The sequence below is a fragment of the Vidua chalybeata genome, chromosome 19 (assembly GCF_026979565.1).
Source record: "Vidua chalybeata isolate OUT-0048 chromosome 19, bVidCha1 merged haplotype, whole genome shotgun sequence".
Taxonomy (NCBI): domain Eukaryota; kingdom Metazoa; phylum Chordata; class Aves; order Passeriformes; family Viduidae; genus Vidua; species Vidua chalybeata.
The window spans coordinates 9020630-9129257 of NC_071548.1; the positions used below are offsets into that span (position 1 = coordinate 9020630).

The following is a 108628-nucleotide window of genomic DNA, read 5'->3' on the forward strand; positions in this document are numbered from 1 at the left end:
GGATTTCAAAGTCAGAGGAACATCACGGCATTCAGCTGGTGTGACTTTTCCAGAGCGAAAAAGGAAAAGGCAGGACCTGGAATCCAAACCACGTGGAGCTGAGCTAAGTTCCAGGGCATCCAGCAGGTTTTGAAGTTGTTTCAGTGATCAGAGGTGGCTCTGAGAGCATCCAGGCCCCGACTCACCCACACCACCCACCCTGAGAATCCTGCAGCCCCCGTGTGCCTGTCAGCAGCCCCAGCACTAATGCTGAGCTCCGACTACAAACAAGGACGACCTGGGCTGAGCATTTCTGGGGATTTCGTGTCCACAGCATGCCAGCCAAATCCAAGGGCTCTTGTGGAAAATGAAGCATTTCAGGCCTATAAAAACTGATGAGAAATCAGTTTTGCTGCAAAATTCTGCTTCATACTGCAGCCAATGAGCCTCTTCTTCAGGAGGCAGAGGCTGGCTTAGTCAAAAAGAGCTAAAAAAAAAAAAATCAACTCTCCTATATCAAGATCCATAATTCATAGAGGTTTGTCGCAGAACACACCCGAGTGCCATCAATATTTTAAATATTGAGCACAAAACTGGCTGTCAAGTGCAAGTCAGCAATTTCCTGGTGCCTCCCTGCCGGGGACAAAGTCATCAGGCCGAGCAGAACCTGGAGGAGCCTTCTGAGCAGAGTTTGTTTGACTCTGTTACATATTTGATTTGAAACACAAGATGTGTTTGCAGGAGCAAACCAGCCAGGCTCTGCCAACCAACAAAAAGAGTCAGCTGGCTGCCTGTGCTGGTTAATAAACAGAAAAAATGATTTCATCACACCAACATGAGGCTGTATACGTTTATTCATCGTCAGTAATTTTTGTACGCAAGGCAAATATTAATAGCTGAAAGGCAACACTTTTGGAGAGTATGTACAGAGCAATGTACAAGCAAGTGTAAGAGGTTTGAAACTATGAATTGATTTAACCGTTTTATAAAAAAGAAGTGATGCTTTTTCTTCTAAGACCTCCCTTAGAAATAATTTATTGCCAATCTTAAACTAAAGCAAGGAGAGAAAAAAAAATTTACAATAAAAAGTAGTCCCTGGAAAGTTTATAAAAAGTTAAACATATAAAATTGTAAGCCACAAACATTTATACAAAGCTAATACAAATCTTGGTTTTGTTAAAGATCTATGAGGTTGTTATAAAATATATTTTTACATAAAGGCTTCACATAAGGTAAGCTCTCACTGCTACTGAAAGCGCAGGAAAGCAGTTTTAAATAGTCTGCAATTCAACTTATTTTCAAGTACAATGCAAAGAAATTGCAAAATGGCACTGTATTGCAATGCTGTGTAATTAAAAACTACATTAACGGTACCATCAGAGAGACAAGACCTGTAAAGTGAACTGGTGAACCATTTGCACGGCAGGAGACTTCCCGAGGGTGTGGAACAGGAGTGGTGCTGGAAAATGAACCTTCTGCAACCGTCCTGGAGAGGAACTGCCAGGGGTGCTCTGGGCATGGGCACGAGGGACAGCTCAGGCTGGGGGCTGGGAGCTCCCACACGGGCTGGGATCCAGCAGGAACACCCGCCCCAGCCCAGGAACACCCACCCACCCCATCACTCTGCTGGATAATGCTGAATGTAAAGCTACTCACAAACAAGCCCCAGAAACAGCCTTTGAGATCAACTTGACTTTTTTTTTTTTAAGAGCAGTTATTCTAGAAGAAAGCTGAAGTTTCACACAAACTGATGGCTTATGCTCCCACGTACAATATATATATTAAAAAAAAGAGTAACATCTTTAAAGCCCTGATGAACAGCCACAGTTTTTAGGTATCAATCATCTCAGCTGAACACTCTGCAGCAGGGAACAGTCACTAAAACACCCATTTCACTTTCAAGTACAGCTTGTAGAGGACAGTGGTTTATCTCCATACAGTCAGTGATCTTTAGAACACAGCTCACTCCAGCAAAGAGAACTAAGGAATTTTGGGAAACTTGATCTTCTGGGACACTCCACTTTCTTTCTGCTTTTCCACCTTCACTAGGAACACATCCCAACCTTGTACCACAGACTGTTTCCATGAGGAAGCTTCACTCTCACCAGCAAACGGTAATTCTGGTTGTTTCAGCACAAAACTCAGCCTGTTCAGAGCATCAACCCTTCAGCTCTTGTACCAGATTTATGTCCTGCTATAAACAAATGATAAATAGAAACAAATCTCTAACAGGAAAGACACCAGCCCAAGGTGTGCTCCATTCAGGGAGCTCATGAAGAGTGAGCCTGAAGATGGACAAGGGTGCTGATTTGGGGTTTTTGGCTGTAGGGTAACACAAACAGGAACATCCAGGTGTGTTGCCTCACCCCTCTCACACATGGGAGCAGGAAACCCGAGTGATTTGACTCGGTTATTTCATTAAAACAATTCATTTCTGCCTGAGATTCATATAGTGCTTTATCTACCAGGGCCTACAGGTGACCCAGCACTGGGGTCCCTCTTGCTCTCTTACACACCCTGGGGTTCACAGGGAAAGTGATCTGAAAGGATTCAGAACAGGGATTTTCGTGGTGGTTCTGGGGAATTTCCCCCAATTTAGCCAAGGTCAGAAGTGCCCAGTGCCTTGGTGACCCTGACTACATCCTTAGACTGACATCAGTTTTGAGGATCTTCAGTAAATTAACAGATTCCATTGACAAAAATTCATCAACACTTCATATAAATTAGTTTAGACAAATCCCTGGTACTCACCCTATCATCCACTACCAGTCTTTAGTCTTTTCTGCAATCATCTGGTCTGACACCCTCCAAAGCACCTACTGTAGACCTCTCCAGATCAACTGTTTTAATGAGATGTCTCTGTTTTGAAAAGACACTTGTTCAGACAACTGTCAGCAAAGGAAAAACCAACCCAACCCCTCCTGTTGACAACCAAGGCCAGGAATTTGTTTTCTGCTTTCCAAGACTGGACTGGGAGGCCACCAGAGGTTTGTGTCTGTTCATGGAGCATTTATAGCCCAAAGGAAAACTTTTGCTCCCATCACAGGTGTGTTGCTCAGTCCTTGAAAGAGCCTCACCAGCCTTTCCTGAGGTCTCTGCTTCATCCTCCTTCTTGAATTGCTCACATGTAACCTGAACACACCAAATCAGAAATAATCCATGTCCAGTAGAGGCAAAATCTACATTAAATATCCCCATCCAAGATTCTTTTAACCCTCCTGACATCAGTGCTGCATCCAGACTTTAGGATTATGTTTAGGTTCTGCACTGTGACTTCTCCCAAGCTCTTTTCAGAATTCTTTCCTCCCCAAACAGTGCCTGATGACCAGAATCACAGACTAACCTATGACTATTCACTGGATGATATAAAAAAATAGAGGTCTTTCAAAGCACCTAGCTAAATAAAAATACACTACTCCCCTTCTACTGCCAGGAGAACGAGGTACAGAGATGTTAATACAACTTACAATCACAGTAAGTAAAGGCTAAGTTCAGGAGACTGGCAGCTTTCCTATGTCCTGGCAGGGCCACTGCTCCCAGCAGTGACACCTCCATGTCACCCCTGGCTCGTGGGATGAGAATAAAAAAGTATTCAAGGATTGGCCACCAGCACGATCCACAGGAACTGGCCAATTCCATGGGGCAAAGTGGCAGCTGAACTGCCCACACCACTGCAGCCTGGGGGAAACGTGGTTGGGACACTGATTTTTATATCACAATCTCACTCTCTTTTTGCAGTGTGCTGTGGGGTACATCAGGATTGCTTTATTTTCACTATTTTTCATTATTATTATTTTTATTATTATAATTTCTTCTTTTAATCACATGGTGACGCTAACAACTCCCCTTAAGAAATTAAACAAAACTGCAAAAGGACTTTGGGTAATACAGTCACAAGCAGCACTCTGGAAGAGGCTGTGCAACATATCTGGCTCAAGTACACTTAGGATTGCTTAGACCCAACTGGAAAGTCTCAGAAAGAACCTCATCAGCTGAAGCACATTCTGCTGGGACACGGCCTTGAATTTTTTCAGAAGAAAACATTCATCTGCACGGTGTCAGCTACACAAGGCCTCTGCTGGGAATTCATAAGGCCACTGAAAATACCAGAGGAGGACAGAACACAAGGAGGCACTTAGGTTTGCAAGTCCTTCTCTCCATCAGCAAACGCTCCTGACTCAGAGGAGGCACCCGGGAAGGAGGCAGGGAGTTCAAATCAACCAGTGCCAAGTTAAAGCGCTTCCAGAGCAGGTGACCCACAGGTAACATCTGCTACCTGCAGGTAACATCTGGTCAGTGAAGATAAAAAACACAAGCTGGGCTTGCTCCCCCCTTCCCACACCAGAATGCCAAGAGGATTGATCAGAGTGCTCTGTGCTTTGCCATGGCTCCAAGACGTGTGGACGCCTCTGGAGTGAATCCGTGTACTGTGCCAACCATTAATCCCTCATCACTGGACTCAGCACTTCCTGATAGATATGTCTGAAACTCCTGATTTTCCATATTTTTGAAGCATCTCCTATTCCAACCCAACACCATGATTTATACTTAAGCAGGAAGTACATTACACCCAGAAAAGGGCTGCAAAGAGATGATTCCAGCAAGGGATCTGATGGGATTTCTAACCAAAAACAGACCTGAGAAATCATAAGTCAGCTACGGTATCACAGTCTTCACAATGAAGTTAGATGTGAGAAGTTTCTCTCTCTCCCCCACCCCCCCACCTTAAATTACTGCCACAGTCTAATAATTGCAACAATTTCATTGGAGTTTCGACTTGGAATTCTGAATTTTCTAGGATAATACACGTTTGTAGAAGGTCAAATTTACCACTTTACAGGTAACTTAGACATAGGTCTGCTATAAAATTACAACTTGAGTCAACTTGAAGCTACACTGGAAGAGATTAAGCCTGAATTTCTGCAGAAATTGGCAATAATGTGTTCAGCAGCAGCTTTTAGCCACATATCAAGAAGTCTGACAGGATCTGGATTTCTCTACTCCTGCTGTAAACTTCTAGTTAAAAAACAACACACAAGAGTTACTGAAATAAAGCAGTCTTTTTGCACATCACTGTAACATCAGCTGCTTGAGGTTGTCGTGCAGGATGGTATCCTTAACATCACGGAAAACTAGCCGGATGTTCTCTGTGTTAATAGCAGTGGTGAAGTGGTGGTACAGGGGCTTCTGCTGCTGGTCCCGGCGTTTTGTGCGAAAACAATCCACCAGGAATTTCTGGACATCTGTTAAGCAGTGGGGATCCCCTTCAAACTCTGGGAAATAGTCTTTGATGCTGACTTTCTGTACTTTTTCCTCGAGCAAGTCCGTCTTGTTTAAGAAGAGGATGATGGAGACGTTGCTGAACACCCGGTTGTTGACTATCGTTTCAAAAATGTTCAGGGACTCCGTGAGGCGGTTTGTCTGCCGGTCCTCCATGAGCACTTGGTCGAACTCACTGGAGGACACGAGGAACAATATTGATGTGACACTGTCGAAGCACTCGAACCACCGCTTCCGTTCCGACCTCTGGCCGCCCACATCGACCATCTTGAAAGGGACATTTTTGATTTCAAAGTCGTACTCGTGAATCCCCTTGGTGGGCCTTCGTGCCAGCAGGATATCTTGCTGTGAGGGAAGGTAATCCTATAAAAATAGGGAGAGTTTTTTGATTAGGGTATGATCATGGGTATGGGCACAGCTGAGCTGCAGTGGAGAGAGCAGCCTGCATGGGAACAGGACAAGGTTTTCAATAAAAAGACATGGATGTGGATTTCCATGTTGGAGTTTTTGGGAAAGAGCTGGAGGCCAAAGCAGGAAACACAACCAATATTAAATCAGAACACGTACCCCAAAAAACTTAAGTTTTCCCTTTGCCATGTGACAAGGACCCATAACCAACCTCGGAGGTGAACCAACCTCCTCATGCCAGTTTCCCTCATTCTGGATCACTTCATGCTTCCTTCATTCCCTTCCCACAACACTGGCTGCCAACACTACAACGCAGCAAATGGGTTCTAAACCAGCTTTCTCAAACCAGTAACTATGGGATGTCCCATACCAGCTGTGGGCTCTCCATTCCTCCCATGCTCTCCTGCAAAGTGCATGACTGCTTCCAGAAACAAACCAGCTGTTCCACAAAATAACTTTGAAGCAATCAATTATGCCTGAAAACTAAAACCTAAGCAACTTCCTGTGTTTGTGCCATCCATCTTTGCATCCTGCTGTATCAGTGCATACTGGTGAGCTCACACTGCCTGACTTTGCCCAAAATTTACTGTGCAATGAGTAGAACAGAGGAAGAAACTGAGAGCTGGGGACAGCAGAGCCTTTCCAGCCTGGGGGGCACAGACAGCTGTATCCTAAAGTCTCCAGCCCACCTTTCCCCAGAATTTAAGAGGCATTCAAAAGACTATTTTTTTTTTATTGAACATCATCAATGGATGCAGATGAAGAGGAATTCTTATTAGTCAGCTCCTGACAGCAAGAAATTCAACAGTCGGATTGGGGATTTCTTCATTCCTAGAATTACACTTTGTTCTATGATCCAAGTCTTTCTGTTATCTGCAAAGTGCATCTCTACCACACAGCTGCCTGTGCTGGACTTTAGAACCTTGTTGTTCACTTGTTATGGAAACTCTTCCTCCTATTTTTCCAGCATTTCTCACCCTTTCAGAGAGCGCAATTTAGGTTTTGGAATTTCAGTCTCTTGTTAAAAAGTGAATGATCTATGATATTCCTTTGACAGTGCCAGTTCCCACACTTGGAGCTTTTGTAAAGACGTGTAAGATCAAGGTTCAGAAAGTCTGATTCAACCAGTCAGCTGGGTGGGGAACAGGCACGCAGCACCGTGGCTATTTCAGTACTTGTATCCCAAGTTTAAGGCAGCTGGGCAAGCTCAAACAACAAAAATAAAATTTAAAAATCATGAAGTGCGTGCAACATTTCAAAAACTCAAGGATCACTTTGCTCTACCCTGTAAGTTCCAAAGTGAAACTAGAGAGAGGGGGCTTTGTCTGAACTCTGGGTTCCTTTTCCCGAGCTGCCCATGACTAAGGCACTGATTTTTATCGTGGCACAAATTACAAAGCAGCTCTGAAGCACAGGCTCCCCACCCTGCAGCCTTTGCTGCAGCACTGTACACAGCCAAACCCCACAGCACCAAAATCTGGAGGGGAGGAGAACTGCTAAAGCAATTCTTTAAAGCAGTTCCTTCCAAACTGACCAAAAGAGGTGCTGTCAGCCCCTTGTCTGATTAATGGACAACTTTAAAGGGTGATAAGACTTTTCCCTTTGTTAAATTATCTTGGGTCTTTTCTACTGGAATTAGACAGAGGAGAACAATCAGCAAAAGCAGTGCAGGGACCGTATGAAATGTCACTGGGCACATGTGAAGGGAATTTGAGCAAAGCTGACTGTCAACATGTAGGCAAGAGTGTCACAGGTTCAATACTCACTCCAGCTTCCAAATGGGAATGTATATGCTTTTGTTTTTCAGGAAGTTCATCTCAGCTTCTCAGAACAAAAGCAACAAGTCTTAGGATAGCTCAGGAGTGACAGAAATTATTAAATTATGTAAATAAACAAAACCAACTAATATAATAGGCAAAGCCACATGCACCTTCAGTATTGAAACAAGGGCACAAAGCAAACTCTCCTGGGAGTTGGCCTGTAATGTTTATTCAGTAAAGCTTTCAAGAGCAAGCTTATCCCCAGAATTCCTGACAAATTCCCTCTCGAGTACTATTACTCACTGAAAATTCCTTCCACACTTGCAGCCACAAAGAGAATCCTTTCAAGAGCTTTCTACTTCTACACTCTACCATGGAACTGGGTATCTTTAGGGTCTCCTCCAACCCAAACCACTCCTGGATTTTGGCTACTCTGATCCAACAGGCAGCAAATGAGGGCTCTGTGAGTTCAGTGCTGGTATCCAGCCAGCATCTGGCCACACAACAACTCTCAGGAACTCTCCCAGTATTTTAGTTCTCTTTCTGAAGGACAATTATGTTTTCTCCCTCGTGTCCAGATCCTTGGAATACAAGCCCTTTTTTCAGTATTGATCCCATTCTTCATGTCTGAAGACTGCAGTACCAGGTGAGTATTTTCCTTGGATGGCACTGAGTATTATTTTCCAAACTCTTTCAATGTTTTGCCATTATTAACAAGTGTTTTTTTCCCCTCAAGCATCCTCACATTGATACTGATTTGGAACATGTGCTTTCTTCCTGATTTTCCTATCTCCTTTCCTCAAATTCACTGCAGTCTGCTTCTTCTAAAGGCGTTCCTTTGGTTATCAGCAGCTCTCCTGGCTATCACATCACTGTTTCCCTAGCTCAAATTACAATTTAAGGCATGACTAAGATCCAATCACAGGATGGAAAGCCAAGTCTCTCTGTGAGGTATTTTGGATACATACAGTCTGCACTGGCAGTTGAAACAGCAACACACAGTTGCAAGGAATCCAGGAGATCCCACGCATGTCTGCCTGTCAGATACTCTTATTCTGCTGATCTGATTAAATCTGAACATTAAGTTCTTTTCCCTCAGTGCTGTTATCAGCTCCCTTTTGGCAAGAGGCACGTGAATTGCAGATCTATGTGTTTATAAGCAATTTAGTTGCAAGTCAGCCCAGTTGCATCAGATAAGAACAAATACTTTTATTTACAATTTGGGGAAACAATCGTTAGACAATCTTGCTTGTAGATAAGAATAAACCAGAAGAACCTATCAAATCTTTCACTAACAAAACTTAGGTAGTGCTTTTTCCCCTCATAGATTTAACATTTTTTACAACAGCAGATCCTGATGAGTCCCTCTGATTTTTAACACCATTTGGTCCAACCTGAAGCCAGAAAAGCTGTAATTCACAGCACTGCCACAGAAATATCAGACCTGCAGTAAGTGTGTTTATGTACAAAAATATTAAAAAAACCCAACTGCTGACTAAGTTTCACACTTTAATCAAAGAATGGAACAAAGTTTCTCCATGAAGAACTTTAAAATGGAGCTGCAAAACCCTATCCAATACTGCTGGGGAAAAATCCAAGCCCTTTGAAAGTGAAAGACACTGGATTCAAAGACCATGAGAAATCCACCACTGGCAGAGAGTCCAGCAGCTCATCAGAGCAAGTGCAGATCCCCTCCTAAGTGCAAGTTTTATAACTTGAGACCAAATCCAGACTCAGAGACCAGGTGCTGGAGTTCTCAAGCCAGAGATCTGGGAAGCACAATGACCACCAGTGCTTTAGTTAGAACAATGACAGTTCAAAGCAGAAAAATAGTCTGGCTTAAAATTTAATCTGTTAAAAAGAAAAATGAAATTAAGCATGACGTAACAGGGTTTCACTGACGTGTTTGGATTCCTTCATTTGTTACCATCAGCTGGGAATGACCATGGAGAAACTGCCTCCCCACAGAGTTCAAGAACAATATTAAAACTCCTGTTTTAAAGGTACACATGCTATTCCTGCAATCCAGAACTGATGAGCATCAGCAGATACCTTCATTATTCAAGTGCTAATTAACCGTTCTATAAAAAAAGTATTCTACAGAAATTCCAGGTTTTTCTCCAGAGAAAACAGACTTTATTCTTTACTGAGTTTAAGTTAAAGTAGATATTCCTGGAAGGTACCACTGACCTGTGACTGATTTAACTCAGGAGTTCCTAACTGGACACATAACCCCAAACCCAGTCATTTTTAGATGTCATTTAGTCTTGAAAAGCTACTTTAACAGTCTCCTGCCTGGCTAAGCATTTGTAACTTGTTTCTTGTTCGATTTTGACAGATGGTTTATTTCCAGAAAGTCCCCTGGCCCTTGCATTGCCCTGTGTTTTTGACATGTCAGTGATGAACTGCTGAGATAATGCGACAGTCCGAGTTAACTAAAGATAAAGTTATTGGAGTAGACACTAATTACATTTCATCTATTTAAAACCCAGAGATCACAAAGACTACTTAAAACTCAAGACTGGAAAGAAAAATAAAAAAGGACTTACTTGTTCTCCAAGTTTATCCAAGTTGTCCAAGAAATACTTTACAGATTCCCCCTAAAAACAAATCAAACAGTTATTTAAATAAGCGACATCCTTGATCCCAATAGTTTACATTCTGAAGTCCAGATAATTTATCGAAACCTACATTTAAGCATTGTAAGCTTTAATCACTGCCCTTTTAAAAAGCAGCTATCCTAAGAACACAACTGATGATTTATTCTTAGGCCAGTTAATATTTAAGCTTAAAAGCATAAAAGGCACATTTATAATAGTCACATTCTTTCCAAGTTTAGACTTGATAAATAAATCCAAGTGTTATCCACAGGGAGCATCAATGAAGTAGCCACACCTTCGTTATGAAAAGAAACATTCAATTCCTCTGAGGCTTTGCAGAGTATGCACACACAGGCATTCAGGTGCAGGGATTAATCACCAGAGAAAATTCATTCATATTGCAGTGCCACAGGACTCATGCCCACAGGTACAATGAGCAACCACAGCAGACAAAGCATTTTACTCAAGTTTCCCATCAGACACCAAGCTGGACCAGAACATCTTATTCTGAGTGATGAGCAGAGCTCCAGGCTGCTGTGCATGATATCACATTTGTTATCCAGGTTTATCATCTGGATTCAAGTCATCCCTGTTCTGGCAAAGGGTAACTGCAGTTTTTAATCCCTCCAGTAATGCAGAACTAAAGATCTTTTCACGGTAAACCTGAACCACAGTCAACCCTGCAGAACTCCATCAGTGCTGGGATTAAGGAGGAATTCTTCCATGGATACTGTTGCACCCGAGTTCACTTGCAATAGGAATGTACTAATGGAATTCACTGCAGAGGAAAGCACCTTTTTAAGGCTCTCAGCATCCTCACAGAAGCACAAATCTGCTTCCTTTTGGAAACTCTTAACTACCAGCTGTAACTTATTCATTTTACAGCAAGTGCAGAAAATAAACCACCTGTGTTTTCACTCTGCTGGTGGAAGAGCAGAGCTTTCTTGATGAGAAAATCAAACACCATCTGAGACGGGGGTGACTACACCTAATCCAGACAAGTGAATTAGGACAGGAACTACACCCTGATAATGACTTCCTCTTGCTTCAATCTTAACTCTGCAATCTTATCTAGGGAGAATATAAACCTCACTATTCAACTGTGTCATCTAAGCATCTACCCTGAGCAGAGTAGGGTAAATAAAGGCCAAAAAGTGTTCTGGCAGACACATCACCAAAGTACCTTTGCAAGTTTTCCAGGCACTACAATAAGTTACATAATACAAGTAGATGCCACACCTTTAAGTGTGCAATTTGAACATCAACGTTTAATGAGGCAAAACTGGGGCTCTGGTTGGAACATGCCTCGTGCTTGACACACCTGCAGCGAGAGAGCCCAACACACCTTCACAACCTTCTTTTACCTCCTGTTTGGCTCAGCTGTCCTGATTTTCTCTGGGGTGACAAACTGCAGCAGGGACACCATTTTAGTGGCACACAGCAGCAACTGCTTGCAATGACAGCAGTATTGTATCTTTTCCATCATCCGTTCTAGCCTCAATCCTCTAAGGAAGGTATACAGGGAAGAGCATTCCTAGTTCACAGAAAATAAACAATCCTGGTGCATAAATCCACCAAGCTTCCCAAGAAGGAGTAAGAGGATCAAAATTCAGGCCTTCCAAGTGCTAAAACACTGTCTGTAGCCAAATACTAAGGCAAAATAAAATTTAAGGTCAGATTTAATTTCTTTTTTAGGTGCCAATAGGAGCTGGCAACCTTCCCTTCCCCACAGGGCTGGCTACATACCAATCAGGCAGATTTCAGACTCAGTAAGTGCAGGTATTTACTCTGGAATACCTGGGCCTCAGAGGCTGAATTTGTGTGTGTGCATACAAACATGCATTTTAATCTGAGACAGCTTTTTATACGACTTAGAGCAATACCTACTCCCTAAAGAAGCATTAACTCTGCAGTTAATGTGGAAGTTACTACCTCTCCTTTAAGTCCCAGGGCTTGCAGCTACTGCAATGGACAGAGCAGTTGGAGCAGACAAGCAAACCACGGCCTGCAAAGGTCAAAAAACATCCCCACAGGCAGCTTTCCAAAAGAAGGGATTTCCTGAAATCAGGAAAATACAAAATACAAAATGCAAAATACATAGGCCTGCAGCAACAGCAACACTCCAGAGCCACGCATCCAACAGCAAAATCACTCAGGGAACACTGAGATGCCAGCTCCACTTCTGGGCTGTCACCTAGCAGAGTCAAAGGCAGACAAACATCAAGGTGGCCAGGCTGAAACTGAAGAGACTGAACTATTAAACCCATCAGTTACAACATAACACAGCTCATTAAGCAGAGACATTCCAGCTTCCCTCCTCCACACCGTGGGCTCAGCTGCTTGGGTTCTCCCCTCATAAAAATCTGTTCAGACAGCAAGTGCTGTGGACATGACTCAACTCTGTAACCAAGGATAGAAGTTGTTCATTCACTGTTTTTTACCAATCTGCATACCAATTAAAAACCTTCAAACTCATCATCTCCTCTTCCATCCCACTCCAGCCACCCATCCATACCGCACAGGCACAACCCTGACCAGTGGTAATTTTCTGTCTGCCCTGGACATGTTGCTATCAGCAGGCTGGGCTCTGCTAACTACAGACACTCCTGAACAGCAAACTACCTCACTGAACAGATCCTTATCAGAATGCACGACTGGAGAACCAGAGAGTTTTGACCCATTTAAACAAGCCTCAAAGAGGCAGCATTACAAAGCAACCCAGCTTCAATCCCTTCCTGAAGTGTGTAGTTTTTTACTTTATCCAATAATGAAGAGAAACTCATTGAAAAACTCAGCACACAACAACCAAGGAAAGCCTTAATGTCACTTATTTTTAAAAATCAGTTAGAAAAGGATCCATTCACATCCCTGTACAACAGCAGCCCCAAAGACAGCTTCTGTGTTAGGCTGCTTTTTCTTGGTAGATAGAGAACAGAATCCCACTCAGTAAATCCATGACAGTGACCGTATTTAAATAGCTGTATTCAACAGCTATCACCTAAAATTTCCCTTCTGACAAACTGTAAACTCTCTGGTTTACCCAAGATGAGTAGAAAAAAGAAACTGGGTTTCCCCACTCTGTCCCACGAATGCCAGTGTGGCTCACCATGTCCAGCCCTGCCACGAGGCTGCTCAGCAATCAATCTGTGGTGTCACACCACAAAGGAGCCACACTAAGGGCAAAATACAGACAGAAATGAGAAACTGAAGGATCTGCCCCCATTAAAACCCCCACAGTTCTCCATTACACTCCTGATATGTCTTCACACCCACGTTCTGTGAGTACATGGGACGGAAATTTAAAGATTAGCTAAAAATACAGTGATGTCCCCAGGACAGGAAGGACCTTGACCTGCTGGAAGGAGTCCAGAGGAGGCCACCAAGTTGATTACAGAGATGGAGCACCTCTCCTACGAGGAAAGGCCGAGAGAATTGGGAATGTTCAGCCTGGAAAAGGAAAGACTTTGGGGTCACCTAACCGTGGCCTTCAGTACCCAAAGGAAGCCTACAGGAAAGATGGAAAAACTATTTACAAGGGTCTGGAATGAGAGGACAAGGGGGAATGGCTTCACACTGACAGAAAGTAGGTTTAGACTGGTTATTAGGAAGAAATTCTTTACTTTGAGGATTCTGTGGCACTGGCACAAGTTGCCCAGAACTGCGGATGCTGCATCCCCGGGAATGAACAAGGCCAGGCTGGACAGGGCTTGGAGCAAGCTGGGATAGTGGCAGGTGTCCCTCCACACCATTCTATGGTTTGTGTGATAGTCTTAAACCAGTCCCAGGTGAACCTTCTTTTTTAAATGCAGATGAACCCACTGAAGTCATTTGTGCAGCTGAGCAGTTTGGAAATGCAAATCTCTGAAGGCTGCAGTGACACTGCAGGAGGCAACCATGCCATGGAGCCCAAGTCATCCCCTGCCCACTTCCCTCTCCTGCACTTCAAGCACAGCCCAAAGATGCCAATAAAAACAAAACCCAACACAGGCTTGGGCACACATCTCAAATGAATATTGAGGTACTGCAATAAAGCAAATTTCTTGAGCACACCCCAATATAGCAGAAGAACAACCCACACATCAGCTTCAAAGACCTTCTGGAGTTACAGGAGGGTGCCTTGGCTGTTTTAAACTTCATTGAATTATATCAGGGTATTGGATTTTTAAGCAGACCCTTTTGAATGCTCGAGAAAGATGCCCTTTTTTGTTCAGATAGAATATAGACGTCTCAGCTGTGGCCCTTCAGCCTCCTCCTGATTCAGAAATGCATGTAAACCACAGGAAGTTGACTGTTAAGTAACTTTATTCATAACTGTCAACTATTCCATTTTCAGAAAGGTTTGAGTCAAACCAGCCTGTGTCTCCTGGAGCCCTGTGATCCTCCCTGAGAGAGCCAAGTCACTTCATCATGAATGTACAAGAAAACACTGAAATCTTACTCCTGTCAAGGTGACTGACACAATGGCTTCCCCTACAACTTTGCATTTAACTACTTGTTCAGTGAAATATCTCCAGTTCTGTAATTCATTCTTTTTACTAAGACATTTTACAAATTCATTCTTTTTATAAAGCAGAGGTGGTCATTTAGTTGTAGCCAACACCTGCTGCTGTGGTCATCTGCAGTAAACCAGAGCAAGTATCTTTTCTAAGCAAAACACAGCACAAAGATCACTGTCTGGTTACTGCCTAAAGCAAAGTAACCACAAAAATATTTTTGGGTAGGAAAGAAAAAAATAAACCTACATGAAATACACACCAGATGAACACATCTCTTAAACCCAGGAAGCACCAATTTATTTGGTTTCCATGAAAACAATGTCAGCAATCTAAATATGATTTGTTGAAACCTTAGCATAGCCAAATGGCTTTTTAGCTCTTCAAGGGGATCAGGGACACTGCATTTTTTCCATTAGCAATTGCTTAAAAAAGAAAAAAAGATATAGAGAAAAAGCATCAAATAAAGATTCAGTCATCACAAGGTTTAAAGAAAGAAACAATTTATCAAACCATCCAAGTTTGGCTGCAAGTTCAGTGGAACATACTGAACTGACAAGGCTTATTAAGTGTCTGAAATAATAAATGTGATACTTTTAAGAAAATAGGAGATATAACTCAGTAGCTCTATATTAGAACTTTAAGAACCACCAACTTGACCTTACTTGAATTTCTTGAAAAAGAGAAACAAATATTTCCTACTTTATTTAATTAAAAACCCACAGAAACACAAGAAACAAAAACACCACCAAAAAAAAAAAAAAAAAAAAAAAAAAAAAAAAGCTTTTTTACAAGCCTAGTTTAGAGTAAGACCAGGTAACTGCAGTGTTTTTAGGCTGGTGTGTACATGCCTAAATATGCAAACCAAACCATCCATGACTCTGGAGAATCAGCTTGAAGGAAGGTGATGGAGACATAAGCAGAGTCTGAAAATTCTGCATTTTACAGCACCCTAGTAATGCTTACAGCACACACTTCATTATGTACAGGGTGTTTTTCTGTTAGGGGCTTAATCCAGGAAAATCCATATCTGAGGATTTTGGCAAAGGAAAGAATCTCTAGCAACCTTTTTTTTCTTGCCACCCCACCCTAAGCTGATTTAGAAGAAGACTGAGTACAAATCAATGCTGCTGCCATGAAGTTTTAGCAGATGTCTTCTGCAATGACAGTAATAAACAGAGGGATAATGAATGGAGAAGCATTTCAATCAAATCAATCAATGCAGATTCCCAGTGGAAAGGAGATTAGAGAGCACAACCTCCTCCACCCAAACAAGGAATATCCACAGCACTGCACAAAGGAGGGAGATGATCCAGATGATACATTTATGCCATGAATGCATATCCTAATTACATTAAACAGCTCAAATCCACAACTGTCTTGTTTGTTAGAGCAGCAGGTTCAACCAAGTCTCATGTCGAGACATTCAGCTGGTTTGGTCTCTTTTGCTGGTCTCAGACTTGGAGGTAAATGAAACAATCTTGGTTCCTTCCCAACTTTCAGGTTTCTACAATTTCTCTTTCCAGTCACTCCTCCCAGTGCTTTCTGAAGAGGATTCTTCTTCCAAACATTCCCCAGTCAACAGACTAGGGTAAAACTTCCCCACATTCATACCTATAACCTGTTTACTCAAGGAACTAAACTTTAAAAATATACTTTCCCTGTTTTATAGCAGCAATCCAGCAACTTGATTGGTATCTCCTAAGGTGAGGGGAAATAATTTATTTCTGAATTGCCACTCCATGCTCCAATTCTTGATTTAACACTCACTCTTCAAGCAGTATTAGCAGCATTTTGGAAGTTTACAATAAGCATATACAAGAACTAATTTTTAGCAATGGTGCTGAAGGTATTTGGGGAAAAAAGCCCAGGTAAGCAGTAGTATATTTACTTCCCAAACTGCAAATTGGGGTCAAAATATTTGAGTGTGTACTAACACAAAACACATTTCCTGTGATAGGTTTCCTTTCTCTAAGGGCTAATTATGGCCAAAGCCCAGCAGTCCCCTTTTATGCCCACATGAACATTACTGTGGCCATGTGTAGAGCAGCCAACTGTTCCATGTGAAACTAACCCCAAACTCTCCAAAACCAAAGGGCAAACGGCTGGAAAATGGCACTGCTGCCTGTGGAAGCATGAATGGAGCAGCCTTACAAGGGCTGAAGCACAGACAGTGTGTGTCAAGATCAGATATCTCACATCTCCCAGCTTCTTTCTCTCCAGCTCAACCATTTGAACAGTCATTTAAACCTGATCTGCCCATTTCCAGAGATAAAATTCAGCACAGTCTCACACAGCTAAGACTCCTTCCAACAATTAATTCCTGTTTCTTTGCAAGAACGGACAGTTCAGATACAGTTGCTGATACAGGAGTACAAAATAATGCTGCTCCTCATCAATGCACATCACAAATGCGTCACAGCTCAGCCCAGCTCGGGGAGCTCAGACCATTTCCCCTTTTCAGCGCTCGCTGTGTGCGGCTCGAGCTGTGATTGCCTTTTTTCAGAGCCATCAGAACCGCGTCACGCGGGGTAGAAGTGAAACCTGCCTCGTGTTTGGTCACACAAACTGAGGATCTGTCCTAAAAAAAGGAAAGGTTCAAGTCCTGACTCATAGAAGCCATCTTTTGTAAAACCTTTTGGTGGCAGAGCAGAATTTGTGTTTGCAACAGCTGGATCGCTTTGGCTGGAGGGTGCACAACTCCAAAAGCACCAAGAGAGGAGTCACCCCAAGTTTATTTCATGACTGACATATTTATCTTGCATAACGGTATTAAGAAAGAAAGGTGAAGGGGTTTAAGAAGGGGTTTAACCCAATAATATCCCTTTAATCTATTATCCCCTATTTACCGTGTAATCCAATTAATCCATAATTCTCCAAATGTGGATAACAAATGGAGGGAGACAGAGCACGCCAACCTGAGGGCCTGCACTGTGACATCCTGGCAGCACCTGCAAGCTGGGGACATCTGCCATGCCCTGAGAGTGACAGAAGGATGTCACCAAGCCAGTCTGGAACTAAATACTCCAAACAAGGCTGCAGCATCAGCTGCTGCTCCTTCCTGCACCCAGTTCAGCAGTGCTCTCCCTTCAAAGTGCCAGACTCACACAACTCACACCAGATTGTCTCTCATCAGTAAAGCATTTACAGTTTCATATATACCATGCCACTCCAATTAAATTAATTAAAACATGATTGAACTCTAAAAAGAAGTTAATCTGCATACCAGTATACCACAGAGCAAACTGTTCCAGTTTTCAATTACTTTCCTAAGAGGGAAGAAATCCATTTCAGTATCCCTCCCCTCTCCTGGTGGAATTTAATTGCTGAATTCTTAATTGCTCAAAAATATGCAAAGTCACTACAGCTTTTAGGTAGGAAACAGCATTCCACTAAAACCTACAAAACTACAATTTCTCCACACCAGGCATTCTGCTATTGTACTTCTAATTCTGTAAGACTGCTTGGACACCAGGATGTGACATATTCTAGAAACAGCTGAGACTCCTTCTAACAATTAAAAACCCTCAGAGTCCACAGCATTAATCCTGGAGTGAAGAAATTCTTCCCTGTGAGGTCCTGGCACAGGTTGTCCAGAGAAGCTGTGGCTGACCCACCCCTGGAATGTCCAAGGCCAGGGTGGACAGAGCTTGGAGCACCCTGGGATAGTGGAAGATTGGGAGAGGAACAAGATGAGCTTTAAGGTTCCTCTATCCCAAAGCATTCTGTGATTCCATGATTTTTCTTAGGATCACCATGCTTTCAAATAGAAAACAAACTCAAGGTTGTTGCAGCCCCTTCTGGAGATCAGAGCCAGGCTGAGGAACACATGAACTGACACATGGGACAACAACAGACCCGAGCATCCAACCAAAAGGCTGCTGTTTGCCAGAACCTGAACAGAAACGAATCCATGAAAGCAAGGATCAGGTGTACTTTGTTTCTTCAAAGGTCTTTTTACTCCCTCCCTAAGTATTTACAGTCCAAACTCTTCTTCCACAAAGTTTACTTTAGGAAAGGCACCAATACCTTGCAGAAGATTTTCAGATTTCATTGATGAAACCAATCCTCCAAGCCCCAGAACACACAGACCTAGAAATCCTACGAAAACATGCACTGACCAAGGAGAAACTGCCACCTCCCAGTTACTATTTACACTCTGGGCAGCATCTCTATAAACCTCAGATGTTTTGCACACAAAACAGACTGGAACCAGACTGTAAACATTTGCTCTTCTTTCAGAGCAGTGACCCACTGGCTCCATGACTTCATGTGTTTGCAACTCCAACTGCATTTAATCTAATGCTGGAGCAGTGGTGAGTCTGCAAATCTGCCATCCATCATTTAGAGCTTTACTTGCTTCCAAGTTGTACAAAACCAGCAAAGGCTCCCAAAAACACGACAAATATTTGGCATGTGGAAATGTGTCAGCACTAAAACTGGCCATACTGAACTTGAAGATGCTTGAAAAGTCCATTATTGCATAAACTCTGCTCTAAATCACAACATTTCAAAACCAGAGCCCTGAACTGGATCCCAATGCATTTCTCTAGGATTCATTTTAAAGTACATTTGGTTCCTATTTCAGCCTCATGAGAAATCCAGATGACCAAATGCTTTTTAGTTCCTTCCTCTGTCTCAATTATCAGAATCCATTTCAATTAAGTTCTGGTATTTCTGTTTGCAGCCAGTGATGCACTCATAAACCAGCTCTTGTTCCAAGCTGACAAGATCTTGTGATAATTTACTGGGTCTAGTGACACATCTACCTGTATCATTAGCTGAATATTGGAGTTTTAAAAAACTACTAAAAGTTGTGTCTGCAAGAGCTCAAAGTAACAGTGAAGTACACAAGACTCCCTAAATAGCAGCAAGAGGCTGAAAACATGTCATGCCACTTGTAGAATTTCATACTATGAATTAACTCAAACTAGAAAGAAATATAAATTAATTACTAGACCAACTACATAACTTTTCTCCTGAAACCAATTAAGGGTCCCAGTACCACCCACTTGTAAAATTTTAGTAATCACCCTGCATTACTTTGTTTCCTCATAATTTTGTGTAGATATTTTGAAATACAAATGGTACCAGTGCACTATTTCCACCCCTGGAAATTCTGCATCCTCTTGATTTGGTCACCAGTGAATGATAAAATATCATAATACCATCATGTGCCCAAAGACAGAAGTTCTCCCAGGCTGGCTGCAGAGATTCCAGCATTTTGTTTAAAATAATTTCCCCAGCATCTTTAAAAAAAGGAAAAAGAAACATAAACTCATGTGGTAGTAGACATTCCTGAGCCATAAAAAGAATTTGAGGTCTTTTCAGTTCCTTGGTTAAGTCTTTGAAGAGGAGCATGATATTTCACTTATTAACTGAGGAGACTCCAAAGAAAAAGAAATCTAAGGCAGGAATGACTATGATGGAGAGGTGTGCAGCATGGTACAGTGAATTGAGTGCTGTGAAAGGCAGCTCACTCCCTATTACTATTCAAAAATACTTCTTTTCTGCAGTAGTTGTTGTCAATTACTGTGATGATAATTCAGGGTGTTTTCTGTATCTAAAATGCCTCAACTTTTCCAGCTCTATTACCTGATGTTTCTTGTTAATGCAGACATGCAAGTTAAGAAGATACTGGAAGTAATTTAGGACTTTTTTAGCTGCTGATGTATTCTTAAACATCTTCTTTATCATTATTTAAATTCAATCTATCAGGCAGCTCTGGGATAAAATATAAGTGTTAGTCTCTGGGATTATTCAGATTTTTATTTGAATTAAACACATTTTATTTACAGTTTGAGGCTGCCAAATTAACTAATATCATGTTTTATTGCTCATTTACTCACCTTTAAGATATAAATAAAGGCTTCATATTCCAGAGTAATACAAGATACCACTTGGTATCAGGCAGCCTCCATCAGCACTGTGAGTACACAGCCTGTTATTCTGTAAAAGGGCAGAAAACTTCTAAACTTCTCAAGTGAATTTGATAATTCAGACCCTTAGCAAAGAAAAGTGCCAGCAGACACAATGCTGGCACGGAGATTATCTTGCTTTCCCACAACTACAGTTATTCTATTGCTTTTCTTACGTAGTGAGTGAGGTCAGCTGCACTTGGGTTTTCTCACATTTTCTTAAGCAACTTCCTCAGCTACCACAAGCTGAAGTTTCCTACCCCTTTGCTAGTTCTGTGTAAGAGGTACAGCCTGAACCAAGAAGATATCAAAGCATTCACCATGAACTGAAGTCTGGAACAATAAAGAGCCAAAACAGTCACCCAGTACCACCTAGGTACAATAAATACGTGCTCGGTGAGAGCAGACTTCACCAGCCCCTAAGGCTGAAGCCTTGTTACAGTAAACTGAAATTAAGGAACAGCAGCACAAATCAACACTGCCCCCAGGAAGGCACCTTAGTCCTGAAGGATCCCATATTTACACATGAAAAAGATCCCTCTCTGCTCCTTGCCCCAGGGGCAGAACAGAGGCAGGGAAGATGCCAGTGCATTTATCCCACACGGATATCCCAGCATGGAGATTTGCTGACAGCCACGAGCCCAGGGACCGTGCAGGGTTTGTGTTCAGAAGTCATTTCTAAAGGGACCCAGAATGGGTGCAGCCACTGCTGTTTAAATTCCAAAGGTTGTAACAAGACAGCTCTGCAGGTACCAACATGTAACACCTTGCAGGTGAGTAGAAAGCACGGAAATGAGCTTGCAATGGATGTCTGTACCAAGGGCTCAATTTACACTGCACAGCAGAAGCAGCAAAAGCTCCTCTAACATATTTGCAGAGATTTAAAACAACCTGCTGAGAAGAGGTTCACACGCTCAAGATATGAACATTCATATTCAGAAGGGCACTTGTATTTTATATTTATTTAACCATGGCTTGGTTATAGAATTCTGTTTTTTTGCAAGAAGTAGGTCACCTTCTAGAATTCTGCAACAAAATGTTTAGGAAACTAAGGCACCTGACTGTCAACACAACACAGCTTGCTGGAGACAGAGTATGTATAAGTACACAAAATCCCTCTGGCTCCCACATTGCATTGCACAAGTCTGCATTTTAAAAGCATTGGCTCCCCATAAACAGATCACAGAACCCCAGAATGGTTTGGGTTGAAGGGACCTTAAAGATCCCCTTGTTCCAACCTGCTGCCATGGGCAGGGACCCCTTCCACTAGAGCAGGTTACTCAGTATCTGGATTGAGTTTGAATTAAGAATTCCATCCTGAGAGATTACACTGAAACCATGCAGAAAATATAGGCTTGTACAAGTCAAGTGTAGCACACAGGACTCCAAAGGCATTCCTGGATGGAAGATAACTCATCCTGCTTTGGTCTACATCAAGACAGCTCCTGCTGAAAGACCTCAAGTCTAGAACCACGTTTGTGCTTAATAGCAACAAAAACTTAAAAATATAAAAAAAGAAATACAGCAACATTCTAAAAAAAAATATGGCAAAGATGTTCTCCATTAAAACCAGACCAGCACCAACTGGAAATAAAAACCAGTCCACTCTCCAAACACTTCAATAATTTGTTGCTAACAAGGAAAGTTACCAGGCAGGAAAGGAAGGGAAGGAGGCAGTCCCAGAAACAGCATTTCAACTCTGAGAGGCTGAAACAGAAATCCTAATCCCAATTTGGAAAAGGATAAAAAATGGCATTTTGTGTTAAATTAGTATAATTCATCTGAAGATCACTCAGCTTGACTGAAATATTACAGTCAATCCCCACTACCAAAACACTGGCATACACTGAAGGATTTTTGGCCACAAACCTGGACTAAGGACACTCAACCCTCTACTGCTGGACTCTAGAGTTAATCTCTATAAGGAGTCTTATTAATACCAACTCAAAACCAGCATTATCTTGTCATTGAGGCTGGAAAACCAGCAAATCTTCAAAAAATACATGTCTATTTTGAGGATTTGAATGGCTAATTTTAAATTATAAATTTGTAAAGCACTTTTCTTTCCACAGTTATAGTAACAATGATTGATAAATCCTTTTCACCTTAAGACCATGAGATGGCAAGTAGCCTTTTCCAAGGGCTTTAAGGAGTCATGCTCACTCTACACTGGCCATCCTGTGATCTGATGTTTGGCAGAGTACTGATTAGAGAAAAGGGAAAAAAACATTCATACTTCAATATATATAAAGCAGCAGCTTTGGGGGTTTCCACACAGAAATTTAAGCAATAGTCAGTGTAATTACAACACTATATTTCAATAAACTAACTCTGAATGATGTGATTAAATGCCCAAATAGTCAATGTTTAGACAAATGTTGGGTGACTGGATCTCATGTCTGAAATGAAGATTCTCCTGTCAGTCTCAGCAACCTTCTCCCAACAGTTTATGCACTCAGTCACGTCCCAAAAACAGAAGCAACTCCTGCACCCTTCAAGCAGAGTGGGACCACTGAACACCCAATGCCAGATCCAAGAGGAGATCCAAGAGGAGAGCCATGTCTACTTCCCAAGGTAGGGGCGTGGGGAGGTTGAAGAGATGAACACTGGAAGGAAAACCAACACACTGCAGAAGCTGCTGAAGGGCTTCTGAAAGTCACTGTCAGAAGCCCAACACAGACACTTTAATGAGCGACAGGTAAGACACTCTTTTTCCAGGCTTCCACACTTGTGACTTCAGAGGGACTTTGTGCACTGACCTACAGCTGTCCCAAAAGATGGGAACCCACCCTCCAAAAGGGGAAAACCTCAACATCTGGCAACTTAACCTGGCTTCACACACAGCTGACCTCTACAGGATTGGGCTCTATAATCAGGCATGTGCTGCCTGTGCACCTGAAAGAACAATAAACTTTCCTAATATTCTGCAGTGTCCGAGGACTCATCCTTTCAGTAGAGCTTAATTAATGTTCCTGTGTGTACAACAGCCCCACTAATATTCAGACAGAACCCTGAAAAGCCCAAGGAGAATAAGACAAAATACAATACAATCTCCCAGTAAACTGAACAATACTTGCCAAAAATACTTGTCTGCAACAGAAAAAATGCTACATGGAAACTGCTGCACAGCTATCAGTGTAGCTTCAAGCAGAACACGCCTTTTCCTGTCTTCTATAATCTGATCGAGCACTTGCAGGCATGTCACAGAAAAAGCTGTGATCCAGAGGTGAGTGCATATCCTATAATCCTTACTGTGTCATCTGTGCCTGCAGTTCTATGCAAATATGGACAAAAATGAAGTGTCATCTCACATGAATCTCACATCTCTGCAGCTTTCTGGCTTTAAAACATCCAACAACATTCACTTAAACTGCAAGTAGGGCATTAAGTATCTGTCTGAAGATCAACAACTGCTGGTAGTAAAGATCAAAACCCACCCAAAAGTTACCTTCAACAAGAACAAACCCTGAACACATTCAAAGCTTATCAGGCATCTGAGCAACTCAGCTCTCATCACACTCTTCTAATCTCAGAGAACAATGAGACTCCTGGAGAATACTTCAAAATGCTTCTCCGTTAACAGCTCTCACAGCAGTCCAAGAAATGACTGACATGAGAGGGAAGCACAAGGCTACTCTTACTCACAAGGGCCTTGCTCAGTGTTCCACAGCACCAAACGCTGCTCAGCTGCCAGCGCCCCCGAGCAAAGCTCCAGGAGAACAGCAAACCCTTACAGCCACACACTGAACAGCTCACCAGCACAAACAGAACAGCTAGGCAATGCCCAGGTAAGTCAGTTTGCATGCTGCAGAATTAACAGAATGGCTGTGTTTATCCAAGTCACTTCAGATTTTTACCGGAAACCAAGCAGCGACGGGAAATGTGAATGTTAATGAGGTGTCAGAAGGTGTTGGGCTGATTCAGACTAAATCTGTATCTCACCCGTGTCAGCCATCTGAGAGGCCAGGGGAGAAACCAGGCTGGTGGCTGAAGGAGAGGAAGCCTGAGGATGACCAGAATCTTCAGTTCAAGTTACAGAACTGCCTCAGCTACAGAGGCAGGACAGTCTGCAGTTACCTGTGCCAGCAGAACAAGCACCTGAATGAGTCTGGTTTGTAATAAAATGGGAGGGATTATAACATTAACCACCTGGGAAGCACTGAAGTGGCACATATTGCACTAAGCTGTAATTAGCTCTTCCAGTTTTAAAGCACTACACAAGCGTGACCTAATGAATTTTCATAAATGCTGCTGCTAGTGGCCAGAAGGCTCCTATTTTTATACCAAGGAAAATAAATCATACTGGCTATCCCATGACCACTTGAGTTAACAAAATGAGGAAGGACACTCCAGTGAACTAGACATGGAAATGCTGATTCCTAATTCCATTAAAATACAACCAAGTTCTTTTTTTTTTTTTTGCAGCTATAAAAAGATCACATTGTTTCCTTAGGCTCCCAACATCATCAGTAAAAGATCCTGGAGAAAAACAACAAAAAAAGCAAGAGTAGCTTAACAAGTCCTCACAAACATACATATATGTTGAACTTTTAACCATATTGTTGCAGAAACTTCAATTTTAAACTCTTTTTCTTTGTACTTCCTACCTGCCCAAGCTACAAATGGCTTCTACACTACATATTCTTGCTGCCTTTCCTCCAGAATTTGTATGTAAATGCTGACATTTTTCACTCCTTGCCTATCACTGCTCCATTTTCCATTTGCCCACCTCTACCTCTGTCCCAGAGTATCCTATTCCCATGGCAAACACTTCCCGTCTTTCTGCCTGTGCTCTCTTAGTATGAGCCATGTTTTTCAGTCCAGTGGAAAGCTGAACTCACTCAACAGTCTGAAAAGAATTTAAAGAAGATACAGCCCAATAATGCCCCTCTACCATGTCAGTCCCAGAGCTTTAAACTATTTTTGTGCCACTTTTCCCTCTCTCCTACTCATCTAATGATTGCTGCTATCTCTCTTTCATCCTATTTTTTTGCCACAAGCAGCTAAACTGGAAGCAGAACAGTATTTTCCCCTTTTTCCTCATTCTAAAGTGTTAAAAATTTTTAGTCTGGAGCCTTCACTTCAAGAGTCAGGACTTTACACGCCTGAACTGTCTGTGTCTCTCTCAACTTCCCCCTGCTCTACCTCCTGACTGGGACACGCCTGTCACTCCCTCCTTAACCATTTGTGTCCTCCTTGCTTGTCACAGCACACACCTGAAGTCTCTGAACACTCTCCTGCAAAGCCTGGAGCAGGTACTGCAAGAATCCACACTGCTCCAGGAGCTTCCCTCTGTTCTGCTGCCCACATGGAGCTCTGGCAGAAGTTAAGCTGAAGCTTACTGGGGTAAAACTGAGACTTCATGCTTGGCCAGCACAGATCACAGTGCCTGCACTCAACACAATGACATCATTCAGCTGCTTTTTTCTTTTTCTTTCATGTTTATAACTTGGCATAAATATGTCCAGCTGAGATTTTGAAAGGATTTAGGAAATAAAGTAATGTAAGAATAAATAAAGCAGTTACCTTGCTTTCAAAAATTATTAGGACAGTACTGAACTACTAAGAGAACATAAAAAATACTCCTGAGTTTTACCTAAAGCACAACATGATAAATATATATTTTTGCAGATAATTGCACAGATTTAGGAATTTACAGAAGAAAGCAACAGCTTTCTTTCTGTAAGGTTCAGAAGAACAAATTGTTCACTACCCTCTTTACAACTCACTCAAAGTGAAACTCTGCACATGTTTCAGTTATGGAAAGAACCCACTTCCCAGAGCCTCAAGATGACAGAACAGTAATTGCTCCCTTCCCTTTGCTACACAGCCTCAAGTCACTAAACATGTTTAATCGAAGACAAAACTGTTTTACTGAACAGATTTTAAGCAGATCCCTCCAGCACAGCAATTACACCACTAGAAGTCCCATCTGCACCAGAATCTTGACTACAGAAGAGCAATTACTCTTTTATGATCACTTGAAGGTGGAACTCAAGGAGCAACAGGTCTCCTTAGGAACTTATTTACAGAGCTCAGCCCAGGGCTGGGCAGGTGATAGGCCACTGCAGCACCTGCCCATTCTGCAATCTGCAGAAGACATTCCATGATCAGGGCAATACATATTTATAGAATATTTACACAACCTCTTTAAGTCAGGCTATGATTACACAACCATTCATAACAGCTCAACAGGAGACATCATGAGCTATTGTTTGGATTCACACTAACACAAAGGTTATTTTTAAGACATAAAAACACAAAGCCACTTATGTTTGAGAGACCTACAAGAACAGATTTAATCTATTTTAAGGTTCTCAACCCCCACCCCCACAAAACTCTATGCCACTGGCATATACAAGTCTATGAACCAACAATCAAATTTAACTCAAATTTTTCATTTCTTTTTGCAGCACTGCATGGGAATGGAGCAAATGGAGTTCAGCTGTCACAGACAGTTTGAGCTGCTGCTCAAGAATCAAGAGGTTTCTTTTTCCTTTCCAACCCCACTACTGAATTGTGTACTTCGTCTCTACCTCACTATAAAATTGTGTATTCCATCTTCAGCTGAGAACTTCAATGTAACAAAAGTCTCATTACATGAGTATTAACACAGACATTCAAAATTAAACAGGAAGTATACAGAGGGAATGTTTGCTAGATTGCTCAAACTGGAATAGAGAAGGGAGTGGTTTTTAAATTCTTCTCATTAACCCATGCATATCTTTTCTTTAAAAAAATCACATTACTATTAAGCCTGTCTTTTTTTTTTTTTTTTTTTGCTTGGCTTGGTTTTTTAAGTTGATGCACCAGTTTAAAAAAGGGTGGTAATAATCATATGGTAAAAATACTGTGCAGGTACCAGCTTTGTTACAAAACTTAAAAGCCCTCAACACCTCAGCTTTCCCACATATGAAATGAGGATGATTACATCAGAACCTCTTTTATTATTATTAAAAAAAAGAGGGGGGGAAGTAGCTAAATGCAGCTGTGTGCAACACCACAGAGTAACAGCCAACCACTCAAAAACACGCAAGGAAGCGGCTTGGTCGGCGTTTCACAGAGAAGCAAGGCAGGAACAAAATCACACGCGGGCAGTTAGAGACACTGAAGGCCAAATCTTACCAGCTGGAACTCCCTGCGCCTGTCGTAGGCGTGCTGGATGCCGCTGTCTGCCCACAGGGCTCGGATGGCTGGCAGGTAGTCCAAAAAAACACTGGTCTCCACCATGCCCTGCACCACGGTGACCGCGCGGGTGTCGAAAGCCATCACCTTGTCCCCGCTGCTCTGGTTGGCGGGATCTCCCCAAGGGATATGGAGTTTCTCCCTGGCATCCACGAGGACTCGCACACCTGCAATGACAAGGAAGGGCAGTGTGAGCAGAGTTTCTCAGCATCTACTGTTTCACCAGCCCACAGATCTGCACTGAGGTGAACAATGCACCTACTCTGCACAAAGCTCAATAGAACATCCACCCAGGATGGGCAGGGAATCAGGAAGCCAAAAAACTGACTCAAACCATTACATATACAGGTAATAGCAAACCCCAGATTTGCTCTCTCAAGAACATGACTACCATTTAATTCTTGAAAAAGTGTTATTTTTAATTACTAAGTTTATCCAACCTGTGCTACCAAATTCTTTCACTTGGCATGAGTACAAGACAAAGCATAATTAAAAGTTTATTTCAAACCACCTGATGTCTTGCTTTAAGGTTCTCTAGGTTTTGTCTTCTTTTCAACTTGGTATCCAGTTATATCAAATTATACAAATAATCTCTATCACTGACAGTATTTCTATCATTGCCTTTAATATTTTCAGAGAGACTAAGACACGTACTAAAATCATTGCACTTGCTAAAAGTATGTTTCTATAGCTTAAGTGCAGCGGAATTGTATCACCTAAAGGCTTCCCTGCACTTGTGTAGTTGTTTTGGTAAATATTCTCTAGAAGAAAAAGAGTATTTTAAATTTCTTTTTAGAGTCCTTCTGAAGGATATAAACCCACTGTGTTCATGTTGATAAGGTAAATGCAGGGAAATAATTTCTAGTACTAAATTTACTGATGAAAAAATAAAAAGAAAATTCCAGAAAGAATAAGCAACTGCAAAGGCATGGGAAGATATAAGGAAATTAAGATGTGGCAACAAATGACTGCTCAGTAACATACTCATTCAGTGCCAATGTGTTCTGTCAAGGTTCACTCCCCTTCCACGGCTTCTCTCTCTGTCAAAGGCAGGGATCTGTCCAATCTATCTGTGACTGCAGGAAAACAGCCTCCCAGACAGATGTGCAGTTCCTACGTGTATACCTTCACAGAGCATGAAGTAGCTTTAACAATAAACTTTAACCTGGTTGAGATACATGTGCATGATTTCTACTGCCTTCTACTGCCATCAATAGTTTTTCCAGGGTTGATTCATCAGCAGGTTTGTAAAACAACTCTCTTTGAGAATTGCTGGATTTTCAGGGGCCGAGTCTGGCAACACTTTGCTGTTTTGAGAAACTTCATTAGGGTTTGGTCCAACTATTACACAGTCCAAACTGAAAATCCAAGGAGTGATTTAGATAAGAGAGAAAATGAGTGAGGATGACCAATGAAGCCAGGATGACAGCAGTGAAATCAAGTGTCCACTACTCCCCTAAACCATGTGTGGAGGTTTTGGCAAAGCATCTCTGAGAGAGGCTCTGCCTGCGGGTTGCAGTTAATTGATGTGTCAGCCGAGCAGCGATTTCCACTGCAGCAAAACGCTGAAAGCACAGGGCTGGGCTCCTCCTCACGCACTTCCAGGTGCATCTTCCTCCCATCCATTACCGCTCATTACTGCACTCGCATTACCAGGAAATCACAGAATCACGGAATCAATTAGATTGGAAAAGACCTCTGAGATCATTCAGTCCAACCTATGACCGAACACCACCTTGTCAACCAGACGTGCCATTAAGTGCCACGTCCAGTCTTAAACACTTCCAGCGACAGTGACTCCACCACCTCCCTGGACAGCCCATTGTCTCAAGGGAAGAAATTCTTCCTAACGTCCAGCATAAAGCGCCTCTGGTGCAGCTTAACACTGTCCCCTCGTCCTATCTTTGGCTCCCTGGGAGAAGAGCCCGACCCCCACCTGGCTACAACGTCCTTTCAGCGGTTGTAGAGAGCGATAAGATCACCCCTGAGAGTCGTGTTCTTCACGCTGAGCCCCCCCAGCTCCCTCAGCCGCCCCTTGTGCTCCAGCCCCTTCCCCAGCTCTGCTGCCCTTCTCTGGCCTCGCTCCAGCGCAGCACCGAAGGCAAAGCCCGGCACCTCCCGGGCTCAAACCGCTGCTCCCGGGGCCGCAGCCGCCCCGCGGGCCGCACCCGGGCGGCGCGGTGACAACCCGGAGGGGAGGCTGAGGCGCCGGGAGGAGGCGGCGGCGGCCCCGGCCCGCGGGACCCGCCCGAGCCGCCTCTCCCCGCCCCGGCCCGGCCGGGCCCGGCGCTCGCAGGGCGGCCCGTCCCCGCCGCCCTCACCCACCCTTGATCACGTTGCTGTAGATGGTGGCGCGGAACTCCTCGCGGGCCGCGCGGTCCCAGTCCTGCCCGTGGATGATCCGCATCTGCTTGAGGAAGGTGGACTTGCCGCTCTCGCCCGCGCCCAGCAGCAGGATCTTGACGAGGCGCTTCACGTAGGTCTTCTCGCGGTTGAGGCACTTGTCGATCTCCTTGGACTTGCGCTGCTGCTCGGCCTCGCCGCTGGTGAGGAGGCAGCCGGGGAAGCAGCCGGACAGCGCGGAGCGGGACGGCAGGAAATCCGCCATCTTAGCGAGCGCTGCCAGCGAGGGGAGCGCCCGCCCGCCGCCCGCGCCGCGCGCGCCCCGCACCGCGCCTGCGCGCCCCGCCACGCCCGGCGCGTGACGAGCGCGGGCCCCGCCCACAGCGCGGGCCCCGCCCCGCCCCCGGCCCCTCACAGGAAATGGCGGGAGCGGCGGCAGCGACCCTCAGGGGCGGCCAGCCCCGGCCCCGGCCCTGCACAGCACACCCCGGCCGTCCCTCCAGGTGCCTCACAGCCCTGTCCGAACGCTCCTTGAGATCTGGCAGGCAGAGATCCTTTTAGCCAGACTGACAATTTACTTGTAAAACTCTGCCTTCTCTTCAAGAAATCCCCCGAGTCGCTTTGAACTTGAGCTTGAAATCGCGATTTTTCAGCACCGTTCCGGGGGGAGATCCAGGCTGTACCTCCTGGCAGGTGCCAGGCTGCTCACGAGCAAACACAGTGAAAGAACATTCAGGCACAGGGTGCTGCTTTGTAATGGAGTTAAAGGTTTATAGATGCACATGATCGTATTTTAACGTGCTTTGTGATGGAAAATAAATTTAAGGTGGACTTCATGGAGTCATAAAGGTTTGGAAGAGACCTTTAAGATCAAGTCCAACCACCCACCCAGCATCCACAAAACCCCATCACTCAGCACCAGGTCCAGATGTTTCTCGAACACCTTCAGGGATGGTGACTCCACCACCTTCCTGGGCAGCCCCTTCCAATGCCAAACTACCCTAACAGTAATTTCTTTTTTTTCTAAACTAATCTGAATTTCCCATCTTGAGGCCATGTCCACTGGTCCTCACACTGTAGGCAGGCAGAAGAGACTAAATCATAGAAACACAGAATCAATTAGGTTGGGAAAGATCTCTGAGATCATCCAGCTCAATCTGTGACTAATGACCTTGGTCAACTGGACTATGGCACCAATTGCCATATCCAGTCTTTCCTTCAGCACCTCCAGGGTGCCTCCACCACATCTCTGGGCAGTCCATTCCAATGTGTAATTACCCTTTCTGTGAAGAAATTTTCTGTAATATCCAACCCCAACCTCCCCTGGAGCAGCTTGAGGTTGTTCCCTTGTTCCCTGGAGCAGAGCCTGACCCTCACCTGGCTGCACCCTCCTGTCAGGGGTCATAGAGTGAGAATGCCCCCATTAAAAATATTCTTTTTCTCCAGGCTGAGCCCCCAGAGTTCCCTCAGCAGCTCCTGGTGCTCCAGCCCCTTCCCAGCTCCGTTCCCTTCTCCAGACACGCTCCAGCCCTTCAATCTTCTTCCTGAACTGAGGGGCCCAGAACTGGACACAGGGACTGACACAGCCACTCCTGTCCCTGTCCCTGTCCCTGTCCCTGTCCCTGGCTTCTCATGGGTATGTTTGGGAGGGAAGACTGAGAGGAGATCTCATTAATACATATAAATATCTCCAAGGGGAACGCCAAGAGGATGGTCCCAGACTTTTCAGTGGTACCCAGTGACAGGATGAGGAGCAATGGCAGTAAACTAAAACACGAGAAGTTCCACCTCAACATGAGGAAGAACTTCTTTCCATGGAGGGGGCAGAGCCTTGGAACAGCTGCCCAGGGAGATTGTGGAGTCTCAGGAGAATGTTCCAAACACACCTGGACCTGTTCCTGGACGACCCTGCTTAGGCAGGAGGGTTGGGCTGGATGATCTTAGGAGGTCCCTTCCAACTTTAACAAATCTGGGATTCCATGGAAACGAGCCCCAGGCTCAGAGGACCCCTGGCTGCAGGGAAGCTGCCGGGCAAGCGGCCCGGGGAGGTCAGCCCTCGGTCAGGGGGGCAGGATGGTGCTTGCCAGCTAAGCAGGTTTTGTTCTCGCTGCAGAAAGAGTCGTTTTGTTAAAACACTTTGAAAAAATGGCATGTCCTTCCTCTCTGCCTGGCTGAGAACAGCTTCCCGGTCCTGCAGGGCTGCAGCACCGAGCTGAGCAAACAGCCTGGGTCCAACCTCTCCCGAGGCACAATGAGCAAAAGAGAGTGGGACTCTTCATCTGGTCCTGAGTTCAAAGGAGCAAAGACTTATTTTCAATGGCAACCCTTCATGTGAGGGGTAGAACAACTCTTAGGCTGAGGAACCTGCAAGGACTGAAAATCCCAAGGACTGAAAATCCCACACTTCATTCAACGCAGCCCTAAGCACAGCTATTCTTTTAGTAATTTGTTTAATAAATTAACTACCATCAGTAGTACAAAGACTGCATTAAACATTTGTCTCTCCTTACATCTCCTAGTCTTTGATATCTGCTGAGTTTTCCTCTCAATCTTTTTCTGCTTTTTCTCCCAACATTAATCATAACTTAGAAAAAGGAAGAAATAAATGTGAAAACTGTGAGGTGAGTTTAGAACAAGGAAATGTCACTTGGCCCCAAGTGGAAGGACCTTCAAAATCTGAAATGGGCGTCAGTGTTCTCACCTTAGGTTGGTCCCACATGGAGATAAAACTGCATGGGAATTATTTCACAGGGCCTTACCAGAAAAAAAAAAATTGCATTTCTTGTAGGAGAACAGGATGTGGTACAAAATTAATACAAGGAGCACGTCCTGTTGCTCTTGGTACAGATGTGGAAGCCAGTCATTCCTGAGCTCTGGTCTCAGTTTTAAAATGAAGTTTTAAGATATTTGTCTCAACTCTCTTCTCACCTCCCTAGCTGCAGAGGACTCCTGAGTTTCTACAATCGAGCCAGTTGAGTGCTGGGGACTCCTTGACCTCCCCGTTCCCTCCCCTTCACGTGGGGAGCTCTCCAAAAGTCCATTCCCGTGTGCTGGCACAGCAGCCCGGCTCTCAGCCAGGGAGGGGCTGTTCCTGCCCTGCGTGACCATGTTCCCTGGAGAGGGCTCAGCACCATCCAGGTCAGCTGTGAAGCCAGCTGCATCCTCCCACCCCAGCAGCCAGGCTTCATCTCTAAGGCAGGGTGCATAAGGTCTTTCTCTGCTTGGCTTTTTTCCTTCCTCTTTGCCACTTCTTTCCTTAGCTTTCCTGGAAAGCCCAGGAATGACGGGAAACAAATGCTGCCCGCTTGCACTCGCAGCTCTTCCCATGAGGCTGCGAAGGAAACTTCTCATTTTGAGTGCTTGTGCCCCACCAGGCAGGACAATGGACTCTGGAGATATTCCTTTAACCATTGCCTTGCTGGCAGAGCTGAGCTTAAGTCACGCCTCTCTCTATGCCACAGTTTGCACAATTTCTTTTTCTTTTTTTTTTCTTTTTTTGGCAAACTGCTTTGAAATCTTCCTGGAAGGAACTGCTGCTAAAACCAAGCCCCCACTTGCCACTTGCTTCACTTACCCCTTCCTTCCCCTCAGGGCGTCCCCAGCTTCCTTATATAGAAAGGTAGGTTACTCACCACATGCCTTTTGTGTTGGATGATTCAACTTTCTGATGTGTGAAGAAGGGGCAACCACGTAGGAAATGTGACCTTTTAAAGACAAGGGGGGATTCCCTTGGCAGTGCTTTCCACAAGAGAAACTCTGGAGAATTGAGAGCAGGTCCATTGAGAGCAATCACAGCTTGTGGGGCTTCACAAGGAGACCAGAGGGATACAATCCAGCTTTCAGCAGAACTTCCCCCAGCATGGACACACTCTGTGTGAGAGGCTGGCAGGGATCTGTGGGCTCTGGAGAGCCCATGGACACTCACCATTGCCCTGTGATGTGATGATTGATGTGATGTGATGATGTGATGATGTGATGATGTGATGATTGATGTGATGATGTGATGTGACGTGATGTGATGTGACGTAATGTGATGATGTGATGTGATGTGATGATGTGATGTGGTGACATGACCACGAGGGTATTTCCACTACAGCAGCTTTTACCCTGTGTGGGGTAGAAGACCCATGGAAACTTGCAGCTACATAAATACCACTGCATTTACTACACAAAACAGGAGGTTAAGGGGACTCCCCAGAGAATGTCTTTCTGCATTATCTGGGGGGCAGAAAGGCCAGGGTGAACGTGGGGAGTCAGAAATCTGGACGGAGACTCCTTTATGACTGCTGCCAATGCTCTCCACCACTCTTCCTGCTGTTCAAGTCCCTTGTTTTCTTGACCAACAAATTCACACATCAGCCAGCCAGGCTGTGTCAAGGACTGGAGAATTCTTTGCTTTCCACAAGTGTGGGTTTCGTGATTAGAAGCCCAAGAGTGTCTGCCCTAGACAAGCCTCTATAATCTGATTTAAATGCCTCGTGCTTCATGTAGCAGATCTGCCCAAGAGCATTAACTGCTGGGGTGGTTCACCTGGGCACAGGTGAACTCTCAGCTCATCTGTGTTTGGTGCTGTGGGTCACTCACAGATGTTAATAAAGCTGAATTTACCTTGGACATGTTGTGGAAATTACACAAAGTAGCTTTATAATACAGGGATATCCATAAGCTTCATCATAGCTTGTCAGAGAAGACTAGAAATAGAAAAAACCCACACCTGACCTTTGAGGGGGTGTTTGGGGGATCGGAAGGATTTAAAATTATCGGACTCTCTGGAGCTCAGTGAGGCTGAAGAGCTCACACCTCAGTGTGAGCTTCTCAGAGCTATTTTTCCTGGATCTCCTGCAAGACCATTTTATTTTTGAACTCACTTAAGACCCACATTTCAAATGTTTCTCATGAATAAGACACCTATATTCCTCAGTGAAACTGTTAAAGTCAGCACTTTGGGATGAAATTAGCGTTTTTATTCCTTTAAGTATGTGGGACATGGGAAGTTGTTGGTAGTTGATCCTTTACTTAGGCCAGTGTTAGCACCACACCTGGAGTTTTTCTGAGTCCTTTTACCACCACTTGTGTAACAGACCGAGTTGTTTGGTTTTAAACTGCAAATGGTTCAGAGGAACCATTGCAGACTATAACAAGTTTTCCTATTTTGCCTATCAAACCAAGAAAATGAGCCACATCTTTTTATGTGCTCCTTACTCTGATATTATCTCCCAAAGATTTCCTTGCAGGTACTCCTGCCAGTATCTGTCTGTCTAAGAGATGAAAGCACTTTAGTTTACTAGCATCATCAAAATGCCTGCGTGCCTTTGCTGTCCTTTCTCTTGCTTCCTAACTCCCCTCTGAACTCCCTTTCTCCTGCCTTTTGCTTCCAGGACCATCTGTGCTACTGAGTTTGTCACCCTTGGCCTTTCAGAGGGGCACCAGGATCTGAGCTTGGTTTGGCGGAACAAAAGAGCACTTCAGACCCTGAATTATGAGACACTGCAAACATGGGGAGCTCCCCTCCTGCTCCTTTTGGCCATCAGCTGATGCCTTGAAGCGTGAGGCAGGATAACTTGGGTACCAGTGTGGAATGGCAGAGGTTGCTCATCATCTGCGTGGAGCAGTGTCTGATCCAGCAGCTGCTGTGCCTTACAGGGGAATTCCACATGGGAGTGGCTGAGCAGACACAGGGGAAAGGCCTTCCAAAGCACTGGCTTGTCTGGGTGCTATGAAAGAACAGAACTAAAGATAAAACACTTCCACAAGGGCGGCAAAGCAATTGGGAAAGCAGCCTGTACCTTCAGGGCATTACTGCTCATGGAAAAAGCTCTGCTCCCCTCAAGTGTGAGATCCTAAATCCAGAGCAGTCACAAACACCATGGTGGGGAAGGCACTGCCCTGAGAAACAGCATGTGGGGAGCGTGAGTGCTCCCCGTGTGACATGGCAACGTGGATGTGAAGTGTGTGATGGGGGTGTAAATGCTGGGGGTATAAATGTGCCTGTACAACCTGTTCCTGTGTGCCCTGGGTGCGCAGGGAGAATGCCAGCAGTGTTGGGTGGGATCAGCTCACGGAGAGAGAGGTGTGAGTGCCTGCTCAGGACGTGTACAGGTGGCACTCCGGGCACACACAGGTGTGAGCATACACTCCCATGTGGCTGTTCTCTGGGGTGTGCAGGAAGGCACTCACACAAAGGCCAGTGCCTTTTGGCTGGCAAGAATTCCTGGGAATGCATCATCCAAGCCCTGGCACAATCAGATTCTGTGTGAATGAGGACTCAGCCTCTCCTCCTGCCCAGCTGTGCTGGCAGCTGAGCTGGGGGCAGCAGAGGAAACTCTGCCAATTTCTGGAGGAACCAGGCAAAATCTTGCTGGAGCTCTTGGTTTCCAGTGCTGCCAGTCGGGTACTGTTCCCCCCCACCACCCCATGGCATGAGGCAGTTGCACTGTGGGGAAGAACTCTAACCTCGTGGTCTTCCTCTGGTCACTCTTTATCACAATTTCCCTGTGTGAAAAAGCCACCAACTCCCCAAACTGCCCATCTGGCTCCTGCATCCACAGCTGAGCTGTCCAAGGCTGGTGGCATTCAAGGGGCATGTGCCCAAAGCACTGCTCAGCCCTCATACACACACAGCACTCAACCACAGCACCTTGGCCTTAGCTTGTTTTGCATGACTTCATAAATTCCAAATGATCTTATGCCTTTGTTTTCTCCATCACTTCAGCACATGCTGCCTCCCCTAGCCTGACCCCTGGAGCCAGCTGGGGTCTATAGGGCTCTGCAACAGGTCATGACCCGAAACTCTGGGGGATGCGGCTGTCACTCCTCGGACCCTGCACGCCCTGGGGAGCCGTGGCTGAGCAGGATGCTGTGACCACAGATCACCCCCTGAAGTGCTGCCCTGGGCACCGCATCACCCTTCATGGACAATCAGCCTCCATCGCTTTCTGTGCCTGCTCCAAACCCAGGACCAAGACCCTGGTCCTCCCATTCCATCGCATTCCATCGCATTCCCTCACATTCCACCCCATTCCATCCTATTCCATTCCATTCCATCCCATTCCATCCCATTCCATTCCATTCCATTCCATTCCATTCCATTCCATTCCATTCCATTCCATTCCGTCCCGTCCCGTTCCATTCCATTCCATTCCATTCCGTTCCATTCCATTCCATCCCGTCCCATTCCATTCCATTCCGTTCCATCCCATTCCATTCCATTCCGTTCTGTTCCGTTCCATCCCATTCCATTCCATTCCGTTCCATTCCATTCCATTCCATTCCATTCCATTCTATTCCATTCCGTCCCATTCCATCCCATTCCATTCCATTCCATTCCATTCCATTCCATTCCATTCCATTCCATTCCGTTCCATTCCATTCCATCCCGTCCCATTCCATTCCATTCCGTTCCATCCCATTCCATTCCATTCCGTTCCGTTCCGTTCCATCCCATTCCATTCCATTCCGTTCCATTCCATTCCATTCCATTCCATTCCATTCCATTCCATTCCATCCCATCCCATTCCATTCCATTCCATTCCATTCCATCCCGTTCCATTCCGTTCCATTCCGTTCCATTCCATTCCATTCCATTCCATTCCATTCCATTCCATTCCATTCCATCCCATTCCATTCCATTCCATTCCATTCCATTCCATTCCATTCCATTCCATTCCATTCCATTCCATTCCATTCCATTCCATTCCATTCCATTCCATCCCATCCCATTCCATTCTGTTCCGTTCCATCCCCAGCTCCTCCGCGCTCTCCCACGAGCGCCCCCACGCGGCCGCCCCACGCCTTCATGCAAATGAGCGCGGGGCGCCGGGTGCTGATTGGCTGCGGCGCGCAGCGGTGGCGCCGCCCCCGGCGGGTGTCGGTGTCCGCAGCCAGGTGCGCCCGGCCGGGGCCGCTCCGCTCCGCTCCGCTCCGCTCCGCACCGCACCGCCACCATGACCGTCACACGGCTCGACCAGGGCCAGCGCTACCGCCCGCGGATGGCCTTCCTGAAAAAGGTGAGGGCTCAGCAGCGCCGGGGACAGCCGCACCATTATGGGCACGCCGGGGCCGCGTCCGGGCGGGGCGATGCGATGCGATGCCCAGGGCAGCGCTGGCGGTGCTTCGGGTGATGTGTGTTCACAGCATCTTGCTCGGCCACGGCTCCCCGGGGCACCTCTGGGCGTGTGGGGTCCGAGGGGTGACAGCCCCTCCGCGGCAGTTTGAGCCATGACCTGTTGCAGAGCGCCGTGGATCGCAGCTGGCTCGGGGGGCAGGCTGGAGGGGCAGCGTGTGCTGAAGTGATGGAGCAAATAGGGCTGTAATGTTATTTACTATTTGTAGCTTATCTCAGCTGAATGGGTGCCCTGACACCTTCCATTATTTTTTTCAAAGTCCCTCAAATCCATATCCGTTCCCAGGGAAAAGCCCATCATCTGCAGCGCCAGGTCACTCAGAGTAGCTCTGCTCCAGTCGCTCCAGTGTGTGTTCCCAATGCTTTCAGCTGATGTCCACATTCAGAGCCTGTTTGTGGTATGTGATGTCCACATTCAGGCACATTCTCTACCTCCTGCCAGATTTTCAGACACGAGTGTATTTGTGGCCAGAAGCAGTAGAAGGAGTGGGATGATGTATGCCCACGCTTTTGGGTGTAATGCGTAATTTTGTGCAGCATTTGGTGGGCTTTTTCTGTAGCATTCATTCAGAGCATAGCCAGTTGTAGTGTAGCTGGTATCTGCAGATTTTAAAAAGCACTGTGTTAAGCTAGCTTTTCTCCCACCCACCTCTCCCGAGTGTGGCTTATCCTTTTGGATGGAATTAACTGAATTTCCAGTGACAAGTACAGCCAACAAGTTGCTGTTTGAATTGTGGTTAGCTTTCCTCAATGCCCACAACCTAAGGAGGATTCCAGGAGTAAAGGGAGGGGAATTTGGGGATATTCAATGCTAAGGTATAATACTGGCAGTACTTACTACACCAGAGGAAGTAAAGAGGGTATTTTCTTTGGTGCTATGTCTTGCAGGGTAAATTTGGCTGGGGAGCCCTGCCAAGGGAAATACTCCAGGCCAAATTCTGTACTGAGTAACACTCGGTGGAGTAGCGTGTGGGGGTGCAGAGGAGAAGCTGTGTGCTTTGAGAAAACAACTGCCTGCAGCTGTGCCTCAGCTGCTCCGTGGGAGTGCAGCAGTCTCTGCAAAGTGCTCCGAGTTCCTCAGGTGGGAAGATCAGTCAAAACACAGCGAGTGGCTGTTACAGAGTGTGCACCACTCACACTGCGAGCAGCCAGGGGGGCTGAGCTCCTGTGCTTTGCAAGTCTAGGACCTCTTAGCAGCAGGAAGGGAAGCTCCTGGTGGTCAGTGAAAGCCCTTGGCTCTCATCTCCACTTTCATTCCTGCTCTGTTTTCTCCAGACCCTGGAGAAGCCGTGTTTGGAGCCTCGGCTGTTCCGTGGCAGTGTGGTCTGTGTGCAGGCAGCCACATCCTCAGAGCTGCCTGGGAGCACCAGGCTCCTTCACTGGGTGCCCATGGCGGGAGCTGAGGATGCTCAGCGAGCACCTTACAGGCTTAGACCTAAAATCCTCGAAAGAGGCTTTGTTAATTGCTTAAGCCTGTGCTCACGCTTTGCCACCAGCTGACACACGCTGTGCCTGGGCTGTTGCAGCTGCAGGGAGGGATTCCTGCCATGCTGCCAGCCCGTGGGCCCCGTGTGCCTTGGCAGCTGCCAGCACCTCCCTGTGCTGCCTCTGCAGCAGGAAGCTGGTGACCACAGCAGCAATCCTGCCAAGGGACACGGGGAGAGGCCAGGGGGTTGCTGTTGGGGTGGTGGGCAGTGCCCTGTTCTTGCTGTGAGGCTGCTCTGAGCGACTCGGGCTGGGCATGCAGCTTGGTCTCTGTGGCTGAACTGTGAGGGGATCAGAGGCCTCCAGGGCCCTGGCACACCTGCTCATCATGCTAGCACTTAGGTTGCTTTATTCTATTTTTTTTTTTCCCTTTCTAAACCATCTTGGCTGGAAGAAGAATGACCCAAAAGTCTGTTGGGATAGCAAGCAAACACCTGAAATGCATTTTGGCTGGATGCTGCGAGAGCTTGAAGGAACCCAAGCTCTCGGTGCCTGTGCCTGCTCCAGCAGCCAGATCTGGCTCTGCTGGGCATCAGCTGGCAGAGCTGGGCTGTGCTCTCCAGGAGCTCCTGGGCTGGGTATTTTTCCTTGCTGTGCTACACGAGCTGCACCGTGACTCACACCTTGTGGGCAGGGCTGATGGATGCCTTCTTCCTCTGCCTCCTCCTCACTCTGGTCCCTGGTGGCTTCTCCCAAGCTGTGCAGCAGCCAGGGAGGGGCTGTTCCAGGGTCTGCAGCATGGCTGGGGGCTTTTCCAGCCTGGCTTTGCTTCTCCAGGCTTAGACTTTCCAGCAGCTGCTGGGCCTCATTTTCCTGGGCATTTCCAGAAGTGTGTGAGCAGCTGAATTGTGTTTTTGCTGGAATCCAGCAGGATTCCTTCTCTCTGAGGCCCTGGGTATGGCTGAAGCTGAGCCTTAGGCCAAGCACAGCCTCATCCCATCCTCCCTTTCCTTGTTCCGGGCTGGGAGATGCCAGTGCCACATCTTTCTTTGGGAAAAAAATCCCCTCCAGACTGGGAAGAACCAGCTACAGCCCAGCCCTCCCCACTCACAGATTTACTTCCTTTAGCTGAGGCATCACTCAGTGGGAACAAGCCACTTCCCCTCAGCTTTAATGAAGAAAAAGCAGGAAGTTTTAGCTGGTTAACAATGGATTTTTTTTTTCATTTCTTCTTTTTTCTGATCATCCATCAACGTGCAAAGCAAGGTTGGTAGTTGTAGACCTAAAAAACAACTGAATGAGCCTTCAGAGGCCAGAGTGGGGATAAGGACTGTGTTGTTACCTTGGAAATCAGAGCAGGTAGGGCTGATCCTTGCAAACAGCAGCAGGCAGTGAGGGGGGCTAGAACCAGGCAAATAGGATGGAGAAAGCAGCAGATGTTTAGTTATAGCACCAGGACTGTGCACTCAGCTGGGAACTGGAAATTCCTGCTGGGAAAATTGATCTTTCTTATGTCTGAAGCAAAGATGCCTCTGTCTGGGTTGATGCTGAGAAGGGCTGAGCTCCTCACCTTGGCAGCGTTTTGCTGTTGCAGTTCTGAGTCTCAGCACCTGGAGTTTGTTTTTTTCTGCATTGTGGATGCCCTGATCCTGGGGAGCTGGTGGGTGCCCAAAGGGTAAAGCTCAGGAGAACAGGGATGGGACCTGCTCCCAGGGTAACTCAGCCAAGCAATCCATCAGCAGTATCTGCCCCCACTGCTCCATGCTACAGGAGAGCATCCATCCTCCTTCTCCAGAGCCAGCCACCATCAGCTGGTGGCCATTTGCCTCTCCCTGGGGCTTCCCACAGGCTCCTGAAGTCCAGTGATGGTTTTTCTCCCTTTATGGGAGTCTCAGTTCTGCTTTGCACTCAGTGAGCTGAACCCTGTGACTTCGTGCAATCAGAGAGGGGACAGACAGCTTTCCTGTTGTCTCCTCTGTGGCTTTCAGGGTGAGTTCACCTCCAGGCAGAGATTCCAGCTGCTCTGAAGGGAAATCTCCAGGGGGCTCCTGCCTTGTGGTGTCTGTGTGCATGAGATGAGCTCTCCCTGGAGCCCGGCTCCTTCAGCAGTCCTGATATTTACCTCTGTGTGCATCTCCACCCATCAACCAGTCAGGAAGTGGCTTCTGGCTCTGCAAAATTCAAACCAGACAGCTCTTTCCTGGCTGAAAGCATGACAAAGTGTGCTAGAGCCCTTAGCAAAGCAAGGCAGCGTTCCTGCTGTGTCTGAAGCCTCCCTCTGGCAGCCTGGTGCTGATAGCAGCTCCTGCTCCTGTAATGCACTGCTCCCTTGGGAGAAGAGACACAGACAGGCTGAGGTTTGATCAGCAAGGTTTGCAGAGCTAGGCACCCCCCAAGAGCAGCTCCTTGCTTTTGAATATATTTGTCATTTCTCCAGTGACAAGAGGGAGTGTGGCAGAGTGTGAACACGGCGAGAGTTGAAGAGTTGCTGGTTAAAGGGAGGGAATGTGCTGTGCTGGGGGCTGTGGGGGTTTCTGAGCCAATTCCCTGCTCTCAGCTGGTTGAAGATGTGTCTCTGGAGCCCACCTGGAGAGCAGCAGCTGCGTGCTGGAGCAGGATGTGCTGTGCTGCCTGCCTGGAACACAGATCCTGCTGATCTGCCAGGTGGTCACTGCACAGGGACAGGGGCATGAGCAGGGCTGTGTTTGCCCCCAGGATCTCTGTTCTCTGTGAAGGGACTGTGCAGTCACAGAGAGTGACTTCCCAAGGTACCTGGGTTTGTTTAGAATCCCAGGTTCCTGAAGAGTGCCCTGCCTGCTGGACCATCCTACCTCACCTCATCCCACACAGCTGAACTTCCTGAGGCTGAAATTGTGAGTTCTGTTAAAAGACCTAAAAAAATGCCTTCATATTCCATCACTTCTGGTCTGGTTTTGCTCTTTTAAAATATTTCATAAGTATTTATACAAATATTTATGTTAAATTTTACCAGGCTTCTCCATTTTAGCATTAATTTGTCAGTGCTTTTAAAAGCAGTTGAAAATCCAGTTTTACTGACAAGCCCAGAGTGTCTCCTGTCACTACAGCTTAAATCCTCACAGAACTTGGCAAGACTCGGGACCAAAGTCACTGTGGTGCCTCTGAAGACAATACCCTCCCTTATGTGTGTGTGTCATCAACTCACACTCGTTAAATCCTCTACTCTCAGTTAAAAAGCTACAGCCTCACCCAAAACAAATGTGTGGAGAGACCAAATTGGTCCTGTTGGACCAGTTTTGATTTAATGTCCCTGGAAGCAGAAGACAAAAAGAAGAACATCTTCCCCAAAGCTCTCATGGCACTCAGATAATCAAAAACGAGGAGATGAGGAGTGTGCCCCAGCTCCATCCCTCTGAGCACAGATCCCAAGTGAAAGCAGAAGCTTTGTGCTTTGGGAATGGTGCTGGTAGGAAGTCAAAGAGGAGGAAAATACCTTGGAAAAATCTTTATCTTTTAAAAAGAAATGAAGATAATTGGGAATGAGAAATAGAAGTTGTCTGGCCCTGAGTGTGAGACTCATCCTCTGTTAAAAATGAGTCGGCAGGATCCCTGAGGAATCCCAGGTGGGAGGTGATGTGCATCCTCCAGAGAGGAGGATGTGCCTGCCCCATCCCTGGAGGGGCTGAGAGCTGGCTGGGGGCGTGCAGCCCTGCACAGGAATGGTCAGAGAGCCCTCACACACCTCCTTTGCACCTCCTAACAGAAGCACAGGTTTTATTGCCTCCCCATTTTTCTTTCTAAGTGCCCAGTGAGCCAGAGAAGAGCCTTTCTGGGTGTAGTGGGGTCTGGGTAGCAGAGATTTTATTTATTTATTTTTCCTTAGCTCTCATGGAGTGGTTCCATCGTGTCCCTCCTGTGCTAGCCCTGGCTCTGTGTGTGTCCAGTGGCAGTGTGAGCTGCCATGGGCTGGAGGTGGCACCTCTGGTGCCAGGGGGAGGTTCAGAGGGGGCTGTGGCCGCTGCATGCATTGCTGGGGCACACCAGTGCCCACCCTCTGGAATGCTGGCTCCCTGCTGCCCACTCCTGACACCCATCCCCATCCCATCCCCTCCCCTCCCATCCTTTGCAGATTGAAACTCTCATGATGGAGATGCAGAACCCAGACAAAGGAATCAAGACACAAACTCAGGCAGTGATGATCACCAGCATCCCCCACGCTGTGACAGGTAAGAGCTCCCCTGGGGGAAGGGACTGGGCCCAGTTCAGCAGAGAAAATCTGTGTGTGGGCCCCTGGCCAGGGCTGCCAGTGCCTGGCTGCGTGCTGCAGCTCTGTTCCCAAGAAATATCAGCCGTGCATCATTTGAGATGTACCTGCTCCCTTGATCTCGTTCTGGCTCGTGCCTCGTTTCATTCCTACTCTGAGTCAGACACCGAGGTTGATCCCCAGGCACTTTCAGCTGTCTTGTGGGGGTTAACTCAAGTGACCTTGCCTTCTCTTAGCACAGAGGTGAGGACACGCTGCAGCCGCCAGACCTCTCATGCTCCCAGTCAGGCTGGATCACAAATAAAGATAAATATTAAAATCCAATTAAAACAAGCAGCCTGGAGGCAGACTGAAAGATGGTACTTCAGAAATGAGCAATTAACAATTAGTCTTCCTTTTAATGTTTACTGCTAGTAATAATTTTCCTTGAGTAGGCAGGAAAAGAACAAACTGTTCAACCCACTTTTGTGCCTGTAAATGACAGCTTTGCCTCCCTCAAGGAGGCTGGAGGAGCAGCAGACAGGAGCTGTGCTGTGCATGTGCAGTGTTACAGGCAGCTCTTATCACAGCCTCCTTGTGCCTGCTCCTCCTTTCACCAGGCACTATCAGTGCCTCTGCTTCCCTCTTCTCCAAGCCTCCACAAAAGCTCTTGTGAGGAATCCTCTGCTATAAATATTCACACATACTCCATACCCAAGTTTCCTCCTCCTGCTTCGATCTTCCTTCAGCACTCTGAAATTCAGAACAAAAACTCCCACTGAAACCAGTGAGTTTGCTCCAGGCAAGTCAAGAGAATTTCCCCACTGTGTTTGCAAAGCCTGGTTGGCCCAGTGTGTTGTTTGCCCCGAATTTTTTATATGAAATGAGGCTGCAGAGGCACTGAAGTCACTTGCCCATGGGAAGAGCCAGTCAGGGGAAGGGTCAGGAGAACTTGGACACATCTGAAGCCGGCTCTCAGCAGCACCCTCCATGCACTGCAGTGCAAACCACATCCTGGCTCACACAGCTATTATGCAGCTGAGCTGGGTGGAGGCTTTGCCTGTACAAAGGAGCTTCCCAGAGCCTTGCCTCCCAGAGCTGTCAGGGAATAGTTAAGGCAGCACAAAGAGGAGATTCCCTGTGCTGAGGATGACGTCTCGCACAGATGAAGTGCAGGGGAATGAGAACTTCTCTTGATGTCTGCCCAACGTAAAATCCCACTTCCTAAAAGTCCACGGGTGTCTGATGCCTTGGCACTCGTCCTCATTACGTGCTGTCTGTTTTACTCTGCTTCCTTAACTAGAATTGTTCCAAGTTCCCTCTTGCACAAGTCATAAATTCTAGTCCAGTCACCTCTGAGAGGCAAGTGACTTCCACTCCCCCTATGTGCTGGTCATCCCTCTCTAAAATGATATTTTTAGTGCTGCATGGATACTGATTGGCTTCTGGGTGTTGCAAAAGAGATTGATTTTGATGAGGGTGTGGTGAAGATATTGGAGCAGGGGACACAGATCCATTGGGGAGAGCCTGGCTCTGCCTGTACAGGAAGCTAACTAGTTAAATTCAGTGAAAGTCAGTAAAATGGCTCACAAATAAACCTCAATGTTAAATGTGCACCTTTGGGGGAAAGTGCTTACAGAGGGAGCTGTCTAGAAATGAGTGATGAGATAATCCTTTAATTTCATCTATTTCAGGAAGCAGGCAGTAGGATAAGAGCTCTGAGCCCCTATTAGAAAGTTAAGTCATCACTGCAATGTCAAGAAAGGTCAACACCTCAGTCTGCAGTCCTAGGGGAGGTTTGGAGGAAAAGCCAGTAACTGATCAGGGAACAAGGGCATTTTTTGCCCTCTTTAAATGGAAGGAGGTTCATGAAATTTGCCCCCCAGAATGTACAACTAAAACTGCTGGAGGTTTATGCTGCCTATGTTGGGTACAACTGCTCACAGTCCAGCAAAAGAACTGGGAGAGATAAAAACATGTGAATTTGATAAATCCTGTGAGCACTGCAGCTTGGATCTGAGATTTGGACATCCCTTCTGCCCATTAAAGGACTCTTAGAGGATCAGTCACTGGTCTCCTACAAAACTGAGACAGGACTGTGCTCTGTGAACCTGGAGTTTCTTTGCAGTGAAGCTTTCCAGGCAGGGTGGAGCAGAACCTCCCCCTCCCTGGTGAGAAAGCTGTTGCATCCTTAAGCCCTTTCTAAGCCACTGATGAGGGTTGGGATGCTGCTCAGGCCATGTGAGCTGGTGCACACTCTCTCTCTGTGCCATCCCAAGGTCACTGCTTGCCTCAGGCTCCCTCTCCCGGGGCTGGATGCCCTGGGGGGTGCCAGCATGGCCAGTGGGAGCCCAGCAGTGCATTTTACCTGTGCCTCCTTGCATTTGAAAGCACGTTTGCAGAAAAAGGGGGCTGTGGGATCCAGAGCACAGTGAGGGTTGAGGACTGGAGAATCTCCTTTCCCCCCTCCCCGTGGGTTTGGGCACACTCCTGATTTCAGTGCCTCACCTTTGCTTTGCTTTGCAGGTAATGATATCATGCAGTGGATCCTTCAGCGCTTGCAGATCACTGCAGAAGGTGGGTAAAAATGTGAAAATTGAAGCTTTCTCAGCTTTCAGTCATAAAACCAACATCTCAAGCAGCAAAACCTTCTAGTTGAATTCTCCCCTGCATAGGAGCTCACTCAGAATCTGTGATTTTAATTCCAGTGAAGTGTTTCTGTGCAATGAAAACATCTGCATTCTCCATTTTCAGAGGCACTCCACCTGGGAGACCTGTTTGTCAAATATGGGTATATCTACCCTCTTCAGGAGCCAAAGAACCTCACCCTGAAGGCAGACGGCAGCCTCTACAGGTTTCAAGTGAGTTGCAGCTCCTCTAAGCTGTTGAGAGGGAGTTCAGCACTAGTTTTTATTAAAAACAGGCAGCTGGGGCAGTTCCCAGGAGCTGTGTAGCTGTGCAGGAGGAAGGAGAAGACTCAGAGAAGTCTGCACAGAGAAGACTGAGATTGCAGTTTACAGGGAAACTGTGATAGTTTCTTCAGTGAAATTAGTGTACTTGTTCAACTTAAAAATAGCTGTGCTTTCCTCCAGAGAGTGTTCCCTTCCAGGTCTTAAAGTAGCAAATGGAATTGCTGGTTGGACGTAGAATGATGTGGGGGCACTGAATAATGAATATACAAAAAGCACAGTAATAATGGGATGGTATTGAGGTTCGTGGCTGGACTGTTTCCACTGCTGTGGGAAATCAGGATATTCCTGGTACTTGGAAAGAGGAGTCCACGAGTTCAGGGCCTGTGTGCACTAACAGGAGGCTCCTTTCCTTGCAGACCCCCTATTTCTGGCCAGTGCAGGGCTGGGCTGCTGATGACACAGACTATGGTGAGTGGTGGCACTGCACGTGCCCAGGGCTCTGGGTTTGTCACAGTCCAGGGGTGTCCAGGGCTGTGGGTTTGTCACAGTCCAGGGGTGTCCAGGGCTGTGGGTTTGTCACAGTCCAGGGGTGTCCAGGGCTGTGGGTTTGTCACAGTCCAGGGGTGTCCAGGGCTGTGGGTTTGTCACAGTCCAGGGGTGCCCAGGGCTCTGGGTTTGTCACAGTCCAGGGGTGCCCAGGGCTGTGGGTTTGTCACAGTCCAGGGGTGCCCAGGGCTGTGGGTTTGTCACAGTCCAGGGGTGTCCAGGGCTGTGGGTTTGTCACAGTCCAGGGGTGCCCAGGGCTCTGGGTTTGTCACAGTCCAGGGGTGTCCAGGGCTGTGGGTTTGTCACAGTCCAGGGGTGTCCAGGGCTGTGGGTTTGTCACAGTCCAGGGGTGCCCAGGGCTGTGGGTTTGTCACAGTCCAGGGGTGTCCAGGGCTGTGGGTTTGTCACAGTCCAGGGGTGTCCAGGGCTGTGGGTTTGTCACAGTCCAGGGGTGTCCAGGGCTGTGGGTTTGTCACAGTCCAGGGGTGCCCAGGGCTGTGGGTTTGTCACAGAGTCCAGGGCTGTGGGTTTGTCACCCCAGTCCAGGGCTGTGGGTTTGTCACAGTCCAGGGGTGCCCAGGGCTCTGGGTTTGTCACAGAGTCCAGGGCTGTGGGTTTGTCACCCCAGTCCAGGGCTGTGGGTTTGTCACAGTCCAGGGGTGCCCAGGGCTGTGGGTTTGTCACAGTCCAGGGGTGCCCAGGGCTCTGGGTTTATCACACTGTCCTGCTCCACACCTGCTCTTCATGTTCTTGTGCTGCGTCTCCACTCTCAATGACCAGCCCTGGCATTTTTTTTTTCGTGCTATTTTGTGAATAATTCTCAGTAATGGTGAATTGAGGGTGTGACTATCTTATCTTGTGGTGGCCTTGGTGAGAGAAAGTGCTTAAGCTCTTATGTTCCACTAAGATCCATCTCACAGGAACACATCTGAATTACCTTGTTGGGAGGGAAGACTTTAACACAAGATTAGATTTCCCTGAGTAGTTAAGTGTGTTCCTGGATCTGAGCCCAAGGCTGTCTTCCTGTAGATTTGGATCAAGCCCTGCATTCAGAGATGGTTCTTTCTTTGTAGAAAGCACAGTAACTTCCAGTATCTCCTGATGGTTTTTTTTTTCCACAGAAATCTCTTGTTTCAAACCAAGACATTGCCTTTATGATGCTTTTTATTGTAGAGCTGATCATGAATCTTGGGCTGATCAGCTGGGCTTGCTCCTATGAGCTGTGCAGTTCACTGATTTGTCTATGCCAGGGTTGTCCTCTGTGACTTTTATCTCCATTATGCTGTAGATCTCCTGGTTTGGATTGGAATGTTTTTATTAGAACTTGAGCAAAAAACAATGGCCTGTGCTTCAGAAAACTTGGAGGTCAAACTCTGAGGAGCCTCAGCAGCTGGAAGGTTTGGTCCAGTGTCCCTTGAGCTGTGGAAGCCTGGCTGAGTTCCCCGGGGAAAGGTGGCTGCTGGCAGAAGGCACACGCTGCCTGTTCTGCCTGGGCATCAGTGACATCCCAAAAGCACCAAGTCCTTTCTTCTTCACTGAGCTTTTGTGAGCTTGGAGCTCGTGCTTGGGAAGATATTGTAGCAGACAAAAGCTCCAGTGTTTGTAATGTGGGTAAATTTATAATTATTCTTGGACTTGTTGGTCTAGGTATAACTGACTGCTAATTTGCTTCTACCTCCACAGCAATTTATCTAGCAAAGAAGAACATTAAAAGGAAAGGGATTTTGGAAGAATATGAAAAGGTGAGGAGACACTGCACTTGTTCCATTACAAGACCCTCATTTGCTACAACTTAAGGCCTTTGTTGCTAATGAGTGGGGCACAGTAAAAAATCACCTCTTCAGTTGCATGAGGTGTTACTCCAGCTGTATCAAAAGCCAACATTTTGCAAGTGAAAAAAACGACCAGTACAGAAAACTACTGTGAAGTCAATTATAATTTCAGCAGGGGTAATTGCTCTCCTTGCAATGGTATTTTTGAACTGTTGCAATTCTTGTAATTACGTGCAGAACAATCCAGATTTCTTGGCTCAGTCGCCAGCCTGGCCTCGCTGAACTATGGAGAGTCAAGAAAACCCCAGCATGGGAGTGCCCTGGTCAGAATTTTCACACTGACTGCTTTTTAATTTTTATTCCAGGAACATTACAACATGCTCAATCAAAAAATAAACTACAAGTGGGATTTTGTGATTATGCAGGCCAAGGAGCAGTATAAGTGAGTTGACTTGCATTCCCCTTGTTTGCATCACTGGGGAGGGTGTGAGGAGCAGAGCTTGGCTGTCTTAGTGCACAGTTCAATCACACGTTGAAAACACCAAAATGGCTTTAAAATGGCTTGGAGGGGAGGTTTAGGTTTTGCACTTGATGTGGTTCTGTGCAGAAGCTGGGTTCTGATGCTGCAAGCCCTGATTAGAAACAACTTCATTTAGCTCAGTGTTCTCCATGGGTGTTTGTGGGTCAGGCCCTGGACTTCAGGCCTGTTGCTGCTCTGGGTCAGGAGATTCTGGCACATCTCTCAGCTGAGTGGAGTGAATCAGGAAGCAGTAAATGTTCCCAGCAGGAACTTCTGGAGAAAACTGAAGTGCATCCTTAGGTACCCAGCTAAAATGACTTGATTTTAGGAACTGAAACCTTCAAATTCCCAGGAAACTTGGTGAACATGAGACGGGAATACTCCTTTGGAGATCTTTCCTACTGCACTCCTCTCACCTTCCTTTACCTCCTGGCAGGGCAGGCAGTGCCTTTGCTCTCAGCAGCCTCTGTGTTCCCTGGGATGGCAGCCAAATGCTCGGGGTACAGCTCATCAGATAACTGTCTCATTAAACATGAGACTGTTGTTCTTGTAAATTGAGGTCAGACTTGGGCTAAGAGATGCCAAATGCAGTTTCAAAGTTAGATACCCAGCCTGTGTCTGAACCAGTAGATTAAACTCGTCTGAGGCTGTTTGATGGTGCTGCTGGGGCAGACTGGTGCACAGCACCCACCCTGCTAACCACAGCAGGGAGGCCACATGCAAACAGCCTGTTGGGAATGTTCCCTTCCCCATGCTAAGTCCCAAATTGTGCTCAGGACTTTTCTGGGAAAGAATTAGTTGGTCCGAGCCCAAACCATGCTAGTGCCTCTTCTGTTTAATTGTGGAGGTGATTTGGGTTTTAGTGCCTGGGAACCCTCCTCAGAACCATTTCCAAGCAGTTTCTCTGAGAAATGCCTCTGCTTTACTGAGAGACAGGGATGAGACATGTCCAGGATGTATCTCTGGGTGGCAGTCCTTGGTTCTGCCCGGGGACTTGGGACAGGGGTAAAGGTGAAGCAGCAGGGCTGAGGGCAAGTCAGCAGAGAGCTGCCAGTGTGCCTGATCAGAAGGGGATGTGTCTGACCCCAGCTCAGCTCAGGAAGATGATGATTTCTCAAAAGCCAGAGTCATGTGTGGCCATGTGAACATGATGTGCAGCCAGAATTAGCCAGGACAGGATGTGGTCAGGGGTGGCATCGGAGCAGCGACGGCGCACTCAGGCCGGGACCCAGGGGGCACGGGAGGCTGGAGGTGTGCCCTGCTTCTCATCCCACTGATTTTAGGAGGGCAAAATTCCCGAATTCCCCTGTTCTTGGCTTTGCAGGGCAGGGAAGGAGCGGAAGAAGGAGGACAGGTACGCCCTGGACTGCCAGGAGAGAGCCTACTGGCTTGTGAACAGAACTCCTGTGAGTAGAGGGTGACAGGGTGACTTGAGTGACTTGGTGGTGCCCTCCCTGCAGCCACCTGGGACAAGCTCCCATGTGGAAAGGGCACGACCTCTGGGCTGAGTGCCAGGGAAGGGGGAGCCCAGACCTGCCCTGAGTCCCCACCACCTTTCCTTGGTTGTTCTCAAAGCTGCAAGGGACAGAGGTCCAGCTGCAGCTTCAAGAGGGGCATTCCCAAATCTGGGCGTTCCCAAGGCACTGCTGGCTGAGAGCTGCTGGCAGTGGAGGCCTGGGGGTCTCCTCCTGCATTTGTGTGATGCACAGCCTTTAAACCAAATGAGTTATAACCAAAATGAGTTACTTTGTTGTTTCCTGTTCACCACAGCCGGGCATGCTGAATGTCCTCGAGTATGGATTAGACCGTGTCACAGATCCCAATGAAAATAAGGTAAACCAGGTGAGACAGGGTTGGTTTTTATTTACACACCTAATTAATTTGCCTGGGAGGACCCAGAAAATGTCCCTGGGGTTGCCATTATTTGGGCACTGCAGGCTGAGTGTGTCAGCTCAGCTCTAACAGCTGAACAGGCCAGAGGTTGAGGCTCTCTCACCCGGGAGGTGAGGCCCTCAAAATAGGCTTTGGCAGCTTCTTCTGGCTTGAAAAGACTTTGTCAGCTTTCTTGCCACACCAGTCAGTGTGAGTGCTTGGCTGCAGGACATGTTTTCTTTGCTGGTGAAACTGAAGTAAGGAATCCTCTGTCTCCAGGTGCTCCTTTGTATTAGTGCTGGATGAACTTTGTGGGGTGTGAAGGGTCAGTGCAAAGATCCAGGTTTAAAATAAAATTACAGAATACCTCCCAGAGGGTAATTAATGTGTGCTAAGAAGATGAAGAAGTTGATGTGGTGGCTGGATAGGAGACAGAAAATGTTGCCAAAAATGCATATTGTAGACCATAAAGAAACAGAATCAATGAGCTGAGACCATGAGGGCTGTAACTGGGTGAACTGGTGTGAAATCACACAGATCCAGTCAGTGGATGAGGAGCTGGAGCTGCTGTTCCCTTTCTCCATCACCCCTCTGAGATGCTCCTGTCTTTGTGCCCTTAACAGTGTTCATTTGGGAGCAAAGTCAAAACATCTCTCAGCAATTCAATGCAAATGTTTCTGCCCTCACACTCAGTATTCCCACAACTTCCCATTCTTGCAGCAGCCTTTAAACATTTCAGCAGCCAGAGGCAGGATAATTGCTTTGGCCAGCTGTGTTCTGTTGCTATAGAGACTGAAAAGGAGCAAAGTGTAGGGTTGGGGTGTATTTTATTTTTTTTCCTTGCTGTAAGTAGCAGCTGCTGACAAGCTTTTTTTTTTTTTTTTTTTTTTTTCCTCCCCTTTTTTAAGAGTAAAGAAGTAGTGGAAAGGGAGAGGGATAGAAAGAGGAGAAAGCCAACTTCTCGCCCACAGTTTTACAGCTGACATGGAAGGGATTTTAGGTTTGCAAACGGTTTGAAGAGCTCTATCCATCTTCCAGCTGCCTGGTAGCACAGGGGGAGGGAGCTGAGGGATCTCTGCCCACTTCCACCCTGGCCATAAGAGACAGCTCCCCCCATCCAAGGAGGGCAGAAGCCAAAGGACACCAGCTTTGGGGTGACTTCCCTGCCCTTCTCCTTTAAGCTGCTCCCCTCTGGAGGCTGAGCTGAAGAGGGAAGATTCTCCTTGCTCCTCCTTTAGCTTTTGAAAGAGTGATTGAGAATACATGAGACAGCCAGGAGCCCTGATGGAGCCCCTTTTGGACTAGCAGCTTTATTTTTGTCCTCTGCAGGCTGCTCTCAGCAACACCTGTGGCTCAGCAGCCTTTGGTGAGCAGAAAGAATGGGCCAAAGCTCTGATTTGTGTTCCTGCTCAATCTACCTTCACTTTGTTGGCCAAATTAGAGTTTTTTTTTTTATCTTGGCAGTTGAGAAAGGAATAATGATTTTCTGATTTCTTTGAAGCTGACAGTAGCATGACCATCTCTCCTCTTGCTCAGACTCTTTGGTGGGCTGCTCCCTCCCTCACTGGTAGAGTCCTCTGGGGATAAACAGGTGCTCACACTCCTTTGAAGGACTTTTATTACTGATCCATGGGCAAACCTCGTGGTCACAATGAGTTAGGGCAGGAGGAGTCAGGCAGAAGTAGGCACCCATTAAACAGCTAATTAAGGGATGCTTTAGCCTTTTGTTGCCTGCCTCTCAGGCTCACACCTGAGAATGACCAGGGAGTGTCTGCAGGTACCTGCACAGCCTCTGCCTCGTGGAACTAGAGTCTTTCTGAATGAGCTTTAGCTCCCCCAGAAATCTCTGTGCTGGATTCAGGGGCTGCTGAATGAAGTGCCCTGGTTGGTTGTGTGCAGCAAATCAGCCACAGATCAACGAGTCATTGCTGGCCTTTAATTTCATAAGTCCCTGCCAGTTTGCCTGATGAAGCTCTGCTGCATCATCACGAGTCTGGAAAGCACAGGGTCAGAAAAACAAGACAGAGGGAAAATGGCCATTTGAACAAAACTGGGGGCATGGACTGGGCTGAATTCCAGCTGCAGGGCTGGAGGCACCAGCACCCTGGAGATGAGTGCTGGGATGATCTAATCCCAGAGTCAGGATTTGCCTCTGCAGGCTCTCAGCTGGCTGAGTGCAGGGAGCAGGGGTGCACTGAGCAGGGGTGTTGGGGTGTGCAGAGGCAGCTGGGGTGCACTTTGCAGGGTTGGAGAGGGAGATCTTCCTTGCCCAGAGCTCTGGAGGGAGGCTGGGCTGGCTCTGCCCTGTGCTCGGTGGCCAATTCCCTGCACAGGATTCCGGGGATCAGCCTCAGCCTGCCAAGCTCTGTGCATGGAGCACTCGGGGCAGTGAGGGTGGAACTGCAGTGTCCTGGTCCCAGACAAGCTCTGCACAACCTTCTTCACTCCCAGCTCCTTCCAGGCATCCACCCAAAGCTGTTTCCAGGTGTTTATGAGCTCTGTAAACAGGGAACAGTGGCCAGGCAGGCAAAAACAGCATGACCATCATCTCCCCAGTGTGGTCAGGAAGTCTCAGTTTGCTCAGAGGAGCAAACAGGTAGCTGGGAATGAGCAGATATCCCAGCTCTTGTAGGAGCTGGTGGCCTCAGCCACGTGGATCAGCTCCATTCAGGGCTCTGGAGCAGGTCCTGGCTGGCTCCCAGCTGGGCTCTGCAGTGCCAGGGGAGCACAGAGCTGGTGGCACGGGGTGTGAGCAGGCCACGCAGGGTGTCCCAGTGCCACGGGGTGTCCCGGGGGTGTCAGAGGATGTGGAACAGCTCGTGGCACTCACTTGAGACAGACTGAGGCCTTTCAGTAATTGCCCTGTTGATCTGAAGGCCGCAGGGCTGGGGAGCTGATCCGCAGTAATTGCAATAAGGCACTCGTTAAGGGCATTGCAAAATTAATCTCATTATGAGAAACCACTCTTTTGTTCCAAATGTGATTTCCTCCCAAATGAGGCAGAGTGGGTGGGTGGTGCAGGGCACTTTGGCCCTGCTGCAGTCAGTAGTGGGGTGAGGCAGGGCGGGCACAGCTGGCAGCGCTCAGTGGGACATGGAGAGCGCTCAGGGCCACTTGTAGCAGCGCTCAGCTGGGAACTGGGGGCACTGTGGGAGAAAGGGAAATGAAATTATGAGCAGCTCTGGGGTGAAATAGCTGAGATTCCTCCCAGTTCCTGCTGATTTGAGAGCTGGAAGGGGCTGAGCACAGCCAGCACCTGCAGCTTCCCAGGCTGTTCAGCAGTGGCTCCCCTGGGATCTGGCTGCAGCTCAGTTTGTGCCACTGCTCAGAGATGCTCAGCCCCTTTTCTGGGGAGCCTTGGCAAATCCCCTCCCCACCTGGAGCACCCCAGCAAAGCCCCCCTTGTTTCCCCAGCACGCTGACCTCCACACCGACTGTGGCAGGAGGGGATCCTTGCTATGTGGGGCACTTAAAAAAAAAAAAAACTTCCCTTGTTTGCTGATTTTTCTTCACCCACATATAATTTTTCTGTTGTGGTGGTACTTTAATTGATCCCTTTCTGTCTCTGTGTAACATTTAGCTCACTGTGTTCTCTTTCTCTTTCCCACAGCTGTTTGTCTCGTGTGTGTGTGGTGTGCTGCCAGCCTCCCAGACCCCTCTAGAAGATAACACCACTTTCCTGCCACGTGAGCTGCCTTCAAGCCACTGTGCCAGCACCCACTTCTCCTTCCCCACTGCACCAGGCCTGTCTGAGGCCCCAGCTGAGAAAAAATGTGGAAGAAAATAGGTTTTTAAAAATTATTTTAACGTGTTGAAATCAATGCTCTAGCCACGAGTTCCATCAAATGGAACCCTTCAGCTGGCACTTGTAAATCTGCTGAGGCCTGGTTTGTGTCTCAGATTCCCCAGGAGACAGTGAACTCCTGTTGTGCAGGAGGCAGCTGGCCTGGAGCAGAAACACAGGGCTCTGAACAGGACACTTTAGGACAGAAAACACACTCAATTTCTCTGTGCAAGCAGGTGATTTTTCCCTTCCATTTCTGCAGTCTGTCTGAAACAATGACTCTGTAGAAATGAGGGGAGGAAGTGGTGTCTGTATGGAAGGTGGCCTGGAATCAGGGATGCAGCTGAGAGCAGAGAAGGCTGAAAAGCTGTTCCTCAGCTCCTCCATCATTTGTAAGGGTGTCCCAGGAGCTTGTGAATCAGCATGGAGGTTGTACAGCCCTGTGAGCAAGGATCCTGCTGTCCTAGAGCTTTTTCTCTCCCTTGATGTCACACAGGGGGCCAGCACAGCATCACTCTGGTTTTTGCTGCCCTGTTTGTCCCTGCTGAGCTGGTCTGTGCTGCCCACTCAGAGCTGTTCATGGTATTCCCAGCAGGAAAAGCTTCCTCCCCTCACAACACCACTGTGAGGATGTTTTTTGGTGCCCCACTGGCCAGGCAGGGTCAGGGTCAGGGCTGGCTCTGTGGTGCTGCTGTGGGGATTGGGCTCATCTGCTGCATTTCTGGCTCCTGCTGCTGAAATGGTGAGTGGGCCTCTCAGAACCGAGTGTCAGCAAAAGGGGGGTGTTTTTCTGCCTTGTGGAGAAGAGTTTCTCCCTCCTGAGCAGGACTGCTGACGATGGTTAAAGTGCAAAAGCAGATCAGTGTCCCCACAAAGCAGCCCTGGCAGAGCATCTTGCCTTTCCCAAAATAGGGGCAGTTTGGGGTGCAGGGTCTCTGGGGAGGTGAGGGTACAGCACAGCTGCCTGTGGCATTCAGGACCAGAATCTTCATCCCTCATCCCTCACAAACTGCCCTTCACCAAGGCACTCTGCAGACCCCCACCTTCCACAGGGCTTGTTTGATAGAATAATTTTGGGATGTGGGTCTTGACTGAAACAGGAGCTGAGCAGCTGAAACCCTGCCTGAGCCTTTAAAGGCTTGCTGGGAGCATCCCAGAACTTAGCCTGTTGTTCTTCTCCCTTCTGCAGTTTATTCCACACAAAGTAACTGTGCTTCAAAGGAAGCTGTGTGAATAAACACCCTGCAGTTAATTTCTTGCCTTCGATTGCCTGCTCATTTGTGGATGACATGTAACATAGTCTGAGTTATTCAAATCACAACGTAAACACCCTTTGCACAGCAGATACTGCTTCTGAGGCTTTTAATTGTGGTGTTTATATTTTGCAATGTGTTGGTTCCTGTCTCCTTTAGCTAATATGAATGATCTAATCTGTGTCTCGTAAATGAATCTATTTTAGCTCCATTAGAATAACCCCTTAATTGAAGGCATACAGGCAGCCTGTGATGGGAGAAGCAGTGCTAAACAGTAAATACAGCTAATGGGACAATTTACCGTGTGGGGATGCTCTTAGCTTTGATGATACCCTGATTAGCTCAGCTGCTGTGTTTTGATTTTAATTGTAATCAGAATTAATTGGAGAGCGCTGCTCAACGGCAGCCCTGCAACGGTGTCTCAAAAAAAAAAAAAAAAAACCAAACCCAAAAACCAAGTGTGACCACCCATCCCAATTTAATGATTCTTTTTAAAATATTTTACAGAAAAATACTATGGAATTCTATAGGAGAGAGGTAAGTGGTGCTTCCCTCACTTCTCAGTGTTCATCCTGTATGAGTTGCTTACACCAGTGTGGCTCAAAGCCCTCTGTGCTGGGGATGGGCTCTTTGAAAAGCAGAATCCCCGCCTCATGGAGCTTTTATCAATGTAATTTCAGGACATTCCCTCCCACTGCAGCTCTCCCAGTGACGGGAAGGCTCAGGCAAGGACAGACACCAGGGCTGAAATCCAATAGATCAAAATTAGTGGTGGGGAAATCACAGTGGCGCCAGCACAGAGACAGCCAAGAATCAATGATAATTACATGCTAAATCATCCAGAGCATTTGTAGGTGCTGAGGATGGTAGCTATTATTCAATTTCTATATAACATGGGGAGTGCTTTTTAATTACTTGCACATTGCAAAGTGCGTTTCTGATGTTTGCAGTAAGCTCAGTGAAAACAGACATTTTACTGAGACAATTCAGGGATCCTCTGGTTCCTTGGACATCCAGTAATTAGGGAAGAAGCAGTCCCTGCTGTAATTAGCCCCACTACCTGGGAGAGAACCTGTTTGAGGTTTAGATAGGCCTTATCTTCAAACCTCCATGCTCCTAACCATGGCCATGTCTGATCCCCTCAGATCATGTACTATCAGCAGGCCATCCTGAAGACCAGAGTGAAATCTTCTGTCTCTCTTGGAGGGTAAGTCCTGATTTCCTTCTGTCCACACATTAATTAGTCTTCCTAATGAGCTGATGAAGCTGTCTGCTCTGGCAGCTGGTGACTCAGCCACCCTGTGGTGGCCCAGTGCTGTCTGGGCCAGGAGGCACCAGGCTGAGGAGGGATCAGAGTCCCAGGCAGGATGAAGAGGCTCTCTGGGAGCTTTGCTGCAGAGCAGCACCAACCTCTGGGCTGAGAATCCCACTGAAATCAGGAGATGCTGACGCTGCTCTGCTCAGCTGTGATGCCTGGGCACAGCCCTGCAGCCAGGAGAGGATCCAGCAGTGTGTCTGTCCTTCAGGAGGAGCAACCAGCAGGACAGACTGAGCCTCCTGTCACTGGTCCCCACCCTGGGCTGGATTCACCCCCACGAGTGTCCCTGCCCCATGGTGGTGCTCACCTCTGGTTGTGTAATACTGGTTATTCTGTACTGCAGAGGGAAAGAGCCTCCCCATGAACATCCAAGCAATTAATTAGCAATTCCCCTGCCCAGTGGGAGTGTTTCCTGATCAGATTCTTGATGAAGCCTCCAGCCCTGGCATTAGGCATTGGTGTGTGTGCCAGAGGAACCTCCTGTGCTGACCAGGCACCTTGAGGTGCAGCCCAGAGCACCTGCCTGGTTTGCACTGCCATTGCCACCAGGGATTCCTATCAATCTGACATAAACAAGGTGCTCAGGCCAGTTCTCTGGAGAAGACAATCTTGGATGAATGGAATGGGTGGAAGAGAGAGTCTTCTGAGAGCTACAACTTGCAGGGCACCAGCAGCTCTGCTCACTTTGTCTGTCACTGACTTCCAGCTCAGTTAAAACTCTGCTGCCTCAATTCTCCAAACTGAGCTGGAGCAGGGGACACCTGGCTGCTTTCCAGGAATTTTGTGGTGCTTAACTGTTTGGCAATGGGGCTTTTCTCTCATTAGTTCTGGTGGGATGATGCTTATCACCTAGATCAAAAATCTCAGGAATTTTGGAACTCCAAAGTGTCAGCTGCAGGGCTGGGTCCAAATCAAATTACTGTTAATGAGGATATGAGCAGCAACTGGGCAGTGTGCATGCTTCAGAGCATTGCAGTGATTTGGGAGAAGCTGCAAAGCACTTCAAGACCACACAGCAGTGCTGCCTGAGCTGACAGGTTTAGATTTGCTTGATCATGGGCTGGAGTGCCTGATGCAGGTGCTGGATGCCTTGGCATTCCCAGTGGGAAGGTAGGATGGAGCAGCTGTGTGCCAGCCCTGTGGTTTGCTCTGTGCAGGAGCATTGTATAACTGCAGGATGTGTGCCAAGGAGCCTGTTAGCAACGGGCTCCTGGACAGTGCCCTCCCAGCTCTGGGCACATGAAAGCACTTTGGCCTGGAAGGAATTTTAAATGCAGAAACCAGAGGATTTTTTTTTTTTTTTCAAGAATGAAAAAGGGAGGCGGGAGCTAAAATTCCGGGACATTAGTGAAATCAATTGTAATTAGAAGTCTGGCCAAGTTAGAAGGTAGGAGAAGTGTTTGTCTGGTTCCTGATGGGAGACAGACAGCTCTGCTTTGTGCCAAGCCCTCAGAGCCACTCGCAGAGGAATGAGCCCTGTGGTAGGTGATGGAGAAAAGGAGAAGTTGGGATGAGCCCTCAGCATTCCCTCACTTTCCCAGAGCTCCCCAAGTTCTCCCATGGCCCGTGGGAAGGCTGCAGAGCACCCACCTGGGTGAACACAGCCCTGGTGTTCCTTTCCCTGACACTTTCTTCCCAGAGCAGTGCAGGATCAGGCCCTGGCCAGCTGAGAACAGGAGACAGAAACTCTCCTTAGAGTCCTGAATCTCTCTTCCTTAAAATGAAAAGGCAGAAGGAGCTGATGGAAGAGAGTCTTGTATCTCCCTGTATTTGAATTGACAAATTCACTGCTTTGGAAGACAACCAGGAGACTTCTGCTGGGAAATGGAAAAGATTAACTGAGCTAATGAATCGATTTTTCTAGGAAGGCAGGGGCCACATTCCAGATCCCTGTGCAGAGTGTCCTGCACCTCTGAGGATATCTGTAGTCTGATATTTGGCTATAATGGGACTGGCTGTAATTCTGGCTTCCAAATTCATATTTTGATTTTGGATTTGTTGCAGAGTTGTGAAGTACTCTGAGCAGTTCCTCTCCAATGATCCCATCCTGTCTGGATGTCTCCCCAGCAACCCTTGGATATCAGATGACCCTGAGTTTTGGGATCTCAATGCAAAGCTGTATGTATTTCTGCTGTTTGGACAACTTGTGGTTTACAGTGACCTTTATACTGATAGAAATCAGGAAAGGGAACCACTGATTTTTGTTGAGGTATCTGATCTCTGCTCATAAGCAGAGACGTGTTCCCTTTCAAACTTATTTTGCAATTGGGAATACTCCATGCTGAGCTTTCAGCACTGCCTTCTTCAAGTGGAGCCTTCCTTAACATCACAGAAATTGCTGAGCTGATGGTGGGAGTGTGCACTCAGCCCCTGCTGAGTGGGTCTGATCCTCCCTGGGATGGGTGAAGCCCTCCTTAACCAGCACTGGAATGGAACAGGACCAGCTCAGGGTTCAGCTGCTCCCCTGGCCCTTTGCTCACCCCTCAAAAGCTGCTTCCTTGGGAGAGGCTTTGGGTTGGAGGCACACGCTGGTGGTCCATCCCTTCTCTGAGGCCTCCCTTGGTTTTCCCTTTGGGTAAGCCCAAGTAGGGTTTGCTAATTACACGATGGCATCTCGGGGCTTGGAGCATCCAACATCGCAGTGGCTCTGAGAGCAGCAATCCTGCACGGATTGTATCCCATTAGACATCCCCAGGGGATGCCTGCACTGAGTGCTTTTATGAGAAGCAAAGCTCTGGGCAGCAAGCAGTGCCTCCTCCAGGGTGGGACTGAGTCAAACCCCAGGGCAAGGCTGGGCTGTCACTGTGAGAGCCACGTAAATCCCAGTTAAATCCTCATCCCGCTGCGGCCCGAGTTGTTTAATTACAACTTACTTAGTGGCTTGACTTCAGGAGCTCATTACACCACTCTGGAAAACACGAGAATGCTGAGCAGTCCCTTGGCATTGCAGCAAAGGGCATTTTGGTTTTAATTAATCTGCTAATCAGAGAAAGCAGCCGTGCTGTTTGTGTTCTCCCCGCGCAGGGTGGAGGTGCCCACCAGGATGCGCGTGGAGCGATGGGCCTTCAACTTCAGCGAGCTGATCCGCGACCCCAAAGGCCGCCAGAACTTCCAGATCTTCCTGAAGAAGGAGTTCAGCGGTGGGTGGGCAGTGTCCCCGTGCCTTGTCCCCAGGCTGAGGTGACATGGCACAGGCTGCTGCGGGCTGTGCAGCCAGGGCAGGCGGTACCATCTAGTGGCACGGGACAAACGGTACAGCCCGGCGTGGCCCCGCCGCGGGGATTGCCTGGGAGCGCTCACATTACATTTCAGGGAGGAATTCTTCCTTCTGATGGTGCCCAGAGAAGCTGTGGCTGCTCCTGGTCCCCTGGAGGTGTCCAAGGTCAGGTCAGACAGGGCTTGGAGCAGCCTGGGACAGTGGAAGGTGTCCCTGCCCGTGGGACTGAGATGGACTTTCAGGTCCCTTCCACCCCAGAGCATTCCATGATTCTCTGACTGCTCCCAGAGAAGCTGGAACTGGCTGAGCTCACAAGTTCTTAGAGGTGTCAGTGGGCAGAGAACAGGGGAAAGCTGTTTTCCTCTTTCAGTCACTGAGAGTGACTTTCAGTCAATTGAAGGGACTGGTTTGGGGCCAGCAAATTGTGCCAAACGAATCCAGGAGTTAATACATGGGATTGTGTTTTCCTCAGTCTCACTCTCTGCCGATTGTGTCCTTGTCATGCAGGAGAGAATCTGGGTTTCTGGGAAGCCTGTGAGGATCTCAAGTATGGAGACCAATCCAAGGTCAAAGAAAAAGCAGAAGAAATCTACAAGTGAGTGTGGAAATTTTCAACTCTTTAACTCTTCGTGCATGAGTCCCATCACCTTCCACAGGTTCTCATTCTCCAAGTGATTTGTTCCTAAGATTTTTATGTGTAGGCTGTTATCAGATGTGGCTGTCTTTTGCCCCCACATAGGAAAGGAGCTTTTGGAGATGACAATAGAAGTGGGGTTTTTTAATATATATTTACTTTTCCTCTCTGTTACATTTCAGTCTTAGGATGTAATTTAAATATCGGTGTGGAATAGCAAAGTTCTTGAAGCTGCCACAAGCAAAGTGGGGAGAGGCTTTTTGCTTCCAGTGAGCTAAAATTTGGCTTATATTATGTGCAAGAGGAAGTGAGTGCACGTCTCTGATGAAGAGGACATTGATTGCCCAAGATCAGGACGGCAAATTGCAGCGGGGAGCTGAAGGGACTTTTCCTGTCATGCATAGACAGGAATCTGTGAATTCTCCAGCTGCTAATGGCAATGTTGATTCCTTCTCCTGCAGGCTCTTCCTGGCTCCAGGAGCAAGGCGCTGGATTAACATCGACGGCAAAACAATGGGCATCACAGTCAAAGGCCTGGAGCACCCTCATCGTTATGTTCTAGATGCTGCTCAGACCCACATTTACATGCTGATGAAAAAGGTTTGTTATTTGCTGCTAGAGCCTGAGGGGGATTCCAGCCCTCTGGGCCTTTCAGTGCCTTTGTGTGCTATCAGCTGTCCCTTTCAAGGGGCCTTTGTTTGAAAATCCCTCAAATTTGCTGAGTGAAGCAAGTGCTGCTTCAGGCATTTGTATTTTGCTGCTGCTCCTTCCCTCTCAGCCTTGTCCCCAAGGGGGTGGGGGTCAGGTGGCAATTCCTGCGTTTCAGTTCCAGCTTGGGCACCAGCTCATGCACTGAAAGCAGCAGAACTGGACTGATTTTCACCCACTGATGAAAAGTTTGGCTCCTGGAATACAAGCTCCTCACCTTGCTGTGACTCTGAGACCCTGCTGGCCCAGGCTAAGCTTCATTCAGATCTTTTGATCTGGGTCTTACCTGTGAAGCTTTACTGTGAGATGGAAAATCCTGGGAATTTTACAGCGAGATGAAAGGATATTGGTTTAAATAGCTACATTTGCCTGAAAGATGCAAAGTCCCTTGAGCTGCTGGGGGAGATTATCCAGTTCCCAGCCTCCCTGGCTCCTGAGCAGCTGTATTTGGTGGTGATTTTAATAAGGGTGTTTGCAGCCCATAACTACCAGTTTCTCTTTTTTTCTCCTAGTAGGACTCCTATGGCCGCTATTTAAAGTCTCCAATATACAAGGAAATGCTGGCCAAGGCTGTTGTGCCACAAGAGGGTGTCAAAAAAAGGCAAGTGAAACTGGCTGTAATTGTGGGGTTTGTTTTTCTTGTTGTAGCAAGGGTAGAAAAAGCCCAAGTTGCAGCAAAATTACTATGATTTAGAGGTCTTCTTAATTAAATAAAATTTTGCACTGAGAAGATGCTTTGCTTTGAGACTGATGGTGCTTTTTATTCATGAGCCCTTTGGAAAAGGCTTGTGAACAGGAATGGAGCTGCTCATTGCTCAGCTGCCTTCTCTGCTGGGTCTGCTGAGAAGGGCTGGGATTGTTGAATTAATTCATGGCCCCTTTCCTGGAAGGAGAGAGCTCTGGTGTCCTGGGCATGGGAAGACTCCTGCCCATGAAACACTGGCTGCCAGAGCAGAGACAGAGCCAAGGTGTGGGATAATCCACGGGATCTGCCCATCTCTGCCTGGACAAAGCTCACCCCTGGTGTCAGGGAAGGTGACAGGCATTTGGGAACAAGCAGCACCTTGTGAGTGACAGCTGGCACAAGGTGGATGGCTTTGGAAATGGCTTTTTCCCAGCAAGATGAAGGTTATACAGCAAATTCAGGCCATTTGAGCTGCAGCTGCTCCTAAAGCTGAGCGTTCAGTGCCGGACTGCGTGGTGTTTCCTTCTCTGTTCCACTCATCAACCTAGCAGGCAAGAAAGAGGAATCATGGACTTTCACACTGTTGTTTCATCTAAAAGCTGTTTCCAGTCAGTGGGAGAAGCCCTGCTGCTGCCTGGCCTGGGGTTTGGCTGGTTGTTCCCTGAGCCACACGTCCCCAGGTCACGGGCAGATGCTGGCTGCTCCCGGTGATCCTGCCTTCGTGTTTGTCAGTGCTCGTTCTGGATCCCCCAGCCCTCAGCACCCATTAACCTGGAGCTGGTTAACCCATCCAGAGGTGGGTTGGCACCTGTTCCCGCTGCAGGGGAAGTGGCTTTGCTGAAGCAGGTAGTAGGTGTTTTTTGGGGGGCATCACAGACACCAGGAACAGCCACACTGGTCCCTGCCTTGATCTTCCTGAGGGCACCAGAGAAAAAAAACTCCACGGATGGGAGTTGTTTGGCTTCACACTGAGTGTGAGTTATGTGCAAACACAACAAAGGAGTGATGTGGGTGTGCCCTGGAGTCCCTCAGTGTCAGGACTTTGACACTTTTAGCAGTCCTGACACTGACTCACCTGTTACTATAGGACACGAGAAAACACGACGCGCGCCTCTGCTCTTGAGAAGGTAAAAAGGGGTCGTTTATTTCTGACTCTAACATTTATAGTTTTCTAAAGGTGACAGTGGATTGGAGGGTGAAAGTGCTACTTTTCTAACAACACTGGACAAACTACCAGTCCATCAAATTTCTCCTCCTCTATGAAGGAATGCAAAACAATAAGTTATTTACAGAAAGTTGTGTGAGAAATTTTGCTACAAGAATGTGAACTCGGAAGGCTTTAGAAAATCTTAAAAAATCAGGGTGACACTCATCCAGTGCTGTTTAAATAATTTTGCACTCCTTTGGCCATCTCTGTGTCCGAGCTTGTCCTCCTGGGTCACTTTGCTCCCCAGGAGGGAGGTTTTGGTGCCCTTCTCCTCACTAACCCCTCTCCTTCCCCTCTCTCTGCCCAGCACGGGTTTGTTCGGACGCCGCCACCTGCGCTCCAGCCCCAGCCCCATCATCCTGAGGCAGCAGGAGGAAGAGGCCAAAGCCAGAGAAGCCGCCAACACCGTGGACATCACGCAGGTCATGAGCAAGCTGGATCGCAGGAACCAGCTCCAGAAGGAAGCTCCTCCCAAGTAGGCTCTGAGCCCCGCGGGGAAAAGACAAGGCGAGGCTGGTGTTGAGCTTCGTCTCCCCTTCCTGAAGGTGTCAGTGCTGCTTTAGGTTTGCCAGGCCGGCTCTGCGCTCCGCCGGCTTCCCGCACGTTGCCGTGGCTTCTGGAGAGCAGATGTCCCTTCCCGGGGGCAGGGGCTGCTGCTGTGCCAGGCTCGGGGCGCAGCACCCGCACTCCTGGGAGGGGAGATGCCTTCTGCTGCCCCCACGGCCCCGGGAGGCTGCAGAGCCCGGCTGCCCGGCCCTGCTGCTCCAGGAGTGGGGTGGCACAGGGCAGGGCAGAGCTGTGCCCCAGTGCTGCGGGTTCAGACCCTCCTTCCAGGGCGCCGAGGGGGATGAGCCCGCGGGGAGCAGGGCGAGTGACCCAGCCCGCAGCGTCCCTGCTGGCCTCCATCCCCTCGGGGGGCTCTGCACCCTCCCAGGGGGTGCATCTGGTACCCCCTGAGAGGAGCACACCCCCCACTCCAAGAGTCCTGCATCTCCAGGCAGCACCACAGGCAGAAGAGCTGCTTGTGGGAACAGCAGCAGGAGCATTTCTGAAGGTTTAGCTGACCTTCCGAATTTGAATGACGCTCCCACGTCCCCTGGCACGCTGGAGATGATCAGCAGGAAGCTCTGCTCTGCTCTCCCCGTGACTCCTGTGCTGCGAGCTGGGTGTGCAGGTGCAGAGAGCTGCCCCTTGCCAGAGCCTGCACGAGGCCAGGAGAGATTTTATCCAATCCTTCCCACCTCTTGTCTTGTCTTTTTCCTGCTCTTCTATTTTCTGTTGTTAACAATCCAACAGGAGGTAGCTGCAGTTGTCACTGGCTTGTAGCCCAGAGGCAAGGGAGAACAGGGTAGAGGTGTTAAGAGCAGATTTCAACTTTAAGCAGTATTTTCTTTTTCATTTGCTCTCTCTCTTTTGCTCTGTAGAATAAGGCAAGCTAAAATACCACATTAGTGCTAGAAGAGCTCAGGGAGATTCTGGGCCTTGCTGGAAAAGCCCAGCATGTCTGGACCAGGCCAATGGTGTGGCCAGAAGTGTGAAGATTCCTGCAAAGGCCAGTAAAGGGAATTGAAGGGGCAGAAAAGCTTCCTTGTTTGTTAAAAATTTTGGGGAAGCAAAGGAACTGGGTGGAAGCACTGAGGTCTGGGAAGTTGCCTCTCTCCAGTTCACATTGTTCATCCCTTTTCAATACTGATAGGATTTTACAGAAAATGGGAGCTCACAGAATCCCAGAATGGTTTGGATTGGAAGGGATCTTAAAGCTCATCTCATTCCACCCTCTGCCATGGGCAGGGACACCTTCCACTGTCCCAGGGCTCCCATCCAGCCTGGCCTTGGACACTCCCAGGGACGGGGCAGCTTCTGGAGAGAGCTGGCAGGGGGTGGGAGCCCTCGGACAACGGGGTGCATGCAGGCCCCTGGAGCCCTGGGGTCCTTGCAGGGCAGCTCCCTGTGAACAGGGGACAGTCATGATGTCACTGTGTCCCCAACAGCTCCCACAGTGACTCTGGCCCTCCCCAGGCAGGATCAGGGCTGGACACTCTGATGTGGTGTCACTCCTCTCCTCCACTTGTGGCTGAGCCAGGGAGATTGTCCTGCCCTTCCTTACCCCACCAGTGATAAACCTCCTCAGAGGAATTCCAGCTGAGTCACCCCAGACCTTCCCTCTGATGGCTGTGCTCAGTCTCTGCTCTCCTGCTGGAAGCACAGGCACATTCTGCACTGCTGGACAGGGGAGCAGGCTCAGGCTGCCTTCTTTGGAATTTAAACCCCAAGGCTTTGTTACATCAGGTGCTGAGTACCCTCAGCCTACTTGGACATCAGAGCACTGGAAGGCTCTCCAGAAGCTGGCAGGGTTGGCCCAAAGCCACTTGGCTGTGATGAACTCTACAGTCTCTGCAGAGTTTGTGTAACATGGAGCACTGAGCATGTTGGGATTGCCAGTATGTAGTAACATGTGGAAGATCAAGTCAGGGTATAAATAATAAATAACAAATCTGTGTGTTCCCGTCAGTCCCTCTGATTCTACTTCTATTTTGTCTGCTGCTTTGCTTGTTAACGTTCTCTGCATCCATTCCTTTCTCTGATTTTTTATCATCTCTGCTTGGCATTGCTGCTCCCTTGCCATGGTTTGTGCTGCGTGCTTGGGAGTCACTGTGTGTGGAACACCAGTTATTGTGCTTGTGGAACACCAGTCACTGTGTGTGGAACACCAGTCACTGTGTGTGGAACACCAGTTATTGGGTGGAACACCAGTTACTGTGTGTGAAACACCAGTTATTGCGTGTGGAACATCAGTTATTGGGTGTGGAACACCAGTTACTGTGTGAAACACCAGTTATTGGGTGGAACACCAGTTACTGTGTGTGGAACACCAGTTATTGGGTGGAACACCAGTTACTGTGTGTGAAACACCAGTTATTGGGTGGAACACCAGTTACTGTGTGTGAAACACCAGTTATTGGGTGTGGAACACCAGTTACTGTGTGAAACACCAGTTACTGTGTGTGGAACACCAGTCACTGTGTGTGGAAAACCAGTTATTGTGTGTGGAACACCAGTTAGTGCTTGTGGAACACCAGTTACTGTGTGAAACACCAGTTACTGTGTGTGGAACACCAGTCACTGTGTGTGGAAAACCAGTTATTGTGTGTGGAACACCAGTTAGTGCTTGTGGAACACCAGTTACTGTGTGTGGAACACCAGTTATTGGGTGTGGAACACCAGTCACTGTGTGTGGAAAACCAGTTATTGTGTGTGGAACACCAGTTAGTGCTTGTGGAACACCAGTTTTTGCTTGTGGATCAAGCAGCCATCCTTCACACCCAGGCAGGAGCTGTCTTTGTCCTGCCACAGGCTGATGGAGCTGTCACAGCCCGGCCTTCTGCTCCTCATCCTCTGCTGCTTGGTCCCCAAAGAGGAAAGTTGCCTGGTACAAGCTGAACTCCACTTTGTGCCAGCCAAGAAATTGTTTGTTTCCATGTGTTGTTTAATTTCTTTTGGCCATGGCTTCCCTGCATTCATCTGTCTAATAAAAATAAATGTAGAAAACAGAAAAAGAACCGAGTTCATCCTTCTCTGTCGTGTCTCAGTGTGTTCATCCTTCTCTGTGCCATCTCTGCATGTGTGTGTACATGTCCTGTGTGTGCCTCTGCTCTCAGCTCCTCTCCTTGGACACTTGAGCTGTGTTTCATTTTGCTGGGACTAAGTCCTTGAGAAATGGGAGGGGACCTGGCATGCAGCGTGTGCTGTCCTTGTCCTGTCCCGTCTGTGCTTGGGCTTGCCCTGAGGGCTGGCTGAGCTGTGCTGGAGCCTCCCCAGCCGCAGCCAGGGACACTGGGGTTCCAGCATGAGATGGGACTGGTGTAGGAGCCACCAGGGCTGGGGCTCGGGGTCTGCCCCCGGCCCCGGCTGGTGCCGTGGGTGTGACATGGTTGTGCTGTTCATAACCAAGATCACATTCCCGGGATGACAGCCTCCTCCACGCCTGCAGCTAATCGTTGTGAGGAATGAGGCAAGCTGGTGTCTCCTCCAGCATCCCGCGGGTGTGGGGCTGGATCTGTCAGCACCCGCTGGGGCTGTGGCAGCAGTGACCCCGCAGGCAAGTTGTGACACCTCGGTGCTCTGGCAGGGGGAGGGCAGGGAAGGGGACAGAGCTGCAGGAGAGGGGGACACCAGCACAGGCTCGGCTGGGGTGGCTGGAGCTGCCTCCCAGCTGAGCCCTTCTCTCCTGGCAGCACCAAAGAAGTAAAGGATTTTATTGTAAAATGCAGGCGAAGCCGGTGGGAAGAAATTATGTCCAACTCCAGTTCAGAAGGCTGAATGATTTATTTATTATAACCATGCTATAATACATTAATATACTATATAAAGGGAGATACTAAAACTACAAACCTACTTGTTCTAACTCCCATATCTAACTCAGCCACAACTCGTGCACCTCTCTGAGAGTCCAGCCACAGGTGGCTTGGATTGGCCACCAGGCTCAAACAATCCTCACCAGAATCCAACCAAGCAAACACCCCAGGTAAACAATTCTCCAAACACATTCCACATGGGGAAAAACAAGGAGCAGAAATAGAAATTGTTTTCTTTTTCTTCCTCTCTGTGCACCTCTATGAAAAATCCTGAGAGAGAGACAAATGTGCCTGCCACAGGGATTGTCCTCCTGAAGAAGCCTGGGGAGCCCTGGGCGTCTCCCCCAGACCTGACCGAGCCTCTCTCCTTTTCCTCCCCACAGCCAGGCCACCCGCCTGCCCACGCTGGCCCCAGCACCCCGGCATCGCCTGCAGCCGCTCCGCAGGCCCTGCCTCCCGTGTGCCCCGGGCCGCCGGCCCTGCCCCAGGGCCCCGCCTGCCCCTCACCCACCCGCCTGGCCCTGGGCAGCACCGCGGGGCCCCGGCCGTGCGGGCCCGGCCCTTTCCCGTCCGGCGGCAGGAGATCCGCCCGGGCCTGGGCCCGCTTCCTCCGCAGCGGCTGCTGGAGCTCGGGCAGCCTGGCCACGCTGGCGGCCCGGTGCCCGGCCGTGCCCCACGGCAAGGTGCAGCCGCTGGGCGGGCGGGAGCGGCGGCTGCGGCCGGACAGCAGGACGGTCAGCAGGTGAGCACCGCACGGACACACGGACACGCACCGGAGAGGGCTCAGCTCCGGGGCCGGGTCGGTTTGGGATTAGCCAGAGGGAGAGGTCCCTGAGAACCTGTCTGGCAGTCACCTTTGCCACACTTGCCCCGAACCCCGGGCTCTTCCCTGTCTCCATTCCTGCAGTTCTCCGATGGGAACAGGCCAGGAGCCCGTGCTGGCCCGTGCCTCTGCTACTTTCACACCTCCTGTTCAGGGTGCAAAACCCCAGGTTTTGCTTTTAATCCCCGAATTTGGAAAACCTCAGTGTTCTTGAGCACTGTCTCAGGTTTGGTTTAGTGATTTCAAGTCAGAGGAGAACCAGAAGTGACAAGGGAGGGGAAATCTTGAGCGAGAGTCGCTAAGTGTTTGTTGTTCCAGGGCAGAGATGGGGAATTTTTGCCTGGAAGGGCTGTCCCTGCAGGAACCAAACCTTGGCCATGTCCCTCACCAGGAACAGCATGTCCCTGATCTCGTTTAACCCACCTCTGCTGCTGGCCGAGTGGATGAGTCCACATTATAAATTCCAAAGCGCAAACCTGAGGGCTCCTGCTCTACCTGGCTCCGCGCTCCGGAGCTCTGTCACACGGCCTTGCAGCTTCAAAGGAGCGGCAGCAGGCATTCCCTTCGTCCTCCCTCTCCGTGGGCTCATGCCCGGCAGTTTTGCTTTGGGATTTGGGGCTGCAACGGTGGAAATCTCAAAGCCGAGCTCGCTCGCCGCCTCGGAGCACATCAAAAAGCGCTGCGTGTGTGATGAGTTTCTGTTTCCCATCACAGCTTCTTCCAAGTCAGAACGGCCGCGCCTTCGGAGAGCCCAGCCTGCCCCGGGGGCTCCGGGCACGGAGAGGACAGGCAGCGCTGGGCTCGGAAGGACTCTGCAAAGGAGCTGATCCACCCCTGGGAGACCCCCAAGGAGGAGGGGAGAGCAGGGTAACCCCGACACGCAGCTCCTGCCAGGCCTGAGAGCGCAGTGTTTGCCATGCATGGCTCAGCACGCGTTGGAAAAGTGTGTTGGAGCCATCCTCCAGCACCAGGGACACCCAGACCACCACAGCTCCGGATAACAGCCCCGGGTGCGCCCAGCTGTTTGTGATCCAAGAGCTCCAAGCCTTTCTGGACTGGTTTTCTTTCCTGTTGTCGGTGTGTTCAGTTCTGCTCATGACAGGCTTGTCGATAAACGAGCCTGGTTTCATGCCTTGGAGCAGATGGAGGACGTGTGGGTGATGTCCTGGGAAACGGTGTCTTATCGGAGTTTGTGGCTTGGCCATGAGGTGTCAGCACACTGAACACAGCCCAGCTGGAGCAGGGCTGGCAGAGCAGGACTCAGGCTTCAGTGCCAAAACTGGGGCGTGTTTGTGTCCCCAGCCCGGGCCCACCTCCTATTAATTGCAATTTTTTAATTTGAAAGCATGCTGATTAAGAGACTGGGGGAAATGGAGTGCTCCTCATGTGCTGCTGTGTGCTGAGTGGCAAAGCATCATTCCTTCATCCAAACCAAACGTGATCCCAGAGGCATCAAGGAGTGCAGAGCCCTCCTGCATTAGCTCCAGCTTCCCAGTGCATGGGTTTGAGACCACAGAACACCTTGGGAGATCCAAGCCAAGTCCCTCTTGGTGTTTTGGGCCCCTCCAAGCTGGGATTGATGTGTTGCCACAGGCTGTGCTGATACTGAGTTGGACTGTTGCCTTCCTCGTGTCAGTGTTTGAAGGTGGCTGTTTTATTCCCTGGACAAGTTTGCTCAGTGTGTGTGTGCTGTGGGTCCCTGTTCTGTACCTTGACCATGACCTGTGACTTCTGATGTTGCTGTTTTGTACTTTCTGATTATAAATGGAGTTTTTCCTGTGTGGCTGATGTGGTTCCACACGCTCAGTCCTGCTGTGGGATTTAAATCTGTCCTCACACACACTCAGTGCTCCCCATTTTCCCCAGGTCTGGGCTGACACTTCCCATCACAGGGTAATTTGGGAAAATCAGAAGGCTGCTTCTGTCTCCAAAGAGTCTTTCCCAGGCTGCTGACCCTCACTGCCCGTGGTGCTCCTCTTGTACAAACACACATTGGCTCTCAATGGCTTGCTCTGTCAGAGGGACCTGGTCCTGCTCTGCTGCCACTGACAGGGACATCTGTTATTGATGAGAGACAAATCTGGTGTCTTCTGCAATTTTTGTGTGAGTATTGTTACTCAGCTAGTCCTGGCAGGATGCTGAGTATATGTATATACTGCTGGTATAATCCAGGAAACACAAGAGGAAGACTTTGTGATTTGTCGGAGAAAAGAATACTATATTTAATATTATGTACATATGATAAGAGCCATCCTACTGTAAATACTTCTCTCACTGGTTTCAGGCTTCTCTTATTGGGCACCTCCTTGCCTTTGAATACTCCTTGTGTTCATCTTCCACACCAAAGGAAAGAGTTCAGATGCAAATCTGCTGCTCTGCCAGGGCTGGGACACCCAGTGCAGCCAGGTACACACCTATCCCAGAGGCCAGCACTGGCAGTTCCCAACATTTATCCCTTCAGGGCACTGATTTTTATTCCCCAATATCTTCCAAATATCTTTTTCCCCAACATCCTTCAACCAGAGCCCACTTCCCTGGGGGCACAGGGCATCTCAAGCCCGTGCCTGGTCCCCCTCCCTTTGCCTTGGCTCCCCCAGTTGGAAATGCAGGTTGGAAATGACAGCTCCAGAGGCCCCTCCTGCCACCGTGCTGTGACATCTGAGGCTGTGTCCCCTGCTGGAGGCCTGGCGTGCCGGAGCTGGGAGCGCTTTCAGCTCTGGCACTTCAAACCCCCTCGCTGTGCAGGAGCCCACTTATCGCTGCCTGGAGTCACCTGGAGGAATTAGCTCGCTGCAGCGACTTAGACATCCAAGGTATTCCTGTAATGTGAGGGATGTGGAAGGTTAATGACTGGAAAAAGTGATCGCTCCCTGTGGGCAGTTTCTCAGAAAACTCCCTGCTGCTTGCCTGCCAGAAGAAAGGAGATTCCAGCAGCAGCGGCGGCGGCGAGGGAGCCTCGTGTCCTCTGCAGAGGCTCCTCTCTCCAGCCTCCCATGGCTGTACAGACCCTCCCACTCTGTCTCCTCGGTGCTGGAGGAGCTCCCACGCCCCAGGTGCTGCTGGATGAGCTGCTGTGGTCCAGCTTTAGATATCCACAGAATGAAGCTGAAAGGAGATTCTTACCTGAGTGGTTCTCCAAGTGCTCCACTCCCAAGTGTGGAGGTCCCACACCCACTGTGGGGTGGGCTCCTCCAGCATCCTTCACTCAGGCTGATCCACAGCTGCTGGGATTTGTTCTTTGGACCAGCCTGGAAAAGAAGAGCAGCTTCTGGGGTTCCATGAGAGCTCTTCCCAGGCTGCCTCAGCCACCAACCTCAAGGGGACACTGTTGGGATAGGATGGGAGCGAGTCCCACGCTGGTGAGCCTCATCCTTCTCTGGAGAGATGGGGCTGCCAGTTTTGGGAGTCGCAGCCTGTGCTGGGGAGGAGAGCTGTGTGTGTGAGCGTGGCCAGCTCAGAGAACCTGGCTAAGGTCTCCAGGTTACAGAACTGTTTTCCAGGCATCTCTCATATCTCCCTTCAAGCCTGACATTTCCCTCTCCTCTCCAGCTGGGCCACACGGCCAAAGTGCTGAAAACACCGAGAGGCTGTTTCTTCCCCGGGGTCTGGGACCGTGCATTGCTCAAGCCTCATTAATTTAAAAATGGAACAAAGAATGCTCAGCATCCAGCAGGATCAGGCCTCGGGAGCAGGAAGTACCAGCTGGCTCGGGAGAGGGCTGGTTCCCATGGGATTCCCAGTGTGGTTTTGGCAGGCGGCGTGGTTGGGATGGTTCTTCAAGCAGGCTCTTCCTGCCTGGAATGCCAGCCCTGGAAGAACAGCTGACTCAGAGCGTGACAGCTCCTCACAGCATCCCCTCCTGAAAGGAGCTGTCAGGGAGGGTTCCTGACACCGCTGCCTCTACATTTTGTGCGGGTGGCTTGAAAGCCGAGCTGTAAGCCGAGCCCACGTCATGGTGCTCTTGGAAACGCCTGCCGTGGGTGGAATTCACCCCGAGCAGCGCCTGGCAGCCCACCCCACTCCCAGAATAGGATGCCAGCACAGCCCAAGTGCTTCGTGCTGCATCCACCCCAACATCGAAATATCTGAGCTGTGATAAACACACAGTGACAGGATCACCATGACTTGGCTCTTTGGGGTGCAAAGCCAGTCATGGAATAATTTTCCCCTTGCCACGAGGGATATGTTTTATGCATTTTGCAATACACCTGGCCCAGAAGCAGAGGTGAGCACCTCACAGGATCTCTTTCAGGCAGAGGTTCCCAGATCTGTTCTGCACCACACTAAAGAGGAAAAGATAAGCTCTTGCAAGTCAGTTTATTTTTTAAAATTCATGTTGCCATAGCAGCTCAGCACACTGTCTCAAGTCCTCCTTCTTGCAAAACTTTGATCACCATGAAAACAGAATTATGTTGTTCTCCAACACATTCTACACATAAATATGTTGAAGTTCCCATAGTTCATGCTTCAACACCTCTGCAAAGACCTCTTTTATTTCTTGCTCACAAAGAATTTCTCTGGCCAGAGGTCAGTGTTTTAAATCTTGGTTTAAAGGCATCTCCTCAGCACCTCTGTGGTCCTGCTGCTCGTGTTCCCAGCCAAGGTTCTGGTTCCAGTGGTTTCTAACACACTCTGGTGCACCACAGCACTGAGCCCAGCCACCAGCTGCTGTCCCCAAGATTGCAGGGACACCCTCCTCCCTTGGCTCTGCTCCAGGCTCTGCCCTGAAGTACCAAAAGAGCACAAATCCCACTGAAACATCCACTCATTGGTTATCCAAGGGAAGCACTGGGCTACATTATCCTCGCTCGCCTCCAGTCCCATCATGCTGGATTCCCTCTGTCCCAGGGAAAGAGTCTGTCACCCCTCTTGGGATGGGATGAATCAGCTGTGGGAATGGTTTATTTTTGGCTTTAGGGGATGAGCTCCGGGCTGGACAAGAGTTCTGTGTGGGTAGGGCTTGGTGACAGCTCTGGGTGGGATCACCTGACACCAGAGGCTTTAATGAGAGTTCCTGCATCCAGCATCAGTGTGCAGGCAGCTGCTGCAGCGCCAGGGGCTGCGGTCTGGCTCTCTGCAAGCTCTGCTTTCAGCCTCGGGAGTCCTGGAATGATGGAATGGTTTGGGTTGGAAGGGACCTTAAAGCCCACCCAGTCCCACAGGGACACCTTCCACTATCCCAGGGTGCTCCAACCTGGCCTTGGACACTTCCAGCGATGGGGTAGCCACAGCTTTTCTGGAAAACCTGTGCCAGGGCCTCCCCACCCTCACAGGGAAGGACATTTTTCCAATATTCCATCTAAGCCTGCCCTCTGGCAGTGGGAAGCCATTCCCCTTTTCCCTGTTACCACTTGCTCTTGTAAATAGTCTCCCTCCACCTTTCTTGTTAGGTGTCCCATTTTTCCATAGCAATGCTGGAAAAGACAAGGGGAACATGAAAAAAAGGAAATTAGGCTAAATATAGGCAAATTTGGAATAAGAGCCTACACAGTCATTTGATTAAACAGCACATTGCCCTGAGCCCCCCTTCTGCTGTTGTTGTTCCCATTAATCCACCTCCTCACACTGAGAAGACCCTCCCAGACCAGGACTGGGAAAGGTCAGTGGAATTTTTATTAATACTCACAGCCAGACTTCTCCCAGTCAGCTTTTCCCCCCCACCCAATAACTGAAGGGAAAAGAAAAAAAAAAATAGAAGAGGAAGAGGAAGAAAAAATTGGGGTAAAAGTTGAAGAACACTTTAATTTATAAGAAAAAGAACTAAATAATTGATGTAGTCATGGTGCCAAAGGTAATTTCTGCTGCTCCCTCTATCTCACAAAGACATTTAGCATTGATTGAGATCAAAGTATCAAAAACCCCTGCTGCTGAGCTGAAAGGCAAAACTTTCGGCTGCCTTTCTCCGCTCTAATAATATCGTCTTTATGTAGTTAATAAACTGCACACTTCAGTCAAACTATATCATTACAGAAGACTTAGGGAGCTAATAATTTAAAAGCAAAGAATTGCCTCTGTTCTTCGCTTTGAACTAAACAACATTCTGTTGAATGAGGGGGACATCAAAGCTTTGTTACTATTACCAATGTGGCTGGAGCATAGGGCCGCACAGAGTGTGTACTTCAGTCATCAAGAGAAAAAAAAAAAGATTAAAGATATTGGCTTATCAACCCACAGGCAGAACCAGGTGTTTTCTTTTCTGCTGTGCAAGCATCAGGTGGTTTGCTTATCAATGAGTTTTCTTGTTAAATAGATGTACATGACTTAGGCTGATCCCGCCGATCCCGTGGCCCTTTTCTTTCCTGAGCCATCTTTGAAAAAGTTGGGCTGTGGGGATGTTTGTTTGCAGGAGAACACTTTAATTGGGCCTTTTGTCCAGGGCCAGCTCCTGCTCTGTCACTCCCCTGTTGTGCCAGGCCCCTCCCTGCTCCCACCTTCCCCCTTCCCACTTGCCCCTGGCACGAGGGGCAGCCTCATCCTCTGGGGATGCACCAGGGTGGGATTAGGTTGGATAATACCAAAAATTTTTCATGGGAAGGGTTGTAAAGCACGGAACCCAAGGTAGACAGCGGCCACCCCTGGAGACAGAGTCACCACAGAGTCCCTGATGGAGTCACCAGGCCTGGAAGTGTTCAAAAACCAGGTGGATGTGGCACCTGGGTTAGTGGTGGCTCTGGGTCGTGGTTGGACTCGACGATCCTGAAGGTCTTCTCCAACCTTAATGATTCCATGGTTCATGCCCTGCCTGCCATCTCATCCCCAGCACCTCAGCTGCTGCCAGGGCAGAGCTGTGTCCTGGGCACCCGGGAGGAGCCTCTGGCACGGCTGGGGCTGGGGAAGGCACGTCCTGCTCCTTCCCCTCTGCGTGGGGAGGACAGGGAGCGCCTGGCTCCAGCTGCTGCCTTCTCCAAGAACTGCTTCTTCCCCCTCTCACCCACCAGGCAGTGGATTGGGGAGCTCTGGCAGTGCCAGGAGTGGGTGTCCATGGAGAGTTTGAGTGTGGAGATGCCCAGGTCCGTGGTGGGTGTGTGCATCACTTGTGTTCATCCCAGTGATGGTCCCAGATCATTCTTTGCCAGAGGATTTTTTTGTCCAAGTATGGCCCTTCCTTATCAATCCCACTGAAACACAGAGCCTTTCCTGGGACACTGGGCAGGGGTAGGATCAGTAAATCCAGTCCAAGGAGCCTTCAGGAGCTCTCCTGTCATCCATCCCTTCCCTGCATGACCACGTCTGCCCGTGAGTGTCTGGATCTGACTCCAGGCTGGAATTTTTGTGTTTTTTAACTGGAAACATTTGAATGTGGAGCTGTGGTGTTAGCCCTGCGGCCTCACCAGCACAAACCAGGTCGGCCATGAGGTCAGGGGGCCTCTAACCCCCCCTGCTCTGGTGTCCCAGGCTGGATGCTGGATCCCTGGATGCTCCAGGCAGGCCTGGAGCTGGCAATGTGGTGTGGGCTCTATTATGGGATACTTGCACTTCTTAAGTGCCGCTTTTCATTTGCATCAAAAACTCTCCTTGGTTCTTGGCAGTCTGGGTCTCATCCCCTATTAAAGACTGGAATTTAAAAAAGCAGAAAATAATGGCTTATTTCAAAGTAACAATTCGAGTGCTTTTTGAAACGCTGTCCTTATTCAAAACCACTTAAATTTATACATATTTCTAAGTCGTTATTATCCTCAGAGGCTGAACCAATTTGGGTCTTGATTTCTCCAAGTCTTCTCCAGGATTTCTGTGTCAGAAAGTTGAGCTGCCATGTGAGCAGATCGGATGTTAACCGCAGGTAACAAATGATTCCCTGGGAATTATTGCTGAATTGTTCTTTAAAATACTTTGCAAAGCCTTTTACTATGAGGAGAAAACTCATAGGAAAAGGACTTTGGGAAAGGGATGATCTGATTTTATCCTGTTCAGGTGCAGGAGTGTGTGCCTGAGCATACTTGGAGATGTGTGCACGTGTGTGCTTTTGTGGGCTCTGCTCTTTTCTCAGTGGAATTGGCCTTGCCCTGCCTTCAGAGCGGCCTTTTAGACCTGCTGGAGTGCTCTCTTTGCCTTTAATTTTGGCCAGATTTGATTATTATTACAATAATGAGATAATGTGACCAGAGAGGAGTTTGTCCATCACAGATACCACATGCAGGTCGTGTGTGTTGTTTGAGGACAGAAACAATCCAATGGGGAGGTGGGAAAAGGTCTTGTACCCTCTCTGGCTCTGTGGTTCACACGCAGACATGGAGCCACAGCTCTCAGAACTCACAGAAATGTTGTTCTCATCTGCTGGGGAGGCTTTGAGCTGCCCTGAGCTCGTCAGACTGATGCCAGCCTGGGCTGTGTCACACCCGAATCAACCCCGTTGTTCCTCAGTGGCAACTATCAAGCCAAAGGGGACTCTGGTGTCTTCTGCTTCACTTATTTGGGCTTCCACAGATCACAGAATCATCATGGTGGGAAGAGACCTTCAGGATCATCCATCCCATCATCACCCAGCACCTCAGCCATGACCCCAAGTTCATCCAGATGCCTTTTGAGCAGTTCCATGGTGACTCCACAGCTTCCCTGGGCAGCTCATCCCAATGCCTGACCACTGACGGGCTCTGTTGGACACAACACCCAAGATTTGCGTGAATTCTGTGAATTTGCACCCAGAAATCAGCTCGAGGTGGGTTGTATTGAATACAACTTTCAGGGCAAAGTGCTGAAAGCAAACCACAGAGCGCAGTGTCTGCCTGGCTGTCCATCTGTCTGTCTGTCTGTCTGTCTGTCTCTCTCCAGGCAAACTCATCCTTGGGGGTGGCTGTTTCTGCAGGATTTCTTCACAACAGTGCTGAGAGTGAGGAGAGAGAGGTTCTGGCTGGACAGAGCTGCAGAGCTGGAGGCTCTGGAGCCAACCTTTGCAAGATGTGGTAACACAAAGATAATAAAGCGCCTCCGATGGAGTGCAAGGCAGAGGGAAGCTGTCTTTAGCCTTTACCAAAACCACTGTCAGTCCTTTGCCTTTGCACGGCACAGCTCTAGCAAAGCTAATTGGGTTAGTGCCTTGCAGGGGGTTCTCAGTGTCTGCAGGAGGTGGGCTGCTGCAAACACCTTCCCCTTCAAGGCACACAGCGTTGCCTTTTTCACACCACAGCTCTCTCCCTGGCTTCTGTTCTCGAAAAGCAAAAGTCCCAGGCTGTTCTTCAGTATCAGCCATTACAGTGTTTCAGCTCTTTCCTCCCAGCCATTTTCAAATGTTCAACTTAAAAGGAAAATGTTTCATTTTAGGCCAAATCCCCCCTTCCTCTCCCTTTTCCCTCTCTTCTCCTTCGTCCCCCCCCCCCCTCCCCTTTTCTCTGGAAGAAGAACAAAGTCATTCAAATCAGGAAGCTGAGGAACTCCATGTATACTTTCCACTGGGACCTCAATCCCTACTGGTTTGGCATGATTTGATTGAAGTGTAATTTAATCCTTCATCATTTGTCATAATGTCATTTATATATAAAAACAACAGTGCATCCAAACTTCAGATCAGCACCAAGGAGCTCTCCAGGAGGGATGGGAAGGGGCTGAGGAGCTGTGCTGATGGAGAGGGGGGTGAGGAGCTGGCAGGCAGTGTCCCCCTCTCTGGGCAGGCACCAGGATGGAGCATGGCATAGTTAAGTCAGGTCACATCATGTCAGAGGAGAAGGGTTTGGACTCACAGGGAAATGAAGGGGTGGCTGTGAGCAAATCTGTGTGAAAGGGTTCAGGCTGGCTAGGTGAAACACCTGGGCAGAGGTGAGCAACCTGGGTGTCAGCATGGCTGGAGTCTGCGCTGTGTTTGCTCTGGAGAGTGTAGTGATGCTGGTGTCACTGCCCTCTGTCACCAGCTGTGAGCCTGCACACCTCAAACCTCATCTCTGTTTGTGCTGGAAGGGGAAAACAGAGAAGAGCCCTTCATGGTGGGAAATTTCTTCCCAGCCTTGCTCTGCCACCAGGTGCAGCTTTCCTCCATCCCCTCCTCTTCAGAGTGACCTCTGCGTTGTTGCTGTTCACCCCCAGGTGCTGGGGTTGGGGTTGCAGCAGGTTTTTGTCACAGAGTTCCCCTCATGGATCCTGTCAGTGAGGGAGCAGAAGCCCCAGACTCATCTCAGGGCTGTAGGAAGCTGACTCTTCCTTTTCATCCAATGTTTAGCCAAGCACAGCTCAAATACCAACCACCTTCACCCAGGAGAGGACAGCTGGGAGAGGACAGGCAGGGGTGACCCTGCAGATGGGATCTGACTGATCAGGCAGGGAGGCAGTTCAGGCTTCAGGAGGCTGCAGGTTTGGCCTTGCTGCTCACAGATGGTGACCACGGACCTGCATGGGCTGCCCTGTGGAAGCTCTTCCCACCCCAGAGTTCCCTCAGTGCAAAGGGAGCTCCTGGAGGGGCAGGAGGCTCCTGGAGGGGCAGGATCATCCCTGTGTTCCTACTCCTGTTCTTCCCTACAGCCCTGCAGAATAAAAGCATTTTCTGAAGCTTTGGTGCAATATGGACCAAAAACCAGCCCAGGGATAGATGAGAGGTGTCAGGAAAGCTCTGCCCTGCAAAGCCCCAGGGGTGTGGCAGGCACATTTCTCTCTCTCTCTTTCAGGATTTTTCATAGAGGTGCACAGAGAGAAAGAAAGAGAAAACTATTTCTATTTCTGCTCCTTGTTTTTCCCATGTGGAATGTGTTTGGAGAATTGTTTACCTGGGGTGTTTGCTTGGTTGGATTCTGGTGAGGATTGTTTGAGCCTGGTGGCCAATCCAATCCAATCCAATCCAATCCAATCCAGTCCAATCCAATCCAATCCAATCCAATCCAATCCAAACCAGTCCAATCCAATCCAATCCAGTCCAATCCAGTCCAACCCACCTGTGGCTGGACTCTCAGAGAGGGTCACGAGTTGTGAGTGAGTTAGAGATGGGAGTTAGAACAAGTAGGTTTGTAGTTTTAGTATCTCCTTTATATAGTATATTAATGTATTTTAGCATAGTTATAATAAAAAAATAATTCAGCCTTCTGACCTGGAGTTGGACATCAGCATTTCATTTTACATTTTACAGTACAGGGGTTTTTGTTTCCAGATCCTCACAGCTTGGGCAGGGTGAGCTCCCCACAGAGGCACCCCCCTGGACACGGTGGCTTCTCTTCCCCTCTCAAGCTGCCGCCTCCCTGCTCCTTGCCTGAGTATTTTTGGCATGGCCTGGCCTCAGAGGGAGGCATGTCCTGGAATGCACCATGGCTCGTCCTGAGGAGAGCCTCTACACAGCAGGAAAGGTTCTGGCTACTCTGCAAAACACGTGAGGAGCTTGATTCAGGGATTTTTTTGAGAGACATGTTGAACATCTTTACTTCCCCTTCCTATCGGTTCACTGAACACCCTAAAAGGAAGTAGGAGCAAGAGGAACAGATAAGCCTTATCCCTCAGAAAGAAAACATTCCTGGAGTCAGGGTATATCAGCCAGACACTGCCTGCCTTCCTTCAGGCAGGGAGAGCAGCCAGAGCCTGGGTATCCCAAAATCCAGAGCCTGGGTATCCCAGAATCCAGAGCCTGGGCATCCCAAAATCCAGAGCCTGGGCATCCCAAAATCCAGAGCCTGAGCATCCCAGAATCCAGAGCCTGGGTATCCCAGAATCCAGAGCCTGAGCATCCCAGAATCCAGAGCCTGGCCATCCCAAAATCCAGAGCCTGAGCATCCCAGAATCCAGAGCCTGGGCATCCCAAAATCCAGAGCCTGAGCATCCCAGAATCCAGAGCCTGGGTATCCCAGAATCCAGAGCCTGAGCATCCCAGAATCCAGAGCCTAGATATCGCAGAATCCAGAGCCTGGGTATCCCAAAATCCAGAGGCTAGATATCATAGAATCCAGAGCCTGCCTACCCCAGTAGCCAGAGCCTGGGTATCCCAAAATCCAGAGCCTGGGTATCCCAGCAGCCAGAGCCTGGATATCCTGGGTATCCCAGCAGCCAGAGCCTTGCTCTCCACTGGGGTAAGGGCAAGAGCCAGAGGTTGGAGGCTGGTAGGGGACAGCCCCCAGCACCCTCAGAGCCCTGCCTGTCCTGCCTCCCTCCCCAAGGCACCAAGCTGCCGGCTCACCTGCAGCCTGGTGTGGTCTAACCTGCTGCAAGACACCCACCAGAGAGGGCTGGGTGAGGGTGAGACCCCCTCTCACCCCCACCAGGCTCCCATTGGGGTCGAGGCTCTGCCCCATCCCTCCCCTCTCCCAGCAGAGCAGGATGTCTATTCACAGCTCATGTCAAAAATTAAAGCAGAACCTTCTTTCAAATGTTCCATCTGTACTTGGCTGCCAGAAAAGCGATTCTTCCTCCAAAAAAAAATTTGCATTTAAAATTCCAAATATGCACTTTTGCTCAGACCAAAGAATGTGTGTTCCCGCTTTCAAGTCGGGCTCCCTGTGACCTCTAGGTTTTAATAATTTCAGCAAAGTGTCATTTGACAATTCAAATACAGGCTGTAAGCACAGGAAAGTAAATGTCCTTTAAGATAAGCACATATTATATTGAGAGTTGATGATGAGAAGATTTCACCTACAGCTAGGAACTTCAGAGCAAATGTGTATGACACTTCTGCATATTAAAAACCACTTTGGTGAAATATTGGTATTTCCAGATTTCAGCTTTGCCAGCGCTCAAGCATTTCCACTGTTTAATTCATAAGAAGGTGTGATGGCCTTGTGTATAGAGGGTTCACTGTTTAGCTTTTGCTTCCCAATTAAAAATAAATCAGTGCTCAAATCCTGCTGGCTGCTGATCCGAGGGGGTGAGGGACCACAGCTGGGACGGCAAAAATCTGAGCTGCCAAGCCACTCCTGGCCCAGGGATGTGCAGGGATGAGAGGCTGACCCCCCGAAGCTCTGAGCCCTCAGGATCTGCCCACTGGGGTTCCCTCTCTCTCTCTGGTTTCCCCAGATCCCCTGGGTTTTGCTGTGCTGCCCCAGCCCCTCGCACAGAGCGGGCTCTTATCGCCCCGACACCCAACCCAAGCCCCAGATCAGCGTGTCACCAGAATTAATAGGCCTCCCTGTGGTCCCTGGTAATCCATCCCAGGGCTGCACAGCCCTGCCTCTGTTTTGCTGAGGCACATGGGAGCCTCAGAGCTGCCCCCAAACAGAGCCTTTTTCATGAAAACTGCTTCATTCAACACCTTCTAAGGGCTGCGGGCGCAGGGAGGGGGCAAGTTTACACAGATGCTTGTGTCTCAGGGCTTGCTAGCAGGTGTCTCCTAACTTTACACAGACCACCCTGACACTAAAGGGACTCCTTTGCTTTGAGCCTGTTGGAGTTCCATGGCTTTGGTCTCCAGGTTCCCGTCCCGCGGGCTTTGCAGGCTGACAATGCTCCCGTGAGGGAGCACAGGGATGGGGCAGGGTGGCTTCCACGGCACCCTCACAGAGCTGGGCTCCCTTGACCAGGAAATCCTCGGGCTTTCCAGGGAAAGGAGAACAACAGCAACACCCCTACCGGGCTGTAGGGTCTTTCATTTGTTTGTTTGTTTGTTTAAAATGGGTCGGGGGGGGTGTGGGGGGAAGAGTTAATGATAGGTTTAGGCGAAGAATTTCCTCTGAATCTGGCCATGTTCTGTTGCTGAGGTCGTATGGCAGCTGAGATTGCACAGTTAGAAATGTTTTGAGGCATTCCTTCAGCCTCGAGAGGGGAGGAGGAAAGATATTTAGGGTTTGCTGTTTGTAGTTTGGGGGACACCTGGAGAGCTCTCCTGTGCAGGGGTGATCATGGAGAGCACTGCCTCTTTCCCAAGGGGTACTGGTGAGCTCCTCAGGCAGAATTTGGGGCTCCTCAGGCTTTGGGAACCTTGGGTTGGGCTGTTGCAAGGTTTGTGTCCCCTCTTTGCAGTTCTCTGAAATTTCTTTGTTTCTCATTGGGAGTTAGTGGGGAGGAAATGTTATTGGGGTGAAGGGTTTGGGTTGACCTTAAAGATCCATGAGCAGGGACATTTCCACTGTCCCAGTCTGCTCCCAGCCCTGTCCAGCCTGGCCTTGGGCACTGCCAGGGACCCAGGGGCAGCCACAGCTGCTCTGGGCACCTGTGCCAGGGCCTGCCCACACTGACAGGGAAGGATTTCTCCCCAAAATCCCATCTCTAAGTGCAGCCCTGCACCCCAGCAGTGCCTCCCCAGCTGCTGCAGGAGCAGGGATGGGTGCTCAGAGATAGAAATGGCATTTCTAGTTCACCTCCTTATCTGGTGCAACGAGGAGTAGCCACAAGATTCATCTCCTTCTCCTGCTTTATCAGCTCCCACTAGAAAGGAAAGGAGGACAACCTCCTGCTGATCACAGGGAGGTTATTGGATGAGTTTATTCTTGGCTGCTCGATAAGTCCACGCTTCAGCCCTCATCCCTCTGGTCATTTAATATTTTGCTCCTGACAGGGCTGTAGAGGCACTGGTTGAAGGCAGCTGAAGTGTCAGGACTGGATTGCCCCTCCAAAGGCAGCTGGTGCCACTGGGGAGGGTCCCAGCAACCTGAGGATGACTTCCCGTGCCCCCAGCCCCTTCCTCACCCACACAATGCCTTGTAAAAGCTGTAAGGGATTATTTTGGAGAGGAACGATTAAAAATAAATGACTTTGTTATGCTTTTGGAACAAAATAATGCTTTAGTAGCAGAATCCTTTTCAAAGTTAGCAGTTAAGAGTAAGCAGTACTTTAGGCAATCCAGGCATCTGCTGCAGGGACTTTCCCTCATAATTAGTTAATGAGCTTGATGTACTTTTCCCATCCAATTAAGATGCCATCCTTTTAGCCTTGTTAGGAAAGGTAAACTTTGGAGACATGTTAGAGACAGGTCCCCTTGCTGAGCCGTGGCTGGGGGAGGGAGGTGTGTGTCAGCCTGTGGGTGAGAGCTGACCAGACCCGTGTCCATCTCCAGGCTGGCCATCCTCCTGGCCATGATGGGCTCAACCTGCTGAGGAGGGCCCCAAAACAGGGCTGGGCGTGGGCTCCCTGCAAACGGGGGAGCTGTGAGTCCATGTGCACGAGCAGAGGGGGTGTGCACACGTGAGGAGACACCCCAGACCCAGAGGGAAGCAGCAGGTCTCACCAAAGGCAGTGGTTTCCCCCAAACTCCAAAGAAAGAGCTGCTTTGAAAGGCCTCTGAGGGCTGGGAGCTGCAGGCCCCATGGCTGGTCAGGGCTGCGGGCTCAGAGTTTTCTCTGGCAGCAAATGAAAGCAGCCACAGCTCCAGTAGCTGGAAGCTGCCTGTGTGCTGGAGTGCCAAAATGCAGGAGAACACTGGGATAAGGATCCAAGAGGGACAGGGATGGAGTGCCAAAATACAGGAGAGAGCACTGGGATGAAAATCCAAGAGGGGCAGAGATGGAGTGCCAAAACACAGGAGAACACTGGGATGAAGATCCAAGAGGGGCAGGGATGGAGTGCCAAAGTACAGGAGAGAATTGGGAGCAGGGATCCAAGAGGGGCAGGGATGGAGTGCCAAAACACAGGAGAGAGCACTGGGAGCAGGGATCCAAGAGAATTGGAGTGCAAAAATACAGGAGGGATCATTGGGATAAGGATCCAAGAGAATTGGAGTGCAAAAATACAGGAGGGATCACTGGGAGCAGGGATCCAAGAGGGATGGAGTGCCAAAATACAGGAGGGATCATTGGGATAAGGATCCAAGAGGGATGGAGTGCCAAAACACAGGAGAGATCATTGGGATAAGGATCCAAGAGGGATAGAATGCCAAAACACAGGAGAGATCATTGGGATAAGGATCCAAGAGGGATGGAATGCCAAAACACAGGAGAGAGCACTGAAAGCAGGGATCCAAACAGGGATGGAGTGCCAAAATACAGGAGAACACTGGGGTAAGGATCCAAGAGGGGCAGGCACAGGGACCTGCTGGCTCCTGTGCTGGCTCTGCACGGACACTTTCAGCAGGGCAGGCATTGAGACCACAGCCCCATGGTGTGCCCTGCCAGGGCAGAAATCCCTTGGGATGGCACAGGGGACAACATTCCCAGCCCTCCAGGACCTCCCATCGCTTTTACAGCTGCACCCAGCTGTGCCACAAACCATCTGAGAGCCCAGGGCTCGGGGGTCGTGGCTCTCCTGGGGATGTGGGAGCAGCTCCTGCTCTTTCATGGAGCATCTGGAGCACCAGCCCCACTCAGGGTGAAGGAGACTCAGTAAAGCAGAGTGACTTCTGCCTTTCTCTGAACTGGTGGCCACCCTGGGCCACCCTGGGATGGCTGGCAGCCTCTTTTCCCAGCTGACCCCATTTTCATATGTTCTCCCTTCAGAGCTGGGCTCCAAAGCCTGGATACATTTCCTCCTGGCCTGCCATCGTGCTGATGGGATTTAAATATGAAAAGCATTGCTCTCTCTGCAAGTTAAGCCTTTGGTTAAAAGTGCAGGATGTTAAGAGGTGCAGGATTTTTTTTTAGTTCTCTTGTAAGGTCTGTTTCAGTGTTCCTTATGAGATGGTGTTGAAAGTCTCTGTAATATAATGATCCCACACGTGTATATGCAATATCTCTCCTCCCTTTATGCAGAGTTTTCCCAGCTAATTTCACAGTTTACTCCATTAAATCCCTGCCATCCTTTGCCATGAACTCTGGAGGTTTTGCTGCCACATGGTGCATGTGGCTGCTGCTTGTGTATCTGCCTGGAATTAATGTGGGCAGCCTTCCTCTCCTGCAGCCTTTCTGCAGAGATCAATGGGCTTATCCTTGGCCTCCAGGATCTACTGAGCTCTCTGCCTCTTGCCCTGTGGTCCATATTTTCCTTGGCAGCCTTTGAGTAAAAGTTCCATAGAATTACAGGCTGGTTTGGGTTGGGGTGGACCTTAAAGATCATTTGTTCCACCCCCCATGCCATGTGCAGGGACACCTTCCACTAGAACAGGCTGCCCGGAGTCCCATCCAGCCTGGCCTTGAATATTTCCAGGGATGTGATGTGTCTGGGAAAATTCTAGTGATGGGAAGTTTGACCTGCCTTCAGTTTTTGAAATGCCAATTCCCAGAGACTCAGAGGACTGAGGCAGGAGTGGCAGGATCCCCTTGGGCTGCCAAGGCTGGCCCTGCTCCTGGGCAGCCACAGTTGGGAATCATCCCACACCTTCACTATTGCTCACCCAGGTTTGGAGGACTGGTGTTGCAGACAGCTCCTTTTTACCCCCAGAATCTTCAGAATAAGAGGAAAAAGATAGGAAAATGGAGCAATTGTGGGTCCAGCTGCAATTTTACTGCTCAGAATTGTCTCTTCCAACCCTTTACTGAGATTTTCCTGCATGGGTCAGCCCCGGTTCTGTCGGGGGTGTTCTTCCCATTGTCCTTAGTGGGCCATAAATCCTGAAGGTGACCCTCAGACCCCTCCCTCAGCACCAGGCACCCCTGCTCCCTCTGGGGTGGCATTCCTTGGCTCAGGAGCCTTGGCACAGGGCAGGGACAAGAGGGGACACTCGGTCAGGCTGCAGGCTCTGACACACAGACTCTTCCTCTGCCCAGCCCAAAAAAAAAAAGGAAGATAAAGCAGCAACGAGAAGACAAACAAAGAAAAGCGAGGCAGGAAAACAGCACGAGGAGAAGGTTATGGCTGTAAAACACATTTTGGCACGAGCTTCCCCCATAAAGTGCGGGCACAGCGCAGCGGGGTGAGCGAATCCCCTTCTTCCTCCCCAAACCACGCACACCTCGCTGCTGGCACTGTCACTGCTGCCACCTCGGTGTCCCCTAGAGGGGCTGCCAGTCATTCGGGGGTGCTTTGAAGCGGGCACAAAGGAACAAGTCATTTGAGACGCTTCCTGCCTGGTGGCCTGTATCAGCTTGTGAATCATCCCGGCGCTCCCGCTTAATCCGCTTGTGGATCTTTGAAGCCTTTTCTGTCTCGCAAACAAATGATCAACTGCAACTTATTTTTAATCCATTAAAAGGTTCCAGATATTCCCCCCTGTAAGAAAAAAAAAATTAAAAAAACCAACAAAATACCCAGCCTTGGAACCTCAGGGAGGAACGAGTTTTGGAAGTATGGACTGGGCCTCTGCTGAGCACAGCCAAATATTAGCATCAATTTGTGAGTTGCTTGCAAGGAAGAAATGTCAAAGGTTCAGCTTTTGCTGTGAGCTAATCCTGGCTATTAAAATACCAGGATCTCAAGGAAAGTAGCTACAAGATGCTGTCAAAATGTCTTGGATGCAGCATTGTGTATGGCACACTTGATCCAAGGGACCACAGTCAGGTGTGGGGTTGGGAGAGAAATCCAGGGACTGTTGTCTTCCATTTGCAGCTGGATGTACCTGGAAAGACACTGCTCTGCTCCCAGACATTTATATAACTACCCTCCCATTAAATTTGATGTGAATTAATTGATGCTTTCCATTCCTTCTTTCATGTTTTGCTCTGAACAAAAAAAAAACCCTAAAATTACAAAATCCAGCTGAAACTTAATTGAAAACAACAAGTTCCATCTGGCCTCATATAAATTATGGCCAAAGTTGCCATTTTAAAGAACAGTTGTTGTTGTTGTTGTTGTTGTTGTTGTTGTTTTTTAATGCTGAACTATAAATCAGCTCAAATGGATTCAAATCAGCTCAAAATTGGGACCAGGTTTGCTCAAGGAGGTTGAAAACTTAAGCAAAAGGGTTTGGGAACAGCTCAGCGGAGCTCTGGACACGCAAAGATCCAAAAGAGCCCAGGATTTCGTACTGGGCATTTCCCAACACATAAGGGGGCTCTGAGAGAGATGGGGAGGGATTTTGAACAAGTGACAGGACAAGGGGAATGGCTTCAAACTGACAGAGAGTAGGTTTGGATGGGATTTTGGGGAGAAATCCTTCCCTGTGAGGGTGGGCAGGCCCTGGCACAGGTGCCCAGAGCAGCTGTGGCTGCCCCTGGGTCCCTGGCAGTGCCCAAGGCCAGGCTGGACAGGGCTGGGAGCAGCGTGGGACAGGGAAGGTGTCCCTGCTCACTGGGACTAAATGACCTTTCAAGGTCCCTTCCAGCCCAGCCTGTTCCATGGTTCTGTGCCCAGAGCAGCTGCTGTGCCCAGGCACTGGTGCAAGAGCAGCCCGAGGGCTGTGCCCTCCTCTGAGTCACCTGCTCCTTGATTGAACCTTAAATTATGCTCTGAGAGTGGTTTTAACCACAAAGTCTAAAAATCCCTCCCATGGCTCTGAGCTCTGGTTGTGTAAGCAAAGCAAGTGTGTATTTCACACCCTTCCCTGGCTGTCCTGGCACTGGGGAGGTGCAGGAAAGCTTCTCCTCCCCACAGCCCCAGTCTGGCTCCTGGTCTGTGAGCTGTGGGTGCTTGTGCTGCTGAAATGTGGGCTGAATGGTGGGAACACCATCCCTAAAGCCAGAATGTGTCTCCACGGCTCCGTCCTGCTGTAACAGCACAGGAGAGATCCTGTGGGATGGGTTTGGAAGAGGAACTGGGAGAGAGATTGCTCTGACATGAGGAATGAGAACAGCTCTGGTGAGCAGTGGGGCTGTAAAACACACTCAGGCAACTCAGAGATTTGTGTAAAATCTCTGAGTTGCCTGAGTGTAAGGTGCTGCTGCCCTTGGGAGGCTGACTGGGCTATTTTTTGGTATTTATTTAATCACTGCACATCTTTAAGACACAAACACTCAGCTGATCCTCCTTCCTTTTTGGCTGACTGCACCTTGTGGAGTTGAGCATCCTCCTGTGATGTGTAAATGACCGGTGACTGCTGGTGATCAAAGAGCACTGGCTTGATAGACACATTTCAGCTTCCTGTTTGATACCCAGGTAGCATTTCCCACCAGCCCTCATATCCCAGGGAATCTTTTCCAGAACATGCATTTACTGGATTCATTCTCTGCAGGCAGCCAGTTCAGTGGGAGCCATTCCTTCTTCCAGCCCTGCTTCTGCCAGGCTTGCCATGGCAGTCCCTCTGCTTCTGTGAGTAACTGCAGGCACCCCAGGATCCCCTGGGATGTCATTCAGAAGTGTAAATTCTGTTCCGAGCAGGAGTGGGGGATGAGGATCGAGTTTCTGGGGAAAGTGTTAGTCCTGTGTGGTGGTAGCACCAGCAGAGCAGACCCCCAGTCTCCTGCCACGTGGAAAAGAGGGTGGGGGAAACACAAATTGTCCATGTCTGTGTGATGGGACAGTGCTGGGGAGCTGCCCCAGCAGAGGAGCTGTCCAGGCCTGCTTGTCCATCAGAGCAGTGGGGTTGGGACCCTCAAATCCTTCAGTGGGGTTGTCAGAGCCTGAGGAAATGCTTCAGGTCCAGGCATTGCCCTCCATGCAGATTTCAGGTGTGAACTGGAGCATTTCTGCTGCAGCTTATTGGAAAACCCACAGCAATTCAGAAAATCCACAGCAATTCACACCAGAGGGGGGAAGATACTGTATTTTATATTATTTCTCATTTTTAAAAAGACAAATTGAATTACTGTTCTACTTTTGCCAAAGGAAGGCACCAGTCCAGCGTGTGGGAAGTGCTTTAGCCTTGTCCCTCTCTGACATTTCCTTTTGCCTTTGGTCACAAAGAAAAAGCAAATCAGCCTCTGCCCCTGCCACATCCTGGAGGAAGCTGCTCCCTATGTGCTCCCTGTGTAGGAAAAGGGAATTAATTATAGGTGATTTGTATTTAGATCCAAAAGACTCTTTCTATTGAGGGGGAATCGATCTGTAGGAGCATCACCCACTTCACTTTGCATTTGTTCCTGTTTTTCGGGCAGCTGGAGCTGAGGTCTGAGGTGTGGGCACAGCTTCTTCTATCACTGGACTGTGAAGGGGTCCAAAATGTGGTGGGCAAAAGCCAAACTGGGGGAAAGTGATGGTTTGAAATGGGGTCCTCAGCCCAGAGAGATGTGTGTCCTTCCCAGAACGACAGTCTGGGGTGTGCTTTGGAAAACTGTGATTTTCATGTCCCCTGGGGACTGAAGGGTTTTCCTTTACCACCTCCAGGAGTGAGGAATGGGCAGTGAGACCCTGCACTGTCATTACTTGCTGCAAAAATGTTGTGGTTATATGGCCAATTGCTCTTTTCCCACTGTTTAACCTTCCAAAGTGATGAAAAAATACTTCAGACTCCTGAAAGCAGCAGTGGAAGTCCAGCATTGGCTCCAAAACCTTACATGAATCACAGGGACTTTGATCTGCCATCACTCCACCCCCTTCTACTTTCTGTTGTTTAAGATTTACCAAACGTTGCATCTCCTCGCATCAAAATTCACCTTTGTTTTGCTACAGATAATCACCCAACGGTGGTAACAACAATAAAATTCCTAGGAAATCTCCCTGTGGCAACAAGTAATTGACCCAAGAATTTTCACTACAAGGAATTATTATTTTTTTTTTAATAACCACACAGCACTGGAGATGCTCGTCCGTCGGGGGATGCACTGCTATTGTTCTCATCAGTCCTGATGCTTTGCCTTCACCCTTTGAGTTCTCTCAAAGGATTGAGATTATTTGGTTTCTTTGAAGAACAAAGGAGAAAGAATTTTTTTTAGATGACTGGCTATTTTGATCTGCAAGGTCTGCACGCAGTGTGAGGGAACAAACATCACTAAATCATTAAGGGAAAAGGGAAGGGTATGCATAATGGAAAGAGAAACACAAAAGCCACCGAGTCCAGTGGCTGCAGCCGAGGCTGGGCGTTGTTTCCAGCCCCACTGCTGATCCTGCACGGGGTTTGTTGCTTTGCTTCTCTGGGCCTTGGCTCCTCTCATCGATTATTTGGCACCAGAGCACTCACAGCCTCACTTTGTCAGGTTTAGTTCTGATTCCCAACGCCTTTGGAGAAATAAAGAACGTTGAGTAGGATGTTTATTTAACCAGCACGTGTCTTGAAAATGGAGTTTAAAGCGTCATGGAGGTGTCCATGAAAATCCTCTTTGGCTGCCTGGACTCCCTGTCTGTGCCTGGACTGAGGATGCCAACCTTGGGTGCCTCAGAGGGGACCTTGAGGGACACAACTGGCCAAACCAAGGTGCCTCTTTTCCCCGGGAGCTGGAAGGCTTTGGAGTTTGCTCTCCTGTTTTCCAGCCCCACAGAAAATGGAGATCCCTTGGAATCTGTATGGCATCGGATGGAACACAAGCATACCCCCGCCCCCCATTCAAATGTGCCTTTTCCATTTGGGGAGATAAGAAAATATCACATGTTCTGAGGAAATAGGATTAGCCTGTAATTAAGAAAAAATCCTCCTATTTAGCATAACAATTTTTTTTTTCTAAAATTAAAGAGTGAATATTACCTGCTAATTACGGGGTACACAATACACATAAAGCAATGGCTAATTTGTATATGAGTGTCTATTTTTGTTCTGTTTGAGAAAAATAAACTTTAATCCAGTCATTTACCCAGATGCATAAGTAGAAGATGTTTTCTGGACTTCCAGCTAAACAAACAGCATCCTGCTGAGCCGAGCCCGTGCTGATCCTGCCAGCTGGAACTCAGCAGGTGATGCTGTAGCTGACTTAAAAATGCTCAGCTTGAGGTGGTCACCTAAAAGGGGAGCACACACCACACCTCGAGGCTGTCACAGACTGTGCAGGTCAGTGCAAGGCTGCTGTGGAGCTCTGAACCACGGAGGAATCCTGAAATCTGGAGGAATTTTAGTCTGGATCCAAACTCTGCAGAGTGTTCCTTGGCCAGGGCCTGGAGCTGTGTGGGGATTCTCCTGGTTTTGGCAAGGAACTAAAAGCCTGGTGTAGTTCTGACAAAGTTTGGGCTTGTACAAGTGAGCTTGAGCTGTGTTGTGGCTGAACTTTGCCTTTTCTTGGTGGATCTTGGGAACTGGTTCACTTGAAGCTGTGCAGGGTGAGTGAACTTACTCCCCTCAGATTTTGATCCCCCTGTTACCCACCTGCTTTAGATTTAGTTCTGCATTCTGCAAACACTTAAGCACAGGTTTTACTTCCCACACTGAGCAGGAGTGCTCACTCACACACAGCCAAACATGGGCTGCTCTTCACAGCATCCAAGAGGCTGCCACAAATATTTCAGGTTCAACTCCTATTTTCACATCCCTTGAACTGGAGCTGGTCTTCTTCCAGAAACTGCCCTAACTAGTCACTCCGATGCTCTAATCCCCTTCCTGCCCTTCGGACACATGGGTTTGTGAATGTCCCTGATCTCCAGTGGGGATTTTCCCCGGTGATTCCAGGGTCCAGATGTCTCCTGGAGATGAGTGAGTGTTCCTGACACACAAGTAGCTGTGTTGGTCGTGGGGTTAACCAGAACAACTTCTGAAAACGCACAAAGGGGGAAACATCACTTTGGCTGGAGGTGCCACTGCCACGTGGGAAATATTCCTGGCCGTGCCTGGCTGTCCTTGAGAAGTGAACAGCCCTGGTGTGCTGCACCCCTGTGCATCAGCTGCTGACCGTGCAGCAGGGCAACACCTGAGGGAGGGCACTGCCAGGTGGCACAAGGCCTCTTTTACTCAGGAATATGGATTATTTTCCAAATTCCAGCAGTGCTGTTCAGCTCTCACCAGCCCAGCCTGGCACCTGAGCAGGCTGGGTTCAGGTGTGCTCTCCTGCCTGAGCTTTGGGTGCACAGGGCAGGGTCTGATTTGGGGGCAGGGTCTGTCCCTGATTTGGGCGCACAGGGCAGGGTGCTGTCCCTGATTTGGGGGGCAGGACAGTCCCTGTCCCTGCTACAGGAGGCTGATGTCACCCTGGGGTGGCTCTGCTGTGCCCTGCCTGGGAGCAGAGCCACCCCCGTGCCGCTGCTTCCTGTCCGTAGTAAAGAAATATTAAAGTCAACCTTGCAGAAAAATGAGGCTTCCTCAATTAATAAACGTGCTCACAGGCTTGCCAGATGAAAGAAATGTAAAACACCTTGATAGCTTCTTTTATGATCATTAATAATAGTATAACTTACCTGAAAGGCACAGAGCGTGTCCCCAGCGGGTTTTGATCTCTTGTCATGCCTGGCTGTGTGGGATGGGTAAGGCTCTGTCTCTTTGGGGAGTTGTTAGATGAGAAAACAGGCAGCAGAGATTTCTCCACCCCCTGCTCCGCTCTATTCCCAGCACTGCTTCGCTCCCAAGGATCAATATCTGAGCTGAGAAATTATATTATTAAGTTGCACATTGTAATCAGACATCAAGTAGAGTCCAGTTCCCCCCTTGGCTCGCATTAGCATGCCCTGGTGGAGTGGTGGTGCTTTTAAAAAAGATGAAGAGCATCATCCATGCAAAATATGTGGGGTGCAGGAGCGGGCCAGGCCTTGTGCAGAGCGTGTCTGACGACTCCGTGCCTCACAATTTGCATTACAGAAAAACAATCTTTTATTTATTTAAGTTGGAAATCCCTTTGCATCTGAACTTCAAGTGTGCAGCAAACACACTTTGATCATTTTAATGCAGAAGTCACTGATTTACAATAAATATTGTGTTTTCTTTTCATACTTCTTTTTGTTCTTCGAGGAGATTAGAGCAAAGGAAGGGAAATAATTTTTGACCTCATTAGAATTGCTCGTGGTGAAAGGAAATGTGCAGAATGAGGAAGATGCTGGGCTTCAAATGGTCCCAGGCTAAGGACAGGCATTACAGCATCGATGGGTCATTAATTCCTGCAGCTGATTAGGGAGAATGACTCCACTCCAAGTGCCTCCGAATGGGATTTGGGAGGGTCTTGTTGTTTTCTGTAAAGGATCAGGAAGAAATTATGGATTCTGAGACACATCCTGCCGTGGGGTGCACCTGATAATTTGTCCTTGAGGGCTTCCAGCTTTGTGGATCCCTGAAAATCACCTGTTTACCCTGTGTGCCCGGCTCTGAACTTGAGATGGGGACCAGGATTAAGCCCAAAAAGGGCAGTGAAATGTTCAAAAAGTAGCAGCTTTTCTGCAGCATCAGGCAAGATTGCAGCCAGCAGGTTTGGTGGTGTCTGTGAGGGATCAGTGAGCTCGGGATTGGGTCGGGCAGCAGCTGATCCCCTGTTGAGCTGTTAAAGCTGATTTTTGGGAATGGGATTGCTGAAACATCGTGGTGGGTTGTGCTCCTGCCCAAGGGGGCTGAGCCCCCTCCCAGCACAGCTCCTCGCTGCTTCCCAGGGAAGCTTTCATGTGGATTTGCAGAATTCCTCCCCCTTTTGGGGATAGAAATAGATACAAAGTGGATACTTGAAAAAAAAAACCCGAACAAAACCCAAAACAAAAACAAACAAAAACCACAACAGAAACAAAATCCCCCAAAACATAAAAAAAAAAACCCACAAAAGAACCCAAAACCCCAAAACAAAGAAACCACTCCCCCCAAATCCCATGCAGCCCACCTCGGACAAACACAGCTTTCTTCTGGAGCAATGCAGTGGAAAGGGAAGGGCTCAGGTCCCTTTATTCCCCCTCTGCACTGACACTGATCCGAGCTGACTTGGGCCTTTGTGGCCTTCCCCATGTCAGGAGCAGCAGGTCCAGCTTCCAGGTGTGAATTCCAGCCCTGCCCCTTTCAAAAGGGACATTTCTTGCTGGGCAGGCTGGGACAGAAAACAATTCAACAAAAGGAGTGGTTTGCTTTGGGGTCACTCCTGCCTTTCCCCCTCTGTCCTTTGCTGCTCTTTTTATTTCCTTATTCCACGTGGGTTCCTTTTACTTCATTCAATGTGGTTTGTTTGGGGTTTTTTTCCTTTTTATATTTGTTCATTTGTTTTTTGGTTTGTGCTTTTTTTTAAATTTCTTTTTCATCCTGGAGCAAACCTATGAAATCATATTCCTGGTGAAAATTTCTAAAGAAAAGGCCACAAGGAAACTCAGGTTGCTTGGACTTTACTCAGGGCTGTAACCGGAACCAGCAAGAGCCGTGGGGTATTGGTTGCACCAGGTAGGTTGGTTACTACAGGCCATAAAGGGTTATTTTGTACTTGGTCAGAAGTCCCCAGCTGCTTAAACTGTTGTGCATGTTGAATTTGCAGTCCTGAGCATCAGGAACAGATGTGGGGAAGGAGAAGGATGGATTTGCTTTTTACAGACTAAAGAAACTGTAGAGGCATCTCCCAAAATAAGATTTTTTTTTTTTCCCAGTGTAGAGAGCTCCAAATCCATCATCGTCCCTTCCACTCTATGCTAATTTATCGTTATCCAGGATTGCAAGCAGGACAGTTTAGGCCAGAAGTGATCCACTCAATTATCTGCTACTGGGTTACTTCAACTACAAAGAGACCAGAGACACATCCCCTTATCCCAGCATCTTGGGCAAACAAAGCAGGGGGGTTAGTGGCAGTGTAAACACATTTAAATTACCCTCTTTGCAAAACCCCGATCACTCATTATGGTCAAATCCAGCTGGATGGAGCCAGAGTGGCACTTGAAGGTTTTTGTCTGCTGGGAAACGTGTGCTGGAGAGCTGTGAGTAACAAACCCGGAGTCACCGTGCCGTGTCCTGAGGATGCTGCAGTCCTGGGCTGGTCAGCAGCTGTCCTGCTCCATCCTGGCTTTCAGGGTCTGCTGGTGAGGTGTGACTCTGCCTGTTCCTCCCAGAGATGGAGCTTCGCACACCAGGAGTATCAGTGCTGCACTCACAAGGTGCTTTTTCTAGTGGGAAGGGATAAAACCCCAGAGATAATTTATGAGCCCATTTTGCACCCAAATGCATCCCCTCCTTCATCCTCAGCAGGTGGAGAAGACCAAGAAGGGCATCTTGGGGACGCATTCCCACCCTTTCCCCACAGGTTTCCATCTCCGTGAAGGAACTGGCGCTGCAGTGGGCACACGTCCACGGGATCCTGTCCAGGGCACACCTGACCCTGCCAGCCAGGCTGATGGCTGTGACCCTGCAGGTGTCCCAGGGCAGGTGTCCCTCTCTGATCCAGTCTGGGCAGCTGAAACACCAGAGAGACAAGTGGGGAAAGTCAATCCCGGCAAAACCGGTGGAAAGGCAGCCACCCCTGGCTGCTGCTGCACCCCTCCACCCCGAGGTGTGTGTGGCAGGTGCTGTGCAGCCTTTCCCTGCAGTGACCCCTCCTCGTCCATGCCTTGTTTCAGCTGGGAACACGCTGGGAGCCACCTCACCCCAAGGTGGGGACAGAAATCTCAGCACCCCTGGGAGAAACCCAGGAGTACCTGTTGTAAATGCAGGCAAACCAGTGGGAAGAAATGCTGATGTCTGACTCCAGTTCAGAAGGCTGAATGATTTCTTTATTATAACTATGCTAAAATACATTAATATACTATATAATACATAAATATACTATATAAAGGAATATATTCAAACTACAAACCTACTTGTTCTAACTCCCATCTCTAACTCACCCACAACTCGTGACCCTCTCTGAGAGTGCAGCCACAGGTGGGTTGGATTGGATTGGATTGGATTGGATTGGATTGGATTGGATTGGATTGGATTGGCCACCAGGCTCAAACAATCCTCACCAGAATCCAACCAAGCAAACACCCCAGGTAAACAATTCTCCAAACACATTCCACATGGGAAAAGCAAAGAGCAGAAATAGAAATTGTTTTTCTTCCTCTCTGTGCACCTCTATGAAAAATCCTGAGAGAGAGAAGAATGTGCCTGCCACAGCCACCAAACTGGGAGTGTCCTGAAGCTGGAGTGAGGGGGTGGCAGGAGGAGGTGCAGGAGCTGCTGATCCCACCTGGATCCACCTCAGAGCCCCAGGTCCCCCCTTTCCCCCGAGATGCTTGGAAAGGAGCAGTAGTTTTCACTTAAGCCTCATTTCCTGCCCCTTTAATGGGATGTGATCATGCAAGTTTTGCTGGGAGAACTCTCTGGATTTTGGAGGGGGTTACAGCGGGGCTGAATTCCTCCTGTCCTGTGAGAGGGTTTAGGGAGGCTCCTCCAGCATGGCACCAGCACATCCTGAGAAACCTCCATCAAAGCTCAGACAGCATTTTCCAGTTATTATCTGGTGGCTGACTGACTTTAGGTTTTCTGCTGACAATAAAACAGTGGGTAAAAGGAAGTGATTAGCAGCTTACAGCTGTATCTAGTTCCTCCTGAGCAAAGCCCTCTGCTTTATTTTGGACCTTGGAAGATGAACTGTACAGTATATTGTTTGAAAAGGCGTCCTCTGTTTTGGAAAATCTCCATATATTTTGTTTCCATGTTATCTGCATGGTTGTAATTAGAAAATTATGTGCCTGCTACATGACCTCCTCATAAAGAACATATTTAAAGTGAGACAATAACATTCAATTCCCTTTCTAAACCATCAAAAAGAAAATGGTTTTCAAGGCATTTCTTCCTCCTTCCCAATTCCCTCCCTCTGGCCACTTGGGTGGTCTCATTTGACAAGTTTTACAATAGAGGACTTTTTTTTTTTTTTTTTCATGGGCAAACATGTAAGTGCAGGAGAAAATCTGGAACTGGGAAACAAATGCTTCCCCCCCTGCCTTCCCCAAGAAAAACTCAGAGGCTGAATCTCAGCAGATCCTGGCAAAGGCAGGGTGAGAAGGAGATCTTGCAAAGGGAAATCCAATTTTTTTTTTGGTTTGGTTTGGTTTGGTTTTTTGGTTTTTTTTTTTGTCAGTTGTGGGGGGGTTTTTGTTGGTTTTTTGTTTGTTTGTTTGTTTGTTTTGGTTTTTTTTGTTTTGTTTTTTTTTTTTTTTTTTTTTTTTTTTTTTTTTGTTTGGTTTGGGTTTTTTTTTTTTTTTTGTTCTTTTTTTTTTTTTTTTTTTTTTGCTATGGACCTTCATTCCTGCTGCTAAATTCCCAAATCCATGCCCATGGGAGGGAGAAGGATGTGCATGGCCCCTGAGGAAAACTGGGGACAACGATGGGACAGAACCTCAGCTTGTCCCTGCTCCAGGGCAAGGTGAAATGCAGAGGATGGGCACTGCTGGGACCACCAGAACCTGCAGGTTTGAGATAAAATTCCATTGCAGGGGAACAAGCTGGGGCACTGTGTGCCTGAATATTGCCCAGAGGGAATGAGGATAAGGCTTGGAGGTGACACTGGAATTAAACAGGAGCTGCTGTGAGGGGCTCATTGGAGCTCTGCTGGGAGTGAGAGAAAATGCAATTTTTTTGTATGGCAAGGATGCAGAAGATGAGGTAGACAATGCCAGTTTTTATCAGTGAAACCCTTTAATCCCCAGGATGCCCGGGTTGTGTTGGCTGTGCTGGAGCAGGGCATGGCTTCCCCAGGCTCCTGGCCACGAGTGCCACACACCATGGGCTGTCCCTGCTCAGGGAAATGCTGCCTTTGGAAATCTGTCCCTGCTCTCAGCTGATCCCTCGGGCTTTGTAGCACCCTCAGAGCTCAGGGAAGGGGCTGTAGGTGCAGAGAGGGAGCAGGAGCTGCCCTTGGGGCTGTGCTGGATCAGTGCTGTTGGCTTTGGGGCTGTGATTCCCTGCTGCACCTCACCAGCACTGCTCCATTGCCTTTTCAACCTGCACACGAGCAGCTTCCTGATCTGAGTGCCCTGGGTCACCAGAACTGCACATTTCCATGTGGTCACACAGGAGAGGAGCCCTGGGACACCTGGAGAGAAAGGCAGGGGGAGAAGAGAGAGCAGAGCCAGGTGTGATGCAGGGTGGGGATAACAGAGCACAGCTGCACCACGAGAACTGAGGAAAACTATTTTGCTTGTATAGAATAAAATGGAGTAACTGGAATAACTGTCCAGTACTGAAGTAAATGATCCATTCCACTTGCTTGGAGAGGAGCAAAATGAGGATTGCTCTGCTCACTGCTCTGGGAGGGTGCTGCTCCTGTAAGGAGCCACTGCACTGTGTCTTGGCTCCCAGAGTGAGGATGTTTTGCTTCTTTTTGCCAAGGTTGGGATTAAATGTGCCAGAGGGTATTTCTTGTTGGGACTCAGATGTTTGTTAGTTCTGATCTCTGTCACAGTCTCACAAACCCTGAGTTCTGCAGCACTTCACTCTGACAAACTAAAAATGGAGCCCTGTCTCTCTCTCTACAAGGCCTTTTAAGGATAAACTGTCCAATTAAGAAATTATACCTAAATTATTTTTACTTTTAACCCAATAACCAACCACCCATGGCCCACAATGAGGACCTTTTTATTCAATTACACAAAACCACCCAAATCCATGGAGAAGAAGGTGAAGAAGAAGGCCCAGCCTCCACCCTAAAACCTCCATCTTGCTTTCTATCTATTCCTGTGTTCTAAACCCTTAAATTCTAAGTTTCCCCCCTGTGATATCACACACTTCTATCCAAACTCCACCCCCACAATCCCAGTTCTGTCATTCCATTTTGGAAGCTGCTCCACGGCCTCAGGTCAGTGCAGTGTTCTCCTGGGGGTCAGAGCCTGGCAGCACAGAAAGTCTGAAATTCTCATTAGCCAGAACTCCAACACCAGAGAATTAACAGAACAAGAGTTGGCAGCTCCCAGCATTTAACTTTGGTAGCCTGTGCATGATCACAGAGGAATAACCTGTTATGAGCTCACCTGCTCTGATCAGCAGAAGTATGAGCATGATTACCCCTTCCACTGCCACCCTTTTAAATCACTTTGCCAAGCTAAGAAGCCTTTAGTATAAATGAGAATTTATATTCATGACCATGGGCATCAGAACTGGAAGGGATTTGCAGCCTCCACTCTCCTTTCTGCTTGTTCAGCTCAGCCAGGCTGGGGTGGCTGTGAAGGACAGCACCTGTCCACCCCAGGCTGCTCCTTTTGGGTGTGCAAGCAGGAGCCTGTTCCCCTGCTCTTATTTTTAATGATCTCTTTGTTCACCAGCTCAGCTCATGTGTTTGTGCAGCAGAGGCCCCACAAGCAGAAAGCAGAGCAGCTCTCCCAAGAGCTGTGCCTGGGGGATTTTCCATGCTGTGGTTCCAGCAGGGCACAGGTGCACAGCCAGGAGCAGGGGACACTGTCTGGGCTGGTGACAGCTCAGTGGCTGCAGTGTTCTGCCACCAGGCACCTGGGATGTGTCAGAGGCAGGGCTGTGAGCTGGGCTTTCAAACAGGTGAGCAGCAGCTTTACCTAAAAGCCCATAAAATAATCATCATTAAAAAATCATGAAGCTGTAAAAAGTATTAGGGAGCCTCCCACTCAGACTCTGCAGAGGGGATCTGTGCTGAGCTGCATCCTGTGAGAAGCAGAGCTGGAGTTGGGAACTTCTCTTTAAAGCTGACAGAACTTTTTGTGTATTTTTTTGGATTAAATCTATGTAGATTTAATCCAAAATTTAATTGAATCCAAAATTTAAGAGCACCCAAAGATGGGTAAAGGCAGCAGAGCATTTCCCAGTCTGCACAGAATCATGGAGTGGTTTGGGGTGGAAGGGACCTTAAAATCATCTGATTCCAACACCCCTGCCGTGGCAGGGACACTTCTACTGTCCCAGGCTGCTCCCAGCCCTGTCCAGCCTGGCCTTGGGCACTGCCAGGGATCCAGGGGCAGCCACAGCTGCTCTGGGCACCCAGAGCCAGGGCCTGCCCACCCTTATGGGGATAAATTTTTTCCTAATCTCAACCCCTGCCCTGTGTCAGTGTGAAGCCATTCCCCCTGTCCTACCTAGACCTGCTCCTGTTTCTAAAGCAGCCTCTCTGTGCTCCCCTTTGCCTTTCTCCTGTGAGCAGCTCCTGTCCCTCCCCTGCCTGCAGGGCTGCCTCAGTGAATGGGTCACTTGGAGCAAGGGCTGCAGGACAGTCACACCCAGCTCTGGACACTGCAGACCTGAGTCACTGCCTCAGTGGGGCTCAACTGCCCAGTCACATTTACCTACATGACAAGAATTTCAAATATAATGCAGTTTTTGTCAGGCTTCTTCTGCACTTAGTCATGTCTTAGGAGCTGGGGGAACACTGGTATAAAAATAATTCATGAACAATCAGAACATTAGAAACCCACCTGGAAATTAGAAAAGAAAAAATGTGCCAGGTTCTCTTAGAGCTTTGTGTACTCCCTGTCTGTCTGTCTGGCCCTGCAGACTTTGACAATGAAGTGACAGCAGTGATACTGTGAATATTTAAAACCTAAACCATCAGCAGCATTTCCGTTTAGGTTGTTGCTTCATGTTGTCTCTGGCATTTTACCTTCACTGCAAATGAGGTTTGAGATTTCCATCTGGTCCTGGTGGACAAAAGCTTTCTTAGAGAAAGCAAACATCTTCAGCAGCAGCTTCAAAGCTGTTGGGAGTCTCATGTGAAGATGGGAAAGCAGCTCTGAACCTGTTGGATTTCACATCCCATAAAACACAAATTGGACCATAATTTTCATGTCACTAAGTCATTCTACTGCATTGGACCACTCAAAGTATCATTTCTTCTTTCTCCAGGTTTTTTCCCTTAATTTTTTGTAAAGCAATGGGATGGAGTCTATGCAGTGGGGCATCAAATTGAAATTCTGAATCTCTCATTCATGAGGGGATACAGGACACCCCTGTAGCTCCAGGAAGGAGCTGGATGAAGACTGCTCCAAGTCTGTGGAGCAGGAATAGCACAGGGATTTCCCCCCTGGGGCAGAGGATGGAGGTTCTCTCCTTCCCATAGCAGCTCTTGCATGGGTTCCATGGGCACTTTTTAGGCACTTTGCCTCAGGGATGCACAGCCACTGAGCTGGAAGCAAAGAAGTGAAATTCTCAAAGGTTAGTAAACAGACACTGGGTAGGAAAAATGGGGGAAAAAAATATCTTTGAGTTGACCTTATCCTGTGAGACCTGTGGGGTTCCTGTGCCTCTGAAGTTCATCCTATTACTTGGCAGTGTTGGGTTTACATTGGGACTCGATGACCTTAAAGGTCTTTTCCAGCCTAAATGAGTCTGTGATTCCATTATATTTATAGCCAGATTTTGCTCCAGGTAAATCCCTGGCACAGCCTGTGCTCATGGGCATCTGTGTGGGCTTTTCCAGCTGCAGCTGAAGTTATTCAGTACCTGGGGGCAGAGGAAGAAGCAGCACCTGGGTGCCACAGGGGTTCCAAGGTGAAGGAAATCCCACTCTTTTCCCCTCAGTCTGCTCGAGACTTTAAATGACAATTATTTTATACATGGTATAAATATATAATCTGTTTAATAGGTACAAATGGGTTTGTTTATGTAATTTTAATTTTTTTTTCCTGCACAGTTGAGCTCTTGGTGCCCCTCCTGGAAGAGAGGTGGTGAACACACCTTGTAGAGCCCCGTTTGCTGGGGATGCTGTCCCTGTCCTTATGGGCTGCTGTGGAATCAAAACTCCGGGGTGTTTTTATGTGCTTTGAGCGACAGATCAAATGGCCAGATTTTAGTGTGTGTTAGGAAAATTAGTTAATTTGGCTAGAGAAATCAAGGTTCCCCATGGAGTTTGCAGGGTAGAACTTGCTTCAGATGGTTCATAAACAAAGGGATGTGTTGCTAGGATTGTGAAGTTCAATGGATTTTGCTTTTGCAACCCACTGTTGCAGTTTTGCTCTTTCCCTTTCCGTCTGGGAGATATTTCGTTGCCTCTTACTTTTTATGTTTTCCTTCTGATTTTTCTTTATTATTATTTTTTTTTTCTTTTTTATTTTGATTTCTTTTGACAATCCTAACAGCAGGATTTGCATTTGCAGACTGTTTCAGGGGACATAAAAAAAAAAAACCCAAATGACAAATAAATAGCAAAAATATCAAGTGAATTTTAGCAGAAAGGGATGTTGGGGGAGCCTGGCCGAACCAAAACCATCTCAGCTGGCTTGGGCACGTGCATCCTTGTGCAGGTGAAGGTGGGGATCAGGAAACAGAGGAGCACAAAGCTGTGGGAAGTGTGTGCAAGGGCATTCCATTCCATTCCATCGCTTCCTCTCTGCCACCATTACCCTTAGGCACGGTTAAGCTGCTCCACCAGGATGTCCTGGCGAGTCTCCCAGTGCCGTGGCGTTCCTTAGTGACTCCTTGGGTTTGTTCTCTGGCTGATGTTGCCCAACAGACCAGGATTCCTTGATCTTGCCTTGCTTGGATTCTTTCAGGAATTGCAGCCGTGTGTCCGAGGCACTGAGCCCTTTCACATAATTGGGAAATATTTGCATTAAGCTGAGCTGTTCTCTCCCAAATGAGGGCGAGTGGTTGTTCCTTCCATTCCCAGGAGAGCTGGTGTGAGGTCCAGGGCCCTGGATGGGGACGCACGGCTGCGAGTCTGGGACAGAGGGCCACAGGAGAACATTTGTGCCTTGTGTTCTTCCCTGGAAGCAGCTGGTTTTCCCTTCAGGGCAGGGCACTGGCTGTGCCTGAAGGCCATTTGGAAATGGAGGGAAAGATTCAGACCTGCCTGTTGAGCAGGGCTTCTTGTCAAAACTCTGCAGGGCTCTGCACTTGCACTCCTGTGTAGTTCTGAGGGCAGTGGATTTAGCTCCTCAATCCCAGCCAGTTTGGAGCTGGGCACGTGAGGATCAGCTCCTGTTGTCCTGGTGCCATGGAGTCCATCCACGTGAGCACAGCCCCCTCGTGCCAACAGAGCAGGAACGATGGCTGAAGCTGCCAGGGGAATGTCCTTCCCCTCCTTTGACAATGTGTGTGTGTGATTCACTTGCCAGCTTTGTCCAACTGGAATTACCCCTCAACCCTCTTTCCAATAAAACACTGATTTCATGACTATTCCCAGAGGTGGCATCTCAGTGGGTCAGAAATTGAGGCTGGTGTCAGCTGGGATGTTAATTGTCATTTATGTGTTTGCTCTGCTCCCTGCACACCAGTGCAAGACAATGAGTTACAACTTGTCATGACTGGGTTTCAGAGGGCTTTCTTAGAGTGGTGCTTTTATTGCCATGCACTATCTCATCCTTTCCCCTGCTGTATGTCTGATTTATCAGAGTGGTTTAATACGTGCTTGTTCCCCCCCTTTTTCCTCTGTCTCTTGCTGATATTTGTAAGCGAATCACCCCCGTTTTATATGAAGGGAAAGATAAAGAATGAGGTTGTTGTGTGCACTGAGCAATGGAGATGATGACTGAAATAGCTATTAATGATTGTTCCCAGCATGCCCAGCCATGACTTTAATTTCTTGTTGATTCCAGCTCTGGCAATGCACAGTCCACAGCCTCACTTGTCCTGAAACCAGCCCAAAAACAGGTGGTGCTGTCCCTGAGCTGTTGCTCGAAAGGGGATCAAGCCCTTGGTTTGTTTCTAGCCCATCAGTTTGGATTTCCAAACACAGTTTGTGATTCCTTAGATTTGGTTTTCACAGAGGTTACTCAAGACTTAGTGAAAATGTTCAGTGTGGACATTTGCATGACCGAAAATCGAGATATTTAAACCCAGCAGTTGTGTCTGACAGTGATGTCACTAAGTAAGTGATTAGTTCATGTGTGACAGTGTTGAGGCACGAAAATGCCATCATTTTGGGTGCAGACCGGCTCTGGTGAGCAGGACAGTCATGCCCAAGAGAAGCACAAGTTTTGCCTGTTTTCAGTAGCCTCCTTGAAATAACATTTTTTATATCCCTAACAACTGGCTCCTGTTTCTCCTCTACCAGAGAGGCACTATCAGAGCACTAATTGGAGAGGGGGAGTGAGGGGAAAGGGCACAAAACCCAGGAGGAAAATCAGGGAGAGTAGATCCCAGAGGCTTAGCTTAACGCCATCAGACTTGGATGGAAATGTTCCTCTTGCAGACCACAGAAACAGGACTTTTTGTGGGAGTAAAAAGAGGAGAGGCACGATAAGGCTGGTGAAGTCAGTGCAGTTGGTGCAACGAACCCGAGGCCATTTCCTGGGATGCCTGACAGAAGTTCCCTTCTGTGGGAAAAATCAACGACTGGAATAGGTCTGTCTTTTTTGCCACGGCAAACCTATACTTAAGTGTGATTAAAATGCTTTCGGCAAAGGAAATACCCTGTAGTTTAAGCCAAACATGGGGACATCCTCTGTGCCTCTGATTGATGTTATGGTGGTTTGTGTGGTGTACTATATCCTGAACCAGGCCCAAGTCAATTAGGCACCGTTTCAAAGTATTTTCTCATGCAGCCCAAGGTTTTGCTCGTGCCAGTGAAATCCGAGACTGGGGGAAATGATAGCAGAAATGAATTCTGCGAGCGAGCGCAGCCGGGCCATCGGGTTAGCAGGCAGCAGGCACTGCAGGATTCCCTGCTTCAAGGAGCAAGATGCCTTTTTCAAGTTGTGAGATTTAATGGCCTTTTTGCTGAGATCAAGTGTAGTATTGGTTTAATATCTGATACAAGCTCTATCAGGAAAGTATATCCTCCCTTTGCAGGGGAACGAGGCGATCTAACCATGGAATAATCAGATCCTTACAGTTCTTTTCTACCCCTAGACCAGGTGGGATTTCTGCCCCAGAGACACCATCTAAAGCACATTTCCACTCAGCCTTTGGCTGTTTGAAGCTTTCAGACAATCACAGTGTGGGAAAGGACAGTCCTTACATATCTTTCACCCTTTCAGTCCTGAAATATCATTCCTTGTGATGGAAGAGAGTAATAACATGTGAGAGCACCATCACAAGCCAGCCAGCAAAGGAAATAACAGGGTGACCTTATAAAATCAAGGCCCAAAAAAACCACCCAATTATAGGGTTAAATGCCACTGAAGTAATGATTCTCCTGGTTTATCTCCCTCATGGTGCACTGCATTTTAAACCCAGCCACTGGGGACATGTGAAATGGTGCTTAAACCATCAGTGGAAGGTTCCTTCGTGCTACAGAGATATTTCCATGTATTCCAAAACAGCCCTGGAGTCTGGGCAGGCAAGGAGTGAGCTTAATGCCTTCCTTTGTAGTAGGAGATCTTTGAAACTCTTATTTGATCGTTTCCCTAGATTAGGATGATTCTGGGCTGCTTTGGAGGAATGTGTTCCCCCTGCCCACCAACCCCCTCTCCCAAAGTGATAAGGCATCTGTAAATGAAAATACTCTCTGAAACTGTGCACAGAACCTCCTCTGTACACGGCTTTGAAGCAGAGCTGCATGAAGACCTCTGTACCGGCTGAAAATATCTTGCAAACTGATAAAGAAGTGCAGGTACAGCTAAAATCCACTGTGTAATGAGGATTAGCAAGCCTAAGGAGGTTTGTTTGGATTGAAGATTGAGTTGAAATGTGTGAGGCTTGGGTCTGACCAGAAATAAACTGAACTTGGATTTCATCAGATGCCTCCTGGCCCCCTCCTGTCCTGCTCCTCCTTGCCCCACTCCACATTCAGAGTAAATACTCAGAGCTCATCATTTTAAAAGGAGCTGTTTAATTTTCCCACCGGCCCAGGTTCTCATTAAATGTGCTGTGCTTCAGTACAATCCTCCACTTTCCCAACCAGCCCTCAGCTCCCTGCATCTCCCTACCCGTGTGCTGGGCTGTATTGATCTCAGATATGTGGGCAATTGCTCTGTGGAATACAGCCTGAAAGGACCCTGTTTGATCCAATGATGATCTTATAGCAGATATTCTGACTAATTGTATCCATGGAAATCAAGTGCACTTTAACTAATGAAAAAAAAAAAAAAAAAAAAAAGATGGTGTGGTCAAAGCTTATTTGAAGAAATGACATGTTTTAAAACCTGACATGACTTAAAACAGAATCATATAAGTTCCTTTGCTAAAACACTTTCAGGATATATTAGGTATAACAATAGTTTTCTACATGAAAATGGCTTTGAAATCTTAAAAGAAAAGTATTTTAAAAGAAAAGAATTTTTGCGGTGCATTAAATTGGACGTGAATATGACAGATTTCAAAGACTGTCAAAATAACGAATTTACATCATAAATGCACAGGCTCCCTTTTTAAAGGCCTCTTCAACAACTCAGGAAGGCGTTTAATGGTGAGCAAGTTCAAAGTGTCATGGACTCCCACTGGTATAAAAAGGAGGCAATACCCACTATACTCTCTGTGTTTCAGATAATGTATCTGTCTCTTTTCAAGTTAATAAACTGCACTCCTGTCAAATTGCAGATAAATGAAAGCGACCAAGACATTGTTTTCCCCACATATTGCTAAGAAAGATATCTCCCAATATTTCTAAACGACCAGTATGCTAAAAAGAACTTGAAATGAATCCACCCTGCAGTTATTTTACAGCATCAAAGACAATGAAATTTCCACAGAGGCACTTTCTGAAGTTTTAAATGCTTTATTTCTGATAGCTGCTCATTAAGAAGCTTCGAAAGCTTTTTATTGTTTCAAAGGCAGTCATCTAAATTTTTAATCATTCACTAGTGCTATATGGTCATGATGTTACTCTCTAGCTTTAAAAACCCTTTTTTATTTTCTAAACAGTAATGTCAACATAATGTTTTCCTGAATAATTGTTAGGTATGGCCTTACTCAAAGAGCAACTGTGAAGAGGGGAGAAAGAAAGGGAGAAAGAGGATTTTTTTTTCCAGTTCCCTTTGGTGGGGGAGAGAAATGAGACACTTCAGGAAATTAAAACCCAGGACCAGCAGTTGACAGAGCTGGCCACCAGCTTAAAACTCTGGTCTTCTGGGATAGCTTCAGCTCAGTCCTTTATAGCTGGGGAAGTTTGTGGTGGGTATTTTGAAAGTTAACAATGATGCTTTGCAGGCTGATTCCCACTCTGTGACACTTGAGTGTCCTTGTGGTTAAAAGAGAGTTTAGGAAATTTCCTGTCCCTGCGCCTCGGAGCTGCCTCCTGCCCCACCCAGAGTGATCACTGAGGTCAGGTCCCACTGGCAGGGGCCAGCATGGAAAGACTCATCCTCATCCCATTGCCCATCCCATTGTTCATCCCATTGCTCATCCCATTGCCCATCCCATTCCCCATCCCATTGCCCCATCCAACTCCCCGTCCCATTGCCTCTCCCATTCCTTGTCTCGTTGCTCCATCCCATTGCCCATCCCATTGTCTATTCCATTCCCCATTCCACTGCCCATCCCCTTGCCCATCCCATTGTCCCATCCCATTGCCCATCCCATTGCCTATTCCATTCCCTGCCCCATTGCCCATCCTATTGCCCATTCCATTGTCCCATCCCATTGTCCCATCCCATTGACCATCCCATTGCCTATTCCATTCCCCATTCCATTGCCCCTCACATTGCCCATCCCATTGTCCCATCCCATTGCCCCATCCCATTGTCTATTCCATTCCCTGTTCCATTGCTCATCCCATTGCCCATCCCATTGCCTATTCCATTCCTCGTCCCATTGCCTATTATATTCCCCATCCCATTCCTCATCCCATTGCCCATCCCACTGCCCATCCCATTCCTCATCATATTGCCCATCCTATTGCCCATCCCACTGCCCATTCCATTCCCCATCCCATTCTTCATCCCATTCCTCATCCCATTGCCCATCCCACCACCCATCCTATTTATTTGCCATCCCATTGCCCATCCCATTCCCTTCCCCATCTCATTCCCCATCCCTTACCCTGTTCCAAGGTTAGCAGTGGGCACCAGCCAGCAGAGCACAGCGAGTCCCTGTGCAGGGGCAGTGCCCTTCCATGCCCACCAGCCTGGGCCCACCCCAGCCCTGCATCTGGTTTCAC

The 108628-nt window shown here is 48.3% G+C and overlaps 3 protein-coding genes and 1 long non-coding RNA gene across 6 annotated transcripts; 2 read left to right on the forward strand and 2 right to left on the reverse strand.

The window, feature by feature from the left end:
* Positions 1-815: 815 nt before the first annotated feature.
* GNA13 (G protein subunit alpha 13) lies at positions 816-30262 on the reverse strand. The gene is made up of 4 exons (XM_053960328.1): positions 29949-30262; positions 27564-27790; positions 9977-10027; positions 816-5622 (listed from the first exon to the last, which is right to left on the reverse strand). The coding sequence occupies exons 1-4, from the start codon at positions 30229-30231 to the stop codon at positions 5050-5052; spliced, it is 1134 nt and encodes a 377-aa protein (XP_053816303.1). The 5' UTR covers positions 30232-30262; the 3' UTR covers positions 816-5049.
* A 7608-nt stretch (positions 30263-37870) lies between these two features.
* On the forward strand, positions 37871-66674 carry RGS9 (regulator of G protein signaling 9). 3 transcript variants are annotated; one of them, XR_008434182.1, is made up of 18 exons: positions 37871-37972; positions 43622-43718; positions 46262-46312; positions 46490-46596; positions 47064-47115; positions 48877-48935; positions 49331-49407; positions 50810-50891; positions 51256-51318; positions 56902-56931; positions 57540-57601; positions 59717-59830; positions 60737-60852; positions 61437-61524; positions 62025-62163; positions 62787-62872; positions 64471-65485; positions 65694-66674. XR_008434182.1 is itself a non-coding variant. In XM_053960287.1 (17 exons), the coding sequence occupies exons 1-17, from the start codon at positions 37910-37912 to the stop codon at positions 64640-64642; spliced, it is 1458 nt and encodes a 485-aa protein (XP_053816262.1). In that variant the 5' UTR covers positions 37871-37909; the 3' UTR covers positions 64643-66674. The 3 variants fall into 3 exon arrangements, 2 of the variants coding, with proteins under 2 accessions (XP_053816262.1, XP_053816263.1); XM_053960287.1 differs by having other exon boundaries at positions 64471-66674; XM_053960288.1 differs by lacking the exons at positions 64471-65485; positions 65694-66674 and having other exon boundaries at positions 62784-62842.
* Positions 62991-66344, reverse strand: LOC128797580 (uncharacterized). The gene is made up of 3 exons (XR_008434183.1): positions 66271-66344; positions 65229-65482; positions 62991-63500 (listed from the first exon to the last, which is right to left on the reverse strand). It is a non-coding gene; the product is annotated as an uncharacterized LOC128797580 (long non-coding RNA).
* A 104-nt stretch (positions 66675-66778) lies between the features above and the next one.
* LOC128797579 (regulator of G-protein signaling 9-like) lies at positions 66779-71147 on the forward strand. Its single transcript, XM_053960289.1, has 2 exons — positions 66779-69260; positions 70056-71147. Exons 1-2 carry the CDS (start codon positions 68779-68781, stop codon positions 70210-70212), a joined length of 639 nt encoding a protein of 212 aa, XP_053816264.1. The 5' UTR covers positions 66779-68778; the 3' UTR covers positions 70213-71147.
* Positions 71148-108628: the final 37481 nt, after the last annotated feature.

What these genes read in the sequence shown, in the direction of transcription:
- GNA13 (XM_053960328.1), bottom strand. Translation starts at nt 30,231, where the DNA reads ATGGCGGATTTCCTGCCGTCCCGCTCCGCGCTGTCCGGCTGCTTCCCC. An exon ending in CTACAGCAACGTGATCAAGG is followed by an intron (nt 27,791 to 29,948) that starts GTGGGTGAGGGC and finishes TTGTCATTGCAG; the next exon opens with GTGTGCGAGTCCTCGTGGAT. An exon ending in TGGATAAACTTGGAGAACAA is followed by an intron (nt 5,623 to 9,976) that starts GTAAGTCCTTTT and finishes CTATTTTTATAG; the next exon opens with GATTACCTTCCCTCACAGCA.
- RGS9 (XM_053960287.1), top strand. Translation starts at nt 37,910, where the DNA reads ATGACCGTCACACGGCTCGACCAGGGCCAGCGCTACCGCCCGCGGATG. An exon ending in CAGATCCCAATGAAAATAAG is followed by an intron (nt 51,319 to 56,901) that starts GTAAACCAGGTG and finishes AATATTTTACAG; the next exon opens with AAAAATACTATGGAATTCTA. An exon ending in CAAGAGGGTGTCAAAAAAAG is followed by an intron (nt 62,873 to 64,470) that starts GCAAGTGAAACT and finishes CTCTCTGCCCAG; the next exon opens with CACGGGTTTGTTCGGACGCC.
- LOC128797579 (XM_053960289.1), top strand. Translation starts at nt 68,779, where the DNA reads ATGAAAAATCCTGAGAGAGAGACAAATGTGCCTGCCACAGGGATTGTC. An exon ending in GACAGCAGGACGGTCAGCAG is followed by an intron (nt 69,261 to 70,055) that starts GTGAGCACCGCA and finishes TTCCCATCACAG; the next exon opens with CTTCTTCCAAGTCAGAACGG.